Raw genomic sequence first — 119,685 nt, 5'->3', positions numbered from 1 at the left:
ATTTATTTTACAGAAAGTGTTTACTTTAACTTAAAATCATTATATGGTCTTAGGATCCTTATATACGTATAGAAAAACAAAATACAACTTTACTAAATAGAGTGCTATTAAATGAAAGATGAAAAATAAGCACGATAGTCGATATTTTTTGATGGATCTTAAGTTCATTGTAGGTATATTAGGAAGAAATATAATTTTTTGCAAAAAAATTGAGAAGTGTTTATTTTATATCATTATTTAACATTTTATGTTTGAAGTGCTGAGTGCTCCATAAAAATTGGGATCAAATTAATAATTTTATTTAAAAAAAAAAAATAATAATTCGTAAAAGTTTTTTATTTAACGAATACATTTAATAAATGTAAAAATAATAATATTCTAATATTATTATAATAGATATAACAAAAAATTATTTATGACTCATAAATTATGAGTATTGAGTAGAGTAAGTATCGTGTATATTTTTGTTTTTTCGTTTATGATAATATAAAATTAATTTATTAATTTAATTAATTTTAAGATTTTTGATGAAGAAATAACAAATTTTTCTGATGTTTTATTCTAAATCAATTTAAATTAGTAGATTGCCTATGTTATGTATATCAGCTCACTTATCTCATAGATTATTAAAAAAGTTATCAAAAATTTGCCAGATCTATAAAATAATATCAATATCGTCTAATATTATAAATAATATTAAGCTATAGTTATCATAAATTGGAATGCCAATGGAATTAAACAAAATCATAATACATTCGCAGCGTTCTTATCAGCACATAATGTCGATATCGCGCGTGTAACAGAAACACATCTAATTGCTAATGACAAAATTTTATTTAATAGATAGGTACACTACTTATCGCAAAAATAGGCTAGCGGTACGACCATCAGGTGGTATCGCTATAGTAATTAAAACTAAAATTAAATATCAACAATCACATATATTTACATTGCAAACCCTTAAATCAGTAGCAATATCTATTTCAATAAATCACTCAATCACAACAATAATTAGCGCTTACTAGTCGCCTAGATTCTAAATGTACACAAATGACTTTGACAAAATATTAAATAGCTATCAAAGAACTTTGCTAATAAGTAACCTTAATTGCAAACACACTAATTGGAACTGCAAAGCTACAAATGCAACGGACATAAATTATTCAATTATCTTTCAAACAGTTTCACGATCATATGTGCTCTAGATACACCTACCTACTTCCCTTATGATCAAAATATAAATTATGATATTTTAGATGTAACTTTACAAAAATCGAACCTTTTTTCTACTCACCAAAAACCACTTTTTGAACTCGATTCAAACCATTTACCTGTAAAAATTAAAATAGATCAGTCTCTATAATATTCAATACTCACCCGTAAACTCATCACCAGCAAACCAGATTGAGAAAAATTTAAATAATATATCACTCAAAAACTAATTATTCTTAAAAAATTTTTAAACATTTCCAACGCAAATAATACAGTAACACATTCATGCGAAATCATCAGCCAAGCGGCCGATACATGCTCAGCAAAACAAAATACGATAACAAATTATAGTCCTAATCAGCTTCCAAATATAATTTTAAAATTAATCAAATCAAAACATTAAACAAAGAACTCTAGTAACCACATAGATTAACACAAGATCGAGGAAATTAAATTATCTAACAAAAAAGGTTAAAAACTCACTCGAAGAACATAGAATTAACTGTTATCAAAAACATTTATCTGCAATACATCCAGCAGACTTTAACTTATGGATTGAAAGATTAATCAAATTGAATACCAATGAAATCCCCCCCTTGAAAGCGGGAGATATTTATCTGAATACAGTAGCCGATAAATGTGTACTGTTTGCTCATACTCTTGAAAATGCCTTCACATTAAACAGATCACTAGATTACTCTATAAACTATCTAGTTCAACAAAAACTAAGCGAGCCCAATATTCTGCCCTAAAATATTTTGCCGTATTCAAACCTTAACGAAATCTTAGATATAATAAAAAAAAACTACCAAAAAGAAAATTACCCAGACACGATTTATCACTAATACTATCCTAAAAAATTTACCCAGAAAAACAATAACATATTTATCTATCTTATTTGATTCCCGAATAAAAATCCAGTACTTTCCTACAGAATGGTAATTATCCACAATAATTTTGTTCAAACAATTAGGTACAGATAACTCTAACCCCAGAAATTACAGACTTATAAGCCTTCTATCCTTAGTTTCAAAAATGTTTGAAAAAATTATTCATTCAAGGCTTATCAATTACTTAAATACAATAAATGCTACCCCGCGTTTTTAATTTGGATTTAAATCTAATTATTCTACTGTTCGATAACTTCTGCGCTAATGGAGCATATAAATGTAGAATTTGAAAAAAAAATTACATACAAGTGTAGCATTCTTAGACGTAGCCAAGGTTTTTGATTGGGTCTAGCACGACAGATTTTTATATAAATTAAAATAATTAAATTCTCCAACTGCGATATATTATAATCTAATTAAATTCTATCTCTCGTATCACTACTTTAAAGTTCGAATCAACGACACTACATCGGAAATAAAACAAATTAACGCCGGATTACCACAAGGTCAAAAAAATTTCACCGTTACTTTTTAAATTACATATTTCGGACTTCCATACAACGATTAATGCTAAAGTAGCACTATACGATAATGGCAGTGTTACATACTCAAGCGCTAAAGACGCCGAAATAATAACCCAAAATATTCAAGTGAGCTTGAATTAAATCTAAAAATGGAAAGAAAAATGGAAAATAATATTAAACCCTCAAAAGACTACAGCGGTACTCTTCACCAATCAACGTCCCAAAACTCCTGGTAACTTAAAATTGTACGGTAATAGTATTCTTTGGTAACCTAATATCAAATACCTCGGTATAATTTAGACAGAAAACTAACTTGGAATCCACATATCACATTCAAACTACAACAAGGCTACCAGGCTACCAAAGGCTAAAAGTTCTATACCCATTGATCAACTGACAAACTGCATTAAGTTGGAGATGTTCTCTTATGCTATTTAAACAAATACTACGACCGTTACTTTTATACGTAGTTCCTGTGTGAGGAAATCGTACAAAAACCTACATACACAAAATATAAGTTTTACAATCAAAAATTTTGAAAATCATTTTTATTGTTCTATGGTTTGTACGATTACGTATACTTACGATTAGATGTACTTCACAACGACTTTCAGCTGCCCACAATAGCTAAGTACATAAAAAAATTGGAAATCAACTTCTTCGGTCATATCAATTCTGCTCACAGTGTAAACTATTATAGGCTAAGTGATCAACCTCCTATACGCCGACTTAAGCGTGGACGCTGCCCTCACGACCTATTGCCATAACTATCATATATCTTATATTTAATTTTAATTTTCTTCTGATTTATAAATATTTAAAAACTTAGCCGATAGTATCTGGTATCATTAATATTTACTTTAATTATTACTAATTGTTATCTATTTTGCAAATGATTAAAATATATATATATTTAATTAACAATAAGTTAAGATGACATACATCAGTAAAAATATATTTAATAAAAAAAAAAAAAAAAAATGTTATGTATGGCGATACTGCAAATGTAATCAGCTATATTATTATATAACTATTATCATTATTACTAAGAATAATTTGTCAAAATAATATTAAAAATATTTGAATATAATATTACAATATTAATACACAATTATTATTATTTTTTTTTAATTTAAGGGAGGGAGTTCAATTAAGTCATTCATTAATTTTTTTTTTAACCTCGGCACTATTATAATATGCTTACATTACAAAAAATTATTTTAAAATATATTAAACATTTTATCTATTTATTGTCATAATATTATATATCTATGTATGGGCTTATGGAATTTCTCTTATAATTAAAAATTGTAAAATTTTTCACTAATATATATAATAAATGTTTTATGATTTATAAATCATTATATTTATTTGCAGCTGTATCTATTTAAAATTTAAATAAATCAAAAATATTTTAAACAGATTATAATAATTAATAAGGAAAATTTTCAAATTCTTATTTTTTTTATTTATTTATTAATAAGTGAATATTACAATCAACAAATCATTTAGCTATTATTTTATTTTTTTTCGTTTAATAATTTTAGTTTTAATTCATATTATGATAATATAAATGCTCATAGTATGATGAATTGTGAACAAAACAACTGTTAGAACAGTATTTTTTTACGATTATATTTTTTCTGATAAAATATTCGGTTGCTCATGTATGGTTGTAACATTTTACTATTTCAGCATATTAAAGAAAGTAGGTCTGACGTATATAACTAAGTATATTAATACAATTTAATTGTTTTTAATAGAGAAACTAGTTAAATCGTTATTGATTCATTATAAATAATGTCAAAGTAAAGTTATTAATATATTATGTAGTACATCTATTTATATTTATCAAGAAAAATATATATTTATATATTTATACATGATACTTGTAATAATTTAAAAAATATTGTTAATATAAAATTTAGTTAAACAATATTTAAAATATAGTTTAGGCATGTTACATAAATTCCAACCTATTATTAAATTGGATTAAATTTCTCACTTTTTTACACCAACGAGTGTCCACGTAAGTTATTCCTTATATCAAGTATTAATTATTTTAATGAATTATTATTTATTAGTTATTAACTTAGAATAATTGTTTAACATATTTTTCAATGTAAATAATTTGTTAATTTATTCGTGTTATAAACTTATAATTAATATTTAGTTCTTAACAATATAATTTTATTAATAATTTTTACAAATTCTATATTAAACGTTTAATAATATTAAATACTAATTGTAAAAAATAATTAAATTAAACTGTATAATCATATATTATCAATTCAATTCAATAGATTTTATTTTTTTAAATACTTATTCGAATCATTCGGATTCACATACATTACACAGTTATACTTGTTTTGACGGATTTATGAAAAACAGTGTATTTTATACACTGGCAGTGTAGGTAAGTACGAGTATAGTTAGCGTAAAATAAATAATGCGAACCTATTTCAGCATTCTAACAAAGTCCAGAGGCCGAGTATGCATTTTAATTTCGAGTTTACGGATCAGAAAACACTACGACGAGTAATCTGTGGTACGACCAAACGTTAAATTTCTGTGTTTATTGACAATCCGATCACGTTTAATCACCCATATCCACGTGCACGGAAAGTAAATATGTATATAAAAAAAAAAGGATAAGCCATTTTTAAAACATTATGTGTACATGGAAATGTAGTTTACTGGATCGACATTTATGTCATTTATAATGTTAATAAGTATCCTAATATTAAAGAATAGTGGAATTGCATTGTATGGGTTAAAATTTAATTTCAATTATTCGATATTATGTCAATAAATTGTCAATTTAATCTAATATATATATATATATATATATATATATTTAACGGCTTTTAGTACATGACTTCTGTGTAAGCATACTTTACATTTTCAAAATCTGTACATTATGACTTATTAATTGTTTCATTATTTAAATCGGTTGTAATGTATTGAAATATTTGTTATTTTACAAATGTTGATAAAATATTTGTAGTTATAATCACCAATCAAACTATAGTATCTATTTCTTGTAAGATAATATATCAATTAATCAATAACTAGTATAATAATTTAATATATTATTATGATATTGAAATAAAAATAATAAAAATCTTCAAAATTACATTTATTAAAAAATTACTCAACGCATAACGATTGTTTACCTTAACTTTATTTTCTATCTACCTATATTAATTTATAGATTCATGATTATAACACTAATTGAACTGCTATGATAATTAATAATTACTAGTTTTATCAGTAAATGCAGTCATATACTTTTAGAGCAGTAGAAATGCTTCAATCCTCAACTTTGAGGGTAGATTATGTTAAAAAATGGTTACTTTGAAATAGGAGAAAAATAGATGTAAAAAAAAAATATGACTAATGTTTTTTTCTAATAATAAGTAAGCATTTAAAAATTTAAAATAGGTAAGCCAGTGTTTTAAGATAAGAAAACAAAAAATTTTAAATTTTGTTTTAAAAAACAAGAATCGTAGATACATTGAATTTTTTACTAAATATTTATCATGTTATTTTTCATAAAATTTGATACATCTTTCAAAATACTTTGTTTCTTTTTGAACTATGTTTAAAATTTAAAATTTGGAATTTTTGTTACAGATGTTGATAACAACTTTATGATAATTTGTAAAGTTTAATCATTTAACAAAATAATCTTCATAATTTATTCATATTGCTATTCAAAATATTTAAAATATAAATATAAAGTTTGTGAATAGATATATTTTGAAGTTAAAATTTTAAGAAATTTAAAATTTAGACTTAAAACAGTCATTTAAAGTTATTTTATGCTAATTTAAAAAATATTTTTTTTAGGGATTTAAAACTTTACATTTTCTACTTTACTAATTTACTCATACACAAGTAGTATTTTAAAAACCATAGTGCAATTTACAATATATCTGATAGAATAATATAAAATATCTTTTGAAAAATAGGGTGATTAACTTTCTTTCATCCGGAATTGTATTTCTTATAGAATTATTTTAATGTATAATATTATTAAATTAAAATTTAACACATCCATTACAGATAATTATGAAATACACTTGACATCTAATAAATGTCAGATTTTTTGAATATTTTTCCAATTTTATTTATTATAATATTACCAAATTGAGTATGATAAAAGTCTATCGTTTTCGTGAGATACGGATTTCTGTAATTTCATTACTTTTATTTGATTATAAACGAATGGTGAATCGTGGTTTGGTTGAACCGTTATTCGTTGCTTTATCTGGGCTCTATGTTTCCTGATGTTCAACGTGTGCAGGGAAAGCAATTAAAATATTTACATCGATTGTAGATGGAATTAAATTATTAATGACAATCTATTCGTTCTCGATCGTGTACTTCCGAAACGCAGATCACGGTGACACGAAATCAACTTAATGGCCAACTTCAGTCAACCACTAGCTGTAATACAAAATCGTATTGTCAACTAAAAGATATAAATCTATTTTGCCACGTCTATACTATATTACTTATACAGAGTGCTTCAAACTTATTTTGAGTTACAGAGTTTCATAATTTTAAATTCAACGTTTTACCTAATACTTATTTGAACGATTATCGAATGAGTCTATCTAAAATGGAAACTTAAAATTATTTTTTTTTTAAATTCTGCATTTATCGAAGACCATACCCATTTACTTAGATAAAATCCGTTATAAAATAAAAGAACAGATATTTCGTTGAACAGAATTGTTGTTTGCGCTGACCACCGCATATTTTAGTATTCCACAGAACCCGTTGAATAAACGACCACTATTGACACCGTTCAGATGTACGCCTTGAATATGGAATGTGATTTGAATTTGGAATATGCTAAACTGCAGGCTGGTAGGGTATTATCAAAGAAGACCGAACAAAAAAGTGATGGTGGTCCAGAAGAAAAAAAAATAGGGTTGATTAAGCTTTTTCTTGGATAGTTTAAAATGTTTATTATGTGTAAATATACGTATATGCTACATTATACCGTTATTTTTTATTAATATTATATTATTATTATGAATATATTTAAAAGTTTAAACACGTTAATTTTCAATATCAATTACCAACGTTTATTATATATAAATAACTTATAAAATAAAACATAAAATTGGGTATTTACAACGCGTTGATAAAATAAAAATCTATTAATTAAACTATGCGAAATTAATGTAATTTTAACATTGTATCATATTAAGTATAATTGAATAATTCATTCCGGTTAACACTAAAATATCTGCATTATATTACTTGTTTTAGTTCATTATAAATTATAAAATGCATTGATCATCTTTACAGCTTCTTATGTAAACTTCATAGTAAATAAATAATTTTGAACAGTTTAACAGTTATAGTATTATTATTTAATTTATTTTTTTTTTTTTTTTTAATGATAATGAAACACTTAAATATAACTAAATTAAATAACTATTTTAAAATGTTTTGAATTAACCAAAATCAATCCTAATAAAATATACTGCTATAATTATAATATCATTCATTAATTTATTATATAGGCATCAAACTTATTGGTATTTGAAATTTTCTATTTATTTCACTACATACATTAATTATGATACTCTAAATTTTTGAATTTAAATTAAATTCTGATTTAATATAAATATTATAAGTATCAAAAAATAAAACTTCTATTTACTATGTGCATTGTATATAACATCAAACACGAGTATAAAAAGTAACTAATAAGGGAAATTTTAATGTTTACTAATGTTTTCTTTTAAAATAAGCATAATTAATTTGTACAACAAGATAATTAGGATATTTTCCATTATTATTTCAAAGTATTTTATTAGTACGAATATAACAATTCAACTTAAAATTTTAATATAAAGAACATATTATAATGCTTTTAGAAAAAATCGGCTCTATTTTAACCTTAAACAAATTCTTTCTTATAACATAGATTTTTCTCTTCAGCAGCTACGAGTCTATTCATAAAAACAGTTTTTATATTTACATTTAATTCTATAGAAATAAATGTAAATTACGTGCTTACAAACGTTCAATAGGTTTTGTCAAATCGAGTACACGTCATATGTATTGAATAAGTATACCTATATTTGAGTTCATATTTCATACTTATTATGTACTTGTACCTCGTACTTATCCTATGTTTAATAATTCAAGGAATCAAATAACCTATATATTAATCCGAAAGAAACAAAAAGTACATGAATTAAAATACAATAATGGTGATATAATATCACTGATATTTTATACACTTTTACAATTCATAGTAAAAATTAAAATATCATCTTAAAGATCCTACATAATAAAAACATGTCACTGTGATATTATATAGTAGACATTTTCAACAAAGTCATCTAGCTCAATAATTTGCATTAAAAATGTTATTTTAATTTGAAAAAAAAATAAATTTTTAACGCCATAGAATATTTATTTAATGGTATAAGAAAATCTATTCGTTTAAAAATATGGTATATATTTAAAGGTATTGAAAATTTAAAAGTGGAGTTTGAATACATGAATAGCGTTAAACTAAGAAACCAGGGAATTACTTCAGATGCATAGTAGGTTTCGAATATACCTCATGTTTAAATACTACACTAATATAATGGATATCATGGTGAAATAGAATTCATTGATCATTTTATACGAAAAACGATTTTAAGTAAATACAATATGTAAACCTTTAGGTATTTTGTAATATAAATATTTTTCATAATATAGGTAATTTATTTTTCTATTATTAATACACTAGGTTGAATTAATCAGTTATTTTTGCCAAAAAAATATCATTGGCTTATGACATTATTAATAATTATTATAGTATAATATTATGTATGAATAATTATTATAAAGTGGTAATTCAATACCAACTAAAATAGCTTAAGATTAGTTTAAACATTTGCATTTTGCATTTAAGATAATAATATTTGTAATAATTGGAAAAAGATTCAATATTTATGACTAATATTTTTTTAAAGTTATGACACAAGTAATTAGTAAACATGACATAGATAAAATCTTAAGGTATATAACAAAGATATTTGCTGTGTATTTTTCTATTTCTATAGTAAAATTTGTAATTTCTATTTTGTAATAGTCGCCAGGGTACTTTTCATTAAGTTGTCAAGGATTTTTACTTGCGAAATTTGTGTCAATTTAAAATGACTATAAATAGCTAGAAAAAAGCCAAGACTCTTTTTTTATTTATATCATGTTTAGAAACTGCTTATTTAACATTTTTGAGAAAATTTCAAACCTCTATAGTACTTAATATATAATTTAAGAAAAAAAACCAATTTTTTCATAAACTAGAGTTCGTGAAATACCAGTTTTCCCACTTTTTTTTTGCATTCCCGTTAGTTAGTAAAGCGGAGAAACACGTGAGTATTACATTATCTTAAATTTATTTTATTTGAAGTATTGGATTAAATAAAATATTTTTTTTAGGTAAACTATTATATTGTTTAAATAATAATACAGAACATTTTTTCTTGTTTAGTTTTTGCAAGGTTTTCGGTTATTTGATTAAAATACCATATTTCCCATTCAAAATATTTTCAAAATATACCAAGTCCAATTATTAAAATAAATATATTTTCCCTTAATTTATCTAGTTCATTAACATTTTTTTTTTTTTTTTGTTAATGTTTAATAGATTCATTACACATATATTTTTTTTTTTAATTAATATTTTTAAGTTGTTGATTTAAACTGAAAATTACCACATTTATTTCATAATCTAGCATAATATTAGTTATTTAAAATACAATATTCATAGTTTTAATTTAAAACTATTATATGATTTGATCATTTATTTTATCACGAAGAGATTCAAAAAATAAAATATAAGCATTGTTTAAAATTTAAACTATCAAAATAATCTTTGTAACTGTCAGTTTTTTCAACCATATTTTTATTTTTTGAACAGAATATTTTATGATTTTATTTTTGAAACTTTTGAACACATAGGTACCTAGTAAAATATGTGGTTATTTGTTAAAAGTTATAAGAAAAAAACTAATATAATTTTTTAAAAATATAACGATCCAGAAAAATTTAAAAATATTTTTTTTAATTATTTCAACTTATTAAAGATATTTTTAGGATCTAATGACTTCTATATTTTTAAGTTTTGTGTAAAGCAATTAATTTATTGATTATATAATAATCTGTGTCTGTCATTACCTTTTGGGGCAGTAAAAATACTTCAATTTTCTACTCTAAATATAGTTTTTAGTATAAAATTGAATCAAGTTGGTATTTCGTTAAGTTGAAAGTAAAAATGTTATAACAATTTTAGTAATAATCGATAATAACAAAAATATATTATTTTTTGTACGAAGGTTATATTATTTTTATTTATGTTTAAAAATAACTCGTTTTATTAAAAATGATAAAAGTAAAATACATTTTATTATATTCAATTATGAAATGTTTAATTATTTACTAAGATTAATTTTTAATATTTAAAGGTTTTAAAATAATATATATTATAAAAGTTCTAATAAATTTAAAACACATTTATCCTGTCATCTTAAGTAATTATAATTCAATGAAAAGAATTTTTAATACATTACAATATTGAAAAAATAAATATTAAATATGTAAAAAAAAATATGAATACCTACTATAGCAAAAATGCATAAAAACGTACAGTAAAATGTTAGTCTTGATTAACGCAATGTTAGTCGGTGATATTATAGATATAATTTTTAACTATGAGTTAGCACAAATGTTTTATTTTACCTTAGGTATCTTACAGAAATAAACGAACCATCCAATCATTGTTATACCGTTAAAAGTATTTCGGGATTATATATCATTATTCCATAAATCTTCTGATAAATAAAAAAAAAAATTATTGAAAAAAATATAAAGAACCAGAGAAACGTGTTAAATTTCTTTGTGCAGCAAATTTAATCGAACCTTTTCAATATAAAAAAATGTACCGCATTCAAATAGTATACGATATGGAATATGTAGAATTTAATCAAACATGAATAAGTATTAGGTACGGTATCATCATTTCAATTTACTTACATTATTTAGATATTATTTGGTGATACTTATACAATAGATGCTTTTTTTTGTTTTCAATAGTTTACCTAGTGTAATAATTGGGAACCAGTGATTTATTCTAAACGTAAATATATGATGTAATATTAAGTGTATTTTTGTTTTTCTGATTTTCAAATATTTAGTACACTGTATAGAAAATATATGTTTAAGTTCACTAAAAATTGTAATAACGTATAGAAAAATGTGTTTTTCAATATAAACTATAAATTTTTTTTAACAAATGTTTTTAGATTATATTTCTAACTTTTAGGTTCAAATAGTTTTCAATTTCAATTCACATTTGTATTTCGTTATTTATTTTGATGCACTTTTTTTTTCTGAATGAGGTGATGATTGTTTGTTTTGTAAAAAATTCTATACGCATTAGTTTGTCATAAATAATATTTCTACATATATATATATATAATTTTAGAAAACATTTTTATTGAATAGTTTACACGAAAAATCACAAAATTAATAGCGTATATTCATTATATTGATATATTCATCATACAACTCTTGGAAATATACAAATTGACGAACGGTTGAATTTTCTTCAATAAATATTTCCCCGTTTTATCTAAACAATTTTCAATTCGTATTAAACTATAAATGTAATTGCTTGCACTAATCAATATTAACCTTTACACTAAATTAGTTTTCAATCATTATAAATGTGTTAATTAAACTGATATTATTAGTAAACAATATATTAGATTACGGCTTAATAGGTCAATTTCATCCATTTCACACAATTTTAAACAATTTACTTACATAAATATTTTATTTTAATGTGACATGATTTATTTAATAAAAATTATTAAATTAACAAATTATTTATTTAGTAAAAGTTATACGATAAATAAAATATATACATATATTACAAAATATACTGAATATTTACATGAAAAAATGTATTTCTTTTCTTTTGAAAAAATTAGTTTTTTCTTGAGGTCATCAAACATTTGATTACTTTTAGTTCCTCTGTAGTAGCATATTATTATGTATTTAAGTATCATATTGATGTGCTTAATGTTTTATTGTGCTGGATTGAAACTTTTTACTTCTTGAGTACATAAAATATGGATCCATATTATGTAAGTGGAGATATGTATAGCAATTTTTAAGTTGTCAAATAGTCACATTATCACTTTTAAACTTTATCTCCTGAAAAAATAACAATAGGTTTTTATTATACTAATTATATACATGTTTTATTCAAGAAAAGTATATCAGTCATAAAAGATCAACGTTTGTTTATAATTGTCACAATGTGTACCCATCTATTAATGTATATCGATGCATAAAATATATGTTAAAAATATTTATGATAATTTCTTTAGTTCTTAAACAAAATATTTAGATTCTATGTATACTTATGTAGAGCAATATGATTAAAGCCAACAGTCTAAAAAAAATGTATAGTTACGTTGTTTATTTTTGCATTTACTGATTTTTACAATTATACCATAAAATAATTTTAAGTCTTGATGAATTATTTGTTAGTTGACAGTTTGAAGAGTATACGTATTGATTTTTTTTAGTACTACTGCGAATATTTTGAAAAACAAATTTATTATTTTAGTAGTAGTAGAATCAAAACCAACTAATAATTGAGTACCTTATCCAAACCGTTGAATTTTAGAATAAATTGTATTTATTGTGAAGTCAGCTCATTTGGAGTATATCGTAGATACATTTATTTTTATCAACTTTTGAAATTAAGTTTAATGAAATTCATGTTTTAGTATTAAATACTCACATTATATTATTTTCTTAAAAAATATTAATCATAGGGTCGATAAGTATTCTATTTTTATTTTATTTATCATTTTTTAGGCATAATGAAACATAATATTTTAACTATTTTGAAGGTAATTGAAATTATATTGATACTTTCATTTTTTTGATCATAGATAAAAATATGATAAGACTCTGTCAAAATCTTTGAAAATGTAATATAGGTTTTTTTTATAGAAGTTCAAATATATTAAACACAAAAATACAATATATTTATATGTCTTTATGGTATAAACTATAAGAGTTGAAGTTCGAGTTTCGACATAAATCTTAAAAGCTAAGACTTTAACATCTAATAAAAAATTCATTTACTACATTTTTCTTTCAGTTAACAATTAACAGTAAGTCAGTAAAAACTTAACTTGAAACTTTTCATTATTGCGTATATTTATACAGTTTACACAATGCTCATTTTAAAATATTTTGATTAATTTTAAACTATTAGTGCCACGGACCTATTCACGGATTTATGGTATGTCGGTATTGATTTATAAATTTATAGCAGCAATTTAAAAAGTATAATATAAATTAAAGTTATATTATAATATAATAATAACTATATTATCGGTAGTATAAGTTCAATTTCTCATATTACCAATTACCGTCAATAGTATAATATATACAATTTAAAAAAAAATGATAATTTACTACTGTTTATAACCAATGATATAACTAATTAAAAAATTAATAAATTACAACAATATAAATATATAATTAGATATCCTTAGAAATAAAAACTGAAAAATTTTCTCTTTTTATAATTATTTTTTATAAATTAATTTAATATCAAATTCAATTTTAATACATCAATTATTACAGGTGCAGACCTATATTAAGATAAAGTACACTGAACATCTATAATATATAAAAGTAAGTTCCTTGATTTTTTTTTTTTTTTTTTTGTACTATTTAGTTTTTTGATAAAATCTAATGTAGTAATAGATATATTCAATTAGACACAACAATTAAAAATGGTCACAAAAATAAGTCTTTAGAACTTTGGCGAAAGTAAATGTTCGAGGACAGCTAGTCATTTAAACATTTATCGATTAATATAGAACAGTTCACTGTGTAATAGCAATCTCGTCCTTGGTCTAATAACTTTATTTGAGAGCATATTATGTATTTAAAAAAAAAATATATATATTTAATAAAATTAAATAATGTATTAAATACAGCAATTATTTTTATCATTCTTATAAAGTATTTGTAAAATTAATTAATTTAATTTAATTTAATCCAAAAGATATTAATTTTAAATTATTTACCTATCCTATATGTGTATATATATATATATATATATATATATATATATATATATATATTTAGCTATCTTATGTGTGTATGTGTATGTATGTGTGTGTTTAATGTCTATCCTATATTATATAGAAATGTAGAACTAAAATACAAGTTACGAAATTAGTTTGTATAGGTATTTCTTTTAATTTTTATAGGAACTGTATTAAATATTAGGAGTAAAGAGAATAAAAGTTATTTTTATCTAACATATCATGAACGTACTATATATGTATGAAATAAAATGCACTTATATTTACCTAAAATGATATAAGCTTACATCACTAATTTTTTAGCTAATAGATGAATATTATTATATTTTATAATTTATTACGCTTGAACATTTATTTTGTTACTATTTACATATTTAATTCAAACATAATGAAACATTTTTTATTTCTTATTAAAATAGAGTGAAATTTAAACTACATATAATAAAAAAATTATATTTTGACGGAAATTGTACAAAATATTTTAAATAGATATTCGTAACAATATTTAAAAAAAAAAAAAAAAATAAAAATAAAAATAAAATAAACAAACCATTCTTCTTCCAACGTAAATTGTATAAAAAGAGATTCACTAAAGTATAAACCTACATGATAGTTCTACTTATTTTCATCCTTTTAAATTGTTTATGTCAAGTTTAAGTAAGGTTTTGTCATTTATTATTTTATCAATTTGTATCAAAAATACAATTTTTTTCTACCTTTTTTAAATTTTCTAACTTCTAATTATCGCATTCTATCAGCACCCAATATTCATATTGAAAATGCTCGACTAATTATCGTTGATGAAATATATAAATTTTTTATAACGATATCAATGAATGGTCGACCTTTTGCCAATGTTCAATATGAAACATTTATAATATTTTGCTTATTTTTTAATAAATTGTCGGGTTACTAAACATTTATTTTAAATACCTTTTTTTATATTATTAAAAATATTTTTTAGCACCTCAATTAAAATAAATTAAAATAAAACATAATTACACACAAAATACTCATAGTAACTTGCTAGAAATATTATTATACTATATTTTTTAAATTGATTAATCGACTTATGTATACATACCCTTACGATTCAAAAGTTTTAATTTTTTTTTCTCGTGAAATAAACAATTTGTATCATTAAATACAATAAGATTAAATAATAAGAGAACAATTGAACATAGTTAACATAATTTTGATGAAAAAATGAAATATTATTTTTTTTAAATCAACGTCGGTAAACATGGTTTTACGTTAATTTTCGTTGCAGAGCATTCCTCATGAACTCTATTAAGATTAGATCATCAAAAACAAGAAATTTTAAGTTATTAGATTATTAGCAAATATGTTATCCATAAGAACTTTTAGTTAATATAAAACATATATTATATATATAAGTTAAAATAATATCCCACATGATAAATTATAAAAATTAATATTCATAATTATGGTCTCTTCGACGATATACGTATGTTTAACATTTAATTTAATTTGTATAGGTTGTCTAAGAATGTATTATTTTGATTTATTAAATATATGCTATTATTATAATACATATTTACTTCTTGTACAATTTTAATTTTATTTATATTGACTATTAATAAAATAAAAACTACGAAATTAATAATAAAATAAGTCTGAATAATTAATAACAAAAATAGATATACGTCCTACATACTCAACTAATATGATTATTTTTTAATAAAAAAAAAAAAAAAAAAAAACAACACAAGAAATATTTTCAACCTAACAAATATTTTATATATTTTTTAGAAAAAAATATTAGAACATAACATTTGTTGAATATATATATTTATTTTAAAATATATATTTGTAATGTTATAAATTTATAAATGTATTTACAATAAGCATTATATGTAAATAAGTAATTTATTTTGATAAAAAATATGGGTTAAAATTAAGTAATTTTTTTGACAGGAACTATTAAATATTAAAATGTGTACATTTATTATCTACTTAATTTATCAATTGTATAATTTCAATGAAAATACGAATAAAAAATTAGACAGTTATTAACCTTTACATTCTTACTTAACTATTATTTATTATAAAGGTAGGTAAATAAAGTGAATATTGATTTTATTTTTATGATTATTTTATAATATAATGTTTATTTTTTCTACTTGAAAAATAAAATACTAAATAATAATACTAATTTGAGTAATTAATATTATTAGGTACCTACCTAATCGGAAAATTAGAAAGCTTTGAAAGTCGATAAGCTGATTTCACTTTTAATTATTTACTATTTTAAATAATAAAATATACTATGAAATAAATGAAATTGATCAGAGCTTATAATAAATTACATAATATATCACACGCATATGAATAATTCTATTTCCGCCTGAACAAATTCTAGGAGACTCGACGGTGCGTGTTATTATGCAGTAGGTCATGTATGAAATTGAGAATAGTTTGAGATTTGTAACAAAATAATAATCATTGATACATCACCTTAAAATATTCCGGAATATGAAATTCTATCATTCGCGTTAAAAATAAACATAAACAATATATATTTCAACAATATTCGTCCAAATCATAAAAAAATGCAAGACATCTGGTAATCAAGACTTCAACAATTTTTAGTATAAATAGCAAGGCTTAAAAATTTAATATAAGATACGCCAAAAAAATATATTATTGAAATTAAAATATAAAAAAAGTTTAGCATGATTTAAAAATATTTCTTATGCTCATTCGAAATTCTAATTTTAGAAAATTAGATATTAAAATGTAAAAAAATAATACCTTTTCAAATAGGTTTTAAAATTTTATTGTAACTAATTCTAAAAACTTGAAAAATCAAACATTCCACTATAACTCAAATTATAAATGATACTATACACGATGACATTTTTAAAATATTCAGATAAAAATTAAGCTTTCTAAGAAAATTTGAAATTTAGAAATTTTTTGATAAAGGTTTGAAATTTAAATCTTGAGAACTTTCAAAGTTATAAGCATTTGGAATTCATTATGCAAGGGTTTTTTTCTACGCTCATGTCCTTTTAGAAAAACAATTAACTTATATCAAGCCTTTTTTTTTCTATTGTTATTTTTACCTAAAATTCAGAAAACTATGCTTAACAAGATTTTATAGTAATACTATCTTAGGGAAATTCGGTCTTCAATCATTCTCCAAAAACAAAAATGTTTATTTATTGTAAATCACTTGATGTCTATAATGAACGGAGAGTCATGGCTCTCCTATATACAGAGTTTATCACGTAATAAACTTAATTCATTTGTAATGCTAATCAAAGTTATAAATCAAACAAATACAATCGATCATAGTAAAGGACTTAACAAAATATCTCATCAGTTACTAATTAATGATGAATTAAATTTTTTCAACTGGTCTACATCTAGCTCAAATAATTTAATAGCTATACAAAAGAATAAATAACTGTCTTTTAGTTAATCCATTAAATAAATACATCAATTTTAAAAAATAAATAGAGAGTTCGCAATAAAAACAAATATTACCCCTCATTCAAACACAAAATTATCAAAATCTTCCACACCCATATTCACTTTGTACAACTACTACTGACGTGGCCAATAGTCATTGAAACTGTTATTAATAAATCGTCAATTAATAATTTTATGTTTGATATTATTAGAAAAATATCTGTGTTAATCTTTTGTAAACGACATAGAAAATAAACACGTCATACTTAATTAAACTGTATTATCAAAAATTAATTAATTATTTTAAAAAGAAAAAATTTTAATTTTCAAACGTATATTATACAAAATCATATCGTATAGTAAGCGATACCTTCACTAGTACCTATTAGTATATATTATATACACCAATTAACTGCATAAAGATGAATTAAAACACGAAGAGGCTTTCTTGTCAGAAATGTTACAAAAGTTCTGCACGATCAAACAAACATAATTATCTCTCTCTCTTTTTTATACGTATCAAGCCTTCACCAATTAACAAAAATATATGCTTAAATTCGGTACTCTATAATAAAAAAAACTTAAAATGTCTTCCTCTTTTTAATTTTGACTAATTCTATATGATAAAAAGTAATAATTCATATAAGTTATAATACATGGTATATTTTATTTTTAAGTAAACCGTTTAAAAAAAATAAAGTAATTCTTAATTCACATTGTTTTACTAATTATGAAACTCTTATCGAAGTATAAAATTGTTATTTTTATTAGATAATTTATGTTCACTCGCGTATACTATTATAAACGGCTTAAAATTTATATTATATTTTCACTATAAACGGTTATCGATATACTATGTCATCACAATTAAACGGTTAAAAGTATTTTATTATTATACAATATAATGTACGTATATTATTTAATAAATTATTAAAAATTATTTAAAATCCTAACCTAATCTAAGCGTTTCTCCAAATTTTGAAAACGAGAATCGAACTTTTTTTATTTTTTGGTAGATTTGGATATCATCCTAAGTCATAACTCGTACATTTTACTTATTAAATTGTATTATAATAGTCTAAAGATTGCTCTATATTAAGTGTAGTAACTGCAGATGTTAAATACCCTGGGGGTGTCATAATATTTAATAAAGAAAATTATTACATTATTATTGTTGTATATATAAATATATATATATATATATATATATTATTATACCAAAAAAATGTTATTAAAATTTTTTAAATATTCAAGTAATTAATAAATTACTTGAATGACATTTAAATAGCTTAATTGTTGATTTTATAATCTATTATACCACGTGTATTACTACGGTTTAACTTTTTTGGAGGATGTAACATTATTTTATTTCATAATTATAACGAAATAATAATATTTGAAGTTTGAAAATATGTACTACTAACCCTAAAATCAAAAATGTATTTATATATATATATATATTTAAAAAACACATTTTTCATACATTGAGAAACATTGGTCAATATTATCATTATTTCTCGATGAAGATGAGTTACAATCAAAATCCCAGTTTTTGAATTTTTAAAATAAAAAATATGACACTAAACCGAAACCGATACCGTTATCATTCGATATTTATTTCTCATCGCTGTTCGCCGATAACGAAATAAAATGACGTTTACTAATAGTACAACCAAACTTGCCTGTACCTTATAGTACAATAATAATAATAATATTATGTAGGTACACGGTGCAGCGGTGAAAGGACGCGCTGTGTCGTATTATTGCCACCGCCGCAGCGTATGATAATAATTACCGGTTGGAACAGACTGCACTGACCCGAGAGCCGGTCTTCGACTGTCGAATGCCAACTTTGGATCCCGACGGATCTCCTCCGTATTTTTACGCGACCGCGTGTGTGCGTGTGGGTCAGCGGTGTGCCGCGTCCGAATAACTCGTTATCTAAGGGAACCGTTACCGTTCGAATGTTAATCGCCGTGTTCGTTGAAATACGCTCTAAAATCTGTTTTTGTTTTTAGTTTCGATTGAGATTTTCATCGCTCGTTCCGTGATAAATTATTTTTGTTACCAATAAGTCCGCGATAACCGTTGTTGGTGCAACTACAGAAACAATATACTAGACCCGTCAGACGTCAACATAACCATGAGGATTCTGCCGTTCGTTTTCCTCCTGCTCATGGGTAAGTTTTTCATCGCCTAATATCATTGTTATTTATAACGAATATGTGTTACAAATCGTCAACAGTCGATAAAATCTTTGAACAAATAGCATTTAGTGAAGCTTAAAAAAATCATTTAAAATTTAATGAATTATTAATGATCTTAAGTTTTAACGTTAAATCACACAAATATATCCTGCGCTGTAGGGCTCGCTGAAAATAGAATAGAATAATTATCAACGCCTAACTTTTGTATCAAATCAAGTATTTTATTTTAATAAACAAAATGATTTGTTAGAGGACATTGAACATTTGAAAGAAGACATAACGGACATTTTTAATTTTTTTTTTTTTGTTTGTTTACGTGATTGAAATTAGATATTTCACGGTATATTATCAGTGTAATCTGATATAATAAATACACAAAATATTATTTAGCTTATATTTTTGTTTAATTAAATAATATTATGTAGGTAAAATGAAGTAAGAAAAAAAAATGTATCAAGTTAATAAAATATCATACCTTTAAAAAAATATATACGTTCACCATACATTATTTTGAGTGATCTTTATAACCCATTAAATTACTGTAAGATATTAACCACTATTACGTATAAACTTTTCTATTCTATTACAATTTAAATGTTATTAAATACAAATATATTTAAAAAGTAATGTTTTCTAAATTAAATATAGGATTTAATCCAGTTACAAATTTTTCTGGGTATAGTAAAAGTTTTTTAAGAAAAAAATACATTTCCATTTAAACATAAACATATTTTAAACAGTTCTTTCTTATTAACTAGTGCAGATCGTTTACCTAGATCGTATAGATATAAGGTACTAATTAACACATTTAAGTTTATTTACAAATTATAAATAATAATTATATTTATGTTCAATAAAAATATGTTTTATTGTGAATATAAAATAAAATCAGCCCTGAGAAATATATTAATAAAATCTTTAATTAACAATTATATTTTTAAATTTATTTCTCAATGTTAATTTTATTTATACTCACAATATAATATAGAAATAAGTATGGATAAAAAAATTATATAATTATTATAAACTTATAACTTATATCGCCTTTTCTAATTATTGTTGAGTATTATTTTACGGTGATATTGACTGATGACGTTATCCATTTATATTTTTGTAAATAAGAAAAAGAAAGAAAGTATATTTACACCGTAATTTGTTTACAAAATACGTAAATACGTTCATATTATATACATAAGTGCAGTTAATAACTATTAATGTACCATGTTGAAAAAATATTTTGAAAGACGAAATAATTATTATATTTCAAATTCTATATAGATAACTATTTGAGCTTATATTTTGTGCTTATTAATATGAAAACCAAAATTTTAGGTAACGATGAAAGCAAAATAATTTAAGATGTTGATTAATTTGAATAAAATGATACTACTTTCGTGCAAAGTGAAAATTGCAAAATTATCATTTTGATATTATATTCATTTTAAATAGAGTAGTTGCCATTTGTATATTGATTAAATATGTAAAAGCTTATAGTTATTTTAATTTTCTATACCTAGTTAAAAATATTGTTAAAAAAATAAAGTTGATGGTTTTAATATTTAAATTAATACTATACGTATTGTAATATTTCTATTATAGGTTAGTAGTTATCATATTTGAATACATTAAATTGTTTAATCTTATACTTTAGAAATGAGGAATATATTTTGATTCGTTTCTTATAAAATATAAATCATCTAATATAGATATTTTAATGTGTATAATTATTTTAAACTTTACCTATAGGTATGAGATAATTTAAATGTTAGGTACATTACGATATATTATACATATCCGTATCGTTTGTCTTACTATTTTTGTTAGCAAAATAGGATCAATTCTAATCGCCTCTTTAATTTTTACTTTCAGTAGCGTATCTTAACAATACACAAAACGTATTTAATAGCCATGGTGTTCAAAACAATTGATTTGAGAAATAGTAAAATGACTACCGTTTGATGTTACCGATAAATAATGGCTGTCTTTTATTACCTACACGTGTACATTGCCGTACTTAATACCTGAAGGAACAACCGAAATCATAATCTATTGTTGGGACTTTTACTCACTACGAATCAAGTCATATCATATATAGCACATTATTAATGATCATAGTAAATTATTAGAAACCATAGTTTTATAGACCTCGGTGATAAATGTTGAGAAGAGTAGACCAAACTTAAAACTAGTTCGGTACTCACAATACAATTATTTTAAACAGAAGGGTGTTGTCTAGGTAAGTCGTGAAAATACTGTTTCAGTTTTCAAGGATTCTTGCACACCAAGTACCAACTGATTTCTTACAATAGACATTTAAATAATAATAGCTATTACAATAATTCTATAATCGACAATAGTAGATAGGTACCTACTGAGTATTGAAAACGAATTGAATAGAATCATATAAAAGTACAAACACATACACGACAAGTAATAAAAACAGTTGATGGGCATGTCCGAATCACGTGCTCTTTATGCACGACATGATTACCAAACCTAAAAATATTGAAGCTACTATTGATAAATAATGTTGTAGACGATTTCCAATATTGTGAAAGTATTTCCGTTGAAGATATTTACTGATTTTTGACAAAATCTAGTCATATATAGTTTTATTTTACTCATGACAAGGAATTCGGGCATAACTATAATTTTGATACATTATTGTGGATAATTAAGTAACCAGGTTGTCTGCTTATTGTATTCGTCAAAAAAAAAAAAAAAAGTGCCCCTAAAAATGTGTCTGTTTACAACAATTGAAACACGTAAGAATTTAAAATTATTTTTACCGTCATAGTCATCAAGTTAGTACACTTAGTTTTTATATGTCTAAGTAAGAAAATAATACGACAAGGCCTTTTTTTCTTTAGAAATTTAATGTGTGCGGGGTACCTGGTAAGAATTTTAAGCCACTGACCTGGATATAATGCATCGTTTTTGTTTTCTTCGAGCTAATCTTTACTGTTGCAGTATAATTAGTATAAGAGATTAAGTTAATTTACTATATATAATATATATATATATATAAACCCTATTTGTATGATATTATAAACTTATTGCTATAGACCCTTTGAAAACAACAATTATTTATAATGTATGATAAGTATTTGAAGTACTCGTATTCTTATTTTATAACTCAAGATAAATAATTATAGTTATTATATGAATGCGTATCTAAAATAATAACTTATTCGAAACTTGTTAAATATATACTAATGCGATAGAAAAATTATCACAAATTATACTATAAAAATATTAATATTAGTCTAAGTATTGGTTAAGCTGTAATACAAATTTTTTAAAAGTTGACATAAAAAAAAAAAAAAACTTAATATTAATAGTTCTAACACTGATTTTAAAACTGCTCCAATTACTACAAACAATGAATAAGCATAAATAAATAGCTTTATACTTAAAAACAAATATTTCATATAATACAAGTTATTATAAATAAATTTACTTATTTATAATATGGTTTTCCTTGTACCTATTTTAAATTATTAATTATTTTTTAACAAATTAACTTATGAATTCACGTGTGTTATAAATAGTAAGTTATTTTATACATAAATTCCGATTGGGTTTGCGAACTATCGAGAAAATTTCAGTGAGCTGCTCAAAATATGGACTAGCTATGAATTTTTTGTTGTATTTTAATTTTTTTAAGAACAAACATTTGTAGAAAATATTTTAACCGAACAATTAAGTCGCACAATAGCTGTAACTGTAATCAAACATTATAGACATTTAAAACTCGACAAGCTAATACTTTGCCTTTCTGGCACTAGCTATATTATAGCCTTATTTTAGAAGCTTATTTATTTAATAAATGATAGTTATACTTCAAAATTATTTTTAATATGTATAATATGAGTCAAAAAATGTTATATTATGCTATGTATTTTATTTATGTTTTATTTGTAATCATTTATCAATATATCGAGTAAAATAATTGTTTGAACGTACATTTCACACCATACAATTACATCTCTATTGAAAGAATATGTACTGTACAATGTTATTGTTACATCAGATATAATGGAATAAATGTTCACAGCACATACTTCATAATTTATGTTAAATAATATAATAACACACATTTTAAGAATACAACTATAAATTTTAATTTTCTCAAGAATATCATTAAAACTTTAAATATTTAAACAATTTAACTTACATTTTATGAGTATAATTCGAGAATTGTTATGAATTAAATTTTAATGATTAATCCATTTAAGGTTAAATTAAATACAATATTGATCATGATATGTTTGAACATAATCATAATCCAATAACAAAATCAATATTATCTGGTCAAATAGCGAGTATTAAATTATCTGAAAATATATCTCTAAGAATTTTAAGATATCTATTTTGTTTATTTATTTTATTAAAAATATTGCATATTAACGTGAAGGTATTAAAAAAATAGTTTGTCATTTATTATTTATGTACACCAACAGATTACCTACAAATATGTATCGTAATTGGTGGATTTATATCAAATTTGAGTTGATTTGTGTTATTATATAAAAAAATGCCTGAAGCTTTATAAAAATAAATTATAATAAATATACTTTAAATATATTAAATTCTTTATTAAGATAAATTATGAAAATGTGTACAATATTTTATGAAAATTACATTCAATTTTCAAATTAATTTAATAACATAATTTATACACCCAAAACAATAAAATTTATAAAATTTATATAATATACATATAGGTAACATATTTTAGTAGCTTGCATGTTATAATATTTCTATTATTATTTTAGTTTTACTGATGAAAATATAAAACTTATTATTTTATCATTTTACATTTACTTGACAATTTGTATATATTTTATTCCGGACAAACTGTAAAATGAAACTGGTTCTTTTACTACAGTTCAACAAGCACGCCACATAATATATAAATACAGACTATCAACTATCCTATTTAGACCAGTTTTTTTCACCTGTTAAGCTTAAAATATAGGTCAACTAAGTTGATCATATTATTAAAACTATAATTTTATAAAATTTAGTGATAAGTCGTTATTATATAAGTATTTAAACTTTTGTAAAATTCTATTTTAGCAAAATATTACTTGGTATAGCTTATCTCGAAAAATATTGTTGATACAATATGATTTGAAATTATATGAACATTTTATAATTACGCTATTATAAAATGTAACAAATATTTTTTTTTTTTTTTTTTTAATATGTATTTTCTTTTTATATGCAATAAATAATTCAAAAATAAAATTTAATGGATACACGAGTATTTTTATGGTTTAATCGATTACTGGTCAGTTTTTATGAATCACATCAAGTGACGATTGAAAATTAAATTGGGTGGAGTCATTTTATGATTCGTGTAAGGAAATACGTAATACGATGAATATTATTTTAAAAAGTAATTTAAATTATGCATTTACGTTATCACAGTGATATTAATATGTGAATACATATATATGAAGACTAGTTGTCTAATACCTATATTTATTTTAATAACATATCGTATATTTATTTGAATGTAAACTATTTTAAAGTGCATAATATTCTTAATTATAATACACATTTTTGTTGCCACCTTACTTTTATATAGCTCAATCAGTTTTTTAATTATAATTATATGTTTTTTTTATAATAACACATATAAACGAGCATATAAATGTTCAACATAATTGCATATAAAAATTATATTAAATAACTGTAGTTCACTCGTCTTTTATCAGTACCTATCAAACAAATTGAGAAACTAATAGAAATCAACATTGATAGTTTGGAAAAAATTTATTTTACAATTGTTTCCACTTAAAATTATTTATTATTTATATTTTACAAGTGCTTACATATTTTATAAACTATTGAATTACACCACACACATACGTTATGTAGGTATTACACAAAATACAAGAATTTTCTGATTTTATATATACCTACATCATTATTTTTATTTTAACTTAATTTGATTATTTTGTAAAAAAAAGTGACTGAACTATATTTTCTATAGCAAGCTGTTATAAAATTGTATTTTAATACAATGCAATGATATTATAATGAATTCATCAGTAGATTAAAAAAAAAAAAAATGTTTTCTGTTATTCTAAAAATCGTATCCTGTTATGTATTTTTAATGCTATAAACTTTAATAGTTTCAGCTGATTCGTATACAAAATTATAATACTTAATAATTTATAGCTTGTAAATAAAATAAAAACAACTGTAATCGTCACTAACGTTGTTTTGACGTTTAAAAACATATTATTTCTGAGAATATTAGAGAAAATTAACCAAGTATATAGAAACATAATGCATTACTGGTTTTTGCCATATAATTATATTAGAAAGCTAATCAACGCAGGTGATAAAATGATAAACGAGTACAAGAAATTTGTTTTATAAAATATGAGAAAAAAAAAGTTTTAATCTTGTGATAGTAACTATATGAATATAATTAAAAAGTGTAATGAGTAACCCAAAATGTCACAACTATAAAATTAAGTGTAGTAAACCCGTTAATGTGAAAACATTTTTTCAATTTATCAAATTTAAATACGTTTTCTTTTATAATATACTCTGGCGACAGTCGACTTTGGCCTTATTTTACCGGTATTCTGTCCGCACCCGTAGAGATATTATCGGCAATAATGTTTTGTTCTAGTCACACTGACCGTACTGGTCATAAGCGTATACCTGATATGGGTTTGTAATAAATTATTCTGAGTTGTTTAACGATGACCACTACTGCTTCAACGGAATATGCATTAGGAACAAACAAACACTTTATAGCTTAGATCTATGCAATATTATTTAACAATCTTTTATGTAGCTACAATGCTATACGATTTCATTATTAATTATTGTAAGATACAGAACTGAGTCGAAAAATTCACGATTTCTTTGTATAAAAGTCGTGTTTGTGTTAATAAATCAAGTGTATCTTAAGTGTAAAAAATATCATTAAAATTCGGTACATATAATTTGAATTTTAGCATCCTAGTCCTGAAATATATTATTATATTATACGTTTATACTGTGAGACATACATCCTATTGAATACTTTATGGTTACTGACACGCTTTCATATCATGAGCAACAGAGCGTGAGCTTTTCGGGCATACCTACGTTATTTTATCTAAAAATAGTAGGATCAATGCGTAAACCATAAAATTGATCATTATAGCAATGTATGAAACAAAATGTTTCTTAAAGGTAATAACATTTTTCGTGGCTTTTAATCGATGAATGACGGAATTTTGAGATAAATTATAGATAGGTAGTATAGGGAAAGACTGATTACTTCACTCGTATGTAGGTTACATTTACGACATTTCAAGAATTAAAATTTGAAAACAAAAATATTTTTTTTTATAAATTTGAATGGTCATATAATATAAAATTTGTAATTTCAAAAATCTAGTTTTATATATCTAAGAATATTATTATAACTTTATTTAATTTTTGACAGATTTAAACCTAAACACTTAAGGGTTTGATAACATTTTATTTCAAATAAAACATTTAAAAATTAAAGTAATTTTGATATTATATTTCTTCATAATATAATTGTAACATTGACTAATCAAAGTCTTAATTTAAAAAAAAAAAATATTCAAACCAAAATGTAAGCAATTAAAATACATATTATAGTACATTTTGGACCAATTACATCTTGATACTTGTGATACTTACATGGACGTTTATACTAAAAACATATTGTAATATTAAATTAATGTATGTTTTATTTTTCATGAATAGAATGTGTATAGAGGTCGATAGAAATAAGAAAATAAAACGTAGATATAAAATATGTACGTATTACATTTTATGGAATGTGAGAGTCGGAGTGTGAACACATAATACATCGTATTGATCCGGGTATTCGATAGCTGTTGTGACTTATTGTGGGCACGTTCAGTCAACTTGGATGATTATCAATACCGCGGTTCGTTCTTTATACATAAATACTACCTATTCAATGTTTTTCCGGTGCACGCCATTTTACGCCGAAACCATCCATGCACGTATAATACATAGAAACCTATAATACACGATTTGCATGGGGGACAATTAATAACCAATTTTCAGCCGTATACATTAATTAAACTTATACGAAACTGTAGGTATTGGTATTGTTATCAAATATACGAGTAGTTAAAGGCAGTCGGCGGTGTAAAACTATGAGAAATATGATAAATGCGAAATATGTAGATTCGTCGTTTACTAAAATGTTGTACTTATAATGTTCGTGTTATGCGTATACTAAAACGCTCAATCACGCAGAACTTTCTTGCGTGTAATGGTGAAAAAGTGTCAAAAGCACATCCGTCAAATTTGAAAAGCGGAACCGTCGATATCATACTCGTATACATAAAAATGTAAACAATTCAGATTTGTTTACAAAACACGATTCATATACCACAGACAGAATATCATGTATGCCCGTATCTAATGTAAAAGCACAGTGGGAGGTGACCGAATTATAACTGGTTGTTACTTTAAATAGCAGTAGTCTATAAGAAACGTCATTATATTCATTAACAATGCTCTATATTATAATAATAAAATTCTACAATGTTTACGGTTTTCGGTAACTATTTCAAATAATAAATTAAAAATTTTAATTTGCCTTTAATTTCTATTGCAGTATTGACTATATTATAGTCGTGTACAATGCAGTCTTACGCAAAAAAACGAAATAATTATTAATTATCATTTATCAATCATGTTCTGCTATGTGGGGTGTTTCTTTGGTCTAGTTGATTTTTTGTGTTTATTTTATTATTCATAATTATTTATTAATATTATTATTATTATTGAACGAAACGTTAATTATAATAACCTTCATCGTTTACTATCATTTATATGTATATATTTGTTTTAATAGTACGAGTATAGATAGATGTAAATATTTGTGTTTACATAATTAAATTGTAATTAAGCTACATACTGTGAGCATGAACTCCGGTTGAACACACGAGTCTATATATTCAAAATGTATATTATACGTTAAATTTTTGAAAAATTAAACCTGATTTATTAATAAAATTAAGTACATACATATAATTACAAATAAATGATGATCTATACTCTTAACTTCAGGTAAGATAAGATTCTAAAGTAATAATACCTACTTAATAATTACAATTAAATTCTAATTATAACTATCTATGTTGCAATGTAGTTTTGAAAACGTTTAACTTATCTGAGCATAAGTAAATAGTTACAGTATAAATAGGCAATATCATAAGTAATACAATACATATGCATACAAAGTATACAAACATAATTAATAATCATACATTTATCATATACATAAACATTTCAAATATGAACTGGTTTAAAGTGATTATTGAAAGTTTTAAAATAGTCAATATGTAATTTTAAAATATATAATTTATATGATATGTATCTTATTGAAACACATATTGAGAAGTAACAATTATTAATTAATAAAATAATTCCAGTCAATAATAATAAATTATTTAAGTAGGATGTACTTATGATAAATTTGTAATTAGATTTTTATTCTAAAAAAAGCATTACTATAATCTAATTGTTAGTATTTTTTTTTTTTTTTACAATTTCAATAATAATAATAATTTTCATTCAAAAATGATTTTATATTGATCTTAAAATTTTGAATATATATGTATATAATTATGGTTATTTTATAGTTTAATATCAATAAGGTTGATAAATAATAAATCTTAGTATAAGATTATAATATTACATAAATACAACTCGTTAATGTCTGTTAATAAATCAATAGTCTGTAACAAATTTACTTTTATTTATTAAAAAGTATTCAATGATTTTTTATTCAACTTGTCATTTAGTAGCAATATGATATATAAATAAATGATAGTATAACGATATAGTCTTGAGGTATTTCTTTTTCATTTTACTACAAACATTTGATTAATAAGTTGAAACTTCAGAAACATTTTTATACGCCGTTAGGTTAGGTTATTATCAACTTACTGGTTTCTAAAAAGTTTTTTTTTTATTGATTTAAAATAAAATTATAATTTTTTTTTATAAAAACAATTCAATTATTTTTTTATCTCATTATTTTGTATATTTTCAAAAAAAAAAAAAAACATAAAATATAAATAAATAAAATATAAGATATTAAGATATAAGATAAGACACGAAAGTTATAACATATATCTTTTAAGCGTTCAAAATATATAGTTTACCAAAGTGATTTATACTAAAAATATCAGTTATTATAAAAGTTGTATAGATCTTTGTCTAGATTTTTATTTCTTATAACTCTCATTAATAAAAGGAAAAAAAATTCACACAACTTGGTTTTTGAATTGATTAAACGGAATTGTATATTTTGATAAAATATATACGCCAACAGACAAAATGATTTATTGTTTCTGAATTTTTCATACAACTATAATGCATAAACCATCTATTACTATTCAATCTTTTTTTTGTTATATGGTTGTGTATTGTATTTCAAGGTTAGTTCTAAATGTGTCTTACAAATTTTAAGTAACGTTTTTGTAATCTAGATTTACATTATTTTCATATGAAAATGCTTAGTATTAAATCCACGTGTAATGTGAAGAATAAGCAAAACATTACAATTAATGTAGTAAGTGCTTTCTGGTGTGTCGTTGTTAATATCATAATATTAACTGTGTCAATTATTTTAAAATGCTATGTATATGCAAAGTTTACCATAGTCACAAGTGATTATCTTTGTATCGTATTCCCTAAAATTTTTAAATAATAAAATGTGAATATTGTAAATAAATCAAACGTTCAAAAATATTACGTTTACTGATGCCCCAATAATATACATAATTTAATTAATATAAAAGTAATTTTACATGTAATTGCAAGTTTTATCTTCGTGTTTGATTAATTAAATTTTACTGTAAGACGTAATATATGATTTAGGAAATTATGGCTAAAATAATTTATTTTATTTTCAGGTAAAAAAGTTAAATAATAGATAGGTACATTTAAAAATATATATTTATTTTATTTTATAATAAATTCATATAATTTAATTATTTTTATCATTTTTTTATTTATTTTTGATAATTATATTTTCCTGAATTATTCAAATCGTTTTTAAATTGATAATTATTATTTTTTTATGCAATAATTTTATTATAGCATAATAATCTGATTTTTTTTTTTTTTTTTTTGTTTAATTACGAGTCACTAATATTTTATTAATTGAAGAATTTCAAACCTTCAAATAAATTTTAGTGTGATAAAAAAAAAAAAGTTCTATAAAAAAATATGCACCCTAAACATATGTAGTGTAGGTATTATGACTTATTATGAATTCGTTAAATATGTACAAGAATATCGATAAAATAGTACAAAATATGTACATAGCCTATGTGTTTAGAATAAAAACACTAAGTAAGTATAATAGACTATTTACTTATATGTCGTACCTTTATCTTTTTATCCATAGAAAGTAGCACAACATATTTAAAAACGATAATTTCATCATTACAAATGTTTTCTAATTATATATAATTAGTCCACTATTAACATTTATTAAATATATTTACAAAAAAAAAAATAAAATAAAAATACAAACCAGGTTACATTAATTAAATATTTTATTGTTGAATACTAATTAGGTATTTAAGTATTATTATTTTAATGATGCGATAATCAATCTAATATAACTTAAGTCAAAAGTTACAAATAACACCTAAAAAATAAAATTCTTCGTACTGAAGATATCCCTTTAAAATTTATTTAGTATATTTAAATCTTTAAATTACCAGTTATCATCTATAACAATAAATAAATAATAATATAATGTGTGATCATAGTCTTATAATATCTATGTTAAATAGATAATCGGTATGGTTCATATTGAATAATATATTCTAGTTTAATAATATATAATATTGATTTTATACATTTATTTTTGTTGATTACCATTATTTTTTTCAATTTAATTCTGTTGTTTATTTTTTTTTACTTTTTTTTTTTTTTTTTTAATATACTTTTAGCTTATAGTAATTTATTAGTTATAACTTACGATACATATTATGTAGAAAGTTACAAACACGTATTCATTAACAACCATAAAAATTCCGTTGGCAGTGTGTAAAATATTACCACATAATATAACATATTGGTTTGTATATACTATAATAAGAACCTTAAAATTATTTGATTTATTCTTGAACTCACGAATTTAGAAAAAATAAGGCTTACTATGAAATAATCTGTTCATAGGAAACTATAAAAACTACTCCAACATGAAAACGTAGTTAAGCCCGTTCATATTTTGTTTAAAAAAAAACTGTATTATGATATTTAAATTCAAATAATACATAATTATGTTTCAATTTATACAATTTAATCTATAACAGTTTTTGTGATATAATAAACAAATTATATTAGTAGTCCCACATTAATCTATAAATATTAAGTGACCATCAATATACTTTGTAATTAGTAATAATTAGGTTCAGAATGGTTCGATTAGACATTGGAGAAAGTGACTGGGCATTCATATTAAACGAATGCATTCCAAAATATGTATGTTCGAAAATTTAACGGGTAAATAGAGAGAGAGAGAGAGAGAGAGAGAGAGAGAGAGAGATAGGGAAAGTGAGAGAGGGGACAGAGAAAGACAGATATGACATACAAATATAAACAGGTGGGGTGAGGGAGAGAAACAGGGAAAAAGAAATACAAATCATTAAATTACACCTTGGGTGAAAGCTGTATTTCTATTTTAATTATTTACGTTTTTCATTTCAAGTTTTTCAAAAATCAAAATTTATCATAAAACCTATTAACTGGGTAAACACATACGCTATAATATAGTATTATGGTTGTTATACCCTACTAATTAATAACATAAACATTTATAACCATTAAAATTATTTGGATAATGATGTTAAACAATTAACATGATGTAGTTTTAAATTATGATAATTGTATAATAAACATTATCTCTTTAATGGTTCAGTTTAAGTTACAAAATTGTTGCTGTAAGTAATTTTCCTTATAAATAATTACACATTTCATAGCAACTCATAAATCAAAAGCATTTACTCGATAATTTAAAATTTGAATTATTGTATGAAGAAAATGCTTTTCAACAGTGCAACTAATTTAACATATGTTAAAAATCCACAGATATTTTATAACTGAATAATAATTAGTATATTATATATTTCTACACAAATATTAGCTTATACAGTACAAATATTTTCTTTCTTGTATAATGTATTCAACTTTTATGAATTAAAATATTTATTTACTCAAATTTTGAAAATCATCAAAAATTAAATCAAATCCACTACAATATTCTGGAATCAAAAGTATTAAAATTAAAATGCAATTATTAGTTAAGACTTTCAGTATGTAATATGAGTGAAAAGTTATGATTATGATTTTTGTTTTTTTGTTTTTATATATAATTATTGAAGAATAATTTTCCTAGATAAATTTTTTATGAAAGTTTTATTGTCACCATGTATTAGTTATAAAACAAATTCAATGTAATTTAAAAAACATTAAATAACTTTAAATATTAATGAGAATGTCAGTACATTTTTTTAATCATATAGTTCATACAGATTCAATTCCATAATTGTTTTCATTATATTGTGGGTATAACATTTTAATTGGTTTACTTAACTTATACCGGGTTGCAATAAAAATTGATTAATTTAATAGTTGACTAAAGTATAACGGACCAATCAAAAGCTACTTAATCATATTTAAGTGACCATTGGCTGAATATTCGATTTAATAAATGGTACGTAAGTGAATTTTTATGAAACCTGATATAAGTATTTCATTTTTTTTTAATTTTTTTTAAATTTAAATAAATGAAAACTCAATATTCATAGTTAAAAGTTAATATAGATTTTCATAATATAAATTTTATTTATGGGAAGATAAGCTATTAATAACTATTAATTATATTCAAGCTAAAAAAAAATTGTTAGCAAAATATATTTTTGTATTATTAGATTTTTAATTTTTTTTTTTTTTGAAACTATTGTTATTATTATTCTGTTTTAATAAATCAATATATACATATAAACACAAACTATTATAATATAATAGTTAATAATTAAATGCATAGGATAAAGATTATTTTGTTTTCTAACTGGTTATTTAAATTTCTTTTCATGAATTAACTGCTGCTACAATGCTATTGTCCATTGATATTACTTAGATAAAACTAATGAAAATAATATGGATGGCTTTTAGTACATTACATTACACATACGGACAACTGAAAATGTAGAGTAAAATATTGTACATATTTGTGCGTGCTACCCGAATCACTTTTTGTACGTATTGATCGTAGTTATATATGAAATGTTAGTCTTTCCGATTCGGGAACAATAATGACAGAAAAAAACCTTTATGACAAATTCATACACACAAAAAAAAAATGACATAATTATTTCCACATTTCTATGTGTGACTAAACACGACTGCATAAATTGAATCAACTTCACCGAATCATTGCGCTTGTCATCTCTCGGTGATTCAGAAATACTAAAGAAATATACTAGCTCACCGTGTGAGTGCTAAGAGTTCAGACTTAAGCACAAAGCTGATAAAACACTATACGTACATACCGTATACCTATACAAAGTGACTTATAGATAGTTTTTATATTTAATTTTTGCAGAATTGTCTTGAATTGTAAACGATCGATAGAAAAGTATAATTTTAAACATTACTATATACTTTCTATTAAATATTTATACATTTAAATCAAACGTTTGAATTACGTTTTAAATTTTAAACACGCATATTACACTTATATAATATAGTATGAAGCGTATGATAATTATTTCATTATTGTATTTCATGTATATAAGATTTTTATCGTCATTTGTATTAAATAATGTAAATAATCGTATATCAAATAAATAAATAAATAAATAAAAATACAAAATATAAATCAAATAATAGCAAAATATTAATTTATCAGTTAAATTTATTCAAGTCAATTTAAATCATTATCGTTCCTTAAAAAAAACTATTTACATTAATGACGTGTGTCCAACAGGATATTGATTGTCAAAATATGACCCATATTGCGTGTGCGGTCAACGGACATATACCATCGTGGCGTACGTCTTCGTTGTCGTTATTTATTATTATAATTTCGAAACAAAAACATAGACATAATGTTAACCTTGAAGTAAATCAGTGCAAACTCCAAGGATCTATTTCGCTCGTTTGTGAACATACAGCACACACTCACGTGTTATAACTGTATACATAACATTATATATAACTATATAAGTTAAGTACATCCTACTGTGTGCGTGTGCGTCAGAAATTAGTGGGAGTCCAAGAGAAAGTATCGTAATGTTTAATGGTATCCACACGTGGTAGGTATACCTATTAATTTTATTATCAATCTATACGGTAAATTAGACATTTATAACCATGGTCATTTTACCGGTATTCTGTTTATATAAACTTCCAATTTTCTAAACAACAACTTATAGCCAATGTCAAAATTCAATGTTAATTTAATCGTATTAATTGAATTACCATATTTTTTTTATTGTAACTTATGTGTTTAGTGCTTACTATTATTAGAAATATATTATAGTACTTATAATATATTATGACATGTAGAATATTAATAATCACATAAAGTGTATCTCAAAAAATTCAACAACACAAATTATTATTGGTAATATCTAGTGTACCTGTATAATATATTGTTAAATATAAAAGTCTTAAAGCATTTTCTTAAATAAAAATATAATTAATATGAAAAATTTTTACTAAAATCAATTAATACATCATAATTTATTTAATTAAAGATATAATAATAATTACAATAATGATGATTAAATAATTTGGTACGCTAATTGATAACTACTCAAGGAATTAAGCTTTACCTCATAATGATACATTCACTAAAAGTATACACAATCCTGTTTTTAATTCTCATCGTATTAAACGTTTTTTGATTAGTTACACAAGAAAAATAAATTGTAGTGTTCATATCTTATAGATACAAATTATGATGTATTTTTAAAACACCGATGTTAAACGTTTTTAGTATTCATTTTTTTTTTTTTTTTAATTACTAAGCAGCAGAATAATATAAAAATGTTTGTAGGAATACATTCTGAATACCGATGATCAGTTTTATACAATGATTCAAAAAAAAAAAAAAATATTGAATACATTTCGTTTTTAATACATTTTTTGAGAAAACTTCACATTAAAGAAAATACTTTTCTAAAATTAAAACTGGTAATAAATAATGATATTATTACTGTTTTGAATCTTACACATTTTGTTTGTGCACCTACATGGTATTATTAATTGCTTATAACTATAATTAAATAGTTTATTAAATTTATTATTATTTTCGTAATTGTAAAATTAAATTTTTATATTTTACGTACATTACCTATAATATTTTTGGTATTAAAAAAATAATAATCTCAATTACTGTTTTACATTGATTTATATTATTCAATATAGAGTATATTATAATGAGGATTATGATTTTTGATATAATAAGTAATTATTTAATAATTTAATGGGTATTTATTATCTGCTAAAAAACCTTGCTTATTTTTAAATAATAGAACCAATATATTATACGTATAACTGTGTTACCATGCTAGTATATTATTTAAATGTTAAGCAGTATTGAAGTCTGTAAATAATTTGCTGTACGCCGTCCTACTCCAATAACTTGGTTAACAATTTCATAAGATATATCTTAAAAAAAAAATACTAACCAACTAGTCATGGCTTTGCAATAACTAAGTGTTCAAATCTAACTTGAATAGTTATATAGAAATAATGCTTAGATTTAGTGTTTCGAAAAAAATAAAAACATTTTCTATTTTTTGCGGACATTTGAAAACTAGTTTCACATCCATATCCAATTTTAATAAAATATAATAATTGATAAATATAAAATAGATTGATTAAGTTACTATTAATTATAATTTCAACTTATTTATTAATTTTATTCTATCATATTTTTATATTACTCGTATTTTATTTAAAATAGATTATGGAACAAAAATGCATCTTAAAAAAAAAAAAAAAACACGACGTTTTTTATAAATTATAATTCTCAAGTATATTTTATAAATAAAATAAGTTAACTTCAATTTTATTTTATAATAATAATATGAATAATATATTGATTGCTAGTTTCTACATTATTAAATAATGGAATTTGAAACTCGGGTTATTGAACGTATACCGTTATAACCGGAATTCGACTTACATATGGAGTATAAACATAATATTCAATTGATTTAAACTGGTTTGCTATGAGAAAGTATAAGTGAAACAGTTAGTTTTATTACATATGTAAATGTATTAAAAACTTATTTGAATGATACTTATAAAATATATATAAACTAATTGAAAAATTTCTCTATGCAATAAAACTTTTCATTAAAGGACCCTCTATAAGACGGAAACCTAATGGAAAATATCAATAGTAATGAACAATGTTTGAAATCTAAACACTTGTTTATCTTAATTGATTCCAATTCAAGGAGATTTTAAAGCATTTAGAAAATCACAATAAAAATATATATTACCATTTATTGCAATTGTACACAAGAAAAATATATAATCACGTCATTTTGTCATAATATAAAACATATTATTATGATTTCCTTATTTCCTTTTAAAGTTTGATAATAAATAATCTTATATATATATATTTATTATGTTATTAATCTTTTATGGATAAATGTACTTGTATTAAAATTCAAATAGAACTAAATGTTTATGGAATGTTCTTTTATGATACATTTACAAAATAGAATTTTGAAGGTTTATCGCATTTAAAGGGATATGTTTTGACGTATTTGTAGAAAGAAAAATTATAATATACTGCAGTTACATATATAATATGAAACTGTGTTATTGCTTCAGAGCTTTCTATTACTGATCCAGTCACGTTTTTAATTTGATAATAAAAACTGATATTTTTTATCTTTGCAGAGTGCCGATTGTATAAATATTCAATTTTCCTGGCGAAGGCAGTTGTTTTTTTAACTATCTTATTTTGAATAGTATTCATAATTTATGAAAGCAGTTTTTAGACCTTCGATTATGGTCAGCTAATTAAGTTATCGAGTTGATTAATAATTACATATACACGTGATTTAGAAATTCAGCATTATTTCATAATGATACATTCACAAAATATATACACAATTCTATTTTTAATCTCGATTGAATTAAATATTTTTTGATAAGCTACGCGAGAAGAATGAACTACAGTATTCATAATTCGAACAAATAAATAATACAAATTATGTGTGTTTTCAATATTCAATTTTTAAAATAATTTAAAGTTTTCAATTTTGTATTATGGCCTTCGCAATTGAAAGTAAATCTAAATTATCTATATCGTATGGAGATCAATGTAGGATTTAAATAATATATATTTTTTAGTTGACTTTTCAGTGGAACATTCTAAATACGATTAGTAAGTGTAAAATATGGTATTTTCCAAATATTGCGTCACTGCGGTATGTTCACAACATAAAAATGAGTAGGTAATGACTAGGTACATTACCCACGTTCGAATATTCAACATAATTTACGTGAACCAGTTGTATTAAATCGGTTTGAAGTTTACGAGTTGCCAGTGACCGTTGAATTTGCGTCGAAATACAATTTTGTGGAAAGTATAAATATAAAATAATATGACGTATAATATGAACCCATCAAGCCTTTAATTTCATCTTTGTGTCACGACCTACATGGTATACCTATTATAGTCGATTATACTTGTGTATAATGTACGTATATTATAGTATTTCATATCTGTGCATATATTGTGTTCAAGACAGGGCTTGCAAACGTTATAATAACGTTATGATTATATCGTTATATTTGACAAAAAACGATTGAAATTTGTAAACGTAATTATTATTACGGAAAACGATGAACATAAACAATTAAATAACACGAAACAAAACGTAACGATTAACAGTATATATATATATATCATCAAACAACACACGACGTAAAACGTTATAGTATATCATTAAATGAAATAATTAATTTCCAATTATTTAGTAATTATAATTTATAAAATAAATTAAAAACTTGAATTCCGAATAACGATAAACGCAAAAGTTGAATAACGTTTTAATTTTGAATAACGATAAACGCAAAAGTTGAATAACGTTTAAATTCTGAATAACGTAAAACAATTTTTTTTTTTTTTCAAATGCAAGCCCTGGTTCAAAATATTATATTGTATAATATATTATTAAATACAATTTACATTAATACGGCTATACATATACTCATAACTAATACCATGTTGCTTTTATATTTTTATTTTTTACCCCATTTCACTTACTTTATTTTATGACTCACATTCGTCGTACTTACAACCTACGAGGCATGGACCGTGATCCCTAGTATACAGTACACGAACACGCCCAACCCGCTAACTAATCCTAGTGAACCAAATTCTAGACTTAAATTTGTCTTCCTCACACTTAATGTTGTCGGATAAAAGGGGTCGAAGAAAAAATTCACTGAAACCCGCATTTTTAACCACTAAACAAACATTTGTACATACTTTCTCTATGTACCACACGCGTGTTTAATTTACTCTCATATACACACACAAACGAAGGCATGTTTTGTAAATGTAGTTTTAAAGTGAGGTACAAGACTTTCAACAAACCAATTGTGGTGGCCATGGTTTGATAATAATATGTACAAGCGAAAAACGTCCACTAAAACGAGCGAAATTATATGCTGTGTCATGCGGTTAGGATTCATCTCATCAGGATTAACAAAAAATTATTTTGTAAAAATTACCATGAGTTCATCATTTATGTAAGATTACTTACACAATGTATATTTTTAGTTTTCCACTTAATAGTTAAAATTACAATGGGTATACAAAATTTGTGTTTAAAATTATTTACACGAATCACAATGTGTCAATTATTTAACATTTTTGTACTACATAGTTTTTAGATATTATATGTCATTAATATTATTGTTTATCATTTAAAACAATGTGAATAATATAATTTTGAATAAACAAAGTTGTTACTATCATATCGTTTAAACTTAAAGCAACCGTACGTGTGTGTGTATTAATATATTACAACTTATTATTATAATTAATATTACAAATATTAATTACTTAATAAAACCAGTAATTTTGAGTATAAAACAAAGAATATAAATAAATGATTAAGCAGTTAAGTGTCAAACTATTAACTTATAGGCAACAGCGTCTTAATTTTATTTTAATTTACGTCAAAAGAGTTTCTATAATTAGCATTGAATTCATTTTTTTTTTTGCCATCTAATTAATATTAAAGTTAATTTTTGTTCTGTGTTAATTTATTTGAGTTTTATGATAATATTAATAAAACATAGTAGTTGTTAAAAGTAAGATAAATAGATTGATGTGGGTTTTAAATTAGTTTTAATCAAAAGTGAATTAAATAGTTAAGATTTTACCTTGATGTATATTACGTATATTTGTATATTTTGAATTTTGATTTAATAGCTTGAGAATTAGTTTATTTCGAAAATAATATTTAAATTTGAGGAACCCATTGAAAAAAAAAATGTGTTGCTTAAAATATTGAATTTATATCTTTTATTAATAATTTTGTTTTTAAATTAAGATGATAATTGGTTCCAAAGTTGTTGTAAATTTTTGAAAATCATGCATTTTGATGAATGATTACAACTGCAAATAGGATATTTGGCATAAGATTTGTGTATTTTCATTAGGTTACAGAGCTGTGGTTTTTGCAATATTGAACACATATGATACAATTGTTGTAGTAAAACTAAGTGTGACCGTAACTATTTAACCAATTCAACATTGTGGTATTTGTTTATTAGCTCTTAGTGCAGAAGTACTTCAAATTGTATTTTAGTTAATTATATAGATTTCAATTAAAAAATATCTATTGAAATTTTTAAGTGTTGGGACATGTTTACATTACTATGGATTGTGTTTATCTTTGAATAATTATTCGATCTTGTTTTTGTAATTACTTGGACCGCTTATTCTATGTGCCAATTACCGAAATAGTTCTTTGGTTCGTTTCAACTCGAACACAAAATAAGTTTCTAAACGTTTTATTAAATGTATTATTTAAATATTACATTTGCACAAGTATTGTCTTGAGAAGCGATTTCATTTTATTGCATTGTAAAATGTAATGTTATGTATAAATGTAATATGTAATTGTGGTTTAACTTTATACTAAACACCCGAAACTTAAATCACAATAATGAATTTATATAATAAACGGTTTAAGTAATGTAATGTCCATTCAAACTATTTGTATTATAAGGACTTTAATGCAGTTGTACTTTATTATAATTATATCGGCAGATTGTCTCGACTCTATTCTTTAAATTAAAATATAAAAAGCAGTTTTAAACGTTTCATCATAACTTATACACATATAGTATAATAAGCACTGACATTATATTTTTCGATTAGCACTTGTATATCAAGCAATTTTAATATCTTTTTTTAATTTTGTATTTCCATATCATTTAATTATCTTGAAAATATTTAATGTGCAATGAACATATTATAATATAAAATATAGAAATACTGATCCACGGCAATTTAACAGTATTGTCTATAAAGCTAAGTTATAATAATATTTTTGTACTTTCTAAGTAATAAAACTACATAATTTTTATTAGCACTAATTTTTTTCAAACAGTCACTTAGCTATAAATAGAATTTTCATACATTAATAAATTGTTTATTATTATTATTATTTAATGATCCACGGTTTTATGCGTTTTATTTATTGCTAAAATGTACTCATTCAAATGTGACTGGAGGCTTTACCGTAACAATATAATAAATAATATTTTTAGCATGACGAAAATAAAAATACCACGAGTCGTAAACGTTTAAAATATTATACACTTAGTGAAAAAAAATAACAATTTTTAAATACTTTCCATTTGGGGATAAATAACTACGTACACACATACGTATATAAATGTCTGTGAGCCATGTGAAATAAAATTTACCAACATATAGGTGTTATTAATGAATGTAATACTATATTTTGGCTAAAATACATTAAAGTAACACTGATTCCCAAAGATTAATAAACATATTAATAACTAATAAATTTAATACAAAGTGGTATACTAACAATATTATTTACGTATGAATTCGTATCATTCCCATTTATTTATAAACAATTTCCACACACCACTTATAAAGATATTAACAGTGGTTTCAATATCGTCTGAAAAAAAAAATAGAGTAAGTAAATAGATATAACCACTCAGATTGAATGACCTTTTACGTGTTTTACTTTTTAAAAATCAACTATAGAAAAATAATGTAATAATGTAAGTATGTATTTGATGTGTGCGCGAGTCAAACAAACGTGTCCTATCCCAAGGCGTATGAACAAGTCAAATTCCACATTTACGGTTCATGTGTACTCGGGGTCAAATCGTGTATAAATTCGAGCAAGCGTGTATAATGGTTCTTAAATAAACGTGTAAATGGCTCTTTAAAAACAGTTAAGTATTAAAAATGTAAAGCATTAAAATATTATACATTAAATTGGCGTGAATTAAACAGCGAGGTTATTTGACTGATGTACTTTCGATTAACGCTATATTAAAGATTTCAAAAAAAAATAATATTAATCGAAAAAGTCTTGTGTATAAGTCATATTTTGATATCAATTAATATAAAAAGTGAATAACAGTGCAACTTTAAGTATGTTTTACACCGGCTACAAATTTACGTATTATACGGATAAACCGATTTTAATAATTGTTTCAAAAAAATAACACTCCTCATATTATATAATGTAATAGTTTCAATTTGTTTGGGATTTGAACTTTATAGTTTATTATATTTTATAATTCTACGTTTAGGTCTGTAACTTAATGTGTAAGTATACGGTAATAATAATTAAAAATAATAATCAACCACTACGACATATTATTGCAATAATAACTAGACAAGTAAAATGTATACTTTCTTATTAATTACATTAATTTCGAATAGTGTAGTTGCCTATATCATTAATTTCTACACATGTTAAAAAATTATCAATGATTTATTTTTCAAATGGTTATATTAAATTAAAAAATGTGACTTGTAAATATAATTAATTATAGTTGTTATAAAATAATAACACTCCTATTATAATTATTTGTAACTGAGTTGTATTATTAATATTTAAACATCAGCTACAAGTTTATTGACTTGCATTGAGTTATGATAAGTTACTTTTTTTGTATCTGAAAACGATTCGAATATTTATATACATATTTTCTGGAATATATGGAGTTATTTTCTGACCTTTGTGAAATTAGGACAGTGAACAACAACATGTTTGGCTGTAGTTTGTAAATGTCATGTTGGATATAATGGTTTTCTTTGCAATTAGACGTGTACATGCCACATGTGAGATCTCGATATGACCAATTTAGAGCCAGTCTGTTATAATTTGTTTCATACGGTTGAAATCAATGTGATTTTGACAAAGTGCAGTTTAATTTATTTTCCTTAACATTGTATTATTTGGTTTCTTATAGATTAATGTAGTATTTTTCAAACTATACTATACTTCTGTATGTATCAAATTGTGATTAAAAAGATTATTAGATGTATTGTTGTTATTTATTGGGTTTCAAACTGCTTTGTCAGCTTCCTCATTACGTTATTTACTGTGGCTATTCTTTGAGAACTACACGAAATGTTTATCTTAATTGGGTTTTTATAGATATGGTTACCTATCAGTTAATACATTACTTTTTAATTTGAATATGACACTAGTGAGGTACATAATTTTCATATTTATAAATATTACTATGGATGTTAAATATGAAAGATTGATTCGAGTTTGATGTATAATAACGAATTCCATATAATTTTTTTCTTATAAATTTGTATTAAGATATGAAAAAAATTCGATTCTAACACAACTATGAATTAAAACAAATCTACACGATATACTACATTAGTTTATAATTTAATCTAAATACTTAATGAAAGTACTTGACTTCAAATTAGTTACATAATTTGTTCATATTTAATTAATAATATTGAAACCTGTATTTATATTATTTTATCAAAGTGAACAGTTCATAACCTATATATTGTTATAAAAGTTACTGTAGTAATAGGAGTCTAAAGTACTTGATAGTTTCTAAACATTATAACAATTACAACAGGTAATATTGGTATTTACTTATTTTAAAATATTATAAATTTATACATGTATATTGTAATTACAATTTTAATGTGGAAAGTTAAATGCACAAATACAATTTGTATAGGTCGTAATAATAATTGTGTATCCATTGTACTTACTATGATATTTTGACAGTATTGTAAAAACACATTAATTACAATTCTACGAAACTATATAACTATATAATAATAATAAACATATATTGATCACAGTATGAAAATCGAATAATAAATTGTCGATTCATACTGGTCATGGGCTTATAGTATTGTAGCTTTCACTCGCATAAAACATAATAACTATATAATATGTATCCTTTCATATTTACATTATCGATGTAATTAAAATTAATTGGTTAAGTATATGTTTAATCATGTTAGAAATGTCAATTTAATATTTTTATAATGTTACCTTAATGAACACCGTCTTATTACTATTATAATAGGTGTAAGCATTATAGAATCCTACAACTAATATTGTATTTTATAATCGTTTGTTTGCAGGAATGACATGGAGATGTGTACAATCAACATGTGTTTTTGAAACAGATTTTGGGCTGTCAATCAATTGTGGTCTAAAAAAATCAGGATTATTTCGTGTGAGAAATCTTGGAGGCCTTAAAGGATACGTTGGACTTGGTAAGCGTATACCTTTACATAATTATTAGTGTATTTAAACTAATTTTGAATAATTTTTTTCTCAGAAATAAAAGATTGAAATTTTTAAGAAAAAAGGTTACTATTATAATTTGTAAATTTAATTAATTGCCAAAAATTGATTGAAATTATAAGAAACAACTAATCGCAAACAATATACTCGCTAATATCAAATCTGATGAGGTCAAATATAATAAAAACCATGGTTAATTAATTAACCATTCTTTTAATCTGAATAATTAAATTAATATGATATATTTAATTAATTAATCATTGTTAAGTTCTCAAAATGTATTTACCAATTAAAAATTAGAGTTATGAGTATTGAAGTATAAAAATAATTTTAGATAAAACATCATTAGGGAGTGTAGTAATCATTTATAAAAATCGAGCCATTATGCGTAGGGAGTTCTTTTTTAATTCTGGCAAAAAAAAACTTATAAAGATCTTTCGATTACATTTTCAAACTTAATGACTTAAATAAAAAAAAGTTATCAACATAAATGAAAAAAAAAAGTTAAAATATTCAAATATCCATCAATTTCTCAAAAGTCCCTAAATATTTTAAATATTATATAATGTGAATGTTTAAACAATTTTAATATAACTATTTAAAAATATTATGTTTATTATTCATTTTTAAGTTACAGAAAACAAAAAAATCATTTTTGTTAAACACTGTTATTGTGTACTTATTAATTTATTTTTATACTCCCTAACTATATTGAATTGTCTACCATAAGACACCCAATAATAGATGATTGCAAAATTTTTACTTCCCAAAACATAATAAAAAACACATTTTCAAATAACCAACATGAATTTATAAAAGTCATTGCAGCTTTAAATTATACGATACTTATTATATATTTCTAAAAATATTTAAAATTGAATAAAAAACTTGTATTATACACCAATTTTTTAATACATTTTCATAGTGTCTTTAAAAATTAAGACATTTTTTTAAACATTTAAATTATCTTGATAAATTTAATTGCGTTTTATAAGCAAATAAATAATCATTATTTCTGGGTCATCAGTTAAAATCAAAAATATTTTACGTGCAATTTTGATTGGGAAATAATTGTATAATTCTGAAATTAAAATTTTAGTATACTAAATAGTTTGATGGATAACATTTAAAATCAAATACACAGCCTATACGCAAATGTTCAAAATGATTTAATATCTACGTTATAAATTTAATAATAATTAAAACCAGGTACTTTAAGCAGAAATGTGGAATTATTGATTTTAAAATGGTATGACTTATTTGTTTTGTTTTTTTTTTTTTTGAACCAGTAAAAATTCATAGATTCATAATTTTAAAATCTTTTTTAGTAGGAAAGATAATCTATTCATTACTCAGAATCTAAAATTAATAACTTGATTATTCTTTGTATAAACATATAAATGTATATTGTATTAGTTAATACTTTTATACATTTAAATAATGAAATAATATCAATCATAATCCTGATTTTATTTTACTTAAAATTTTGAATTTCTTTCTTGTGTAGCCTTAATATCTTAGAAAATTTTATAATAATTTTTTAGTATCATATTTAACACTATATAATGTAGACCCATACTTTTTATTTCTGTAAAACTACGCACAGTGTTCTATTTATAACTTATATACTAATATACCTTTGAGATCCAGCCCAATGGTTGGTTATGAATTTCCATTAAGTTAAGAGCCAATTCGATAGTCCCTAAATTAAGTCGTTCAGGTACCTACATTTTCGGTCATCGTCTAGGCGTATACTAGTTTGTGCAACCATACTGGATTTAGCATAAAATTATAATGTATCATACAAAATCCTCGTAAACTGGTATTTAATTCCATTATATATCATGATATTTTATGGGATCAAGCCGGTATAAGAAATGTTATGGTTAGCTAATCAAGCCATTTAAACGCATACTACTCATTACTGTTGACGTGGGTTGTTCTTTGAAATATGTTTTTTTATACTTAGCAATCGTTTTATATAATATATACTCCCGTGTCCCTCGACGCAACACACGATTTTTTGATATATTATAACAATATCGAAATGTCAAACGACACGTATCAACAATTTCAAACTCCTCAAATTGTATGTTTTACAGGAATACAATTGGCCGACGAACTAGGATTCAAGGAATCGCTGTCGACTCTGGAACAAAATAGTAAGCGTCGTTCAGTCAACGGGTTCCCAGTACCGGGATCGTTCGAACCCTTGCAAGCCATACCGCAAAAGAACAATCACGCAGTGAGTATTAATACACAACATAATACGCGTAATTTTCATAGGTATGAAATATTATATCATCGTATTTCCAGGTACATTATAAGTTGGATATAATTTTACTTAACGGTTGTGGTAGGAAACACAAATTGCAGGCACAGATTTACGCGCACGATAATAATATCCATGTTGTTTACGCCTCGCGATCATTTGCCAAATTCTTTATCACTTTTTATTATTGTTCCCTAACAGTTTATATAATATAATCTCGTTCCATACGTATTCCAGTCACGGTGCTATGAAGTTCCGGGATGTTTTAAATTATGCAGTTGGCACGGGCTCTGAAAAAAATACGACTAGTGCATGTTCTATATTTTACCATCATTGGCTACACGGCAACACCGCCTCCAATCGATGTTTAACATAATAAATTATTTGACTCATCTTCCAATATTTTCAGTTTCATTTAGTGATATTATACTTTTCATTGTGGTATTTTATTTTATTCTATATATATAAAAAAAAAAAAAAATACTGGCTACATTGAATACACAGATATCACTTAATTATGAAGTTCTATTTTTTAAACATATTTTATTCACCCAAGAAAAAAAAATCATATACATATAAAATAATTCATTGTAAAGAAATAAGACTTAGACTATTGATAAACACTTTCTCAAATTTGGTTATACATTTGTGAATGTAATAATTTATTTTGTTATAGTATATATATATATATATATATATTTTTTTTTTTTTTTTGGGTAGATATTGAATTTTATTATACACAATATAATTTTTGATTTATTTTAAAATATTATTTATTTAAAAGTAGGTACTATACATTCATTTTTAATGTTTTGCGATTTTAACAGAAATATGTTATTATATTAAGTCAATATAAAATTACATAAATATAAACTATTGTAATGAGTGGCGCTGAGTCATATAAATTTAAGTAAAACAAAATTAAAATATTTTGATAAATGGATCAGAAAATAATATGTTGTTTACCTTTAATAACTAATAACTTTAATTATTTATTTAATTATTTAGTATAGGTATTATGTAATTTAAAAACAAAAACACATATACAAATATAACCACCCACTCTCTTTAAGACCGTTTCATCGGCGCCACTGATTGTAATAATCAAATACTAATAAGTAATAATATTATAATAGATGTAATATATTTGGAAAAAAACTATATCAATTTACTATAATACTAAAAGTAAAATAAATTACTCTAATTAAAAAAAAAAAAAAAAAAAAAAAAAAAAAACATTGCACTTGGTGATATATATTGTTATTGTTTCCGCTCAGAATTGTATTTCGTATACAATGAAATATCATTGAATTTAAACTTAACAAACCTATAATAGTAACCCTTTCAACACTAAATGTACAGTAGAGTGGTTACACATTTAATTACCTTTTTTAAAAAGCTTTTTTAATTTCACTATGATTTTTCAGTTGCTGACACATACCTTATACCTAAGTTTTACATAGAATCAGCTTAATTAATTTGAAATAAAAATCATCTTAACATGAATCATAAAATATAAATTTTTTCTATTTATTGTACAGCCTATTTTTATGGTAAAATATTAAAATACTTAGTAATAAATGACCAGTGGTTAATATAGTATTATCTATTTAAATATCCAAAACTCGCTGTTTCAAAGTTTTAAATTTTGAAAATATTATTTTTACAAGATGTGATGTCATAACAAAATACAATTTAAAAAAAAATATTTATATTTGTACAATTATATTATAGTATTTTTATTATGTTCTGTATTTCTAATTTTTTTAATAATAGTATGAATATTTTTTAAATTTAATTCATACAACGAACAATTTTCGGAGTACATTAACACATAAAAATTGAACTTAAAACTAAAATTTTAAATTTTAAATTTAACGAGTAATTTATAAGTTACAGTTATTTCAAATTTAAATAAGCGTAGCATAAAACCAATTTATGAGATACTCATGTGTTACTATACCGCTCTTATAAAATTTAAAACTTATATATAATTAATTACCTACTTATTCAAAGTTAGATTTGCATATATTAATCAAGTAATTAAAAAAATAGTCTATTTCAATAATATAAAATTAAAAATGTGTAACTTTATTAAAATAAAAATATAATCTTAAAAAAAAAAATAGTAACAATAACATTTGTAAAATTATAATTTTTATTTTCAAAAATTTTATTTTTCAATGACAACTGATTGTGTAAAAAATGTATTTTATATGAATTCAATTTTTTTTTTTAATCATTTATAATAGAATCAATAGACTGTATATGTAAATGGATCCCTCTTGTATAATAACATCACGTTTTAAATAAATTAAACAGTGCACAAAATTCTTGACAAATCAGATTACCATCCATAGAATTTAATGAATTTATTCATATATCATACTTAAAGTCATTATTGTATTAGTTTCATAGTATAATACACTATGTATATCAATAAAAGCTTTTTTAAATAATTTATTTACATGATCCCACACTATTTATGTAAAAGTAAATAGGAAAGGAAATTACGAAACGAACAGTGGTAGCCACATTTTTATTCTTAACGATCATAACTGTTCAAATAGCATCAGCTGGAGAATAACTTTGTAATATAAATTAAATTTAAAAAAAATATAATCGACAAGCACAGTCTATTAGACATGGTAACATTTTTGAGAATTTCATAACGATCCTAAAAAAAATCCTGTTGTGAATGTTGCGTTAAATAAATATATGAATTTTCCAAATATATTGCCAATATTGATGACTTCACCCCGCTTATATAAAAATATCATCTTTATATTGTATATTATTGTGTTTCTACTTTTTATTTTTTTGTGGTGACTGTTCAGATCGTTGTGCAACGCGGACCTAATGCTATCATAGTGACGTATACAGTAAATTTTATATTATTAGAATACTAAGAATAAGTATAAGATGGATGATCAAATATTGTATAAAATCAACTGAGATCAGAAAATTATTTTACGTTTAAATTTCACCATTTCCAAGTATAAACTTGCTTCAGATTCATCTGTTTTGTAAAAAAATGAATATTGTGTACTAAGTACATTGTACTTCATAATAATGTTTCTTTTTTAATGTAGTAAAGCACAATATAAATACAATGCAAATAAATACTATAAGTTTAAGTTAATGAATACCATTTCAATACATTAAATTATGTTCGTATATTACAGAATATTATAGATTAATCTCATACTTGCATTAAATCAAACAATTTAATATAGATTTATATATATATATATATAAATGTTTTTTTTAACTTTCATTTAATACATATAATCTATAATAATCTACATTTTACAATACGCGTGTTTGAGGATTTACATATAAATTGACATTATTAAAAGATGAAGTTGTCAGCCAGTGGCAACACTTATTGGACATAATATAGCTATAATCTAATATTATTTTTTTAGTTTTACGATTTAGATAATAATATGATATACCTACATTAATATTAAATATACTACGATTTTTTTTTTTTTTTTTATTTTATACTGCGAGTAAAACAATAAATATACACTAATACATAACGCATGACTGAATATTGACAATTTTATTTTCAATCTAATTGAATTATAAACGTCATATCACTGTCGAATTACCTCTCTGAGTTTGCAATTCCATAATGGCCACAGACATTTGGCACGAATAAATAAAAATGAAATTTGCAAGCAGTGATTGTTTATTCTAACCACGTCCAGAATAATTTTCGTTTTTTAAATTTAAATTTCCACAAAATCCCGTTTGGTAACAGGTGACGACACTGTCGGCGATTAACATGGTGAAAAAAAAATGTCGTTAAAAATGTCTGTGGCACCTTTGCGTATATATTTGTATAATTAAAACATTTTCCTAGGTCGTTAAAAAAAAAAAAAAAACCGTCTCTATTTCATAACCTGGCCCATGCGTGTACGCGATAATTACTTTTTCGCTTCATTATAATATTATAAGAATATATCATTATCATATCGTAACCCATAAGTAAAGGCTATTTGATATTCTCTGTAGATGAACGCTGCAGCTGCCAACATTGACAATCAAGACAGATCGGCTTACGCCAAGATGAACGGCAAGACTTCCGGTGGCGTGGTCACGGTACCGCCTTTCCGGCCGCTGATGGCCGCGGCCAACAGCATGGTACGCAGTGTCAGACTGGCCGCCCAACAACAGCTGCAGCTGCAACAACAGCAACAACAACAACAACAACAGTTCCAGCAACATCAACAGCAACAACAACAGCAGCAGTTGTTGAAGCCACTGCCCGTGCCAGCGTTCGCCGCGCTTCCCGAGTCCATAGCCAAAGTCGCGGTGGAGGCGCCGCAACCTTCGCCATTAGTCGGCGGACAACGACGACCGCCTACGGCTCCCGCGGCCGCGCCGACCGTCAGCCGACTGACCGTGCCGCAAATGATGCAACCGGTCGGTTTCGTGCCGGCGCAACGTCAGACGATACCGTCGCCGGCGTTCGCGTCTCCGTCCCAGCAACAGCAGCAACACCAACTGTTATCGTCGGCGTTCGCGTCCCAACAACAGCCACAGCAGCAGCCGACCGCGATCGTGCCGCAGCCGGCGGTCGTCGTGCCGCAGCAACAGCAGTCGGCGGTCATCTTGCCGCAGCAACAGCAACTTTCGCCGGTGTACTATCACAACGCCATGCAGCAAGCGGCCAACAGACGTTTCAACGTAAGTACGCACGACGACGTGTCCACACGTCAAACACGTAGGTACTATGTTATCAGGTCGTATAAACGGTAACGCGGTATGCGACGACGAGTACAGTGTTTATGGTAACACGATGCAAACTAGGGATCCCGGATTTATTTATTTTTTTTTAAATACGGGACGTTTTAAATCACACTCATACTCGTAATTTACGAGGGGTCTTATGTTAGCGATCGAAATATTACAAAATGAAATACCGATGTGATGTTCGTCATACGAATTATTTGTAAAGATTTGGTAGCTACAATTACGTAGGTATTTTGGCCTTCAGTAATATTTCGTTTTCCTCGCAGTTACTAAAATATACTATAGGAATAAAGTTAAACACGATCGAGTTCGAACAATAATCATTAATTATCATTTGATTAAGATGTTACGGTTTATCAATAATTTGAAACTCAAAAACCTGAATGATATGAAAAAAATCAATTTTTAAAACAAGGCACGTACGTGACGGATTATCCACGATACGGGACAAAAGTGTTGTTTTTAAATTAGCGTCGGGACACCGGGACGATCTCGTAAAATACGAGACGTATATGGGATCCCTGATGTAAACTCGACATTAATAACCGCCGTTACTCCGGGGCGGCGGTGCAGGGTCGATCGGAGACGATCATTAGATTGCAAGTAGGCGTGTAAATCTGTGCAAAGACGTTGTATACCTACCGACTAATAAAACAATAATACATTCTAACGAGCAGATAACGCGCGTTATCACGCGTAAGGCCAACGTGCGTCGTTGGCGGCGTTCGCCTCGACCGGCGCGCACGGACGAGGGATTGGCGCTGTTAATCATAATATTATCGTCAGACAACAACAATAATTAGTCTGATGTGTACGCGAACCATTAATATACATTTTTTATCGTAATAATATTATAATATAATCGGGCGTGTAAACTCATCACCGTTTTCGTATGAAAATATTATTATTGAATAGTTTGCTTTAGTGGGATTTTGACAGTCTGTTGAATGTGTGCGCGTTTAAACGCTTGGTTGAACAAATGATTTTGTTTTCACGGTTTTATGCGAAGAACGCACACGTCACATGACGTGTCGGGATGACGGCTGCCATATCATACACTTGATCGACTCAGTTTTTTATTATTTTTTAAGCCCTTTATAATGCCTTTATTCCAAAACGTGAATATATACGTGTTTCATTTATTTTTCGAAAATCTGCATGAATAAAATGTCACTTTTAAGTTTTTTGTGCTTCGGAAGTCCGCAATCAACATTTTACCTACATGCACAAATTGATTGAATAGATAATATGTTATATGTTCTAAAGTGTTATAAAAACAAAACAATGAATTATTAATATAATAACTACAGTATTATAATTATTTTCTATCAAAAAATTCTCAATAAGACAATTGTATAGGTATACAATAAAATTTATTAATAAATACAAATATATACTATATAGCTATATATATAATTAAATTGTGATACTTGTATTTTATACTTTTTTGCAATATTGTCTTCGTGTCTTCCTTTCTAATGTGTTTACATTACCAAAATTACTAAAATTTATTAAATTCGACATTAACTTTCCGTTATACACTTCTTGTATATATCACTATAATGCATTAAAAATTAGGAACTTTGATATCAAGTTTAAAAATAATGTATGTTATTAAAATAAGATTAGCGAAAAAAAATAAAACGCCCCTTAAAAGTGTGTTACCATGAAATAAAGTTCCATCATCATATATATATATATATATATATATTGTATCTATTATATTATAATTAATCTACACTATGGATTTATTATTAAAAGTATATAATATAGTGTAAGCTGTGTTATGATTTTTTTTAATCTAGACTACCTACCTATACTATAAGTCTTAAATGCATTTTAAATATTCAATTACTATTTATAGTAAACTTTTTAATATGCACTTATTGAATAAGAAGTTATAGGTAATTTAAATAATAAAACCGTTTAATCAGTAAATATTAAATTGAAATTAAAATTACCTAATTTAATATTAGAATTAGTTTTATTTAGCCCGTTGTACCTATGTACTCGTATTGTTATACATTCATTCGTTTATTAATAACGAAGACCTGAGCCAGTATATAATTTCATCTGAGAATAAATATTCAAGTTATGGTACTATTGTTTATTGAAATTATTAACATTTTATTTTTCTGCATTTAATTAATTTAACTAATTCAATTACATTATAACATGTAAAAATTATATTTTTTTACGATTTATATACTTTTTTGCGATAACTCTATTTGCAAGGTTCTAACAATTAATCATAATTTTTTATTATATACACAGAAGGTAATAATTAAAGCAAAAATATCCTCTTTTTATCCTAAATTGTACATTTATTACATTTTATTCAATGTGATGTGCTCACTAAAAATTGACAGACACTGTATAACGTTATTAACTGTTCAAGTGAGGTTTAACACAGTTTTTACAAACCTATTTAATTCACATTATAATATATCGATAAACTAAATAAAACTATGATAATTGTCAATAACGCATTATAATTACTGCGTAAATACAATCAATTTCATTTAACACTAATGTGATGGCCGTAAAAAAATATTAATAACTGTTTATAATTTTAAGGAACCTATGAATATTATTTGTAAAATTATGATTTAATCTTCTGAAGTATTATTTTTATATATATAAATATACTATTTTATGTACATTTTGGAAAAAATTATTTGATAAAAATTTTGTTTGTATTATTTTATTCATTAAAAATGCTTTTTTAACTCAAAAATTATTTTTAAATTTCAAAGTTTGGAACATTTGGACCAGAGTCACTAATTTGAAACCATGGTTTAATTGATAAATTTTATTTCACAACAATAATCGCGAACTAGTATTAGTAAATTATTTCATATTGGTTTAATTTTTCATAAATTATTATTTAAATTGATTTTGCTTTACCGAGAATATATCGAAAATACGTTAACTTGGAAAACGCTATCGTCAGTGTTTCCCCTTCGATTTTCGATCAAACCGTTTTCACGTTTTCTTTCGCTAACACATATTATTAATAGTGGTATGCAATGCAATCAATTCTAGTGGAAAAAATTTTCTACGTATTATTATATTTATATATGATATAGTATTCACTATTTTATGATTAATATGATATTATATTTGTGAGTCGCATCATTTCCAGTCTGATGAAACATGTCGCACATTTCCTGACGATTAAAAGTCGAGGTAAGACGTGCATGATTAGTCATCTATGTACATTATCCACAAATTCCTTATATCTCTACGCAACCATTATTTAGAATGTATTGTAGTTTTATATTATATACAGTGTATGAATATATAAATATAGGATGATATAATTATTCTTGAGAATGAAAATTCTCAATACGGCGCTGCATCAATAAATTAATAAATTTATTAAAACATATTATTTTATAAGCCATAGTCATAATAATTACAATACTGTCTATATTTTTAAAAGCGATGTCATCTCTGAATATTATTTTTATTTTTTATGTATCGTTATAATATATTATATTTTATCTTGTTATATCCCTTGGCAATTTAATCAGAATTATTTTATTGTAAGTTGGTGAAAATGGAAATTATATTCCTGATATTTTTTGTTCGTATAAAAATTATACTTGCATACCAATTGCCTATACAAGAATAAAACCTTACTTTTATAAAAGATTCATGGCTTTTATTTTAACAAATATCCTTGAAAATATATTTTATATAAATATAGGTATTTAATTTTATAATAAACTATGATAAGAGCTTGATTAACTAAAATTATTATAAATATTTATTAATCAAAGGTTAAATTATATTTTCTCTTATGTTTCTTAATTATTTTGAAATAGTATCAATACCACAAACGTTCTAAAAATAGTTTGTCTTAAATGTACTTTATATTAAATTTTTAATATATTTTGTCATTTTAATATAATTTATAACGATTTCACTTAACTGCCTAAAAAGTATTTTTTCAATTCACTTATTGTTGAACATTTTAAAAAATTAATTGATATAGATTGATTAAAAATAGGTAGAGTAATATAAAAACCAAAACAACTTTTAGTTCATTTTTTATACATGTATGTATATTGTATATAAAATAAATATACTCAAATATATCTTTTGCTGTCTGTATAAAATATAAGTTTATACACAATTCTTATAAACTTTAATCGATATTAAGATTTAGTGTAGATAAAATGATACTTTCATTTTATTTTTTTTTTTTTACGCTTAAAAATAATAAATATATAATTCGTTTTTTCATAAACACAACCAGTCACCATTAAATCGATTATAAGATTGCTAAAAATTATAATAATTTATTTTTAAGAGAATTATTGCGATATCGTTGAGAAAGTAAAAATTGTATGACCCCGATTCGTAGAATGAACATTCTTCATAAGATGAAGTCTAATTAATACGTATTATCAGTTTGCAGTATACATGATTTTTACCTAATACATATAATCAAAATACATGATTTGCATGATTGTTATAAATTATACAATGACAGAATGTGATCTTTCGAGTATTTAAGTCAAGAGTAACACTTAATGCTGATGTTTATTTATGGATGTCTACATGTATGCAAAACTCTATCGGGTAGACGTCTTCCATTCAAGTAATTTGTATATCTTTATTCTTGTATATTTTCCACTACTTTATTACTGATTCACATTATCATCTGACTAGTAACAACTTCATTTTAGTAATGATTATAATTATTATTTGTATAATACTCAGCATTACCGTATCTGACAGCATCGATAGGGTACATTGATAAAAATATAAATATATGATCACTGACAGTTTATAATATTGATTTATTTTGAATAAAAAAATAATTTATTATACAAGGAATACCTATATGCCAAATTACATATTGTGTGCAAGTAGCTTTCTATAGAAGTATAATCCTCTCTGGCAAATCATTAAATTTACATTATTTAAATATAATCATTTTTCAGTTTAAGCAAAATAAATTCGTATTAATGCTGCGTGAAGTATTATTTGAATACCTAAATGGAAATAAATTAAATAACTATTGTCACTAATTTTAATAACTGTATAAATAAAATATAATCAATTATCACATTAATATCAAAGTTTACAAGTGTTTTAAAAATGATGTTGATCATCTAGTCTTCACATTTAAATAAAAAATAAAATGCAATAATAATTATTATAATTAATAATATTTCCATGTTAAAAAACATTTGTCAACGCATTATTTTTATTTATTGTTTTTAAACTTAACATATTTTAAACTGAATATACCTTTGTATATATTAACAAAGTTAATAATTTTTTTACTAATAGTAGTAAAAAATATAAGATTTTTCATTAACATTAACACATCAAATAAATATAAAATCAATAAATTTTTTTAAAGAATGTAGTAGATTATGGAAATTATAATTTAAATTATGTTGATTATTGGGATAAAGGAACTTCAAAATTCCACCTCATTATTTTTTATAAATTATAATATTAGATATTAAAATGATAACCACAGTATTCAAAGCTAATTAAGTAAACAGTTGTATTGCTAAAATTGCACTATCATAACTCATTGTATTATAGCGTATAAGTAGTCAAATTTGTAATAATATGTAGTAGAGTATAATTTTATAATAAAACGTCACATACAATAAACACATAATCTACAGATTAACAAGTAGGTCATTGAGTACAATGGTAATGCTAGTTTAATTTAAGCTTAATTGTTTTAAATTAGATTATTTTAACACAATAACGTCATTATTGTATATTTAACTAAACTAACTGTTAACGTATTTTTTCATAAGATTTGTATTTTTTAAATTTTTTTTTTTTAATGTAAAAATTAAATATACCCAGTTATTTAATAGTTATTAATTTGTTACTTATTTATTCTTTTTAGAGTTATACTATACATTTAATAATAATTTTTTCAACGTTGTATTTTATGATGTTACATCAACAATTATCCAAATAATTAAAAAGCTATTTTAAAATACCCTTAAATTTCTATAACCAAAGAAACTAAACAAATATATTTATACATGGGTTTCTGATGGATCATATTAAATTATTTTTTACTAGTTCATAATTTTACAAAATAAATACTTTTTAAATCCACAAAGGTTTTTAACTATTTACAATTTATTTAAAAATAATGTATCAGTAGTTTTTATGGTTATTAAGAGCATAGTAAAAATTTACATGGTTAACAACAAAATTTTTTTATATTGTATATTGATTTAATATAACACTTAATGTACATCGCATAATTACAATTTATAAAAATATGAACTAGGTACTTGATTTATATAATTATAATATTATATAATACAATTACATTAATACTAGATAAAATATAAATTCTGTTTTTTGAGTGTTGATAATGAATAGTCATATTTTGAGAATATTAATCCACTTATTTAGATTTTCAAGTATAAAAGTAATTTAATATTTATAGAATTATTTTTAACAGTTACAAATTATAGGAATGATAGGTGAATACTATGTAATTTTGTGACCTGAATATGTTGAAATATTTTACAGTAATTTAAGTCTTAAAGAGAATTATATGATGAGTTACAATTATCTTAAATTATAGCATCTTTTATATAATTATTATTATGATATAACAGATCCTAATTACAATAATTTATTTAAGTCATTGCTTAACAACTATATTTATTTTAATCAATAGTAATAATATTAAGTATTAAATAGTGTTGAAAAATATAAATTGAATACTTATACTTTTAGATCCGTAATAGTTATAGCTATTTTCCTATTATTTGAACCAATTTATATAAACAAACACCTAAAGCCAATTGCATGAAATTACATGAAAATATTTTTGATTTAAAGTACAATGCTTTAAATCGAAAATAATGTCATTTTTTATTAATAACATCTCTTTATCATAATTATTTGATTTTTAACAACAATGGTTATTAATAATAACTTATTACATAATTTATCCTGAATATTATCTAAATTAAAATATAAACAACCTCAATAATATTACTGAAATTAAAGTATCTAAATATAAAATGTAGGAATTAATCTTGAAATATATTTCAGCTTACCATATGCTTACAATACTCTAAAGAAAAGTAGAATTTTTTTTTTCTTAATCATCTATATACATAATTTTTATGAAATACTAAAAAAACAATAAACAGCTCTACATTAAACATATTTTATTTCTATAAAAATATTATGGAGTGTTAATAATAAGTTCAAAAATGTTTTATAAACAATGAAAATAACTTAAACTAAAAGTTAAATAGAATTTATCTAAAATACTCTGTGTAAATTACTTATTTTTAAATCATTAGAAAAATGGCACAGTTTTGTCCATCATCGGAAATGCACCAACGGAAATACCATGTAACTTACTATTTTATAAGAGTTAAATTTAAAAAAAAATACATGATAAAAACAAAAGTGATTTGTTATTTAAATAATTTAGCAAACAATTTTCTTATTTTAATTATATAATTGCGTTGTTTAATATAATAATTTTTAGGTTTAAAATATAAACATGTTTTATGGTAAAATAACATGAGTACAATTACACATCTTACTTGATAATAGGCAATTGTATTTAAAAGCTTAGATACCTATTTATGTTTAATGAATAAACTAAATAGGACATCAAACTGTTCATACTTTTTAACTGTTATGTAGGCTAAGTGTTAGAATATTGCATCGTTAATGGAGTAAATACATATTATGGTAATGCTTATAATATAATTTTGATAGAAATGTATTTCAAAATTATAAGTTCAACGTTTCACAATCTGTGGTTAGCAACCTACGAGATTTAGTTTATAATCATTTTATTATTTATTTGTGAATAACATATTATAATAAATTATTATTCATTTTATGATTTGGTATATTACGATATTCAATACCTACTCATAGTCATTATTTACAATATAATGTTTTGATTTTTTTTTATTTATTACAAAATATTACTTTAGATATTGATTATTCGATTTTCTAATATTTTTTAATAAAAAAATGTATTTATAGTATTTTGATTTTTGACTGTAATCTAAAAATAAATATTATAGGATAGTCTGATAGTAAAATATATATCTTATACTTTAAATTATAAGATAAATATTAATATAAACATATTTACAATTTTTTCTCGTGCATCTATCTTAAATAAATATATTTGCATAATAATTCCTATGTAAGCGTATAATTAAGTAACCTAAATTTTAAAGACTATAGATAACAATTTTATGATAAATATAATAATTATATTAAACGGATGAAATAACAATGATTAGGACACACAATTTCTGTACAATAAATACACACATTAGGTATAGTTTTTAAAAAGCAATAACCATAATGGTATACTGTACAACAATCCTATATGAAAATAGAAGGTTAAAAACTTTTATGCCTGGGATCATATTATAACGCGTCATCTATTTTAACATGAGCTTTGTGACAATGTGACCCTACTCCAAAAAATATATACACTTATATTTAATAAAGTTGACCCTAATCTTTCTCCACTACTCGTATTACTGTGTTTCTTTTCATATCATCAACCACATTACAATAATATTTTAAGCATTATATATTATTTTGTTATAATCTAGTCAAAAATTCTCCATTAGCGCACCACTATAACAGTAATTCATCTAAGTTTATGTATCAACTATATAATCCTTTGTAATAGGTCGTATCACATATTCTTTAATTCCCGTCATTTCAGGAACATAACATAATATTATCTGTTTTATGCTAAAACTCAGTAAATTTTATGCTCGCGTTATATTCTCTCCCCATATATTTACGCGCTACTATGTCATGGCTATAAATGTAGTTTCTAACCAACACATTTTCCAGCCAACCCCGCTCGATTTAAAACTAACGTCCAAACTTGAATATTTAACATGTATTAACATGATATTATAACAAAAGTGATAGTATAATACTTATAAACACTATAATTATTGACGTTTTTTGATAGGCGTTCGGCCAAAGTTCACAAAACTCGGTAGACGTACGACCGGTAATCGTGGTTCCCGCAATACCGGTAGCTGACAATCAGAAGAAGCAAATCGACAGTCATTTACCTCTATCAAACGAAGTAGATCCGGGATCGATGATGTCGTTGTTTAATATTGCAGCCGCCAACAACGTAAGTGTCGAACAGCTAGCCATGGCTCTCCGACATCGACAGCAGCAGACGTTTTACCCGAAGGCCATCGACGACGTAACCACACCTACGCCGACCACAACTGTTACTGCGTTGCCTACTACAACTACCACGTTGCCACCACCAATTACCTCAGCATACATTCCAGATGAGCAACAGGCGGTCACCAAGAAAATAGCTGTTAAACCGTACAAGTCAAAATACATGAGCAGCCACAAGGTTATGAACGCACCCAAAGAATACTATCCCGTGGGATACGACAAAAACTTCGATGACAACTTTGTGTCCAAAGTAGACTTGCCTGACACGACCTTCAGTTGTGGTGAGCAGAAGCATTTCCCCGGATTGTACGGAGACGAGGATTTGGGCTGCATGGTGAGTGACAGATTTTTAATAATATGATAAATAATCTATTTTATATCAGTTTTATTGCGTATGTGTTTTATAATAATCGATTCGTATATCATCAGTAAATTATTCGTATACGTTATTGTATTTTAGTGAATAAATTTCGATAAACAAATAGAGTATATGTAACATTATAATATTTGATAAAAATTGTATTATAAAGATCTCCAGATAAAGTTACGTTATTTTTTTAAAAGAACAATTAAAGAAAGAATAAATATTTTTTTTATTTTTATTTTTTAAATTCTTTTTCAAAAAAAACTAATCCACATAAGATTGAAAATTATATCTATTATTTTATTTATTTGTAGTATTTTGAAAATTACAGTATAATTTATAAAAAAAAAAAAAAAAATAATAATTATAAATAGATTTGTTTTATCTACCTTTGTAGCATCATACCATTTTTTTTTTTATTGTTTAATAACTTGAATTATTGAGTTGAGTAAAACTAATATAAATTAATAAGACGTATTTACTACTTAAATTAATTATTATAAAATAAATTTTCGTTTTTAAATCGTATAAAAACAGAAAATCTGAATAGTATATATTGGTTATCACACAATTATTACACAAAGACAATATATTATTACATCAAGTCATTATTCCTCATTTTACAGTTAATTTGTTAAAGGACTTTTATAAGACGATTTATTAATAGATCATATATGAACATTTATTTGTCACTATCGATAACGTATTGTTGTGTGTATTATAATAAAATAATAAATGGATACGTGTACGAGAGTATTGTGATCATAAAGATAGAGTAGTATTCAATAGTATATAATGAAAATTGATGACGGAAAGTAACTGAGTTGAACATTCTAAAAACTAATCATGTTTTGTGTTCGTTTACTAACATAGTGATTGATTCAATTTTGTTTTGGTGAAATTGATTCATATTTCCGAGGAAGTTTTTATCAACATCTATATGTATGGTACATATTATTGGTTCACAAATTTTTTATATTTTAAAATTGTATACCAATTAAAAAATATGTTGGTTTAATACCAAACATGTTTAAGAAATTAGATGATCATTAATAACATTAAATAAAATGTAGCATAATGCACATAGCACTTACAAAATTTACTAGTTGACTTTTTTACAAATATTTTTGTTCGTTTATAAATTAGTTGGTATATATAAAAAAAAAAGATAATCAACGTCGATTTAGTACAATTATTATAAGTAAATTTATTATCATCTTAATATTACTTCAATATTAATAATTAAAAGAGGTATGCTAATATAATCAGGGCTTGTAAACTTTATAATAACGTTATATTTAACAAAAAACGATTGAAATTTGTAAACGTAATTATAATGGAAAACGATAAACATAAATAATTAAATGACACAAAACAAAGCATAACGATTTTCAAAATATATGATATATCATCAAACAAAACATAACGAACAATTTTATATATACATAGTATATCATTAAAAAAAAAAAAAAATTATTTAAATTATTTAATTAATAAATTATAAATTATAATAAAAATTTTAATTCTAAATAACGATAAACGCAAAAGTTGAATAACATTTTAATTCTGAATAACGATAAACGCAAAATTTGTATAACGTTTTAATTGTAAATAACGTATAACAATTTATTTTTTCAAATGCAAGCTCTGAATATAATATACTTAAAAAAAATTAAAATTTTTTGTTAAATTACTTAATTACTTAAGCTTTGTTAACAGTTTATTACGTGTAAACTCCTGATATTACCATACAATATTATACATCATGAAAATATATTTTAAGTAACTAAAAATTATTTGTTTGAATACAGAAAAAATTAAATGGATTAATTGAATGAATTAAAATATTTGGTTTTCTTTCGGTATATTACTTGGAATGGTACCAATAATATTAAAAAATAACATTTAAATACTCAATCCTTCATTACATGATGTTTTTAAAATTCAGTACAATACTAAACCTTATTTTGAGTTTAAATTTACATATGAAAATATAACATGAATCATGATCAAACAATTTTTTAAAAGTATTAATTTATTATTATAATATTAAGATTCAAAATCAAATTGATTATGATGTCCATTTTGTTGTAAGCTAATAATAATATACATATTTTATGATATTATTGATGGAGAAAAAATATATTAATAAATAAAATAATTTACATGAAAATAGTGAAATTTTACTTTTTGATTGGATATTCAAATCTTACGTACTTATACCTACCTTTGTCAGGCTTACGAGAATTCAACTACATAAACCTAACCATACGGATACAACGTGAAATTTGAGATAACATTACTGAAAAATCAGACAATGATCGTTTCTACTGCGAAATATTCATGCAAAACTTGATGGCGGTGTGTTTTGCACAGATAACGAAAATTTACACACACATGTCTTATACACTAGTACATAACGTTACTGCGTTATAATAATAATAACAATAGCAAAAACCTACTACCATATTTCCGTTTCAAAACATACAGGGGGATTATATTATTTTGTTACAAGTTTAACTTGTTCTTTTTCATTTTACCATTTGCCATTAATAACTAATAACTGTAAATAAAATAGAAATAATGATTATCGAAAGTTTATAATCAAAATTCTATAATGCAGAAAGTAGTTAATCATTGCTATGAAATAAATTAATTTTATTCACATGCCATGTCTTGTAAAGTATTTCAATACCCAAACATTAAGATTATGTTATTATGTGATTAATCTGATTAACTTGTGTATCAATTTTATTTTATTCTTACAAAATATAGACTTATAGAACTAAATATTTTTATTTTTATTTAAGCCTAAAAGCTAAAATTACATTAAATAATATTACATAAGTGAAAATAAAATATATTTCAATATACTGATTCAAAATTTATTAAAATTGAATGTCAATGTTTTGATTGAATTAATCCATTTTAGTTTCATAGTGATTGGTTGTTTTAATAACTGAATACTTTAAAAATATTGTTTTAATATTAATCCAATACAATTTTAAAATTCCAATAACATGTTTCAAAATTAAAATATCATAAAAATTTCCATGGGGCCCTAAAAAAAAAACTACTTGTACATGTAAAAGTGATGATATGTCAATAATTCCCTATATTTAAAAATAAAATAATACGTATTTTCCTAAATTTTAAATTATATATTTTTTACGTTTTAATAAGATGGATAGAATCATGTGGGTACGAAATTTTCTAAATTCAATATTGTGCCGGAATCAGTTGAAATTCAAAGATTATCATCTTGTCGTGAACGCAGAGTATCAGAATCGCCTAAACATAACTCCGTGTTTTTCCTTAAACTGGATTTTCTTAAATTTAATGTTTTTTTTTTTTATATATTTTTATTATTTTACACCCATCCCACGACTGGTATGAGATTTTAATTAACTAATTTATTGTATTTTATATCCCAGGGAGTATGGTAAATATCATTGTTCATTGATTTTATCTGACTTTTATCGATACGATTATATTTAACAAAATATATGTTTGTCAAAACACACATCAATGTATATAATATACACATACTCGTATTATTTTAAGTATAAAATAGTTCAAACGAAAATATAAAAAGAATTTCAAAATGTAAAACAAATATATGAAAATCATAACATGGATTTGTTTTGCATTATTTTCTTAGAAAGTATAGCAAAAGATAACTGTATTAATGTTAACTATACGGATATTTACTTTATCACGAGGTCATAAATAAAGTATTTTTTTATAGCACCGACAGTTAAATATCATGAGAAACCGAAACATGTATAAATGTTCCATTCATAGTGACTAATATCAAAAAGAAATAGCTTAATTTATTTTGATCTCAATACTGTTTTCTGAAAATGTATAATATTATTATATGGTTATTCAAAAAAAATTGATTTAATGCGATTTAAAATGTACAGATTAAAAACTATTATTCACCTAATAGTTATATATGAATTTAATATTTCAAAAATTAATTTTAAGTCATAACAATAATAACTAATCTTAACGCCATACATAATATTTTTCAAATAATTACCAATTATACTAATATTACTTGTAATATGAAAGTTTATAATATTTTCTTTTTTTTTTTTTTGTAAATAAAAATGATTTTTGATTTAAGTGAAAATTTTATAATTGAATATGTTCAATTTAACGTGTTTTTTCATAAGCATAAATCATTTATTATATAAACAAAACTAAGTCATATGTATGGTGGCTTGATATTCTATAAATTATATTAAAAAATAAATGTTGAATGATTTATCATTATTTATGATAGTATCATTAAATGTTAGGTCTTTATATAGTATTACTACTCGCGAATGATATAAACAAAATAATATTTTAATTTATAATTATGTTATCGTTATAGGTGTTCCACGTGTGTGCATTCACTGACGACGGCCTTACTCAAAAGAGCTTCTTGTGTCCTGAGTCAACACTATTTGACCAGACTATACTTAAGTGCAACTGGTGGTTTTATGTTGATTGCAAGTCATCTAGGAAGTTGTATGACAGCAATATTCCTATATCGAAGAGCTATCAACTGATGAAAGCACTAACATTCTTCTCATCGTACTCAGCTGGACCAACCATGGACGCTTCTGTGGCCGCTGCAACCGCTGCTGTTTCACGAGATTCGTCAGACGAGCCGAACAAGTCCGATCTCACTACAGATTCATCAAAATTCGAGTCCGTTTCAAGTTCGTCAAATTCAAACACCACTACCTCTTCTGATGTCCTCGACAATGTTTCGTTTCGAAAATGAATAGATATTTTATCCTAATCACACCCTTCTTCACTCCCATAAACAAAAATAGAAGGCCAATCTTTTTTTTTTTTTTCAGTGCGCGCGTTTGTTATGTAAACAACGTTTTGCAAATATTTAATAACTTTATTATTTTATTTATTATTTTATTTATACACAACGTTTATATCGTTGTAACAAATAGGTTTCAATTATTTTAGATGTTAACTATTTTTGTGATATAATAATAATATTCATAATGAACATTATATAATATATATATATATATAGGTAAAACCCTCACGGTAATTTTACCTATGTAATACGCATAATGTTATTTTAGACGCTTCAAATAGTTTTCAATTTGCTCATTTTCTGTAGATTTGAATTTAAAATATGTATTACAATTGTATATTATTATAGTAACAAAATTTTTATACGTTTATATATGTATAATGTATATAATATATATATTTTTTTTTTACTAAACAATATTAAATGATTTTACTATATGTTATAAACTTTCTTATCATTCAGATTAAATTTAAAATAATAAGCTTAGTCATGTAGTATTATGTAGAAACAATATTTTACTTATGCAACTGTGGACTTACAATTGTCCATTATATGCATTACGAGTATGAAACAATAAATCATATGTTACACTATATTATATTCGTATTTAATTTACAAAATCTAATTTTATGATTTTCATGATTCACTATTTCAAATTAATTAATATAACATACATAGAGTGAAATTTATTTATATTTTAGATACTGTCCAAACCAAAACGATGGATGTATTGATTTTACAATTAAGTGTTGTTTTTTTTTTATGTCTAAATACACAGTATATATTAGGGTGATTTTTGATAGAAAATTTGATCTTTTTGTTACTTTTGAGAAGGCAAAATTATTTCTAGTAATTTTAAAATTAATAAAAAAAAACAGATTTAAAAAGGTTGCCATTTTGCCAGTGCGTATCGCTCTTTCGTGCATTAGATGTCGAGTGAGTTACTATTATTGGTGTGTTAAATTTGAATTCAATGATAAGTATTATCAGATTTTTAATGAAAGCTGTGTATAAGTTTAAATACCACTTATTATATTTCGTGATATTTTTTTGTATATATTCGTATATAATATATAGATTTTAAAGCCATTTATTAAACTTTTAATATTACAGTAGATTACTATAATTTTTCTTGGATAATATAGCATTTAGTTACAATAGAAATATTAATTTAAACTATATTATATTAAATAAATTTGTAAAACCAAAAATTTAATTTTATCTTTTTGTAAATACCGTAAAACAGCAAAAATAAATTCATTATGTCAATAGGTAGATAGTATAAAAAATATTATTGCGTATAATAAAATTCATAATAATATAATATACGTAAAAATTACGTATACCCTAACCAATATTTTTAAATTATAATAAAATAATTAACATCATTATTTATCATTTAAATGAGTTCATTTGTCCAAATTTGAACTTAATATGTCTATAAAAAATAATTGCCTTCCTATATTTTTTTTAGATTTTATGGTTTCAGTATGAACTCTTGTATTAAACGTTTAAACCTTGGATATAAAAAAATCTTTTATATTTTTCTTACTATAAAATAGTAAGTAATATTTTAATGCATTTCGTTAAAATTCTAACTTCAAACGCATATAAAAAATTTGTTCTTTTCTATTTATAATATTTTTATTTAGATATAACTTACGTAGAATTTCATATATAATTGTGAATAATTTTGACCTATCAAATAATTTTTAATGACTACTTAATGCATAACAGAAAGGTCAACTACTTCCCCTTTTTAGATATTTATTTATAATTATTAAATTAAAAATTTTATATCATACATATTTCTATAATTATTTTATTCAAGTATAGTTAGTCAGTTACTAATTAAAAATATCGTTAATCATCCTCAATTATATATTATTACATTAATGATTACCATTTTAAATGTTATTATCAATGATTAAATTGTGTACAACCTTTCAAATCGTGTTAATTGAATCCTCATTTTAAACATATATATTTTTTTAAATATATATATAATGTTATCTAAAGTTTATTATATTAATTTAATTTAACCTAGATAAGTTATAAAAATATTATTTTTTACGAGAGCTTATATAATACGAAATCACTTAAAGTTTTTATACGCATTTTTCTAAGAGTTTGTTAAATATTTATTTAATTCTATTACAGTTTCTCTCAATAATAATATTCTATTTCATGTCAAATACAACTATGTTTAATCTCGTGGCATTAAATAAATACAATTTTCTTCAGTTATTATCACAAAATGTCTGTACAGACTTTCTTTAGAAAAATAATATGTTTGTGTTAAATTGTATACAACAAATAATTTGTATGTTGACTTAATGTATGTTAAATTTAACAGTATATGTTTATTTTTGCTAACATTATTTACACAAATCATAGTTATATAATTTTCTAATAAAATAAACCATACGAATCATAAGTAAATTTATGTTAAGTTCAATTTTTACAATATTCAAGTTTTTTATAGCTTGTATTATTTTAATCTACCATAATTGTGTAGAACTTCATTTCAAAAATTCTTAGTTTAGTTACGATTAATATTTTACTTCCTGCTTTTAACTCGATAAGTAAGATATTATCACATTTTGTTATTTTAGGTTCAACTTTTTACTATAAAGTAGAAATCTGAATGTAATAAGGTAAGCTATTTATTAATTATATATTTTACATAAAACATTGTCCATTTCAAGTAATTTTTGAAAATATTTAAAAATAAAATATCTCAATACCTATCTATTGTCTAATATACTTATTTTACAGTAGTTATTATAAATAAAAAATAAGTGCTGTGTCATACATTTTGTTGTGAATAAATTGTAGACTAATATTAACTAATATCAAAAAAAATTATAATATCAACAATATTTCCAATGATTTTGTTAAATTGTAGAATTAAAATTTATATAGCATTTTAAATCCTATAATACATCATTGATCATTGATCATTTTAACTTTATTAAATATTTATTTTTTTAATAGTAACAAAAATAAAAAATAATATTTAAAAAAAAAAATAAAACCAAATTATTAGAATTATAAATACATCCTTAAATATATATATATATTATATATATTGATATTTGCACCTTAAAATCAATATTAAATTTACACAATCAAAAATAATAAATATTAATCATCCTAAATAATGGATAGCTTATAAAGTTTAATAATATTACAATAAATTGTATTGTTCATAACAATAAGTGTTAGCTTAATTTTCAGAACAAAATAATATTATAACTTGTAAAAAAAATGTGTATTTATGTAAATTACACGTAAAAAGTTATCTGTGCGTGAGATAAACTTTAAAACGACCATTAAAACTTGGACTAATTTTTCCATTATAATAATTAAAACAAAATTATAATGTTGGTTCGTAGTTATGGCTAGTAAATAGTATATTGGCAGTACTAGTACATAAGTGTATCTTAGGATATTATCTAACATTTTAGATATAATTAGTACCTACCACAAATTACTAAATGACAAATCTACTTAATATGCATTTTTATAGGCCCGCCTTAGGTATCATTAACATAATTCAAATGTACAAAATGTACAGGTACAACAAAATATTAATGTAATAATAATAATAATAATAATAATAAATAGGAAGTCCCAAATTTATAGCATTATAATATTGTAATTTATAATATACTCTAATATATTCAACCGATGACAATGATAACAACCATCGCATTTAAAAATTACCTATTCTGATAAAATTTAGTTTGTAGGATATAATAATATGATGTAACTAATACCTTTATGATTTGTCAAATTACCAATGATTATAATATTCTGCTCACAACTGTAATATTAAGTAATATTAATACATTTTTATTATGTTAATTATCTTTAAATCTTATTAAGTAATACATTATTACTATAAAATGCATTATTTTATATTTGTTTTTTATATAATATGTCATTTATGTCAGAAAACGCCACAATAAAAAAAATCAAAACAACATATTATTGTCTACGTTTTATTAATACAAAATAATGCTAGTACTAATGTCAATAATATAATCAATATTTTGTCTCAGTTATGTTTAAATATTATTGTAATAACATATATAGTAGAACCTCTATTTAACAAACTTATATGGTTTAACAAAACTCTTTTTATAACGAAATATTTTATAGAACGATAAAATTGTCATTAAAAAACTTTTCTATTTAATGATTTAATTTTTTATTATTTTTGTACAACAAATTTCAAAACTATAATGTATTATTAATTATTATGTACCTATTTATTAAGTAGGTACACACTTGCCATTAATATATATATATAAAAAGTATACACACTATCGGGCGTAATTATACTTCACTAAATTATATTACATTATATTAGATTAGTACCTATTAGGTTATGCTATCACTATTGTACAATCTATTTAAGAAAAAAATCAGTATGTCGTCATTTTAATATACTCTTAAAATAAGTTTTTTAAGTGAAAAAAATATTATTTCTTTTAAAAACAAAATTTTCGAGTTTGTTAATTATAAATTCTGCCGTTTATATTCTTTTACCCAGCATTAATTAAGTATATGTGTTTACTATTTAAAGTATAATAATACTTATATAGTTATAGTATAAAAGCATGATTAATAACTTATATAGAAAAACACATATCGCATCATTTATATCAAAATATTATGATTAATTGTACTAATAATTATTAGCAGTTCTATTATTAGGTTAGTGTTGTTATAAGATCTTATAATACTTATATAGATACTATAAAAGTGAATCTGTGGCGGTAGCTATCTGCTCTTACAGGGAATGCAGGTGCACGCGATGAGCGATGATACTCCAAGGCTCCTGTGGATTAGTCTGTGGTTTTATGTCTACTAAGTAGAAAACACTGTACTAGCTTTGCGCAACGGGCAGTTATCCGGTGAGAACGAATTGTCTCCGAAGACAGAAATAACGGCAGTGCGGTTGATTAAGGAATGGATGAGGCAATCGCGGACGACGGACTATTGCCGGAAATTGAAACGATCGTGACAGTTGACAATTCGGTCGATCAAGAATCGGGTGAGACGATCACGGATAACGGCCCGTCAGACGACCAAGAAATGTCAGCGAAATTTAACGATAAAATAGATGAGGCGCCGGAAAAGGGCGTGGATGTGAAAAATGCGATTAATGATCTGATCAAATACCCGTGGTACCCAAACCACACATTATTTATTTATTAATACGTTTTATTTTGACATTTTTTTTCGTTTATTTATTATTTTCATCAATATAATTTTTAATTTATTTTATTATTATCAATTAGGTATACAATTTTGTGTGAGCATTTAAGCCGCTTTCTTCTTTTTATATTCAAAAATATAAAATGTCGTGTGAGTTTTAAAATTTTCATAGACTACATATTACAAGAAAAATTTTAAAAAAAATAGAAAAAGCGATGCAATATTGGTTTATTAGTTTGAGCTATTGAGTTTGCACTACCGGAATAAGACCTCTAGAAAAATACTATGAAAACCGACGCAAAAAAGATTCAGTCAGATATACCATGGATAAAGATCAGAAAGAGACGGTAAAAAAAATAGAAACAAATCAAGAGAAATTAGCAGAATGGTTAGGTTACCTTGGCTAAGAATCCAAAAATATAAATATATGTCTATAAATAAATATGAACTTAATTGGTATTTAGTAGTTTAAGATAAAAGGTAAATAAATAAAAAATAACTAATAAACTAAACTTTAATATAAAACTGATATAAATATACAATAAACATATCTCTAGTAGTCTAGTTTTAATTTTTAGGTCATAACCTTTGAATAGTCTTAGATCGTAATTATGATCGTAATGGCAAATACTATATTGGTATTATGAGAGATTTAACGTAATATTGTAAAATACGGCATTCAAATCTCAAAAATTAGAAATACATGACCTTACAGTCTGTATGTATTGTGATTTTTATTAAAATGTAAGAATTATCAAAATATACCATAGGATGAAGAGAATTAAAAAAATTGTTTTGCTAAAGATTAAAATATTAACTCTACTAGACTGATATTTATCTCTTACCACGTAATAGTTACGAATATTAGATGATGATTTTACATCTATTAGTAAAAAAAATTAATATTTAATAGTATGCCGAAAAACTATTATTTTTTTCATCCCACACACAACATAAGCAATGCACGTTCATAAAATTAATTTAGTGTTATTATTTTTAATTTAAAGTGAATTGGTTTGTTATGAAAGTTGAAGCTAAGGAATATTTAAAGCACCCCCATTCAAACCTTAAAACATTTATCTATTCAAAAATTGAATAATCATTAAACATTATTGATTTTACTTTTAAAATATTACATAAATTATCTCTTTAAAATGGCTATTTCAGAGAATAAATTATGAATCTATATTATAAATTAAAATAAATCAAAAACATACTAAATATGAACTAAATAATCAGTAATTATGAGTAATCATCTAAAATTATACATAAAAAAATAGTAGTTAGAAAACAAATTTTACTAGCGTAAATATTTGTGGTTAAATCATCATTTTAATCTATATTGTTATCTTTGACAAAATAATCAAATAAAAAAATCTACTAGAATTTTTTTTTAATGGATATATTTTTCAAAAAATAAAACCGCATAATCAAATTTTTATTTTTGTTGTATTTTGTTATCACTAAGAGAAAAACATCAGTTAATTTTAAACTAACTGTTTAAATAAAAACGATTACTATGAAAATCTGTGGTGTTTTATCAACTATCAATATCATCATTTAAAAAGCATTAGTCAACACCATATACACAGTACTCTTGGAAATGGGTTAACAGAAGTGACAAAACACTGATTAATGAACAGAGTATCTCATCTGCTTAATAGTGATCATATATTAAAATTTAAAACAATTAACAACAAGGAAAATACTGCCATACTTATATATTAAAATATATTAAGACTGGAAAAATAATATTAATAATTGTAAAGTGTGTCATATTCGAATATTAATTTAATAAGACACATATCTCCATACATCATTATTCAGTAAATCAAAAGACAAGAAACAAAAAAAGACTGGTTCGCAATTTGCTCTGGCTTTTTCGTGAATCTCTACTCTCTGTTAGAGATAAGCATGAGAAGTACTCGTAAATAGTTACTCCTAAACATGAATTTAACAGACAACATACATACATATCAGTTAGTCAGCATATGACATGCTCCCACACGGCGCTATTTACTTGTTGAATGAGTATACTTTCGAATGCTATTTGTATGGTGAGCTACAATTTCTGCATTGGCGAACTAGTGAAAGTACAAAACAAAAAGTGGTTTAAATGCATAAAGGAGCAAACTTCTTTACATCCTTCGGTAGCTCAGTTGGTAGAGCGGTGGACTGTAGTGGCTTTAAAATCATAGATATCCATAGGTCGCTGGTTCAAATCCGGCCCGAAGGAATTTTTTTTTTAATTTCATTATATACCTACTACACATTTAATTATAGTGTGCTTTAAAATTAAATTAAAACTGTTATTTTTATCACATATCCGCTTTCATGCATTACCCAACTACTTTTAATTATCCGAGTTAGATTACTTGATTCCTAATACTCGAAACCAGACCAGAGCATATTAAATAATAATAATAAAGTAATCTATAACATACCGTATTAAGAAGTCGAAAAAATTTTAACAAAAAAAAAAAAAAACTAAAAACTTTAAACACTCTCGACTTGCTTGGTTTCAGATGTACATTAAATAAAAGAATAAAATATCAATAATTTTCAACGATTGTTGTATATTTTATTTTATTTTATTTGTTTTTGTTTTTGTTTCTATTACATTCTACACAATAATAACTTACTATTAATAAGTAATATCTGATAAAATAAAATATAGAACATAATCCATACAAATAATATTCTACGATGAAAAATTAAAAATAGAACAAAAACAACGTATATAAATTGAGTAATATTATATATATCTAAGCAGCACATGGAGTGTAAATTATTAATGTAAATATGCATAGTATACAATAACGACCCGTTTTCGCCGATCCCATTCATTTTCATGATAATTTATATTCATCGATATTTTTTATGCATTTAATTAAAGTCAGCATTTTAAAATGATAAATTTAAATCCGAGACAGATTTACATTTCAAGATCCCTCTTCGGGACAACGGGATACAAGTGACACAAAAATATCAGTAGTATCTAGTCGAATTCGGAACACATGGTGACCTCACTCCGAGTGCATCTATCTATATTAAAATAGTTGATTGTATTTACGTATGGCCCAGAATCACAAATCCTTAGTTGAATATTGATCCACTCGTGACAAAAATAAACATACAAATGATATCAAAAAATTGATTTGTTTGATGAATGTATTTAATCAATTGCGTTATTATTATTATTATTATTATTGCATAATATTCTGTTATAATATATAATCAGGAAAGTCGTATATTCGTGTATCTATACGAGTATAATACTTAAAAAAAGTTTTCAACCTCATAGTGTAGCTTAAATGAAGCTAATTACAGCAATCAAACTTGTGTCTGAAATGTTACATTTAAAAAAAAATTTCTAAGACAATAGTCATACTTAATAAAACATCATTTAAAAGTTTAATATCAAAAATATGTCTTAGTTTAAAACTACTTTTAATTTTTAATTTTTTAGAAGTATTTATATAATATATATGATTTTCTAATTTCTAATAGTTTTTAAAAATACATTATGTAAAATAAATACCTTTTCCGATAAAAAATATTTATTTTTTTTTTTATGTTGATCTGTATAGTTTTTTTTGGCTATTTCATATACCAGAATTCAGACTATTATAAACTGTAGACAAAAAGGTGTTAGCCGTTTGTATCACATCAACATTTTATTAATGAAATAATAATAGAATTTATATATACAATTATATTTTAATAAAGTAAAACAAAACCTAATTATTCAAATGACAATAATTAAAAAACAGAAAAAAATATTTAAAACCAACTTAAAGGGTATAAATTGCAAAACATATTTAATTTGTACTGTAGACTTAAATTAATAATTATTACGTTGGTGTGAACCTTGAACTTAAATTATACATCATTATATTTATTTAATTATAGTATAATATGCTAATATACAATAATAACAATATATAAATATTAATGAACAGTTAACACTTAGTAATTACTATGATAATGTCAAAAGAACCTTTTAACGAATATCTGTATTTTTTCATTTTCATATTGTTCTACATTTATACACTGGTATGATAGAAATTTCCAACAATTCAAACCGTAAAACATTATATTATTCAATGCAATATCTGTTGTAAGATATGCATTTATTCAATAATTCACATGCAATATTCAACGTAATCATGTATATCATAGATTTGTTTTGTTTCATCTAATTATTCCAAATAATTTTTACGAGATTCATTGCAAGCAATATTATAATCGTGAGTGAATGAGAGAACACTCAAGAATTAATATTTGCATTTTGAACTTTCTGAATGTCCAAACTTGAGATAATTAGTATTCAACATCGCCTTTCAAAAAATAGAAATGGTTCATTTTTGTAAATGATCGACATTAATTTTCTTTAATATAGCGTTTATTCGTTAAAGATCAAATTTAAAATAATGAAACAATTCATAATTTAATATATATAACACTTTATTTAAGCCTATAATATAGAAAAGTACCACACTAACATCAACAGACAATATGTTATATTCAAAATTATTATACAAGGTGATTCACCGAGTATGTTCAACCTCATTTTCTTCTTTTATAATACAGTTATTCAAAATCGGATTCATAGAATTTTTAAATAAATACTTTATGTGTACTAAATAAGGATAGTGCTCTGAAAGATACAAACATCTGTTTTTCAAATGAGATTCTACTCTTCTACTGTAAATGGTTTAACAAGTAATTATTCCAAAAATGTCCACATCAAAATCAAAATTTTAACAAGTAATTTTTGAAACTTAGGTACTTTAGTCTAAAAATTTAAAAATAAAAACAATTTCTTTTCCACTTTACAAACTTGGGAGTTGGAACTCTCACTACACAAAATGTCGATAAATTATAGTTATCAAATACTAAAAAAATTAAATAATTAAAAATACTAATTAATACATATGTATTTTATTACTGCAGCTTAATGGTTGATTAATCGAGTAATAACATTTTTATTTTTTATTATAAAATATTATATTTAATTATCACTACTGAATACGATCGAAAATTCACCTCTGATTTATATTTGTATGTAAACAGTAATTGCATTCTACGTTGTACTTACTTCATAACGTACAACTAATAACTAATAAATGACATAGATAACTAAGAAAGTCCATTATAAATTTGCAATTTAACTCAATAAAATTAAGCGTATCATTAGATGAAATGTAGGTATAAATACAATTTTATAATTTTAGATCTGGTGCTGAATATTACAAATCCATTTATTTTTATGAGCAGAATAATCTTTAGTCACGCATATTATTATTATTATTATTATTTTTTTTTGTATAGCTCACAATATAATCATTTATCATAATATCAACCGTTTTCATTTTATTTACAACTTTTGTTGCTGTAAAACCTATTAAATCGTATTGTTTTGACTGCTGATAAATACCGGATCTAAAAAGTACGTATAAATTTGACAGGGGATAATATATTTTTTTATTATATTCGTCAATTTCACAAATGGTTTGTTATAACTTATAAGTAATTAACTAATAACTAATATACAATTATATTATTAATGTTAGTATACTAGAACGTTTTAAATTAATCATTGTGATTTATTGTAGATATTTTATACCGGAACCGTTTTTTAGTATCTATACAAAATATGCTTTCGATTTTAAACCTCAAATCATTAGTAAGTGCTTAAAACAGTTTAAAGGGGTTCCCACGTAAGTTTGAATAATGACGAATATTTCGTGAGCGACATCGCCATTCTCCACGCACGACCGTAAGTATACCAGGTAGTTTGCTAACTGAGACGGTAGCACCGGTGAACGCTGTCGTGCGTATATCGTTTCCATCTCACAACTGCAGGTGTCGTGTTCGTATTACGCGTGTGAAAATCACCATCTCCTTCCTTATGGAGTAAGGCGAACGATTTAATAAGATGTATATACATATTATATAGTATACATCATCGTTTATTTTTTAGGACCAAAAGAAAAAAAAACGTATTTCTGCCAAGTAACTATCGTTATATGCCACCTACATCAATCAAATCCAACGCGCGTGATTGACACAAACACTGACTATTATAGGTGTGTAGTATAGATATATTGTAAGCTCATACAATACGACTGAGGAAGATTACACAAAAAATATATACCTCGCACATTGTTGTTGTAGTGTGAACCATTGTACGAGCGAAACGGGTACGATTGTCCGAAAACGGACGGGCCGAACTACTTAGGGAATGAATCCGATTACCTAATAAGTCGGACTAATCGAGGAATAGAAGTGGTGGAGCAAAATTTTGAAAAAAATAAATAATAGTCACAACGCAATCGGATCATTTTAGGATGATGCCTAGCGCAATTCACATAATCTACGTATACCTGCCTAACCCTAGAATGCCGCCCGTTCATTATTGCTGTCGTGAGATGAACGTGTGTAACGTGCACCGCCGATTAGTTTTGTTATTACATTATTTTTTTTCATCTCTGAAATTGGTTTTACGACACACGCCTTGTCGTCGTCGTATTCTCGACGCCTCCGTCTCTATTGTTGTCACCGACCATGGCTTTTTTTTTTAATTTCAATCTCTGACCGACTAAGGCGAACAATAGACTACCCGGTAAAGAGTTAAAAAAAACTCGTAGCGGTATTTCTGGCGAAAGGAATAAACGCGGTCAATCTCTGTCACTGAATCTTATTAGTTTTATAAATTATTAGTGTGATAAATTTGATAATGATATCAACAATTAACGCTACAGATTAACAAACTAGTATATATTATTAATTCGTGATTAACACTCGGTAAGTATAGAAATTCAAATTATGATATTACTTTATTATACTCGTATGTGAAAGCTTTTTAGATCAATGATGCAATGAAAGGGAGTAAAGACTTTTTTTCCATAGTTTTGCATCCACTGTTATCTATATATAACATTTGTATTAAGTACTTCAAACATTGATGTAATACTACCTGCACTACATTTCAACAACAACAAATTAATGTATATACTTGTATGTATTTCAGAAAAATAAAAATTCCTATAGTATAATATTGTTTGTTTATTTTCTACAAACTTTTTTTGGTAAAACGCCATCAATTATCCGGAAACAGACAATAAAGATACTTTTTAGTACATTACAATATAAATACATAAATAATCAGTAAATTTTGGTAGTTTAATAATTATGTTTTTATTTCAACTAATTTAATATGAATATATATATATATATATATATACTAAATATTTTTTTAATTACTATAAAAACTATGTTATTATGTTATTTGTACATCTAATAGTTATAAACAACGGTAAAATTATAATTTTCAATTTAACAATTATTTATAAAATCTTTACTTTATTCCTATCAAAATATATTCCTTATAAATTCAAACAAAGGAAAAAACAGCGTTTAGCTACCTACCAATTCTATCATAACAGTATTTTTTTCGCTCTATGACAAAAAAAAAACTCAAGGAGATTACACCCTAAATTTATTACGATCTTAAGGAAATCTTCAAGGCTAAGTTTGTGATCAAAAACACGGTGAAAAAGTAATCATGGAATTAAAAAACAAAATAATAGTAATAATAATAATTATACTATTAATAATGTTGTATCGTCGTAAACCCAAAAAGGTTTTATCTTGTTTAAAATTAATAAGATGAAGAAAACAAGGTTAATAGATTTAAAACAACTGTATTGCTGAATATAATATAACAAAAATTAATTGTTCTCAATTAAGAATAGCTATGTGGGTAAGTATTGTGAAACAATGCATTAAACTATGGTATATATATAATATATATATATGTATCTGCTGAGGTACCTGAGTAATTATTAAACTTTTATTTCGTAAATTGTAAGTTAATTTTGTCTAGAATTTTAAATCGTTTTATAATAACTGTATAAAATGATTTAATTCTTCTTGTTATCAAATTGTACATCAAAATTCCCTATAAAAAAATAATTGAATTTCATTTTCATTTTATTTATGTTTTATATTTTCTTCTGAAATTATATTACAGACATAATTAAAATTAAAATTAAATTTTCTGAACTTATAAATGTCAAACGTATTAAGTATTTACCTACGTAAAAATAGAATTTTTCTTTTTTGTATTTCATTTTAACTAAAATGAATTTTGAATTAAATATATACGCACTGACAAGTTACAATTAATCATAATGTACCTATTACGAATTCAGAATCGTAAAATCTTTTCGATTAATATTTGAGATTGAAATACTTATCTATTCTAACTCCTAAAGTGTGTTCAGTAATATTTATGATAATTTTTTATCAATGAAATTAATGATTCAAATTCAATAAATGACAATTTTCAAAACAATTTTCCTCCCCCTCATATTTTTAAATTGTATAATAATTATAATCAAAATTCTATATTGGTAATACATTTTTGATTAGAAAGTGATTTGCAAATCTAATACATAAAAATAAGTATAAAAGTTTTGTTTAGAAAAAGAAATATCTATTAAATTATCCAATTATTATTTTAAAATTTCATATAATTAAACCAATTTTTTACTTATCTTGATAATATTAAAATAGTTACAATAATATAAACCAAACACTGTATTTATTTTGTTAATGACTGTAACTTCCTGTGGCTTCGTGTTAATAATATAGTAAGATTTCTTCCTAGTATGATAATGAATATATTATTAAAAATTCAATGACAGCTTTGAATATTATCCTCCAGTTGGCGATCAATATGCCTTTTTCGTAATCAATCGCATTTAAAAATACACAATTTTTCTTTATAAATAATTATCTTAACATTGTAAACATACAAATATAAAAATATATTTCAATGGAGAAATTATTAATCGCCAATAAAATTCTTCCAATTTGGTCCTAACTCTATTGAATAATATTCAAATTTGGTAATTAATATTTTTCTTATTATTTGTTATATTTTTTAAAGGTTTAAGTCTCGACAGCAATGATAATTAAGCTCATTAAGCATATAGTCAGTTTTTATTATGAGGGAGGTTACCGGTTTGACACAAGTGTATTTATAGCGAGGATTAATTACTTAAAGTCCGGGTGGACACCACATCCGAGAGTTAGCGACACCGGATGATGCCTAACCTCAGAATATGTTAGTGACTAAGGGCCATCACTATGCTACACCAGGCCACTTGTTATAATACAACACTTCGTCATTCTATTAAATTATTCTATATTTTTAAATTTGACTATTTTAGAGTTATCTTGATCACGATATTATGAGATTTACTTATTGCAAAAATGATTTAGTTAATTTTAGTACAAATTTTATTTTATAATTTTGAAACAAAAATGATTCCATCATTTTGGCCAAAGTAATCATAAATCATAATAATACTGAACTACAGTATATTATGTGTAATATGTATTGTATATATATATATAATATTTTGGTCAAATTTAATTTTCACTTTATTCTTGATTGTACAAAAACAAAGAACAATAATATTTTAGTTTGAATTTATGAACTTAATACTTCAAACAAGTCACGTTTGTTGAAATAGTTTAGTCACATTCGTTACTTCAAGGCTATACTACTCATAGCTTCTTAAAGTACTAAATTTTTTGATTTTCAGTTTAAGTATTATTATTGTTGTTATTTTTGAAATTATTTCATATTAAAAGAATGAATAATTAATAGCTAATGATTAAAAACTTTTAATTCAAAATAAATAAATACATTTTTATAATTTAAATTTAAAATTAAACACATTAAGATTATAGACAATAATTCAACTGTTTCAGTAATTATTTTTTTTATATATAGAAGATTATAAAATAGTATGCATTACTACACATTTATAAAGCATATATAAGTCTTCAAACATTTTGAACAATTTTAAAGCATTAACTATCTGAATAAGTAAAAGTCAGTCATTTCTAAATAGCTAATTCATTCCTTATCAACAATAATCCACTCGATACGAATTTGATATAACAACTGCACAAAAATTATATAGTGAACATGTCATTTGTCTTCACTACAAGTTTTATATATTTATTATTCATACAATAATCATATTATTAAATAGGTACATTTTATTTTATATTTTTAAATTTTTAATTTAAATTAATTATATTCTATACTTTTTAACAATAATTATGTATTTATTTTATTGTATTATATTTTTACGTAATAAATATAGTATAAAAGTTTTATTTTCAATTAAATAAAACATTAAAATTCATATAATCGTTGTATGATTATCCACATCTTCATCGATCTCAATTAATGTGGATAATCAATGTCCGACTGCACATAATATTTAATAATTCCCTGAATATAAAAATATTTTAACGTAAAAAAACCTGTTTATTCTAAACAACTCGGAAACAAATTTTTGAATTTTCTAATTAAAATACATATTGTACACAAATTCTAAATTTTATAAATAGAAAACGCCTTAATTCTAAGCTTTATAAAGATGTAACCCAAACATAATTACATTACTATGTTTATAATTATAACTGTAAATATACATTAAATCAATAACCAAAAATGTTGAAACTAACAATCATGATATTGGAATTTCATATTTATTGGTATTGCGTGTGTAACAATGATTACCTAAGACTATCTGCCATATGTATCCAATACTTAATAAATTAAATCTTACCAGTTTATGCTACTGTTAAGATATGTTGACATAATGAATAGGTGTCCTGTTAAAATTGATTGAAATTATAACTTGTGACAAATTAATTTTATTATATTAAATAGTATTAACTATTTCAGTTCAAAATAAACTAGTAGTAGTAATTAGTCAATATACCTATATTAGGACTGTATACAAACTGAGTTCCAATAAAACCTTTTAGGACAAATTGAGTCTCGGGTGATTTTAATGTATATTCGTACTAATTGAGTTCCGCGAAATAGTAATAGTATAATACTAATTGAGTCAATGTTCCATGTTTTAATACCAACTGAGTCCTGTCAAACTTAAAAAAAAATACATCTTTCTTTCCATTTTTACAGATTTAGGATTGTCTGTTACAAAAAAAAATATAAGTATATTGTATAATAACGCGTAATTAGAAATTTAAAATAAGTAATAGCACATAAAAATATTATTATATTATATTTTTAGTTTCGTCATTGTTAAATATAAATAATTCATTTTTGTTTGTTCTTAGATTAAAATTGAAAAGAACGGCATGTAATATTAATAAGTTTTTTAGTAATTTTGGCATTATTAATGATCTAGGATATTGTTTATTTTTCCAAATTAATTTGAAGTTATAGATATTTAATGTATCTGTATCTCTAAGATCTATATGAATAATTTTTTAAGATCTCTCAACTAGATCATCTAATGTTTAATGTTTTGCATTTTAATTTATTGCTAATTTTCTTTAGTAATGATTCGCTTTGTTTTTCGGGGTTATGATTTATAGATTTCTTAACTATAGTATTAAATTCGTTTAATTTAAAAACGACCTTAAATAATCTTTGAAGCAAGACCACCGTTGATGATTTTTCGATAAATGTCTGTTAAAACGAAATGTGTATCCATCACTCAAAAAAAAAAAAAAAAACATTTTTATTTCTTTCACTTAATGTAACTATGATCCTCGGAGTATATCGTAAACTAGAGCGTGTAATATAATGATATCGGTGGACTATAATTATTATACTAGCAATAGTAGAAATAAAATCCAAAATTTCCGGTCTATACCTATATTTTATCTGACAAGAGTCATAAAAATGATATGAACGATATCACATAGTCGTCTCTGTATACAATATACATACATTATAGTTGGTTTTATATTTTACTCAAAATAATTCTAGGACTCAATTACTATATTTTTAGTTTCCTGACCGTAGACTCAATTGGTATATTATTTTTTTTCCTGTTAAAATATTGAGACTCAAATAGTATACAGCGTTTTTAACAATATAAAAAAAATCAATAAATATTAATTTTAATAGGTACGTATTTTTAACTAATAGCTTTGATGGTTTCATTTTAGTGAAGTTAAGTATTGACGTGTAGTGCACATTCTAATATGTAATATAAAGTGGTTCAATTATTGAATAACACTCATTATTTCGAATTATATTCATGTTTTAAACATTTTTATTGACATACATAATTTCTATTCAAAACAAAATAACATTTTTTTTTATCGTTATTTTTTTTTTAAGTTTCGTATTTTGCCAACATAATGTTTACTCCATATTCTTAAGCAAAATAATTTTTAAAGTATTTTGATGTATAAAAATCGAAAATCGGATGAATAGTTTATGAGTTATAAGTATTTTAAGGATTGGTGAGGTACGGGGATACCCTTGTTTGTCTACTACAACGCTTATTTGAACTTTAAATAATTATATAATTCATAAACTACTTGTCCAAGTTTCGGCTTTTATGTATCAAAATACTTAAAAGATAATATTCAGTTATAGAATATAAAATTAAAAATGCATGTTGTTATTAAAAACAGTAAAACACTTAAAAAACTATAACAATAAAAAAAAATTGTTTCATTTTGACTGACTGAGAATTGTGTATAAAACTTAAACTTAATCAGATTTTGAAATAATCAGTGTAGTTTGATAAGAGAATCACTCGCTATATTTTAAACTATAGTGGCATCATTTCCGTCTTCAATAGAGGAAAGTAAAAGTTTTGATTGGTCCAAATAAATATCCCAACATCTCACCGTAAAGAGCTGGGTGTCACGTGAGATACGTAGAAGAACCAATTTCCATATGACTGGTGTATTCTTCGCTGGATAGAGAATATATATATATATATATATATATTTATATGCATTTATATTTTTCATTATTGCACAAAATGGAATCATACTTATAAATACGTTTTCTTTGGGTTCATTATTGGATTTTGTAACTATTTTGACTTTACAATCAGAATTAAACTTTTATTATGGTGCGATTATAGGTAGCATTTTCGGGACGAGGATAATCATGTCACTCGTGTATATTTATATATCTAATATAATATAATATAATACTATTATAATATTACACAGTAATTATGCAAAAACTTAACTTTAAAAGCCGTGATCATATACTAGCCTATCGCATAGCTTGCGACAGCAGCTAAATTTCGAATTATAATCGTTGAACACTACGTGCCGGATCAGATTAGTGGTTTATCGATAAAAACCGAACCGCAATTGGCACGATCGTTCAGACTATGCGTTTTATTGGCTACTGATTATCTTAAAACAAGATTAAAAAGCGCAGAAATCGTTGTTAATTTGAAATTGAATATAAATAGTTAAGCTAATTTTTGATTTCAAAAAAAATTTACTTAATATTATTATTTATAATCATAATGAATTCATGAAAATAAAACTTTCCAACACGTTGTTTGACACTTCAGTCTGTTCAGTCTGTACAACAAACGTGTTCACTTGTACATTTAAAAGCATGTATAATTGTAATTATTAATATTACCATACTTCATATTTTACATAAAAATTAAAGCAATAGTGTTTTTATAATTTCCATTATTTAAGAAAGATATTTTAAATTAGGTAAGTGCTTATAAATTCAAAATATAATTGTTTTAACTTACAATTCAAATATATTGTAATTGCAATTATAACTATACATAGAAGTGAGCTCTCTTCTGGAATTAATTTGTGTGGCCAAAACTGTTGGTGAACTTGAAAACCAGCACAGAAGCACAAAAGGTATTGGGTCCATCTATTACACAGAAGTGAAGAATATGACATGAAATTTCAATTATTTTATGACAATTTAAAAAAATATCCTGATAAGTTTTTAGACTACTATCGTATGTCAATTCAATTGTATGAAGAATTGCTCGAAAAGGTCTAACTAAATTTAACAAAAGAAATTACGCACCTCCGAAATCCTATAAGTCCGGAAGAACAGTTGACAGTGACTTTGAGGTAACATTTAAACAATTTTTAATATTAGTTTTATTTTTATTTTTTTATTTACGTTATCTATATAAAACGTATAATATTATGTAATGACTAAAACACATCACATTATTATTTATTTAATATTAGCTGATATAATAAGTAACTAGAAAATGTCTTCTTTTACAACAAAAACCTCTATCTACAAATATGTTAATAGCATTTATTCTACAAAAAAAAAAAAAAAATAAGTTTTTCAGAAACAAATGTATTTTTTTGAGCATTCAGTTGTAAAACTAATATATCTTTGCTTCGCTCGGTGATAATATACATCCAAAACCATGTCATAATATATTAATGGTTAGTGATACTTACATAGGCGTGCGCACGGGTAGGGTTGATTGGGCTTTAGCTCCATCTGAGCCTTTTTTTTTTATAAGAGGGTAGGTACTTGGTACCTAAAAAAGTAATAAGGCATTAAAGCCGTTGAAAATTGATAACAAAATAAATCAAAATCATAGATATATGCACGATTAGAGATATGCTGGTTGCTCATAGGCATAATTTTTTTCTTGTACGACCGTGACGGCGGGGAGAGTGGGTGGTCAAATTGAATTTAGCCATACCTGACTCAGAAGTCTGCGGCCACCTATGGATACTTATTACTATTAAGTAGGTACTTATATTAAAACAATTATTTTAAATAAAACTCTATTATTTATTTTAAATATCATTACAAAATTAAGAACTCTGGTTCTCTCTTCTATGATTATAAAAATATTTTTCAATAATATTAATGGCAGTGGTCGATACTAATTCAAATTTCATCATATAGACGTAGGAGTATACAGTCGTGAAGCCGATTCTAGCATTTTTTGTCAGAGTCTGTTTAGAAAAATGTTATACTCACAGCAACTTCAAATTCTAGACCCAGTTACATTGCCTTTAATCGAAAATAATATTCAGCTATTATATGTTTTTGTTGCTGATAAAATGTTTGGTTTTCACGCAAATTTATTAAGACCATTTCTAGGCCGTGAACTTAATAACACTCGCCAGATGTTTAACTATAAGTTATCGAGAGCAAGAGTGCAAGACTTACCGTGAAATGTGATTTTGGAGTTTTGACCAATAAATGCAAGTATTGCGAAACAAAACAAGATTTTTGCGAAGATATTGTAAAAAATTGTTGTGCTCTCCATATTTTTGTCTTTAAAATTTCATATTAAACAGAACATAATACATTATAACATAAGTAGATATAGTATATTTGTTTAGTTGTATACAAATTTATAAATAATACCTACAGGCCACGGTCTATTATTATTTATTTGAATACTTACCTTTACTATTATATTCAAAAGTATTGTTTTATTTTTTATATTTATACCTATTTAACCTATTTATAATCGTACGATTAATTGTCTTATTTTTTTCTTTTTTTGCAGCAGCTTTTAAGTTATCTTTTATTCCAAATTGTATACTGCTTCAGCTACTTTCAACCAAGATGAGATTTTTGAGAAAAAAAAACTGCAAAGTATACTATTCAAAAAATAACGGCAACCGAAAACCCACAGTATACACGGCCCTGTACAAATTAATGTATTGGAGTGTCCGGCGGAAACGCATTGTCGCTACCAAATCGCAACAGTGTGTGGATTATTCCAGACCGATTTTGGACGGTTTGGAAAAACGGTCTAGTCTAGACGCTCCAACACGGTTTATACGTTAATTATCGATGTCTCGGTTGTTTGCCGATCGATTGTGTATTTTCGGCAGCCGAAAAAACACTAGTCTGATCTGAGCTATCCGGGCGATCCGGCACGAGGATTTAGCAGACGTCGGTGCATGCGGGTGTCTAATCGTTCCGGTCATAAAAATAAAACGATTAAGGTAGGTATAAAAGATACAAGGTCTCGTTCAAAGATTACTTGACCCATAAATATATTGACTGCACATCTCCTATTCCATACTGTAGATTACTAAATATCCACATTATTTGAAATATTCAATACATTTGATAATATTACGATGGGACAATAAGTGTATGCTATCATTTTCTAAAAATGTTATCTTTTTTTGTTAAACGTCTCTCTTTCTCTTACTATTAATGGGTATTTACGCACTAAGATTATACGCTATATTTTTCTAACAATTTTAGCTCCTGGACCTTTCTGCTATAAGTTCTTTTTTTAATAAATTTGTGATTCAACTGCATACGAACGAATACCCGTTTGCGTGCATTTATCTTTTTATACGACTCATTAGCACACAAACCAAACTCGATTGTGCACACGAATTTTTAATACTTTACATATTAAATAACTCAAATGTAGAACTGTTTGCGTACAATGAAGTATAGCTAAGACTTAAAAAAAACGTACAAAGAGATTCTCGTATTTCGATAACATTACACGTTTAACTAAAATAAGCATTTAAAAATTTATAATTACTCAAAATGTTGTCGAATTATCACCTACAAATGTTTGTAATTTGATTATTCTTGATTCAATTAATACCTGTATTTTATTGAAATGTTTAAGATAAATCGTATCATTATATTGTGTTAGATACTTTAAGTTACAATATTAGTCTAAACTGGAAATAAGATTTAATAAGTCGTTATTGTATAAATTAAAATTTGTATAGACAAGTTTTCACGTTTTTCGTTTATCGTGTGCACAAACAAACGTCACCACTGCATACCCCGGCATGATGGGATGGAAAATGAACCGCGTTTGCGGTACTTGGCTGAAGAAATTAAGTCCTTCAGTGAACGTATTTTATGTAATTATAATAATATGCAATTTACCCGTATGAAAATATTATAATAGATAATTAATAACATAACAATGTACAATACAATGCAATATTTATGGCGGACGACATCAGATGGTACCTACATTGTACCAAAGACACACTCCCCTTCCAAGCCACTCCACTTTGCGTTCCCTACCCATCTGTTCCAAGCGATACCTATGTCTTCCGTCAATAAAAATCTGCCATAACCGTACAGACGACCGTTAATTTACCTGTTCACGTCTGAGCGCGCGGTTCGTAATCAGCCGTATCTGAATAGGAAGCGATCGAACGAAGTATTATACCGAACCCGTATACACGGGGAATATTGTAATAATAATTAATTTGTATTTTCCTTAGTGCGTAGGTATCTTTGTCAACGATTGGTTTTGTAATCAAATCACCGTGAATTCGGGTGTTTTTTGTTTTTGTTTATTTTTTTTATTTTATTAAAATAACGGATCAAACATTAGCCTGCCTCGTAACCAGAAGCTCTGGGACGATCGACTTACTGCTCTTCCGGCGGCAGTGCCATGCGACCGGACTGGTCATCGACGGTACTCCGCGTAACATTTATTGTAACGTTGATTCTCAACAATGCGTGCACGTCAAAAAAAGTAAGTGTTATAATCGTTATAATTTAACTACCCGTCGAAATATATAGAATCAAGAAGGGTTGATAGCGAGATAAGTCATTGCAACGCAAATCCTAAGTTCCATATCACCTCAGTATTCTTACTATGGTTCGGTTAAAGATTAAACTCAAAATATAATTAAGTAATTTTTTTTCTTACACTACTTGAAACAACAGAGTACAAATGGTATAAACAATCTCTGATTGACGTATTCAATCAATTAAATTGACGATTTCTATTTATAGTTAAGTAGTTATAGCACAGTTATATTAGTATCAAATAGTAGAATGACGTGATTTACAATAATGTAAAACAACAAATCTATTTACATATTATATTATTGTCAAAGCAAATATCGAACAATATAAATGACTTTTAGCTGCCAATAATTCGCATAGTTAAAAACCTAGTTCATTTGAGAATTATATAACTTAAATAACACTGTTGCTAACAGTATTTAAAAATATAAGTTATAACTATGTTTTGTAGGTATATTATGTCAAACTGATCTAGAATAATAGTGTGATATTAACAAAAGTTATTGATGTACAACTATAGTAAGTTAGTTTAGATAAATAATAATTTTCTCTCTTTATCTCTTCCTATTTTAGTTTTGGTACGAACATAAATAGATGATAACATTATTTATATAATTTATAATTTAAATATGCACTTAAATTTAACTTTCAAGTACTAATTATCAATATTATTCAAGTAATAATTTGTAATATTTTCCTATTATACGTACAATGTGAATATGTCATAATTTCGTAAGTTATTACTTTTAAGAAATAATTTAATATTATATAAATATGACTATTTAAATCTTAATATATAAATATTAACTTATAACACATACAACAAAATGTCATTTGATTTGTTTAAAGACGATTTATTATAATATATATTTATGAAAAATGACTCAATTTAAAGAAGTTTAAGCATTGTTGTATGTAACACATAATGACGTATAATGTTTTAGGTACCTTTAAACACGATTTATTATAATATATATTTATGAAAAATTACTGAATTTAAAGAAGTTTAAGCATTGTTTTACGTACCTAACACATAATGTCGTATAATGTTATAGGTACCTATTTTCTGTAATAAACGCTTTATAATACGTTATATTATCTATTTGTGAGTTATTTCTCATTTCATGTTGTTTCATTGTCACTTATCATCAACATTATTATCAGCTTAAAATAGGAAAAACATTCTATCGGTCAGAACGTATTCAAAATTTTGATATCCAAAGGACGTCGTTCTAACATAGAACTGTAGAGTTTTTTGTAATTATTCCTAATCAAACGCTAATAATAATATTTTTTAACTTTTATTAAATGAGTTATTGAATTCAACATATTATGTACAATATTCATATTTTATTAAATATATATTTGCATTATGCTAATAGTTTATTAATTAATTGAACGAAAATTAAATATTAGAACTAAAAACCTATATATCAATGCTTCTTCATTTTTTTATTATTAAAAAAAAACACAATTTATTATTTTCTTACTACTTAATTAGTAGGTTAATTTAAATCAATTAAATAGATGTACAATATAAATTATTTATTAGTGCAATTATTATAACTATGATATTTTGAATACATAATATTTTCGCTGCATTGCAAGCACATTTTTTAATACCATATCCAATTTTGCAGTTACATCGATTGAATTTTTGATGACCAACTATTCTTTGTCTTGCGGCTTCGCGTATAGTTATTTCCTTATATTTAATTTTTTTCATAACTTCATTCTGATCTAAACATTTATTGTTACACAGAGAAATTTGTTCTCTTATATATTTGTGTTTCAGCAAGCCATATTCTATTTCTAATTCAAATAATCTGGTACATATAATTAAAATAGTGCTTCAATATCCTCTTTTTTTTTCTCTAATTTTTCTTTTCATCATAAGATATACCTTCTGAAGCTAGTCTTGTCCCTGCTGTACAACTTAGTATTGCCGCATAAGATTATTTTCCAATACTTCTTATAAGCGCAATATTCTAAATTTTAAAAAATTAATTTTTTATTAAAAAATAAAATATTATAATAAAATAAATAATTATATAAAAAATTACATATATAATAATTATATATCATAAAATATATTTGTTTAGAATCTTTTTCGTATGAAACAATTTGTCATTTAATTTAAAATTTAGCTCATACATTTAAGTTAGTTAGAGGTATATATTGTACATATTATGATTATTTATAGTTCTTAAAAATTGTTTAGGCATAATCAGTAATATTCTAAAATACTTAATTTTATATATATGTTAAAATGTACGTAAAAATTCCTACATATCAACTTATAACCAACATTAACAAAAAAAAAAAAAATCGTTTGCTTAACAATTTACAATAAAAAAGGGTGGTTATCATTTCAAAAAAAAATATCACCAAACACGATATTCTTTAAATAGTATAACAAATCTAAAATTATAAAATACCTATACTTAAAACTTCCAAAAATATTAACTTTATAAATACACTCATAATATGGATAGAAGAAGAAAGAGGGTGGGTGAAAGTAATGACCAAATGTATGCCTTACAATATTTTTGTTCTTATATATAGTCAACCAAAGCCGTTATTAGAAATAAATAATTAAGATTTACCATAATATGTTTCCATATTAATATAAACATAATAGTGTACTTGACATTTACATTTTAAATGTGATATTTTAATAATAAAATAAAAATGTGACGCTTAGCTTTATAATTGCTGTGTACTCTTTTCAAATGTCAATGACAGATTAACTCGTAAAAAGTGATATTTTCAAAACAAAAATATATACTTCCTCGATGTTGAAGAGGTGGTAACTTTTTTTTTTTTTATTGTAACATAGAACATCATGATATTATTGTTGCTTCAGTACTTTGTTGTATATATTATAAATTCAGTTTGCAGTACGATTTTTTTTTTTTTTTTGAGGTATGAAATGTTTTAAAAGTTACATCACATAATAGATTCAAATCAAAGAAAATAGTGTTCAATAAATTAAACCTAAGAATAAAGATTTTTTTCGCATTATTATTTTAAGCCCTCGGTGACATAGACCATGGGGATTATATTTTTTTTAACAAATTCGTATACGAAATACAAAAAAACAATGATTTTGATTTTGTAGTTGAGAGGTGATGATTATGAATTTCATTGTGGTAGAATTGATTGAAAATAATTATTAAGTATTTCGGTGGATGAGTTTGGAAAATTTAAATTAGTTCTGATATTCTGGTGAGTTTGGCATCTTCTATAGGCATTAAAGACCTGCAAGAGAATTTTGTATGTCACATTCTAAAAGACGAGTAAGAATGACTTCAAATTTTCTATTTCAAAAGAAAACGTGTAATTGATATAATATTTTGTTTAAATTTATTGAGTTTAATATAATGAGATATCCATTGTTGATACTACTAAATTAAAATAATATATTGATTTTTTACTAATATTTGTATATCTCTGAAGGAGTTTATTTTTGTTAATAAGAATTAATGAGATATGATTTTTTTTTTTTTTAATTTTATTTAAGCACGGTAACTAAGGCCATTAGTTGTGCATAAGAACAATAGGTATTTTGTGTAAGGTTTGGTTAGCAGGGTTGGTACATGTGGGTGTATGTGTGTGTGCCATGGATTCGTCATTAAAAACTCGGGTGATCACCCATCCGAGAGCTAGCGACGCCGGCCGATGTTTGACCTCGGAACACATTAGTGACCGAGGCTACCATCGCGCCAGACTAGGCCACACAGATATTATTTTATTCTTAGATACTTGTTCGGTTTTTTTTTTAATTTTATGTTGAAGTGTCTAGGGATCTAAAAGTGTTTTATTTTGTAATTTCTATTTTCTTGATTGTAAATTTTATTTTGAATGTATAGATTAATATTTGATGGATTTTAATTTTTTTTTTTTTTTGTATTGTCAGTTTTACTGAGAGAGTCCATACAAAGTATTGAGTCTTTGGTATAGTTTTGGATTTAGTTATAATAGCAACACGAGTTGGGTAGTTTGAACTTTGAACAGAATTTCTATGTGAAATAAAGAATTAAATTGTCGGAGAATATTACAATAATATGGTTTAATAAACTTATGATTTTTTTTTTCATCTACCCTGTTTGATATGTTTTTATACGAGTATTACTACGGGCGCTTTTCGATGCGGTTTGCTGGTTACATGATATATGTATTTCTAGGAAGTAATTTTGTTTTTTAGTAGCGGTTCTCAAACTATTATTTCACTTTGTACTTTCTTTATATCTAGCGAACATAGGTTTGTCTGTACAGTAGTTACACTATGATGATAGTGATAATAATATAGCGATGCTAATGTGCCATATTACAACTCGATCCATGACCACCGCAAACCAAAGTAAATCTTCACAATAAATAATTTAACTCGTAATTATTTATCAAGAAAAAGAAAAATGCACTGTGTTGAACGAACTTCTTCGTTTTCAAATCGGTTGGAATGCACAGTTATTGAAATTCATGTATAATAATTAATATTCAATACAAAATTACACACAAACAGATTTTGTTTCAAAGTTTTGGCGAGTATAGCGTTTAGGAATAAATCAATTTCACGACGTCGTACAATATATGTGAATGTGTACTAAATGATTTACGAGCAGATTTGGAGAGAAATGTGGGGTAAGGTTTTAGTTGAAAATTTGTGTATTTACTACAAACATTATTTTTAGTACTAACTTAAGTTTATCTTTTTATCTTTATAGATAAAACACTTAACTCTTGGTATTAAATATATGGTACACTCATAGCTCATGTTACACCAAGGCAGGACCGTATTTGGACATTTTATACCCCGTGGTGACCGCACTCACAAATAGAAAAATAAAATCGTTTATCAAAATGTAAGATATAACTTTTTTGTTTTAGACGATTTTATTTGTTAATCCACAGAAAATTAAAATTCAACCAAATATCTATGTTATCCTCACTAGTATAATGTAAATGAATCGTATATACGTGTGTGTGTGTTTTCTTATATAGTTATATAACTATAATAATTTATAAATTTAATATTTAAGTTTATACCTACTGCTTTAAATTATTTATATATTATTGAATATTAGAATATACGTTTATAAGTTTAATATTCATTACGTATGAAAATTATTAAAAATAAGTTAAAAAAATAACTATCTGTAATTTTATGAATCTGTCTATTGTATTTTAATCGTGCAGTAAATATTTATGTGATATAATAACAGTATTCGTTCAATATTACATCACAATAAAAGCAATTATTATGATCATAAAAATGAAACAACATTTAATATAACTTACCGACATATTTATATTCCATCTATTAGTTATTATTATATCTTTTTAATTTTATATAAACAAATTTAAATTCGATTAGATTAGAAAAATATATATGAACTACAGAATTATTAAGCATAGATATTTCTTTACACCTAATCATTTAATGTTATAATTATTGAAACAATTTAATTAATTTTATACAAATCTTGTGCCTGAATAGTCGTGTGGTTACGGCTGTGGCAATATTACTTGCATTATTTTTATTTTCAAAAACCTAATTTGTTATTAATTTTAGATGTAATTTTAACAATGACAAAATTATATACATATATATAATATTTATTTACATTAAGTGTCATATAAATTGTCATTTAGTTTGTTTTTATTTTAGTGATGACATTTTGTGCTAATTTTGTTTACAGCAAAAGCGTCAGTTGTTCCGTGAGAATGTGTTGCCATATTTTGGTGGTAAAATACCAGATTCTGCGTTTCATGCAGACCGCTTGGCATTAAATATGTTAAATAAAGAAGGTATATCCATACCGGATGGTATTCTGTTCGAAGCCAGACCCAAAGAATCGTTCCACCAAAGTCACCGGAACGATCCGGAATTACACAACTCAGTAGTCAAAATGATCCAAATGCCAGACGGCAGGTAAGCAACAGCACATAGGCGTATGTATAATAAACATGGATTATCGTAATTCATTATAAATTATAATACATATAGATTTAATATGGTATGTAAAATTTAAATTTTACGATTGGTTAACGTTCTACTCATATACGTACTAAAGTAAATAATAGTGTTAAGTGCTTTAAGTACTTATACATACATTTATTGCTTCTGTCAAATGCATACATTATATAAGCTAATACAAATAATACTTACTTGGTTAACGACTAGGTAGGTGTTGATTTTAATATTATAATTAAATAAATAAATATATGTGATAACATACGCACAGAAATTACTTTGATATTTTATTGCTAATATAATATATACACATATTATGAATTTGTTTATAAATTAAAAACAAGACATAACAAAATGTACAATTTTAATACATGTTTTAAAATTAGGTTTGTACCTTCAGAAGGCAAGTACGAGGCTGAAAATGAAGTTGAATCCACGTATAGAATATTAATACCCTCAAATAAGAATAATTATCATTTACCTAAATTTAGACCGGTACCAGAAACACTACAGCTGTCTGTTCATCAAGTTTTTGGGAGTGGACAGTTATCTTTAGCACCCATTGTGGGACAAATAGGGGTTCCGTTATACCCTATATTACCGGTAAGTTATAATTAAGGCACTTTTATTTTTATTTAGGAAACTTTTTAAAATCAATAAACTAGTGTATACTAATTAAATCTCATACATAAACGAAGAAAAAATATTGGGTTCAACAACTTCTCATATTAAACATAACGAATAAGTAGTAACATATACATAAGTTCTTACATGGACAAAAATACATTATATATATTATAGCCAACATACCATATATGTATATATAATAAAAATAGTTTAATAAATGTATGTATTTTTTTATATATACTCGTATATATATATATATATATATATACGGACTGTATTTAATTTTAAAAAAAGACTGGACTTTTTTATATGCAACACATTTTAACCACAACAACTATAAATTTAGGTTTTTAGTTTTAAATTCTGAGGTTATTTGTATTTATTATAATATTTTTGTATTTAAACTATTACCAGCGGATGTTTTGTATAAGAATTTGCATTAGCTCAAAAATATATACTATTTAATTGAGTTTCGGTATTAATGAAAAGTAAACTAATCGAGTCTAAAATTTATAAAATTAAAATATTATATGTGTTTAACTGTTTTACATAAAATAAAATAGGTATAATCGAACTTAAATTGATGACAAAATGTAGCAAAGTCATTGCAAAATTTCGACATCAGTTTCAAAGTAATTGAATAAAGTACTGGTGTTAGAATATTTCCTCTTTTCTGAAATGCTAGAAAGATCTAATGAAATCAAATTCTAAAAAAATCGTAGCTTTAATACTCATGAGGTATCAGTAGGATATGCACTAAATATATGTATTCGTTATTATGTTTTTAAATATATGTCTTCATTCATAAAGCAAAAAAAAAAAAAATTAAATAAAAAATGATAAAAGTAAAAAATATAATTTATTTTCAAAAATATTGTTTTGTAACTGTAAGTAAAGACTTAAAATTATGGAAAAAAAAAATTCTTAAATACATTCCATGTAATAAGTTGAATAAATAATAATAATCATCAAAATATATGCGTATGCTCTATACATACTAAATATGTGTTGTTATTATGAATAACTATCTAACACTACCTTCGTTGCTCACTTATAAATATTAAAATAAATTCAAAATGTATAAATTACTATAATCATGTTCTGTCATTCAAATTCGTATAATAAAGTACATATAAAAAAATATAACACAAGTTATGTATATTCACAGAACAATTCTATAGTGTACGTGCTTATAACAACAATTGTTTCAAAATGTCTGCATGTTATACAGGAATACACGATATTATTGTTTTAACAAGAAAATTCTTATCTCTTCGTATAGTTTATAAATAATTATTTTTGTATTTATATATATTCATATATTATTTTTTTTTTTTATATACTATCTTAATGTAAAGTAAATCGTAAACAATTTACGGAAATAATACCCATAAATTTGAATTGGATATCTTTACACATTTTTTTTTTAACCATTAGAGAAATTAAAATACCTATTACAGTTGTTTTCTAAAATCTGGTTATAGAACTCGTAAACTGTATTTTTTAATGTTGAAAAAGTATTCAGTGCAGTAAAAGATTGAAACATAATATTAAAAAGCAATTTTTTTTTTTATCAATTTCCGTATCTAATTGACAATGTATATTGTGTTTTTGTACGCATGCATGAGCTCTCGTTTACAATTATTAGAACAGGGATATTATTATGTGGTTTGTTATTTTTAACACTATAATTTTTTACTTGATTTTTATAAGTAAGTAATAATATATACACTTTTAATAACTAATTGTTGAGCTTTTATTAGTTGTTATAATTATGCCGTAAATATTACGCATAGACATGATATATTTGTATGACACTAATTAGTACCTAATTATTTATTTTTCATATGATTAACAATTAAAATTTAAAAAGATGACGTCAAATACGCTCTATTTAAATGGTTAAATTTAGGTCATGAAGTTTTCTTCACTGGATGACTTTTTTACCAAAATCTGCTTATCTCTTAAAATATAAATAGCTTAACTTAATTATTTATTTTATTTTATATAATTTTGTATAAACCCTATTTAATTTGTGGTAATTGTAAAAACTTTCATTTTTATATTAATATATATACATATACATATATATTATGGGCAACTTTAATGAAATTTTGAAAACAATTAAAATGTTTAAATATTAATTTAAAGTATTTTAAAAGTAATTCCATGACAGTACCAACAATTGGTATTGCATCATAATGAGAAATTATTTCACACAGGACTAGCTTACGAGTACATCATTTAAAAAACATTTACCAAATATTCAAACTAAATAGAATTCAATTGTTTTTATGTCATAATGTTTAATATATATATATATATATTTATACCAATATTCAATAATTTTTATTAAACAAATTAAAAATAAAACGAATCTGTATGAATGAATAATTTGAATTGTTTTTAAGTAATCGAAAAAAATAAAAGTACAACATCTATATATTATATGTATATAAGTTAAAAATTTTATAAGCTTACTTTGAACACTGTTTCTATCAATATTTTGCGCTCAATACAATTTTTATAGATAAATTTCAATTTGTATGACATCAACTATCTGAAAAAAATAATACAAGAGAAATACAATCAAGAGTAGAATTAAATTTATCAATTCTAGTAAATATCAATTCTTAAAATAAACATAAAATACGATATATTTCTATGATGGTTATTGTATTTTTTTAAAAAGAATAATAATAATATATTATGAATAATAATAATACTTAAGTCTAGTAGTAGAATCAAAGTATAATTTTTTTAAATGAATAATCAAAACGATTTAAACTGTAAGTGCTATAAAAGTAATTAATAGTTGAATTTCACCTAATTTTGTTTTTTTATGCCTTTGACAAATATTTTGATAGCCGCGATACAGTTTATATTTTCGTTATTGAAGATTATAACTTTATAGTCAAAGTCTATAGTACATATTTTACGAATATTTTCAAATTACAAAATACTATTCATGTTATATTTAATGTAATATGTGATACCTATGTGGATAATATGTTAAATTTATATTGCCTGAAAATTAAAACTTTTGGTTATAAAATTTATACTGGAGAAGCAGGAATCGTAATTTTTTCGTTTTTAGCAAGTAATGGTTAAGTAACAAGTGCCAATATTTAGCATAAATGGGTCTATCTATCAATTTCGATGTTTCTTATATTTATAAAATGAAGGTAAGTGAATACTGCTTTGCTGTACATTATGTGTCAAAAGGGTAACTGTTAAAGGTGTGTTAGATTTGAGTTTAATGATATATTACTGTTCATGAAAAACGATTCTGAGCACAGGCGATCTCTCAACCTATACTAATAGATAATAAGTATACTTCATCATATATATATATATATATTTTTTAATATAGCTATTAAAACGTTATTAATTTTACTTTTTATTATTGTGGTAGGTTCATGTTTGATATAATTATTTTTGAAAACATTGCATTTATATTATTAGTATTTTATTTTTATAATTATATATATTTATAACATACTATATCAACCTATATATAATTCAAAATGTAAAAACCGTGAGATAATAAAAATTAGTTCATAGAATAATTAGGTAATATCTTAAAATAAATTAAAAATGTTATCGCATATAGTAAAAATTATAATTATGTAATACATGTCAAAATTTTAAGAACCCATGAATATTTTTTTTAAACTATAACAAAATAATTAATAACGTTATTTATTGTTTAAATATGTAATTCTGCCGAATTTAAAATTAAAATGTCTATAAAAATGTAGTTGTATGACTTACGTAGAATTTAATATTAAATGTTTAAAACTTAGATATAAAATGAAAAGTTTTTATGAACTTTTAACTACAAAATAAATTGCTGTTTTCACGATTTTGATAAACTTTGATAAAATTATAACTTCAAAAGCATATAATAATTTAATTTTTACAGATATAAGAACAACGTAGGTTAAAATCTATGAAAGATTTTGTATTAAATTTTAATGAATTTCGACTTATTAAATATTTTTTTATTGATATCAATAAATAAAAAAAAAAAAAAATCGAAAATTGTTCATACCTATAAATAGCTCAAAACGAGTCAAAATATATTGGAAGTTACATTAAGTATAGAAAATGATAGTATTTTATGAAAATTCTAAATTTTTACTACATAGGAGTGTTCAATATTTATACGTAAACTATATTCCTAACCTGGAATTCACAAGAGGTTTTAGCATTTATTTTTAAAAAATGTTTGCTTTTCTTAAATTTATCATTATTTTAATCATATAACTATTAATTAATATAAAATAAAATATTTGATATGCCTCCTCCAATTTCAGATTTCATATAATGGATGTCAATAACCAATTAGAATAAAATCATGTATAAATAATAAATAAGTTAATTATGTTAGTTTAATTACAATACAATTTATGTTCTAATTGCCATTATGTATTGTTGAGTTGCAATCACAATATCTTGTGACTTACCCAAAAAGTTAGTAATTAAATTACTATTTTCAAACTGATGCATTTCAAACTACTTTGCCTATCAAATAGTAACCATTTAGTATTCTTTGAGTATATCCAAAAAATCCAAGAACTTATCGAATATTTCAGTTAATCGCCATTTATCACTTCCTGATAAAGTGGTGACTGTGAAAAACAATACTGGTTATAACAAATTTAATATAATTGCAAATTTTATAAATATTAATTTAATCTATATGGCTATAATATTCAATTAGCCTGAAATGTCACCAAAAATTACAGGGTATGCAGGAACATAAAAAATTAATTTAACTTTCCGGTAATTTTTTTTTATATAAACCACAAAACGTATAAAAATGCTTGAAATTAATTTTAAGATCTTAGGTATAAACTTAAAGTTATAACTTCATATTAAATTTTCAAACATTTATACCTATTGATATATTTTTCATCGATATTTACGAGAAAAAAAAACTTTGAAAAATCAAAAACTGTATTTACCCATAAATAGTTCTAAAATAATTAATATATTTTTAAAAATATAATATATATATAAAGTGATAATATAAACATTTAGTGAAATTTTTAAATTTCCGATTACCAACTATAAGTTTTAAACTGAGATCAAATTTTACTAAAATGATTATCAAAATAATTAATATTTAATACAAGTCATCATTTTAAATGTATTAGTGTATAATTATAATATTATCCTTTATAAATACAATGTATAATTTATAGTACATTCCTAAGTAAATGACTTGGGGATTGTATAGGTAGATTTAATATTATTTACGTCTACTTTTTTTATAGAATTTCTAAGAATATAAAATACCTTTAATTTACATATATGTATTTGTAATTTAATACCCTCAATGAACTGTATACGTATAATATTAGCTAAAATGCATATCATTTTATGATATAGTGTAGTTGCATATTTATATGATTTTATTTTTCATTATCTAATAACTAAATTCAAATTATTTTTAAGTATGTATTAATAAATATTAGTTAATTTATATAACAGCTTTAAAATAAATTTATTGGAAATATTTTTGATTATAAATACTAAGAAATATCATGTTAAAAATTTCTTAATGTGTTGTGTTAAAAATATGTAAAAATATAAAAATATTTAATTACTGAAGTTAAAATAAGATTTATAACATTTATAAAAAAATACGATAAGTATTTATAGTTACAATAACTAATATGTACAATTATATCTTTTAATTTTAGAGTTGGAATTTACATGATGCCCATCGGCCTTACGTTAACCAATTCAATCATAATATCAATCAAATCATAGATGTTCAATCAGACGTTAACAAAATCCATTTGACGGGTTTTGTGTGTGATAGATCAGGAAAAATATATCCAGATCCAAAAACTCAATGTCAGGTAAAAAATTATAATATATTGACGCATCATACATATGTATCATTATATTTATATATTATACAACTATGTAAAGCACCAAATAATTGCAAGTATACCATTTTTAAATATCATTACATCATGTATTATTTTTTTCACAACATTTTAAATAACTTAAAAATCCAACATCACGTGGTAACATTTTTTAAAACGCAATTTTGTTTTATGAAAATCATCCTATACTGCTTAGTGTCTTAGAAAAAGTATAATACAGTATTTTATTCTCAGCAAAGCATTGCTTTTAAGCATAATATAAAATGTGTTAAAAAATATCAATCGTTTTACTATCTATCCGTCTAAACTGAAGATTTCCGTGGATTTTATTAAAGAAATAGGTGAAATAGGTGCATTTTATTAACAATCTCAATTTGGTTTACAAGTTTTTGAAACCTAAAAAAAAAATATAAATGGGGGGGGGGGGAATGAATTATGATTTTGGAAGTAAAATAATTTAATGAAACTATTTCGTTATATTTAATTAAATTCCACTATGTATACAGACAAATTATAATTGAACATATATTGCGTTTTTATCCACGATATTCAAAGTATAATATGAATTTTTATATTTAAAAATATGTAAAAAAAAAAAAAAATGTATCTTAAATAAGAGTTAGGTTAATGTTGATGTGAAATTCAAGGTAAATGATATGATTAAGAATTTTATTTCAATAATATTATACAAAAATAATAATATGATAAAAAAATTAAATATTTAAACTAAAATTCGTATATTTTACTTAAATACTTGATTAAATATCTTCCAACTATTTCTAATAACATATACATTCATTATGGTAAGATTTTAAACTAATCATCTAGTTTAAATAAGTAATTTTAAAATAAAAATAAATTTATAAAATAATTTGTTTTGTATGTTTTATATAAATATGAATACTACTCAATTGTTATAAAAGTTATATCAATCGATGCCTTAAAATCAAAGAGTATCTATAGTTTATGTTTTTAATCCATATAGGTTTAGGTTAATGAAGAGCGCATAACACATGCATTAATTTTGGCTCAAGAATATCGAATGTTTTTAAATGGTTACTATTGATTACAGATTATATTCCTTCAATAATTAGTAGAAATATGATATAAAAACATTTTATGTTCGAAACAGAGTGATAAATGTATTCATTTTACAATGATATGTATTTTTTTTTATGTCTATCATTAATCATCATCTTTTGGGACAGTAAAAATACTTTAGAAATTATTCAATTACTTTAAAAAAATTAAAAAAAAAAAATATGTAATGAAATTTACTTTGTGGTATAGGCTGATAGAACGTCCTTACTTATACTCGTTTTTTGTATTATACAATGACATTGACTTAAAATTTAATATATATAGTAGAGTGACTCAAACAACCTTTACTGTACAAAATGCAGTAGCCACTTGGCCACGTAAAAAATACCCCCTAAAATGGTATGCACTGTTATCATTTCTTTTCTCGAGCATTCACTGTATGTCAGTATAAGTTAGGCTATATAAATAAATTTATGTTATTACTTTCTATATATTTCACAAATATAAGTTTATTGTTATTTTAATACAAGGCACGTTTATGGTTTATCTCGTTGATATATTTTCAAACCAATTATATTCAACTAATTTGTTGTACGACAGAAAATAACGAAGTTACATAAAAAAAAAAAATAGTTGATTACTTTTTTTTTTTTAGAGTGGATTTTTCAAGTAGATAAATTTATTTACCACGAAGTTTTCAACTTTTTCGTATAATAAGGATTATTTTTTTGTATAATTTTTGAGCGTACCACACTAAACAATACTATTTATTATATTAACATCAACCAACGTCGAGAAATAATTTCATAGTATTTAAGTATTTTGGTACTGACTTTTTCATATACTTGTTATTTATAATCGTTAATTGAAAATAAACCAGTCTTCTTGTTTTGTATTTATTATGAATTTATTCTACGTAATCTATTGTATACTAATTAAATGTATGTGATCATAAATAAACCTTTACAAATTCACTATAAGTATATATAATATTGGCCCCAACAACTCCACAAGTGGAATAATAAAAAATGCAATACCTACGAATTTTTAAAAGAAAAAAAGACGACATTATGAATATAAATAAACATTTCCATTTATGGAATACCATAAAAATAATTGATATATCATATTATAATTATTGTATTTTATTAGCATTTTTGAGATGCAATCTTCAACAAAATAATTCACCATTAAATGACAATTAGTTACAACTTATAATTTTATTCGAAAATTGAATTCAAAATAACCTTGTCTGCATCGCGTTTAGTTCAATAAAGTATCGTTGTTTTGGGATACAGCTAATATCTTGAAAGAAAATATGATAAATAATTTATGTTATATGAGATGATAATATTAAGGGTTGTATAATATGCGTATCCAAAAAATGATTAACTATAGTCCGAATAAATTGCATATTTAAAATGTTTCCATTACATTTAAATTAGTATTGTGATTTATAAGAATAAAAAAATTAAGATTTGAGGATCAATTAGTTTTTGTATCAATTTAATTGTTTTTGATCCATATTATTTCAATATATTTTCTCACATTTACTTTTTACTTCAAATACAATTTTAAATTGTTCAAATATATCATAAACATTTTTTTTATAATTTGTATTAAATTGTTTGTGTATATTTAACTTAATTGAGTGAAATTAAATACATTTTAACATCAAATATAACTATGCAAATTAAATTACTTTTATGTTGTATAATTATTATGTACCTATAATGTATTATTTTAATAAAAAAAATTTTACCAAAATAATTTTTTTTCTATTAAAAATACATTTTTTGAAATAAAATTAATGATGAAAAATAAAAATATTTTTATGATAACTGTTTAGAATATTTTTTTTAATAATTTTAATTTAATTTATAAATTAATATTACAATTAATTTGAATTAACTTACGTTATTCATATAAAATATAAGAAATTTAAATTCTTGAGAGTAAAATATTTTAATTGAAACATTATATTGGACTATTTTTTTAGTATTAAGTATAAAATACATCAACTGTCAAAGGAAAATAGTGTTTTATGACAGTTTTGAGTGTTATATAATTTATCAAAATATATTTATTTACATTGCTATTTACTGTTTCAATATATGTTCTAAAAATGAATAATACATGAATTCTTTGAAATATTGTTATTTTATAACCTATTTTTGTATGCAAATTAGCCATCATAAATAGAATAATTTTAAAAACAATAATTTTTAGAATTTAATAAATTATACAAGCGTATTTGACAACAAAATTAATTGGTCATTCTATTTAACTCCATAATAAAATTATTTTCTTAATGTCAAAACAGTGATAAAAAAAGAAAATTCACGTTTTAGTAAAAAAGAAAAATTATTTAATTTATAAATTATTGAAATAAATAAGAATATACACATTACACACACTACACACACACATTCGTATATTATTATTAAGACGAGTATAAATAGTTGTCATATGGCAAAGGTTACAAACATTTATATGACAAACTGTTCATATTAATAGTGTACCTATGCCTAATAAAAATTCTATGAAAATTAATTTAACGATAATATATAGTCAATTTATATTTCCCAATTGAAATCATTAGGTTGTAATCAACATGTTTTAATTTATATCAAATAATTTAAATTAAATAGCTTATTTACACATATTTAGCTATATATTATAATAATTATTCTCTCAATTTTTAAAGCACTTATTAAAATAATTGCTATTTTCAGGTTTTTCACTTATGTCATTACAATGGATTCAGAGAGACATTCGTTTGTCCACAAGGAACCCGATATGATTCATCATTACACGAATGTAGACTTTGGTACTTGACTCCCTGTCTGGATATGCGTAGATCTTATTAAGCCTATAATTAAGTCAATTTTCAATATGAAAATAATTTATTATATTTGTTTTCAACTTTTTTCATAAAGTCTGTAAATAATATTACTGAATGCATCAATCGTATCATAAAATATTATTTTTTTAAGTACAACTAATTTAATTCATACAAAAATAGATTTAATTGTGTATCAAATGCCACACATTTTCAAATAAACAGTGATAAAATTTGTGATCAGTTTTTTGCGTGGTATTGATTACAAATAATATTAATATTATGTAAAAATATATATTTAAATACAAAAAAAAATTTTTTTTAATTATTTTTATTTTATAAAAACAAAATATAATATATGTATTAATTATATTAGTAAATTACATAAATGTCATAACTGAATCAAATTAAAATTATTATTATTATTATTATTATTATTGTTGTTGTTGTTGAAAAACAGATTTATGCCAATACAAATAGATTATTTTTGCACACATCATTTAAGTTATGTTTGATATATAGTTCTCAATATTAAATTTGAATTAATACATTATTAAAATATGTATACAATTTATATAAATCTAATTTAATTTAGAAGAAGAAAATTTAAACATTATAAAGTAGTAATAATTAGAACAATGAGCAATAAAATTAGATTAGATAATATTTACATAAAATACATGAAAACTTAGATTATTTTTACTAATCTATGTGTATAATGATTTTAATCTCTTAAAAAGTTAATATTCATTTTTAAATCTATACAACATAATATCGGTACTCGACGAACTTCTAAAACCAAACAATTAATAACATTTGGATAAAGTTCAGTTGACATATTTCTTTTATTTATAGTATTCAAATTATAATTACACAATAAAATACAATTTTTATATTTATATTTTAGCAGTAACAAATATTTGTTAAATAATCTAACAATATTAAATACAATTCGTATCAGTACTATTAAGTAACTTTAATATAAATCTTATTTATTTTAGAAGTGTTACTTTAAATTATTTAAAGGAATATCTCAAGTGAATCCTTAAAATGCAATACGATAAATGGTTATCGATTGTACAAGTGATATATATATATATTATTCTTCATTAGTAAAATATCAAATTATTAATTTACTGATAGCCACAAAACAGAGAATATATATGTATCAATAAAATTATCCAGGTAAAAGATAAACCATAAAGTATTTCCTTTATATTTATGTTTAAGTATATTTGTAAGTTAACTTTTAATATAATATCAAAAATAAATCAATAATCATAAATAAATTCGTAAACTTATGAATTAAGGACATAAATCATGGTTATGTGTGGCTCACATTTAAGTCAATAAATAATAATATTTTTTATTATGTATTGAAAAATATTGTAATAAGAGATAAAAGTACATAATGTACTTACATAGTAAGTAGGTATACTGTATGTACATTTAAAATGAACAAGACATTGTTTTTGAAAAACAATAATTTACATTACTTCGCTATTAAATTTATCTATTATCTTATTTCTTAAGTATTTATATTTTTATGCAGAAAATTGGTAATTTAAAAATTGTAGAACTTTATAAAATATATCTACTCACGACACAGCCGATAAGCTATTGAGATTTTATTTATATGAAAAATATCGTACATGACTGCACAGCGCACATACACAATAAAATATAAACATTATATTTCAAATAGATATTGAATACAAATAAACACTACATTTTTCAACTTAAATTTAATATTTATGAATCTATATGCTTATATAATTTTAGAAATGTAACTTAATATGCTTCGGTGTATCTCATACTTACATTTTTTTATATATCTGTGAAAAAATAAATATAATATGCATTAGTAATACACAACGGGGACACTAAATATATTCGTACTTAAATTTATTAAGCTTTAATTCATTCAGATTTAAATATTTAAAAAAATCTTAGAAGACACTTTTCTTTATAGTATACTTTGAGTATTCCCCTAAATTAAAAAGATCCCTCTAATAAATGTATTAAAATTAAAATAATTTTAATCAATACAAAAAAAAAAAAAACTTTAAAGTAGAGACGAATCATCAGTTACTATTTCTATAAGGATATTTTAAAATATAGTTATTGATATTACAATTGTTAATACAGTATGTAAAAATCATACCTAAACTATTATTGGTTAACTAATTATTATATAAATGGTAAAGTAATAATTATAATATTTTATTATAAACTATTAATATAAACTTATAAAAAAATAAATAAAATTGTGGCTTGGCGTAGCGCGTTATCTGCTACCAGTCGCGGAATGCGACTGAGAGTAAGTAACGGCCACAGCTACTAGTTCCCGGATGGGTGACCACTCGGGATCATAGTGGTTAAAAATCTTGCCACACATACACGTGTTTGCTATCAACCGTAACAATCGTAAAAATACAACCTACCGTACCAACCTTACCCCTTACTATAATTCATAACCCCTACAAACAGCTAATGGCCCTAGTTGCCGGGCTTAAGTTCAATAAAAAAAATAAAAAAACTTACGTACAGTAGGCATACAGTAGTACAGTGTAAAAAAATTTGTAGAACATAGTAAATACAATGAACTTTATACATTTATAATAGTATAAAATTAGTCTGTATATTAAAAAAAAAAATATATGTAATTATGTTAGTATAGTGAACAGTGATTTACGTGAAAACTCTATACTATTAATATATTTTTTAATATCATCAAAATAACAAACATATTTATTTTATATTTGAATACTTAATTTTAGCAACATTTCAACTTTTCAAATGTTCATACAAAATTATAATAGTTTTCCGCTAATCAATTTGTTTTATTATCTTGTCAGAACTATTTATTAAATTGTCAAGCTTTAAATTAGGTGAGTATTAAAATAAAAAATATAAAATATAGTCAAATGAACACCTCTCGACTAAACATTAAATATAGAATCGATCACTGTTATGGATGTATTAAATTTGAATTCAATGATATACTCGTATTATTGTAAAATACTGAGAACGTTATCTAGGCTTGGTATCAAGTGCACAGGAAAGAGAGATAAATTATTGGACCAACAACTGACTGATGACCGATAAATTATAATTTGAATGAAAAAAATACACTTGAATTAACTGGATAAATTAATGTTACAGACTTTGTAAATATATTCTTCAATAGAAGAAAAAAATACAATTTGTGTCAAATAAGTAATTTACCCTCTAAGTATTTTATTCGTATTGTAAAATAATGACTTTTTGTGGGCGATAAAAACTGCCAATATAATTTATTTTGGATTAGTATTCTATAGAATTCTTGACAAAAGAAATGTGTCGTACTTGGAAAATTAATAAACTGGAAAAAGTCTAATCGAACGGTTATTCGAAAGTTTGTTTTAAAAATTTACACTTATAGTCACATGCCTGTTAATAATATTAATGCTGAAACATGGACAATCATTATTATTATTACGACTATAAATGTTTTGATTGTAATGTCTTAGACTCGACGTTTGAGTTACTCTGTGATTAAATTAAGAACTTGAGATTAAGTGTACTATTAAACTATAGGTTATATAGATATATGTATTTAGAATAATCAAATGTGTAAAACATGAACAAGTAGCAATACATTCACCAAAGGATTATCGTTAATTTAGTTCTAGACAAAGACTGCAAAGAGGTTTAAGGATTACAAATAGTTTCCAATTCTAGTATTGACTAGACTAAACATTATAATATAAGATAGGTATTGAACTTTCGTTTACAGCTCAAACAAAAATTATATAACAATTTTCGTTTAACAAAGTTCAACACATTGATAACCGTACATGATATAAAATGCAGGGATACAATTTTATTTTAGTTTTTGACAAAATTTAATAATAATTTATAAGGTTATCACAGTGATATGAAAAATGTTATTAATATTTAGTAAACAAATGCATTGATTGAATTATTGATAATGAAAAATGATCATATTTTTTTGTTTTAGAAAAATCTCAAAAGAAAACAAAATTAGAAAGTCCAATTTAAACATAAGTATCGGTATATAGATCATGGATATAAAACACCATATTTAAAGTATGCTAAAATGTAAAAAAATAAACTTAGTGAGAAAAGTCAGATATATATAATGCATTATATTTATGATTTTTCTATTGTTTTATTACATCATCGTATCAAATAAATTTATTTCTTAAAAGTTAAAATTTTATAATAAATTTAAATTTAAATAAAAATATTCTTTTAAATACCGAGAATACCTATTTTATTTTTAATCTTATAGTCCTGGCATAGTTGCTTTTATGGTGTCGCTCAAGTTAGCAAATTAAACATTTCTTCTACAATTTCTTTATAGTCACACTGCACTTATACTTCTGTATACATAATTAATAAACAAAGTTTGACACTTCAAACTAATTCAATTTATAATTTGTTACGAAAACTGTATAATGTTTGCACTTTGCAATAATATATTTCCTGTATTAACATATATATTATATCAATTACTATGAACTATGTATTCAATTCCATATACATCATGAGTATACATTTCAGTAATTATTTTGAAAAAAATTTACTTTTATTTAAATCAATGAACGATTATTTTTAAAAAACCAAATCAGTGTTAATAAAGTCTTTATAGTTGCATAATATAATTACATTAAAGAATAAACAATATTATTATATACATTAAAATATAGATATACTTACGCTGTTATTAATTTAGTTTTGTTGTAAAATCAAATATGTTTCTTGCTCAAATAAGTATACTTATATAGATTATTATATGTGTAATAAAATATTTAAGATAACATACTTTTATTTATTATATTTTTATCTTATAAATCTAATATTAATTATGTATTGATTCTAAATTAAATGACAAAGTTTTAAAGCTTTATTTTTTACCAAGTTTAGTATATTTTGATTTTGTCACACCTAGATTCATGTTTAATTAACTTAAATATCATATTTAACTAATCACTTTGAATTAATAATAATTATATGGCATATATTTGTTTTTAATCTCTGCAATATCGTATTTTATATATAATAATTGTATAATATAAAATTTATAAAAATTAAATGTAATTTTTATTTTTATTCAAAGGAAAAATTTCATCTTTAGTTAATAAAAAAATAAACTTAATGCCAATAATAATATAAAATAAATTTGAATATTAAGAATTGGATATAAGAAGTATAAAAGAATTAAATAATAGGCTTTCAATAGTTAATCAAAAAATATAATATCTATTATACTATTTTTTTTGACCTTTGGATACAATATGTTAATATTTTATTAAATATATACTGGATATTACATATTATATACATACTACAAAGACAATTTTTAAGGATAGCGATCGCCTCTGGTGGTACTTTTTTGTATTTATTCGTACATATTTTTCGGTCAATAAAAAAATGTATTTAGATATTTATTTTATTTATTATTATTATTATTATTATTACTTTTTTTTTATTTAGCTTTTAAAAAGTAATAATTTTAGCTTAACATTTATATCTAAAGTGTAAATATGATTAAATTTTACAATACATATAATATTAGTGGAATATTGCGATAGTAATAAAATAAGTGCTTAAAATAAATATAAATCGGAAACCTATTAAAATGTATAGACAATAAATGATTTAATCTGTGAGTAAAGACATAGTGATAATTAAATTAATGAGGTAGAAATAAATTTGTATTATAAAATAAGTTGTATGTGTAGTACAGATGTAAGAAAGGAATTAAAGGGATTTATTAATGCAAAAAGTTTTATGATGAATTTGAAAATAGTTTATCGTTAATAAAGGTATTAAAAAGTAGGTTATTATTAAAATCGGTGACGATGTTTTAAGAAACTTTGGGAACGGGAGATGGTGATTTTAAAAGAGGAAACGTGAATAAAGTATTCGGATTTTGATGATTTGAATAAGCTGTTATACGACGTTTGAAAAGTGATTTATACTCTGAACGTTCTTTGTAGTTGGATGTATGATCACCGTCGCAAAGTGCGTACTTGATTAGGCTGCTTTTGTTTTTAGCGCAAATATCTGAGAAGTAATCTCATCCACATTTAACTCAACGTAAATGATGATGGAAATAGTTAGCGATTTTGTCTGTAAATCTTATAGTTTCGGCACTGAGGTGGACTACTATTGATCGTATAGAATAATTCAATTTTAATTTTGGTGCACAATATTGATGCCAGATTTATAATTTCTTTATTAATGATGAGGGTTTAAAGTTTTCAAAAAACAATGGAAGTGGGTGTCCATTTTTGGTAACGTTAACGACTTATATGGCGGATTGACCTAATTCCAAAGGGCATCAAATATATTTGAGATAAGGGCTGAGTGGTACAAATTTCTAATAATAAACTTGTAAGGTCGATATGTTTATGGCACGAAAGTGTGATAACAGACGCTTGTAGCCATTAGGTGTTGTGTGATTGTGTGATTGCACTAAAACGTTAACGTTCTGGAAAGTGGACAATCAAAAAAGATGACGATGACTTACATGGGAACCCATTAGTACCGACGAATTATACTAATGTGTTTTTGAAAGTAAAGAAATTGTTAATGTTTTGAACATAGATTGACGAAGCCTTAGTGTTGTCATGTTGAAGGAAAACAATAGAGTCGTTGATTACATTGGGAACATCGCAGGTGTTGAGTTCGATTTCATTGTCTTCTTCAGTTGCCAAGGCAGCGAAACGATTAGACAAAATGAATGATTTGGTTTATTTCTATTTCGATTGAGTGAGTTAAGAGAAGATGACAGCGATCGTTTGGGTTTGTTGGCTTGCGGAGAGGTTTTATTAACGTTATTAACGATGTTGAAAGTGAAGATACGTTTGACAAAATAAATTTCGTAAACTAAGTAATTACAAAATTAAAAATCGCGATAAAGAAACGGTCATTTCACATAGTGCACATACGTATGGCGGTGTTGTAGGTCAACTGTACTAATTATTTAAATTTACAAATTATTAAAAAAAAAAAAAACTTTCATCACAAAAAATTGATATTTATAGGGAGGGGACGAAAAAAATTATTACCTGGTTACATAAATTGTTTAAGGAACTCTTTATATATAGATTTCAGATTAGAATAGGGTAACCATACGTCCTGTTTTATACAGGATTGTCTTTTATTTCAACTTTATGTCTTGACAATCTTTTTGTCCCGTATTTTCAAGTCTGTCCCGTATTAATCCCGCTTTTTATCTTACTATTATAATTTATAACTTTTGAAATTAATTTTAGAAAAAAGTCTTTTTTTACGGTATTTTTGTATGACATTATTGAATTGAATAATATAAAAACCTATCCATTTCATTAGTATTTTTGGATTCTTACTTTTACTATAATTATTGTTGAATCACATTGTTGTCGGCAACGTAAACCGTAACTATAATAGTATTATAATTATTACTCACCAGTGTGACCGGCCGCCACCTGTTCCTTATAAAATGTTTATTATTATAATTACTATTTTATTATTTATAAATAAATATTTTATCACTCTAAATATAGCTCAATTATAATAGCTCCATGTTGATCACAAGTGTTGTCACACATATTTTGAAATTAAAACAACCTCGGTATGTTAGTATGCTATAATCGGATCTCAGACTGATAGAAAAAACAGTGTGAGTAAAGTAATATCATATTTTGATCATTGTAAAATCAAAAAATTGAAAATTAATTTAAATTCTGAAGTATTCCCCTACAAAGATTTTCAAAGCGACTTTACTAAGAACAAGATGGCTACATTATACCGCGCATATACGAGTTCCAGAAATCCTACTATGGTCCTGATAATGATACTCCTCTATTGAATCGATCAGATTTCAAAAAACTATCGCCGATTATAGTAGTGGATATGACTATATGAGCAGATAAAACGATAATGTAAAAATGTCAACTGTTGATCTAAGGATTGAGATTGAGACCGAAGAAGTGTTTCAGCCTTCACTTCGGCATATTGCTTAATATTACATGAACAAGTTATAACTTATAATCCATTTAATGGCGAAATAAGAATAATGTAAATATTTATTGTATAACTTATTATTATTTCAATGAATAAAAAATAATTTTTATAAACATCATGTCTTTATTTTATATAAGTTATTAACACAACTATACTTAGAAGGGTGGATATAACACGATATAACGGGTGGGAAGGAGAGGCAAAGCCGAGCACATAAGTCAGTGGTTCTCAACCTAGGGTACGCGTACCCCTTAAGGTACGCGACATCTTCTCAAGGGGTACGTGAAAAAAAATAGCTAATGGTGGAAAATGTTGAATTTGTTTATTTAAAACAATTCGTTTCGAAAATATTAATTTTATGTTATTAAAAATGAAAATTTGTACCACAAATTAAAACTTAACCGTCAACTTATCTAATAGATATAGAGTGTAAAATTATGTAACATAGCATTTTTTGTTATTTTATTTAAATATTTTAAAAGTAATTATGTGAAAAAGTTTAAAAATTATAATGAAGGGTACAATCTAGCAAAATATTAAACTTATGGGTACGGAACGAAGAAAAAAAGATTGTGAACCGCTGACTTAAGTGGTATAAATGGATGCGAGGGGAGGGGCAGGGCCGAGCATAGCCAGATAAGTACGTGATAGCATAGAGTTATAGGCTAGGAAGAATGGCCGAATTTACCGGTTTTACGGGCGATCCAGAAAATACTACAACCTACAACTGACGTGAATCGGTGGTGCTTGTTGGGTTCAGGAGTCCATTGGTAACTCACTGGACGGCGTGACTTATGAGCAGCGGTTATTATGGACTTGTATTATTAAAATAGATCGTACTATTCGTATTGTTATTAATGTTATTAACAATTATGTTAATAACATTACCTGACTCATTGGAATTTTTCGTTTTATTAGAATGTTCTTTGTATTTCGAAATATTTTGTCCATTAGCATGATATAATTTGAGAATTTGGGAACACCCTTCAATAAGGGCTAAACAAATGCTTGCATATTTTTTATCGTCGTTTTCTATGGGTTGTTTTTCTAATGTATTAATTTTTATCTATAACTCATCAATTTCTTTTAAAATTGCTTTGTTTGTTTCTATAATCATTTTATTTTTGAGTTCCTTAAAATAAAAAAAAAATTAAAATTATAATAATGTGTATACATTCTAAACTTAGTACTTACTAATTTCGCAATTGAATAAACATTACCAACCAAACTAACACATAATAATAAAACTAATATAATATTTTTCATGTTCATTTTTTTTTTTGTTTTAATATCCACGGTATACCTAATTATTTTCAATCTATAAAAAATAAATACGTAACAATATTATTTCCAGTTACAAATTACTAGAAAAACATTATAATATTATATACTTACATCAATAATACAAGAATTCATTACTTCGAACAAAACACAATTTCGAAGAATGAATTTCAGAATGGTAATGTATTTAAATATTTGTTTAGCCTTAAACGTAACCAAGTGTGGTTATTAGATTTTGTTTGTTATTAGCCAAATTACATATATAAAAATATAATCATAATACATAACATTTATTTATAAGTATAACTGATATTTGAGGCGGCTGTGTTGCCTATACGAGACTTGCAATTGGCACTCGCAATAATCATCGACTAACGGTTCACAGGTAGTGACTATAAGATTATATGCCACTCTCTCTTCATCGAAAATATAATATCCGATAATGAAATTCAATTACATACATAACATACTGCCCGCCTTGAAATACCATTTCAAATCTACAGCTGACAATTAATTAATAACATATAAATAATGAATTCAATAACTCGATACCGTTTCTACAATTTACATTTTTTTTTTTTTTTAATTAAAACACTAATATACGTGGGTGATTAAAGGAAATTTTAAAAAGTATTGATTTATTTTAACCATATTATTTTATGTTTTTCAAAATAATGTTTTTATGTGTCTAAATTTTAATTTTTAATAATTTAAAAATTATATTTTTTCACAGTTAAAAATCAACAAAAAAAATATACCTAATAAATATTAATTTAAAAATATTATGATTATTATTTTTGTCCTGTTTTTATTTGTTTTAAATATGGTCACACTAAATTATAATACATACAAATATGTAATATATGTTTTATAACTCACCAATTATAATTTACCTAATATGTATAGTTATAATATAATACATACAATAGAGGCTAGAATATGAAAAATAATTGTACCAATACTACTAAGCAAATAAATTATTTATACCTATTATTCTACAATATTCTAAATTAAACTCATTATGATTTTATTTTCATATCATAAGCTAATTAAATTGTCCAGCTTCAATAAAGAAAACGTTGTTATAGAATCCTTTAATAAATTAGCTACGTATTTTATATTTTAGCCTAATACCTAATTAAGTGTTTCACGCGTTGTGTAATTCTCTTTGTAATTTCACTTGCAGATATCCTGGGTATAAATTATTTTTGTTTTATTGTAGTTTACTATTACACTTATGCTCATTTCTATACAATAAACGTTTTATATTGGTGATAAATTTAAATAGTTAATTTTAAGATCAAAGTACGCAAACGTAGGTACACATTTTGAAACTAAATGTTCTTAAGTGTTTAAGTTGCATAAAGTGTTCTTTTTTTTCATGTTTAGCAATTTTCTTTGTCTTGAATTGTACTCAAAACAATTAAGTAATTTAAGAGTTAATAATAATGTGTTTATTTTTTTAATGAAATTTTTATTTATAATTTAAACAAATTACCGTATAACATTTTGAAACAAAATTATTTACTTTATATACTGATATATACATATACATTATATTTACTAAAATGATGGATTGGACACTGTAGTTATCTTTTAATTAAATTTTTAAACATACTGTACTGTTACTAGTTCAATATTTTTGTATACATTAATTTACAGTAAATACTATGTCAGAATTGTCTATTATAAATTATAATTTTTTTCGAGTATTGAAGAGTAGGAATATAAACAGTAACAGTGTACTTTCAATTTACACCTTTCTGTAAACAATACACATACTCATTAAACAATTATTATTTATTTAATAATTATTTATCAAGGAGCTTGCACTTAATTTGTGTCGAGTATAACAACAGCATTTTTTTTTAAAGTACTAATAAATTGTTCATGTTTATATACACTAAAATATAATAATCTTATCACCACGGTCTTAAACTGTTTTTGATCATGGTTAAAACGTTCATAATTTACATAGAATTTACTATTCTTGCGATATTCCATCCATTAGTTAAACAATTTATGGCCATATTAAATATTCTCATATGGATACAAATTTCAGACTGTCCAACACAATGTTATAATTACTCGGGTCAATTATTACTTTATTAGTAAATGATCAGCGGATAGCGTTCAATTCTAATAATTATCGCGTCTTTTACAATAAAAATGTATACGGTTTATATATCAACATGTAGTACGGATATACAAATAATAGTATAAACTTTGTTGTGTCACTACCGGAAAAAATGTATCTGAGTAAAATAATTATATTTTTATACAAAATTATCTAAATTTAGATGATAACCTCAAGTATTATTTACAGAAACCGGACCCATAATGTGATATTATTACAGTACTTAGTGTTATCATTATAATTTATTATAGTATCATAACAAAATAGTTGTTTATAAATAATATCGTTAATTAATTACATAATTAATGATTAATGTTGATATTGTAATAAATATTACATTTTTCACTAATTTTATCTTTTGTTCATAAAATGTATATTTAAACAGAAATTGGTTATTATTATTATCCTTGTATTGCATAAAATTATATTATTACAATTATTTGAAATTGAATTTTTAAAGTTAAAGTGTTTTTATTAAGTGCATACTTAGATATCAAACTATAATTCATCAATATAAACTTTATTGACTTGTGAACCCCTAATTATATTTTTTATTTAAATAACTGTTTATTATAAACCATTCTGATTAAATTAAAATATACAGACCGGGAATATATTTTAATGTATAAATACACGTGCCCCATCACCAACTATTCTATGCTGACCATATATTATTTGTAAGTGTATAGTGTGTTTTAGACTTTTAGTATAGCAACTGAACTAAATATATTATTTATATTAATTGGAAATTAATTATTAAGATAGGTATATTCATTATCTCAATCATTAGTAACGAGACTGGTAATTGGATCCGGGAAAAAAAATATTAGTTCGTTAAATATATAAGTACGTCCAGTTTTATAATTTTGATATAAACATTGTATAAATGGTATAAATATAAATATATTATGTGGTTTTTATAATATAATGAAACCTCCCTTAACGGGCACCTCTAAATAGCGAACACGTCCAACTAGCGGACGATTTTATGGGGACGAAGACATTTTTACTACTTTCATATAGGGAAACCCCTAAATAACGCACACTTTTATGGCAATTTAATTTTGATTTTGACAATTTTTATCATGAATATAGAATAATTGGTGTGAGAAATAAACCTTGCGAAGGCTGGACGGTGACCGAGAATGTCCGGTACTTTGAGGTTTCACTGTATATTATGTTCTCAATAAAAAATTATGAAGATTTAACAAATTAAAATCAGATTATCATATTAATAGTTAATAGTTTCGGGTGCCCAACTTACCTACCCCCAACAGTTAAGTTCAAGATTTCCGGGTTAATACAGATGAGTTACTATGGTTAGATTAGGTAATTTGGGTGTAACCATAGTATTATATTAGAAATATAGGTATTTGTGTATTATGTGTAATCTTTGTATCTTGTAATGTACAATAATTTAAAGGTAAAATTATTAAAAAAAAAATATCTTGTAATCTATATTAAAAACAAGAACAATAATATTTGTAATATGTATTCTTATATACAGTTGAAATAAATATAATAAGATTAATAAAAATCTTATAATTTTTGCTCGACAATAATAATAAGGCTCTTTTGGCCCATATTTAGTTCATTATGAACTATAATTATTTATTTTTGTTGCAACATTAATTCTACATAGACAATTATTTTGAGGTGGCTGATATGTTAATAAGTTATTCAAGTTTTAAGGTATTGTGATTTAAATGAAAATATACTATTAGTTTTAACTACAGTTAACTACTCTAGTAGTGAACCCTGGTTTTAATAGTTACCCGCTCAATATTATACAAGTAGTTTTATCTTACCCTTTAATGATTAAGTTTCTACTTTTGTTTTATTTTAATAAACATGTATAAATAAAAAAAAAAAAGTGATATTTTTTGTTTGTTTACTATCTACTGGTTACTGGTATGAAGTTTAGTATAAACTACAATTGATTTTAAAGGAAAATGTAATATCTGTATCAAGGTTAACTTATAAAACATTTATTTAATTGCATTTTTTGAAATTAATAAATTATATATTGAAAAAATATATTTAAAATTAACATAGTAAAAATATCATAGTAAATATCAAAACTAACAAAACAAAAACTAATTTTATCTGTAAAAAGATGGATGTTACATTTGAAAATTTTCATAAATGTAGTATACTAACCTAACCTATTAGAATCATTCCTTTTAATTAAACATAGTAGGCCAATGCTTCAATCTATCAAAACGAAAATCTTAAAAATGTGTGTTGATAAACTGATAGAGGTATCTACTAGAACGTCACACTCAAGAATTTTGAAAAACTGACACACAACAATAATTAACACTTCTGAATAAAATTAGTCAGAAACAATACTAAATTAGAAATCTTTTAATCGACTATCAACTTTTTCATTGCTTTAGCATATAATGGATGATATATCAAACATTTTACAATAACAACACAAATAACCTAATACACAATATTCT

The 119,685-nt window shown here is 24.1% G+C and overlaps 2 protein-coding genes and 1 non-coding gene across 4 annotated transcripts; all 3 read left to right on the top strand.

The window, feature by feature from the left end:
- The first annotated feature begins 20,050 nt into the window (after positions 1-20,050).
- Positions 20,051-66,937, top strand: LOC112594716 (AF4/FMR2 family member 4-like). The gene is made up of 6 exons (XM_025339670.1): positions 20,051-20,408; positions 45,166-45,300; positions 47,434-47,576; positions 51,627-52,301; positions 61,354-61,917; positions 66,332-66,937. The coding sequence occupies exons 1-6, from the start codon at positions 20,372-20,374 to the stop codon at positions 66,725-66,727; spliced, it is 1,950 nt and encodes a 649-aa protein (XP_025195455.1). The 5' UTR covers positions 20,051-20,371; the 3' UTR covers positions 66,728-66,937.
- A 7,217-nt stretch (positions 66,938-74,154) lies between these two features.
- Trnay-gua lies at positions 74,155-74,246 on the top strand. Its single transcript is given in 2 exon segments — positions 74,155-74,191; positions 74,211-74,246. It is a non-coding gene; the product is annotated as a tRNA-Tyr (tRNA).
- Positions 74,247-88,938: 14,692 nt separating this feature from the next.
- Positions 88,939-105,900, top strand: LOC112594691. Of its 2 annotated transcripts, XM_025339636.1 has the most exons (6): positions 88,939-89,016; positions 89,081-89,337; positions 95,096-95,328; positions 95,757-95,973; positions 101,709-101,870; positions 105,677-105,900. In XM_025339636.1, the coding sequence occupies exons 2-6, from the start codon at positions 89,254-89,256 to the stop codon at positions 105,809-105,811; spliced, it is 831 nt and encodes a 276-aa protein (XP_025195421.1). In that variant the 5' UTR covers positions 88,939-89,016; positions 89,081-89,253; the 3' UTR covers positions 105,812-105,900. The 2 variants fall into 2 exon arrangements, with proteins under 2 accessions (XP_025195421.1, XP_025195420.1); XM_025339635.1 differs by having other exon boundaries at positions 88,949-89,337.
- Positions 105,901-119,685: the final 13,785 nt, after the last annotated feature.

This window comes from Melanaphis sacchari, unplaced genomic scaffold (assembly GCF_002803265.2).
Source record: "Melanaphis sacchari strain LSU unplaced genomic scaffold, SCAv2.0 Contig23_pilon_pilon, whole genome shotgun sequence".
In the NCBI taxonomy this organism is placed as follows: Eukaryota; Metazoa; Arthropoda; class Insecta; order Hemiptera; family Aphididae; genus Melanaphis; species Melanaphis sacchari.
The sequence above is the reverse complement of the archived record's forward strand: the minus strand, read 5'-3'. Positions and strand labels throughout refer to the sequence as shown.

Bases quoted from the DNA above. Each gene is read 5' to 3' on its own strand.
- LOC112594716 (XM_025339670.1), top strand. From the start codon at position 20,372: ATGAGGATTCTGCCGTTCGTTTTCCTCCTGCTCATGG. The intron at 20,409-45,165 runs GTAAGTTTTTCA...GTTTGTTTGCAG, and splicing joins CGTTTTCCTCCTGCTCATGG to GAATGACATGGAGATGTGTA. The intron at 61,918-66,331 runs GTGAGTGACAGA...TTATCGTTATAG, and splicing joins ACGAGGATTTGGGCTGCATG to GTGTTCCACGTGTGTGCATT.
- LOC112594691 (XM_025339636.1), top strand. From the start codon at position 89,254: ATGCGACCGGACTGGTCATCGACGGTACTCCGCGTAACATTTATTGTA. The intron at 95,329-95,756 runs GTAAGCAACAGC...TTTTAAAATTAG, and splicing joins ATCCAAATGCCAGACGGCAG to GTTTGTACCTTCAGAAGGCA. The intron at 101,871-105,676 runs GTAAAAAATTAT...TGCTATTTTCAG, and splicing joins ATCCAAAAACTCAATGTCAG to GTTTTTCACTTATGTCATTA.